At 38.3% G+C, this 144179-nt stretch overlaps 4 protein-coding genes and 1 long non-coding RNA gene across 13 annotated transcripts in view; 2 read left to right on the top strand and 3 right to left on the bottom strand.

Annotated features, from left to right (window-relative positions):
• The window catches only part of LOC142051536 (uncharacterized), a 12378-nt gene extending 11577 nt beyond the window's left edge, over positions 1-801 (bottom strand). The window contains exon 1 of the long non-coding RNA XR_012658537.1: positions 1-801. This exon is cut by the window's left edge and continues 620 nt beyond it. This is a non-coding gene — a long non-coding RNA (uncharacterized LOC142051536).
• Positions 802-16238: 15437 nt separating this feature from the next.
• TMTC3 (transmembrane O-mannosyltransferase targeting cadherins 3) lies at positions 16239-49419 on the bottom strand. 3 transcript variants are annotated; one of them, XM_075080695.1, is made up of 16 exons: positions 49193-49419; positions 42272-42360; positions 41325-41440; positions 40530-40746; positions 38706-38924; positions 34544-34643; positions 33734-33849; positions 31884-32056; positions 31257-31509; positions 25459-25607; positions 23617-23737; positions 22886-22997; positions 22132-22235; positions 20757-20926; positions 19724-19950; positions 16239-18205 (listed from the first exon to the last, which is right to left on the bottom strand). In XM_075080695.1, the coding sequence occupies exons 4-16, from the start codon at positions 40716-40718 to the stop codon at positions 17391-17393; spliced, it is 2748 nt and encodes a 915-aa protein (XP_074936796.1). In that variant the 5' UTR covers positions 40719-40746; positions 41325-41440; positions 42272-42360; positions 49193-49419; the 3' UTR covers positions 16239-17390. The 3 variants fall into 3 exon arrangements, with proteins under 3 accessions (XP_074936796.1, XP_074936795.1, XP_074936793.1); XM_075080694.1 differs by having other exon boundaries at positions 41325-41444; positions 49193-49286; XM_075080692.1 differs by lacking the exon at positions 42272-42360 and having other exon boundaries at positions 41325-41444; positions 49193-49381.
• On the top strand, positions 49338-105689 carry CEP290 (centrosomal protein 290). Of its 6 annotated transcripts, XM_075080688.1 has the most exons (55): positions 49338-49594; positions 51700-51756; positions 52362-52482; positions 52623-52700; positions 53471-53540; positions 53754-53800; positions 54169-54312; positions 54519-54572; positions 55522-55674; positions 56043-56225; positions 56580-56669; positions 56745-56867; positions 58677-58800; positions 59342-59514; positions 60016-60178; positions 60909-61009; positions 61116-61200; positions 61681-61793; positions 64856-64940; positions 66359-66501; positions 67247-67411; positions 68304-68453; positions 69443-69558; positions 71778-71880; positions 73153-73383; positions 74012-74185; positions 75701-75812; positions 76655-76860; positions 79012-79163; positions 80169-80280; positions 81593-82048; positions 83146-83310; positions 83587-83694; positions 83782-83916; positions 84577-84840; positions 85916-86023; positions 86612-86811; positions 87487-87700; positions 87856-87993; positions 88075-88296; positions 88844-88960; positions 90362-90507; positions 91354-91509; positions 92094-92217; positions 92763-93413; positions 94441-94575; positions 94845-94931; positions 97448-97612; positions 97955-98077; positions 98407-98567; positions 101509-101650; positions 103326-103399; positions 103558-103661; positions 104521-104627; positions 104920-105689. In XM_075080688.1, exons 3-55 carry the CDS (start codon positions 52381-52383, stop codon positions 105106-105108), a joined length of 8043 nt encoding a protein of 2680 aa, XP_074936789.1. In that variant the 5' UTR covers positions 49338-49594; positions 51700-51756; positions 52362-52380; the 3' UTR covers positions 105109-105689. The 6 variants fall into 6 exon arrangements, 4 of the variants coding, with proteins under 4 accessions (XP_074936789.1, XP_074936791.1, XP_074936790.1 ...); XR_012658535.1 differs by lacking the exon at positions 103558-103661; XM_075080690.1 differs by lacking the exon at positions 92763-93413.
• On the bottom strand, positions 105686-115541 carry RLIG1 (RNA 5'-phosphate and 3'-OH ligase 1). Of its 2 annotated transcripts, none has more exons than XM_075080697.1 (7): positions 115418-115541; positions 113198-113315; positions 112486-112581; positions 109080-109196; positions 108483-108677; positions 107191-107360; positions 105686-106630 (listed from the first exon to the last, which is right to left on the bottom strand). In XM_075080697.1, the coding sequence occupies exons 1-7, from the start codon at positions 115469-115471 to the stop codon at positions 106442-106444; spliced, it is 939 nt and encodes a 312-aa protein (XP_074936798.1). In that variant the 5' UTR covers positions 115472-115541; the 3' UTR covers positions 105686-106441. The 2 variants fall into 2 exon arrangements, with proteins under 2 accessions (XP_074936798.1, XP_074936797.1); XM_075080696.1 differs by having other exon boundaries at positions 115382-115540.
• A 16566-nt stretch (positions 115542-132107) lies between these two features.
• Positions 132108-142608, top strand: LOC142056081 (uncharacterized protein C12orf50 homolog). The gene is made up of 10 exons (XM_075090321.1): positions 132108-132151; positions 133675-133764; positions 134621-134784; positions 135802-135963; positions 137134-137211; positions 137306-137419; positions 138535-138654; positions 139940-140143; positions 141181-141272; positions 142546-142608. Exons 1-10 carry the CDS (start codon positions 132108-132110, stop codon positions 142606-142608), a joined length of 1131 nt encoding a protein of 376 aa, XP_074946422.1.
• Positions 142609-144179: the final 1571 nt, after the last annotated feature.

Genomic DNA, 144179 nt, shown 5'->3' on the forward strand with positions numbered 1-144179 from the left:
AGATTCAACCAAAAATTTTAATGGAATACAGTATTTCACACTAACTTTTTAACATATTTGACCTTAAAAGCTGAGAGTTTTTATTTTGGTCATATACAAGTGCAATAAGGAAGAAAACCAAAGGCCACATCTTCAGTGTTTGCTTCTGATCATCCAAAAGAAGTCTAGTGTTTATTCTAACCTGACATCTTATAGACCTACTATAAAGATGCTCTGGTATACAATCAGAAGTGCTGACCTCTAAAAATGCAGAATAAAAGGTGAATCTCCAGTAAGGTCAAATAAACATGGAGATCACAAAGATGCTCTGAAGAGTTTAACTTTTTGCATACTGTTCTGTAATACGTAGTATTAGCAGCATTAATAATTAACAGGCTAACTGTAACAAATTATGAATCAACTTATTTTCAGGAGTTATCTTTCAGGACTCTTTGGAAAGTATTCCTCAGATTCCCAGTCTATTAGTATGATTAATTTATGAGATGTTCCTCTATATTCACAGAAATTGTGTATAATAATATTAAAGGTTTTACAAATATTCTCCTTTTTATATATTGCTGTCATCAAAGATCCCACCGGCTGAAGCTCAGATCTATAGAATTTGTGATTAGGCTTATCAAAATTATAATCCCTCCACCACCTTATCCTTCATATATATCAAAAATACAAACTTTTTCTAAATCTTTTGCCAAATTTACTCTTTGAGCAAGATTTTATTTCAAAGATAAATGAATTCATTGCTGACTCTAACTTACAAGTATTTGTATAGTCAGATTGTTATAAACCCACATGAGCTTCTCTGGGAATAATGTGTTTTCATGTGTATAACTCATTAGAGCTTAAAAAATCCAAGCAAACACTGTGATTTAACAGCAGAACAGTCTACATGCGAGAGTTATGAAAGAGGAGAATTAACCCCAGGACCTCCTCTTCTTTCAAGTCCTCTTTCTCCAGATCCCGCACAGTTTGCTTCATCATCTGATTTTGCTTATCTTTCTGTGTGATCCGTTTACACAAGTGACCTGAAAATATATGTGAAAATTCCTGTCATTAAAGAAGTGCTTCTATTTGGATACTATTGTTTCCATTTGTAATTATTCAAGAAGAAGAAAAGAGCAACCAAAGTGTAAGTAGAAACACATTTTTTTTTTAGTTTTTGATTACTAATTTGAGTAACATAAGTTGAGAAATAATGTACCAAAACTTAGGGCAGGTTACACGGCTGTCATTCTCTCATTGTGAAAACAAGGCAGGTTATGAACCTGCAACACATTATTTGATTGGAAACTGCAAACTTCAGCACAGCGTTGGATTCCTTTCATTTGCTGTGGAATCAAAACAAGGGCACAAGCAATTATTGGGGTGCAGCTAGTACATTGTAAAAAAATTCCATAACTTTCCTGACATTTAGTTTCCTACTTTAGTCATGCTCTAGCTTATCCATGTGCTTATGAGAAATCTTTTTGAAAATTTTAAAAACCTCCTCCTACACAATCTGGTCCACTGTGCTTTTTGCCTTAATAGAAAAGAATGCAGAAAAGGGAGAAAAAGATAATTTAAAAGTGCTATGAAAAAATAACACACAGAGGCACAGATTCTTCTAAGAAACTCATTAAAATGTATGGTAAAACACCCAGAAAACATTTATATAGATATACACACACATATATATGCATATGTTATATAATATATGAGACAATATTATATATTCATATAGATTAGTATATAATAATGTTGGTGCATATAAATATTGCATAAACATATATGATATATATGTGTACATATATGTATAATTTCCCCTCCTCCTTATCCCCCCATAGGTTCTTTCATCATCTTAATTTTGAATTTAATTCCAATGATATTTTGGGAGTAAAGATGACTCAACAGATATATGACAGTTGGTTTTGCCTGTTACTTATTTGCCCTATCATCTTTGTCATTGTACATTTTATTAACTTTAAATTACATTGCTGCTAAGATCTTAATAAAATATTTTCCATGACTATGGCTGCCCTTATTCCATCTATTTATTCTTTTTTCTATAATTATAGAAACATGTAACATCTTTTTCATAAATCTGATAAATCTTTTCCTGGATTAATTGTTTGAGTGTGTGTGTCTTCTACATTAAGAGATCACTTATAAGCATTTATTTGAACAGACATTTTTCCCTAAAAGAATATTAAAACAAAACAGCTTTCTTTGTCAGATTAATATTACCGAACAAAGAAGCAAAAAGCCTGCTCTGGAATACTAGCGATGAGAGGATGAGGAAAACATTTTTACCACATCTAGTCTCATCTTTCCCACACTTGGGATAAATCTAATCAAGAACCTTTCCTGATATGAGACATATCTGGGGTCTGCGTTCAAAACAGAATAATTAAGCACTTAGCTGTTGTAGATTAGAACTCTGGGATATTTAAAAAGCAAAATCCTTATAGCTACCTGTTAGATTGTTTAACAATGATTTTTTTTATTTTACAAAATAAATTAGTTCAGCCAGGGAAAAAAAATATCCACACAAACAAGCTCTTTTCTGTGAATACAGGAGAGAATTAAATAAAACCAAAAAAATTATGTAATTTTCAATAAAGATGAGACAAAGCCACATAAAAGATGATGCAGGTTCTCAGATGTAATGTGACTGTACCCAGTGTCAGAATTACCCTGACTCCTAACAGCTTGCATCCTAATGAAGATCTAAACTAAATCCCTATTGCTCTCAACAGAATATTCTCAATAGGAGAGTATGAGAAGCATGCCTTAAAATGTAGCCCCTGTGCAGTCTGAGGGCAGTCTTAAATAAAGAGGCTAACTTCAGACCCAAAACTTCTGCTTACAAAGCAAACCTGTATACATACAAAGTATACACAACAAATAACAGATTGTTAGACAAAAAGAAAAACAAAAACTCCACACCCAAAACCAAACAAAAAAAAACCCAAACCAAAACTGAAAACACCAGGAAAAAAAAAAAAAAAAGATTAAATATCTTTTTCTTTTTCTTGATCTATGTTATGTGCAAGACTGGATCCTCCCAATGCATTTTAAGAATGAGAAAGGAAGTCAGCCTCCATAGGAACAGAAGCTCAAGTGTGCCCATCTCCTGAAGGCTGAGAACGGAGCACTTCAGTGCCTTAATGACTTGGGATAGCACATGTGTGTAGTGATAGAAACTTAATTCCTGTGAGATCTTGACAAGCAGAACCTTAGGGTCCTGTGGAAGTAAGTCCTGTGTATGGGAGGAAAGCCTCAGCATGGGATGACAGCTGAGCAGGGTACTGTGGAGCTGTGTTTCAGCCTTGCATCCCTCACATGGCAGCCAGGCATTTAAAAACCTCACAAGTCTAGCACATAAAGTTCAGAAATAGGTGAAACTACGCACCGTCTAGGAAGCAAAAGTTTTGAAGGCAGTCAAGTCTTTCTGGAAAGACGGCAGGTGAGAGAATAAATCTTATGCTCTTTAAGCAGGGAGGGGGAGGAGAAAAGTAGAAAAAGCTATAATATAGAAAATAGAAAAAGGTTTTGTTCTGCTTTGATTTTTGAATTAACCATCTCATAAACTGTCTTTCTTTAATGCAAATCTGAGATAAAGCTGTGTCTACTTTTAAGAGTTTGTTGAATAGGGATGGATGACAAGCTGCCTGTATAATTTTTTTTTGAAAACAGAAGGTGAGGGTTGGGCTACCAGCACAGCAGGTAGAGGCGCAGGGTGTCTACCTGTGGCCAGTGGGAAGTAAGCTCTGGAAAAGAGGTGTTTCAACACTGGGAAAGCAGTGAGGGATGAGGATTAGGACAGTCTCTGAGGTTTTGGATTAAATCTCGCTGCTCAGAAAGAATTATGTCTTAAACTAGGCTCAACCCTGCAATGATTTATCCTGTTTTGGGATCATGGTTATCGTATTCAGCCATTTCAGAGAAGCAGTAGAAGTGGTCAGGGCTGCTGGCACCTATCTTCTTCTATAGGTGCTAAGGCACGTTTGCTAGCAAAATCTTTAGCACTGCAGTGTCAGACCTTATTGCAATACAAACCTTTACTGCAAAACACAAACTGTAACCACCAAAATTTGAATAAAGATGATATAACACTGATTCAGTACAAATACAAAAATGTGTTATTGTCTCTTCAGTGTGAAAAATTTCAAGACAGATCCTCACCTGGCATTTTAAATATATGAATTCTGCTGGAAGAACCTGTTAACTGATGGGAAATAAAATGATTAATTATTATAATTAGGTTTACATTTGGATCTTTTCTGAATTACACAATTATGTTCATTTTAACATAGTCCAAGTACATTCCTTAAATCCTTGTGCTCTCAGAAACAAAAGGGACACACGCAAAAGGTTTGGGTGAGGATCAGACCACATTTTCCAAAAATGTGTTCAATTATTTTTAAAAAGAAAGCCTGGAAGCTCCAAGATTTCTTTTTAAGTGTACATTCTCTATGTTTTTCGGTATTGTCATTGCTTCATTTTGATCTTAGAGTTGCTTTCATTCCTCTTTTTTTTTGTTGTTGTTTCAGCATGTAAAAGATGAATCTGAAATAATTTTTGCTTTAAACTTAGCAAATTATTTCAGCAACCAATTTTTCCACATTTCCTGAATAACAGAATAAAGTAAGTTCTACTTTTGTTCTGTATTTCTTTATTACCTTAATTGGTTAAAATATTTCTTGGAGAAAATCCTTTGCCTATGATTTACTTTTCACAAACATATAAAGTCTGAACTCTAAATCATATTAAAAACAATAATATAACCCAGTACAAAATAACGTATTTTCCATTTCTTTTTGATCTAAACCAGTTTTTCATTTTGACTATTATTATAATGTAGAATAAATAAATTTTGTTACAGAGCTGGTTGTAGCAAACTGTGTCATCTTGGCCATTCAAGCCAGAGGGCATGGAAACAAGAAAAGAAAGGGAGAGATCTGCATATTCTTCCCTAACTTCACATTACCCACAATACTGATTCACTCCAATGTTTTGTAAGGCTTTCACTACCATCTCCAACAGATACAAAAAGGCAATATTCACATCTTCATAAAAATTGAATTCTACTGCAAACTTTCAGTAGCTTCACGTGCTCCCCCGTGAACTGCACCAGTACCTCAGCGCGGGCGACTATGCGATACTTTGTACATGAAGGGATTTGTCTTAACATCATTGAGCTGGCTCTTTAGAAGTTACACTGTTCCTTCATTCAACCTGTAATGGGAGTGCCTTGATTCAAAGGAGTAAGATGGCAAAATAATTCAGGAAGAAAATAAATGCGCAAGTTTAGACAACTTATTTTCACTGTTGCATTAAGATTTCAGTAAGATTATAACCACAGAAAACAGGCGATTTTAATACGGTCTAATTTTGCATTGTTGTGTGCAGAAAGATTTCATACACAAAATGCATCAGTTCGCTATAGGCACTGTTACTTTCACAACAGTATCTCCAATTTAAACATACACTGTAAAATAAACAAAAGATGGGATGGAAATTCCTATAACTTCTTAGCTCAGAGTGCTTTAAAGAGGCATGAAATTAGAACGAACCTCTTGGATCACAAAGTTCAGTTCTTTATTATTACAGGTAGCATTTAATGCATTCACTTTCAAAAATGTTCATGGCCTTAGCTTAAAATAACTTTTCCCCCCCTTTCCCTCACCGTTCTTCGTGAAAGATAGTCACAAAATACATTGTTCCAGTAGCCTGGGCCTTTTGCCTCATTTCCAGCCTGAGTTTATTTATAATTGTTTTCTCCCTTTTTGTTCTTGTACAAACATTGGCTTTCAGCCTAAATGGTAATTTTTCTTCCAGTTTTCATCCTCCTTCTGAATATCTTGATAACCACATACCCTTTTAACTTGTTTAGCCTCAGATAACAAGCTCTAGTTCTTTGCAGAAGGTTAAGGCCCCCGATTTCCCTATTCACCCAGCAGAGATTTTGTGTATTTGTTTTAGTATGAATTTATTAATCTTGAACATAGGTAATCAAAACTGAGTATTCCAGATCAGCGTCACCAGTGTCTTGTAGTAAAAACATCTCTATTTCTACTGGAGTTACCTTTTCAACACAGTCACTTCATTTTCTGGCTAAACTGCTTCAGTAATTTATAATCCTCCTGCTATGTAGGACAGCCAACTGCATTTCAACCTTAGCTCTTTGCAAACTTCTAGCTTTCAACAGAAGTTTGATACTAGTACCAGGGTGCATCACCTTATATTACCTATTATTGAATTTAATCTCATTTCTACTAATCCAGCCCTAACAAGTGATTTTTATTCAACCCTGTCTTGACAATATAAATCTGTAAACATTGTCAACAGATACCATCCACATTTTCATTCTATTTCTACTAGGGCCATTAATGACAATATTAAAGAGGTTCAGTGCCAAGTTCTTTTAGGAACATCCCTAGTAACTACTGTGCTACTGGATATTGCAGGGCTGTCTATTGCTTCTTCCCTTTTGGATAGCTTTTATCCTTCCAATAACTCCATTAATTCTTGTCACCTGTAGTTTAATTGTTAGTTTCTCCAGAGCTGAATTTCACAAATATAGTGACAAGTTTTTTCTTCATCTGTTAAATCAACTATAAAATACCATCTCAGTCTACATAGTGAACTTAATGGTATTTTATTTCCTCCTTTCTCTATATTTAATTCATCCTTTTACTTGTCATAGGGCATCCGCCCATGTAAAAACCAGCCCTTTGCAAAACCAGACTTGAATAGCAGGCCTGCTTATTTTTTTCATTTAATTTAAAACAAATCAGTTCATACCTTTTGTTCTACAAAGCTAGTTTTTTACAGCCAGACCCTCTCACATACCCCACTACCTGTCAAAACTAATTTTAATTAATGTCACATTTTGCCGGTTCACGGCCTACCTAACTAACAATTTGCTGGCCAGCACCCACACAATATCTAGGCCTTACCATATTCCCAGCATTTGTTGTCTAGTCTGTATCTGCAAAGTTGAAGATGCCATAACATTTATTTGTCCAAAAACATTACATACAAGATCTTCATCTGTATTTACATATCCAAAACTGGGGTTACAATATATAAACATTTCTACTTTTTTTCTGTAATGATTTTGAAGAATAATATTTCTTATGGCATGAATCAGGCCGAAAGTCCATTTAGCTTGCTACAGAGTCTCTGACTGTGTCTACTGCCAAATGCCTAGGAGAAGAGTTTAGGGACAAGTTTAGGAATAGGGCAAGTACAAGGCAATTTTTTCCCCTACTAGGTTTTGGGATTTTGCGGATGAGGATCTTTCTAAACAATAGGTTGCATCTGTTTCCTTGTGTCTGATGGTATTTCATAAATCTTCACTTTCATCAACATAGCTGTTTAGTTTTGGGGATCTTTTATACCTCAGCAACCACAACATATTGCAATGAACTATAAAATTTAATTAGGTATTCTGTGAAGACATTCTTTTTACCAAAAAAGTCTTCATTTATTTAAGTCCACCAGCCTGGTACTAAGAGGAATAACGAAAAACGATTCTTCCTGTTCACCTTTACAGTAAATTGCATGATTCCTCCCTGGGTCCCTTCAACCCTGGAAAACCCTTGCATAAACAATGCATGACCTTTGTGATGACTTTGCATCAATTTAGTTGCTGTTATCCTTCTCTGTACCTTTCTGAATTCTACTGTGTATGCCTGGAGTTAGCCCAGATGGTATCTGGCCCATACGAATCGCTCCAGCTCTGCTGAAGTGGTTGGCCAGTACAGCCCTGTTCTCACAGGGACTGCTGAAAAGCCTGAAGCAGGCATTAAGCCAAAGGAGTGACTCACCTCTGAATAGCATGATCATCTGCAAATGAAAATGCTGAGAATTATTATTTTCTTGCGTTTAATCAGAATTTCCCCTGCTGCAACTTGTGTCCATTACCTTTCATTGTGCATCACTGAGGAGAATCTGGCTCCAGCTTCTGTGCAAATACCTACAGAGAGTTGAAGACTGCAGTAAGAAGCCCCTATAGTCTTGTCTTCCTCAGGCAAAACAAAATAAACTTCTTCAGCCTCTCTTCACACATCATATGCTACAGCCCCCGACCACCTTGAGTACACAGCAGAATTCCTTCTAAGAGCGGCCACGCCAAATTAGACCATAGTCTATATAACCCACTTTCAGTCTCTGAAAGCAAATGCTTAGAAAAAGAGATGTGAAAAGCAAGTTGGAAGTGATATGTGTGCTCAAGCACACAGTAATCTGTGGAGCAAACAAGTCTTGACACACTGTATCTTTGCGTTCGAAATCCTTGGATGATTGGTTTTTTTTCCTCTTAACCCTTTCCAGTCATGTCATACCTGCAATATTCCAAATGTGGCCTTCACAGCACTTTCATTGTTCAGTGTAATTCTACATACAGGCTCTTCAGGCTGCATGCATAATCACCCTGAATTAAAATGAAAATTTTCTAAGTATGGGATTTGACAATAACATTTAAAAGCAAATTATTTTTCTTCTAATTATGCAGTTACAGAAAAGCAATAAATTCTTAAGAAGAAAACTAGAGGCCTGGAAGGATATTAAGAAATAATATAATGAAGACCAACATGTTTCAGCAGAGTGAAGAAGCTTTGTAAGACCCTAAGATACTTTATTGTTAGTCCCCTATATATAATGGAAATGCCATTTTTATTTATTTCCTAGTTTAGATCATCACATACTTCCATGATGATAAGCTGCTCAGGTCAGAGGCCACATCTTCCAGTAGTGTTATTCAGAGCATTGCAATTTATCCTGTCACATGGAGAACACGGGTTGGATTGCTGTTTATGGTTTATGTTGTTGGCCTAAACTGTACCAAAGTTGCTACTGGGGCTACGAGGAAGGCTATCTGCAACTAGCTAAATGCAGGACAGAAATACGGAACCATGATAGCTAATTTCATCCTTATCCATGCATCAGCTGGTTTTGATATAATCATGATCTGCTTGAAATCTTGTTCTAGTTTAGCTTGTTGACTCTACCCCCTGCTCCTCCTTTTGACAAGATACTTACTAAGAGGTCAAGTACAAAGACAACAGACTTCACTTCTGAAGTGATAATGGACAGCAGATGAACAACAGTCTGAGTAGTTGCTGCCCCTGGAAGCAGACATTACTACCTTCTCAAAACCCTGCCAGATCCCGAGCAGTAAATAAACCCGATCACAAGATACAACAGCAAAATTCAGTTTTATGGTGTTATGCTCGACACATTAAGCAACTCTATTTATTTATTTTACTCTTTGCATTTAGCTGATGCAACTGCTCTATACTGGGTAATAACGTGAAGCAGTAACTTGCTCATCGCTGCCTGTAGGCATTCTTCTGCACTGCTGTTCCAAACAGAAATAATAATAGTTTGCAATAATAATAGTTTTCAAAAATAAAGCAAAATGAGCACTCTTCCTAGCAAATGTTGAAATAATTGTGTTCCAGTTCTTTAGCAATCTTGCATGTGATTTATATACATATATATATGTTATAAAGATATATTTAAATCAGAAGCAGGGGGGTTGGACTAGATGACCTTAAAAGGTCCCTTCCAACCCAAATTTGTTCTATGATTCAATGATTCTAAAAAGCAGAACACTGAAGATGCTTCTAGTAACACGTTTATAAACACTTTAAAATCTTCAGTTAGCTCCTCTACTCTTTCTTTTCCGTCTTTAGAGCCCTCTGTCCTGGAACACTGGCAGAGTGAGAAAGTGGCACTGCCACATAAATGAAAGAACACAAAAGAAGGAGAGAGAACCCAAAAGTATTCCAGAAATACAGACTGTACTACTGAAATTCAGTCTCACCTTCAATCCCTTTATACCATTTCATGAAGAGCTGAAGAAGGAACAGTATACTAGTAAAAACAACTGCATGAAATGGTTTTTAAACTCTGAAGTTGAGATGGTCAGTAATTGATGAGTTAAAGTTTGCTCTATTTTCTCATCACCCAAAAGGCTCTTAGGACACCCAGACACTAGACAGCCTAAGATAACAGTGTTTGTTATTTTGTTATTAATTTTTAAAACAAAAACACCTAGATGTCTTCTTGCATCTCAGTTGCTTTCTGGTTTATGTTTTTTCTTTTTCTACAGTCACAACATGTTTTGTGTTTGTAAGCTGAAGGATCATCTGCCAATTCTGTACTCGTAATTAGAACAAAGAAAAAAAGAAAAGCTGTTCTTTGGGGGGAAAGGTCTTACAGACAGTAATATAATCAAAAGGTAAAGGAAGTCAATGGAAAGAGGGTCCCGTCTGTTATTTTTGTCACAGGATAAACCAGTGCAAATAATTGGAGAACCCTCAGAAAATCCTTATGCATCATTTTAATGACTTCATCTTTATAATTTCAGTGTTGCTTTTATTTTTGTGCAATGTATATACTTTTGTTGAAATATGTACTTTTGAATGTATATTTATCAGAAGGAAATTATTCCCCAAACTTAATTGTGCTTCTTATTTTTGCTTTTCATGAATATTCTAGCAAATTAGTTCTTTTGCAATATCTGTAAAACCAGCTGAAGGAATATCCCTGGCAACACAAATTCAAACCTAAATTTTTGCACTAAAACTTTGACTGTATTCACCCAAGTAAGGGGCAGAAATTTAGTATGACTCATCCAAATAATACTTATCAATACAGCTCATACTTTAGCTTCATGTAAACCCACACATATCGATACATCTAAGCAATACTACCCATTCAGCTTGTTTTGTTTCTGCACAGTATTTGAATTTCATGAGTTCTAAGATTTCACATACCTTTCATGGTCTTTAATTATTCGTTTGTAGGTATTTATACTGGGAAAGTGATCAACGTTTATTGTATAGAGCTGAAGAAAACCCAGCATTCCAGACCTGTTTAAAACTTTTTCAAGAGAGTAGAAAGGGTGTTCAGAAGCTCTTTTCAAACTTTATCAATAGTTGTCTTTGTTTTTTCAACTGAATAAGATGACACATTTTTGCATAACTCCAGAGCACAGCAGTTATTACCTTAACATTTCTTATAAACTTGCTTCCCTCACTTATACCTTCTACAGCTTCCAGGTGTGCCCAATGTCATCGTGCTATTTTTGTCTGCTAATGAGGAGGCACAGATTCACAGAGAAATTACTCTATCTTGCAGACTGAGAGAGGCATCCATAATGGCTGATATTCCTGTAGATAAAATGAGCGATGTGCCCAAACAAGCAAGCAAGCCTCAAATATTCAGCTTAAGGCTGAGAAGAAATAACAACTAACCCCCATTCTGCAAACACCAGTTGTCACCACCTCGTTTGAGCTCTCGGTCCTGGGGAGTTCACGCTACAGCACTGCGCTCTGATGACAATCACGTACAACAGAAGCGTAGGACTGGGTTAACAATTGCAAATGAAATAAAGGTGAGTGCATGTTCAAGGTGGTATTTTAAAAATCAAGATTTATGACTTCTACTTTTGGTAAGACATCCTGTAATTGTTGTATTTTCCTCCTCCACCTACTCTCATTGTGCGTGGATGAATACACATATAATTAAAAATACCTTGCTATGTGTATTTAAAAAGACAGTACCCTGATAATCACACATAAGGGACAAACATATATGCTAAATAGGTTTAGGAAATATGAACAACTTTATTTTAACGCTCACTTTTACCTCGATTCTTTCAGGCTTCACATTCATAGCAGTGCAATGTACGAAAGAAACAGAGAGTTCATAATGTCATATAAAGCTTGTAAGTCATATGATCCCCCAGAACTGTATCAAATACACCGATTTGTCTGCTACATCGACCTACCAGTAACTAAAATTTTGACAAGGGTATATACATTTTTCCACAATGCCAAAGTGTAGCCTGGCATGCAAAGACCCACAAACCCAAGCACTTAATTTCTTTCTCTGTTTCTGTCCACATCTGAAAAAGGCTGAGCTCACACAAACGAACATGTAACCTCTAAACTCACTGTAAAGAATGTTAGTGCCTCTGAATGGACGTTTACCAAAAGACAGTTACACTTCTGTAACCACCAGTGAAGACACCAGATGAACAGGGACTTCTTACTCATTTTTTTTTAATAGTGTATTTCTTATACTGGTAAAGATGTAGCAGCTAGCAGTTGTTTACATCATGCTGGATTCTATTAGCATTATATTAATATTTTATTTTAAACAGAACTTAGTTCAGAGTATGTGGTACTTAAAAGTCCAATTCTCTTTCTAGCAACCTTTGAAAGTATGACACTGTGCTGGGGAAGGTTAAATGTGTTTTTCTGGTACTGTTTGCTAGCCCAAGAATGTTATACAGCTTGTTATGTTGTTCCCATCCCAGAAAAATTATGCAGAAGGTTCTGTGGGGGTTTTGGTTTCGTTTGGTTTTGGGGTGGTTTTGTTTTGGGTTTAATTTTTCTTTCACATAATTGCTTTTTGTTTGAGAGAGAGTGATGTACGTATACAAAATTTCTTCTGGCTGTTTGCAAAATAGACGTGTATCCCGCACGCAAGACCACTGGTTTGTAAACAGGGACTAAATATTAGACCGCAGAAATCAGTTTTTAAGCTTTCAAAGAATACTAGCTGTACTACCACTCACTGAATGCTATAAAAATAGTGGGATATCTATCTAGAACTGTTTTTTTTTTTTTAAATATGTAGCATAGTAATGTACGTAACATAGTAAGCTATGTTTTTTTGATCCCAGGCAGGAACGTCTTACCTTTTCGTAAGCTATGTTGGGGGTTTGGAGGACAGATTCTTCTTGATCAGCTGAAACACTAGATGAAGAGTGTTACAGTTTTGTACAGAGAGGAAGTGAGGTGAAGGACAGGTGGAAGGAGCGGTGCCTTCCAGCCTTTCCATTCTCTGCCTAAGCAAAGCAGGATTCCTAGGCTGAAAGTCAGAGAAGCATAATTTCGGTTACATGGCAGTGGCTGAGGCAGGGCTTTACAGGAGTAGCAGGTTCTGCTGCAGTTCCAGACACTTTGCTTTTGTCAGGGAGAGATGGATTATAAAGCTTCTGCAAGAAAAAGACCAGCGCCACACATTCACCCAAAATGGGACTCTTCCTGGTGCTTTTGTGGGATGCGAAGTTTGCAAGAGCCTGGGGTGGGCTGCTAACTTCCCAGAGCTGTTTCAATCTTCATTGACTCTTTCCAAAGGAAACTTCAAGAAGGAGCAAATGCCTGCATGTTCGGTCCAAAGCTCCATACCCTGGAAGCAGGTATGTAAGCATCTTTGCTGCTGTAAGGTGCAGCCTGCTCTTGCAACAAACTCATCTGACAATGAAGCAGCAGATGGCTGAACTACTACGCCTGAAGAGCTCATCTCTGTGCCCCTTAGTGTTGGAACACCTGACAGCTATGAAGAAGGGAAAGCTGCTGAGATGTTGCACTAGACACCTAGGTGCACAGTGCCAAAACGTTTATTTTGCTCTGGCCAAGAGGAGTGCTTACTCCTCTATCAGAATTTCTCACAGGTCAGTGCTTTGCTCTAAAGTCCCATTAAACACCACGTTGCCTATCCCACAGGCCTAAGGTTCAGCCAGCTGCCATGGATGAAGGCTGAATAATAAAACATACTGTTGATGGCAATTTAAACCCATTTAAGGGAAACTCAGTAACCACACTGTCATACATTCTACAAAATAAAGAACATGTGCATCTTCTGCATCCCATGGGCACAGAACAAACCTGTATCCCCTTCAGAGTGGGAGGATCTGCCGAGCCTGTCTGCTTCACACCAGAGAGCCAGTGGGGAATGAGGAGCTGGATGAGAAGTCCCTGTACGTTTTACAGCTACACAGGCGTTATTTCACACGTTGAAGCAAAGATGCACTTACCTTTCAGCATGTAGTTTTCATTTTAAAAATACTGAAATTACTGTTATGTTCCAAAATAAGGTGCAGTTCAGTAAGTCTCCACAACTGAGCAGAAATCTAAAGCTTTCTATTTCCTTCAGTTAAAGGCTCTGGCAGCACACGAGTTGCGTGTTTTCTTGCTTTCCTTTATATGGAACTCTCCATCCACAGCAATCTTCCTGTATGTTTACTCCTAGCTTGACTTAAGCTCTTCCAGTATTGCCTAACCAAGGTGCAAACTGCACTGCCCACTGAAAATAATTTCTGTCCCACTTAATCCTTTGTGACTCTAATCTCCAACACTTTGTACATGCTCTTTCATAAAGTATTTCCTATTCTTCACAATACCCATTTCCCTGACAGAGCTGATAAAAACCAAGACTAAAAAAACCAGAAATCAGATCTCAGCAATCATGTTAACTGAAATGCATAGAATAATGCTTAGAAAATAAAGAATACTTGCAATACTTAAAAAATGAAGTCCTAGGATGTTTCATGTGCAAAACAGACAAAAAAAAATCTACATTCTATAGTATACACAAAAATTAACCTACAATTGCACACATTGTCCTTCTGCAACTGCACTATCCATAAGCATCCAGCTGTCTCAACTATATGCGTGCATATCCAATTAATGGTTACGTTTAATATATTCACCTCAAACTCTTTTATGCATATACTCATCTGCAAAAGATCCAAAAATTAATCTGACAAATGCAGGATTTTGTACTGAAATTATACGCATGAATGAGTATAATACTCAATATCCTTATTGCAGCTGCACATACAAGTTTGAACAATTTCTGTATGTATGCAAAGATGACAAGACATGTCTTCAGGCTTCTTCAGCAACCACAGCAATTGCATTGTATGAGAAAGGGGCTACAAATTATTTTAGTTTGCCTGCCCCATCCTTAGAAATTCCCAGTTCTTGCGTATTAGTGAAATTGGGAGTTCTGAAAAGGGATTGCATTTATGGTGTTCTTCCGCATAAGGATGGTAGGGAGAGGAGAAGATAGGTTGAATTGAAAGGGGGAAAATGCCTTCTGGTTATTCTATCTGCAAGCAGACAAAGCAAAAATAATTCTCTCTTTGATAGTTTTCCTACGAGCAAATGCTATTTTGATTATTTTTCAGAAGTTATGCCACTTCAATTTACTGAATCATTTTTTTCATGAGAGTTTAATTTTAAAATGACTGACATCCTAACAGGCTAAAGACAGCTAAGTGCACTGACATTGGTCAGAACAGACAAGGGGGGGCATAGTACCTGCTAACAGACTGAAAGGCCTACCTCCAGCATCCTTCAGTTTACCTTAGTCTCGTGATTTTAGTTAGTTAAACCTGACGGCACCTCTTAGCCTCAATGAATCTAACAATTCTTGCTAGTCCCTGAAGAGCAGCTCCTTGGACGGTCAAGATGACAGCAGTGTGACGGAGGATCAGCTGCAGAAATCGAGAATGTGCCTTTCCTTCCCCTCTTCAGTTTGTAGACTGAATGAAAGCAGTGTGGCAACAGGATTCTGGGAGCTCTTGATTAAAACGGGAAGAACCCTGGCCTGCTCCATTAGGCAGAAAGGACTTTTTCTTACTACTTAGTTCCTTCCATTTTCATATGAATGTTCCTTTGCATCACACAGAACAATGACTAATTATTCTGTAAAACAAAGGTTTGGAGGGAAGACTGAATATGACTTAATATGCAAGTTAGTGTTTCTATAAAGGTCAACATACCAGCTATTTTAGCTACAAGTAACCGAGTTATTCACAGACAAGATAAAACAGCAGTTTTCAATGTGTGGTCAACAGATTCCTGGGAGCACCTCACTACACTGCACTACAAGCAGCACTTTTGTATGAAGAATGGCAGCATACCACGTACCTTTTCCTGTCCGCAGCTTTTAAATACTGTTTTTAAAAATCCACTTGCCCGCCATTCCCCCCCCCCCCCAAATTATTACCGTGCAAGAAGTTGTGGTAATATTACAAATGATACATAATAAAGAAAAGGTCCGTGCAAGGCCTTCAACCATTTAAGATCCCCTCCCACAGAGATAAATACTATCTCTTACAGCTGGATTACTGCCCCAGGCAGAAAGTTGAGCAGTTACAGAAAGGATTAAGTTTAAACAGTAGAGTTGATAAGGAATACTTCTGCATCATGAAATAAGACAAAACATGAAGAGTAAGAGTTAGATTTAATGATTGATTAAACTGTTACTGAATCCAGCTCTTACACTTCTTTTCTTTGTCATAATTAAGGAAAACATTGGGTTTACGTAATTGGTAGTATATTTAAACAAAAATATAAGCATTGCACAAGGATTAAAGCAACACTGAAATTGCAAGATTTTAATTTCATGTAAGGAATTAAAATGATGCATTAGTGGAAAAGTGTAAATGGGAATATTTTAGTAAAAATAAATATTTAATAAAAACCACACACCCATGACAAAGTATCAAAACAACAGAACTTAGTATCTGAAAAGATCCTGTCTACATTTCCTTGCATTAAACATTGCTAAATTCAGTGGCTTAATCAGTATCACCCTGTCTTTAGCAATCACGGCTTATATTAGTGTTGTAAAAGTCATGAGAATACAAATACTGTTCCAATGACAGAAACAGTAAAGCCAGTTTGCTATAAACAAGGAATAATTTACTATACCAAGGAGTCAATCCACAGCCATCGATAGAAAGTCAACAGGGACTACTGCATAGCATACTGGTTACTGTACCAAAAGTGCATTTATCAGCATTCAATGAACCAGGGGAAAAGTGAGAAAACAACTCTTTTTTACATAATTTTTAAAAACAACCAGATGATTTGAAAAAAACCCACACATTTCCTGTAAAAGTAAAAGCATAGTCTAAAGATTTTGAGAGCACCATAAGATTTCTATCTGGTAAAACAGTACAAACCATTAGCATTGTAAGTAAAGAACAACTAAAACGTTATTATGTCAGACCGTATTTAGAACACAACTGAAAATGTTAGTGTGTTGTTGCATCCTCCTATACTACAACCAGTGGCATTTTGGTGACTTTTTGTTAATTTCTGGAAAAAAATACTGCAAAGGAGAATTCTTTTTTCATATATAGCAGAGGTCTAGAACGATTTAAACTGATGATGTGCAAAATGAAATGTAGATAATGTTAATACAAACAGATTTATATGGGGGAAAGCAGCAATGTCTGGCTTATCCTATTAATTTTCCATCCAGTTCTTCCACTGATTCTTTGAAAACAGCGTTACTGAATATCCCTGACTACCAGTGTTTTTTGAGAGTGCTACTTTCTCACTATTAGGATTCTGCATTTAAGGTTATTCTCAACCCATTATCCTTTGATTCCCATCCATTCCCCACATCATATTTAGAAGTTGCAGTTTTCTCACATAAAGCATTGTAATGGCTTTTTCTGCCTGCTAAGTGATATGCAGTCAACATTATTTCTATTTTCAAAGCACGGAGACCACTTTCCAGTTGGATCACATATTAAACAGTAACTAAAAATAATATTCTCCCCTTATTTGATTGTGACACGATAAAGACTATTCACCATTTAATATACGTTCAATCTCTTCTAGTCTTTTCAAAGCAGCAACTCTCTTTTTCTCAATGTCTTTGATTTCTTTTGTAGATTTTTTGGGAGCCTCTTTTTCCATATTGGTTTTCTCGGTTCGTTTCTTATTTTCTGAGGGCCCTTTATTGTCATCAACTGTTGTTTGGGTTGCTTTCTGCTCGTTTTTTACTTCTTTCAAGCTCTGAAATGAATTTTTTTTTTCTTCTGCAGATGCAGTCCCATCTGCTGGAAGCGATGACTGTTCCGTTGCACCAAGTGATGCAATTTTACTTCTAACTATGTTTAGATGACGCTGAATATACTCTTCATGAGGTGCCAGTGCTAGTGTTTCAACCAAACATTTTTCCGCTTTTATTAAGTCTCGTTCTTCGAAGTAAACCACACAAAGATTATGTTTTCCTTGTACATTGTTAGGATCCAATTTCAAAATTTTTTCAAAACAGGTTTTTGCTCCAACGATATCCTTCTTTTGGTTCATAAGGATATCTCCTTTCAAAATCAGACCTTTGGTATGATCAGGGTAGTATTGCAGCAGGTCTTCCAGGACAGGCAAAGCCATTAATTCTTTTCCTGTCTGAGAATAAAGCAGTGCCAAATTGAACAAAGCACTTCGGAAGTTTGGCTGTAACCTTATGGCTTTCTTCATCCAGGCCTCTGCTTCCATATCTTTTTTGTCATCCATTGCCAGCATACCCAAATTGAAGTACCCATTTGCATCCTGTGGTTCTTCTTTCACATAGTGTAACAGTCTTTGTTTAGCTTCGGGTCTAAGCTGAGCATCACCTAAATGACAGAAAGCACATTTAATTCCAGATTTATTCTGAAGGACTTTTAGACCAGGCCTGTAAAATGCTAAAATATACAAAATAAAATGTAACATCTTTAAACACAACTGTTTAAAGGGAAAGGCTTTAAAATGCTTTTTATCGTTGCTGTCTAACGGCAAAAGTAAATGACATCTACCTTCATTATAAAATGGAACTACTTACACCTGGACTTGTAGCCAAAGTCAGCATAATTATTCTATTATCTACTGGATTATATTTAGGTTTGGTACAACAGATAGAAAAGGTGTGTCTACAAGTTTAAGAGAAGTTTTTTTCATGCATGGTTGAGCAACCAGAATGCACAGAAGACATCAGTTCTGACAAACCAGCTCTTACAGAGGCAAACTTGGAGTGGAGGATCTCATTTTGTTAAAGACACATTGAAAGAGTTTAAAGACAGAGATCGCATAGGGTGACTTCAGATGTAGCCAGGCTAAAATATCTTCTAACACCAAAACAACAAAATCTGTAACTCCCTTATTTTAATTTGCACCACAGTTTGAAACAGATATAGTAAAATAATCTTATCTGACAATACCATGATTAACTAAACTAGCTTGCAGTCTGTGTTATTTTTTGAAACACTCCAGTGAAGGTATGTCAGTAAGGAATTCCAGGCACAGACTTAGTGAAGGGTGGGGGAGCAGGAAGCTGATTTTAACCACCTTCTTTCACCTCCTGAAACGGTCTGCACCTTACAGTATGAGTAACTGAATACTAGATAGCTAATGCTTCTGCTTGTTTGAAGCCCCTTGTGCTTTTACGGGCAAGAAACATGGCATTTCTTGTATTACCTAACTTCCTATGTGAGAAGAGATGGAGAAGAAGCCATTTGTATCAGCTCCAGTGGACTCTGTATTATCTCTTTCTTAGGGGTAGTTTACTGTCCCAACAAAAGAAAAACAAACCTTAAATTTTCTTTGCAACAGTCTGAATTCACAAAAGGCTTATGTTTACCCATATAGCTAGAAGCCATATACATGAAAAAAAATAAACTCATGAAAATCCGACTTACTTAATACTAATTAGCAGTATTACAGAGGAACCTATGAAATCATTCATATTTTCTAGGGCTAGATTTAAAGGCCTCAGAAGTCAGCTACATTTTTAGTCAATGAAGACAAAATCAATCAATATAGAAGCAAAACATGGATACTACGCATATTTTACTAAATATGGTTTTTAAAGATTATATAGGTGAAATTTTGAAGATGTTTGTGTAACACTTCTTTATATGTATAAGATGTTAAATTGTAAAATAGCACTTGTGTTAAAGACACTGAACACTGAAGGTGTATGTATACTTTGCACAAATTCCATACGCTGCCAATAAATTAAAGCTATTAAAATAGACTGTTGTTTCTTTGTTCAGGCTATGAACTTGCTTCCAAAAATAAAACAGCTCATTAAAAAAAAATAGTATGGATCCTCAAATACAAATATACAATATTTATATAAGAGACAACTAACATACCAGATTCCTGCATCAGCAGTGCTGAGTTGAACAATGCCAGTTTGTGTGTTGGGTTGAGTTCTAGTGCTCGGTTGAAATTCTTCAGGGCTTCTGTTGGATCTTTCAGTTCAATGTAAACAATTGCCAAGTTGTACCACAGGTCTGCATTGGTTCTGTCTAGTTCTAGAGCTCTAAGATAAGCTTCCTTAGCTTTCAGAGGTTTGTTCATTTTTAGAAGTAATTCTCCCCTGTTGAAGAATCAGATTTAACCTTCAATTTTCATTCATACTAATATGAAAATAATCGACATGTTTTGCCTTCCTATAGATAGAAGATGTGAGATAACAGTGTTTTTTCTTTTCTTGTTGTTTGTTTTAAACACAAAACAATACAGGACCTTCTTTACATACCATTCCCAAAGCTTTCAGCTCTCAAAAGTCTGTATACAACACACACACATGCAGGACAAAAATCAAAAAAGTGATCAAGGGTTCCTGATGCTGTCTCTGTAATTCCACTGCAACAGCTATAGTTTAGGCATCTTTGCACCTCCCTGAGTCCCAACAGGAATCACAACTAATAGAATAGTGAACAGAAGCCTCAATATCCACAGCCATATTACTCTCTATTTAGCTCTATTTAGCTGATATTTACATGCTTTTTAGTTAAGTCTGGCATTTTCTGGATGACCTTTAACAAAGAAGGATAAAGAAAGCTCCACGATTCAGACTAACCAAAAGATTTTTAGTTCAAAACTAAACTAGGAGATTAGAAATTTGAGTTTGAGATTCATGAAGAAATCTAATGGAAGCTTCTTGCTATACAATGTTTGAATACACAGCTTATGAGGAAACACACCATTTGAAGCAGGAATTTAAAAGAACAGGGTCTGTAATGAATAATTGATTATAGCCCCAAATCTTCATCTTCTCATTTGGAAATGAATCAATTCCTGCAGCTAATTTCAACTGTACAAACTTAATACTCTTCATAGCACTGCAAATACATAAATTGTTTATTCAAGAATATGTATCTCTAAAATTAGAAAAGATACCTGCTGATGTAAGCCTGCTTGAAATCTGGCCTCATACTAATTGCTTGTCGATATAATTGATCTGCTTCCTCAAGGCGAGATTCATTTGCTCGAATTAAGTTTGCAAGATTGATATAAACATTCAGATGGTTAGGAGCAACTCTTGCTGCATACTTTTTACCTGGAATAATCTGTCAAAAAGAATATATGTACCAAACACAGATGATTGAAAATATGAAAGACAATCAGTATAGATCTCCTCTTCACTCTGTCACATTCGTTTTAGGCTATCACTGGACATTAGTGTGCAAGCTCTTAATGATTACAGATAACTATTCTTCTTTCCCAGAAAATCACCCCAAAATACAAAGAGGATATTTTTTCTTCTTTAATACTATGAAGACATAGATTACTTTAATATCACATTTAAGATACCAGTTAACTAAGCTCTGCTACTAGCTAATTGGGCTCATGCAGACAGACATTAGAAACCAACCGGACCTTGCAAAATTTCCCCCGTTCAGACAAAGAACACCTCCTAAAGCCTAAACTGACATTCTGTGACATCTTCATTTCTTTTTTTAACCCTCCAGCCTAAGATAAGTGTAAATAAGATTTTACCAGACACTGATATAGCAGATGAAAAGTAGTCATGAACGATGAAAATGCTATGACATTGTAACTGTTGTGCTGTTTATCTGTCTAGAATCTTCATCTTGTTTCAAAATACAAACTTTTTAATGTCATACGTCTACACAAGGGACTGCTGATATTTTGTTGTCAGTCTCGTTTTACCCACAGCTTTTACTACCTTCATACGTTCTCCAAAATGTTCCTCTCTTTCTCCTAAAGAGCTAGAATAAATAGTATTTGCTAGTCATAAATATAACTTAACAAATGGAAAAGGTAACAAAGCACATGTCTTTGAAAGTACATTCAGGCAAAGATTTTTTGTTGCTGCTGCAGCAGCTACCTTCTCCCACCTCTAATGCTGCATATTTAAGCCTTCTCTTGAGGGCTCAGAAACTCAGTCACCATCAATGTATTGGCTGTAAGTGAAAATAAACCCACTGAGACTAGAAATTGTAGGTGTACATTTTTAACTGCTGCTTTCTTTCATATCCCCAATTTCAGGAAAAAAAAAAACCACAAAATGCCACAGCAGTATAAAAAGCAACTCGAAAGAGTTTTAACAAAGAAGTTCCAAGTCAGCATCTTTTAAACAGCCATGACTGTACACAACCTACTCTCCTTTAAAAGATAGGTTTTAAAAAAATCTAACAGCTTTATAGTATACAGCAACAAAGAGCTTCAGTAAAAATATGAAAAACGTATCATAATTACAGGTCTGAAAGAGTTCTCCTGTGGTGGTACATAAAATAAAGTTACTGATTACCTGTGGCATCAATGATTTAGCAATCATATATGATTCTTCGGCTTCTTTAGTTTTGTTTAAGTTTTTGTAAGTTCTTCCTACGTTCATGTGGGCACCAATATCATCTTAATAAAGAAAAGAATAAAATTTCAGTCATGAAAATAAATACCTATGCCTTCAGAGTAACATGAGGTACAGGTACAACATAAAGACGACCACACCAACAAAAAAAACCCTATTCTATAATATTTTTCATCTTTATTATGAAGAAATAATAATTTAACCATGAACCAAAGATGAATTATAAAGTTATTTGGGAAACAGTAAAAAATTTAGGTCATACTTAAAAAGGAAATGTTGTCCAGTACTACTTAGAACTTCTTTTGCAACAATATCTAAAATACAGTAAACGTGCACTTTGATACTACCTAGATTTTTAATTTTTTTATACACCTCCCTAGTTTTAAATAAGAAAATTTAATAAAAATTATGTTTCATAAGAAATTACAGTTTAAGTTAATTTAGAAAGAATGTCATCCAAATAATAGTTTTAAATGGAAAGTCTTTTCATATTTTTATAGATACAAACTTTTCTGGAGGACTTTTTCTGAGTTTATTTCCAAAAGCTATGGATCAATTAGCTTAGTGTATTCTGTTGTTTGATGTTCAGTTGGAGAAAAACACATTATTGAGGTGATTTTGTTAAGTAAGCTAAGCATACTGAATTACTAGGAGTGAGAGACACCATTCAATGGCAACTAGTCAAAGCTTTCACCTGGTTGCACTTGTGTGGCTTGTATAAAGAATTGCAGAGCTCTTTCAAAATTCTTTTCATTTTCTAATGCATGCCCCACATTGTTCCATAGTTTTGCATTGTTCTTATTTACCTAAAACAGAAAAAAAGATACCAATGCATAAGGTATTAAGCTGAAATTATATAACAACTGATTTTCTTTTAACTATGTCTTAAAGATGTAAAACTGCACCACACATGACAGATTTCATCAAGGTGCTTTATGTTAAGATAAACAAAACGCTGCATACAGAATGATTACATTGAACTTGTTTTTCCAGATCCATTTATTTTAGTTATTTGCCCCTACAAATACAAAACGTTTTAAAATTCATTATAATTTTTATGGGATGTTGTAGAAACTATCTTATCATGCCATATGCACAGTGAAGAAATTATTCTATGCATCCAACTTTTTGTAGATTTTTGTACTGAAACATACCGCGTTTTCATCCAGATAAGAGAATGCATTCAACTGTTTTAACACAGACACACAAAAAAAATTATCATATACTTCTTGCACAGGAATTCCCACGTGTGCATCACACTGCTTTTAAAGCATTCCCAGAGCAACTTATTAGATGTTAATACTGTCAACGTAGAAATGAAAGTGGCAAAACAAGCATCGTTCCTCTCCATTTTTATCATGCTCCACTCTTTTTAAGAACAGCAACATAAGCTTTCCATTATCCTTTTCAAACAGAATACAGTACCTTCAAAGCTGACATAAACAATGTGTACTCTGACTCCCAATCCCAGTTTCTGTGCAGTGTTTTTAAGGCATGAGTGAATAGTACCGCAGCCAAACAAACCCAAGAAATTTTTCTTAGCACGCTATTAAATAAAACAAACAAAGATTTGTTACAAGCACACAAACAATTCTAACGTATACTAGAGTATCTCATATGCCAGGAGGCAAATAAACTGAGGACTATATTTGTTAATGGTATATTCCAATTTATTTGCCTCATCACCAAATGGTGCACTCCAAAATTTGAAAGGAAATAATGTCCAAGTTCAAGTTCATTTTGTTATTTACCTTATTTTTTGTTACCACTATGTAATTCACTTAATAAGAACAAATGCAATCCACATAATATGAACACAAAATATACGAAAATTATACTTTTGATAGAGTTTATGTGTAATTTAAGGCAATGAACATGATCATGATGTCTAACACTGATCCCCTTGCCCCCATTTTTAAGATATACAAAATGCTGCGCAGACTACTGTGCTTGATTTTGAAAAATATTAAAAATAAGAAGTAGAACAGCAGAATTAAGAGATAAATTCTAAAACATTAGTTAAGCAACCAGTGAGAACTGGCATATACAGTGATCTATATCCCTACCAGCCTCATAAAAGTTTTTTCTTTCCACATATTTCTAAAGCAAGGAGCCTTCTCTCTCTCATGAGACTTTTTAGAGTGCTGATTCCCAATATTTTTGTAGTAAACAACACTGCTGCATAATTTTTCTCCCCAGCCATCCTCTCCCGGTTCCTTGCTTTCTTTCACATCACTTCTATTTCTACTGCCTCACAGCGGGATTTGTGATAATACTTTCTCCTCACTCCCACAAGGTATCACTAATTTCTCACTACCCAGTGTTGTCAGCTTTGGCAGCACCAGCTAGTATATGTTATACTGCAAGGCCTCACCTCTAACGATAGCAGATAACACAGACTGGGAATCGCTGCCTTTCCATTTGTCTGAACTAGCATTAAGATGCCATTGGGTAACAAGGGTAAAGCATCCAGGTCAGAGGGAGGTATGCACAGATCAATGTAGAAGATAGCAGAAAACACAAAGGTGTGTGCAAAACATGCTTTTAGAGCAGAATTTCCTAAGGAGAAACTGTTATCTAAAAACAATTTTAGTTTAACAAATCATGAATGGCTCTGATGTCCATTCCTAGCATGGCACATCTGAAAATTCAAACAGGAAGATATTTTAATATGCTGTGGACTGATATACACGCATTATACAAACTTCAGTCCGTAATCACCTTTGAATAAAGTACAAATCAAATCTGGCCAATAAATGTTTTTGCCTAATCCTTAAAAATGTCTAAACAGAGAACATTTGCGTTTCTTTACGGAAAAGAAATGGGTTATACTACTAGGCTCACAGGTAAAGTCCATTTTTGTAGCAATGCATAATGAAAGACATACTGTATTCTAAAAATGTTTGGTGGAGTCTGAGGCTTTTTGTATTTATGTATGCATATATATATAAAGTATAAAAATATATATGTGTATACATGTATATACATGTGAGTGTGTATATATACAGGTACATATATTTTAAATAATACCCTCAGAATAATCCACCGGTCTCCTAAGAACTTCCTTGTCATTTGTTCACGACTGCCAAACTGTTTCTTGGTCATTACTCTGTGATCATTAAGATTTTTGAATCAGAATAAGAGCTGTAATGTAATAAATTCATACTAGTAAAAGCTCTACTGGGAAAGCTTGCAGTACTAAATAGGGTTATCTTTTATGAAATTAAGAGATATAAGTTAAACCATTCATAGCTAACATTACCTTACCTTTTATTAGATAATTTCTTCCACCCATGTGCTACTAAAATGCAGAATCCCATGCTAGGAACATATAACACTCGCTCTGCTACTACGAATCCAACAGGAAAAAAGAGGTTTGATGCAGGAATGAATGGTAGTACTATTAAGCAGAGTGCCTAGAAAAGAAATGCAAATGAATCAGTAATCAAGATTAGGCAGTGACAAACTACCCAAGACACAAATTATGAAGCAATTTTTAAAAAAAAAATCTGACAAAACCATACATAGTGGATCTTTGGGGTGGGTTTTTTTGTTTGTTCGGGTTTTTTTGTTTTGTCTTTTAAACATCAAGATCTGTTTTACATTGAGACCACTCTGAACACGGCAAGTTTTAACCTGCAAATGACACTATTTCTTACTTAAGGGCCTACAAGTGTATTTGCTTTTCTATACTACAGAAAAGAACAGTTCTATGACAAAACACTAGGATCAAAGGATCAATTTCAAAACACTGTTTTAATAAGAGTTCCACATACAAAAACATGACAGTTGGGGAACCTTGGACATTATCTTTTATAACAATTAAAAATTTATACCAGCTTATAAAATATACAAAGCAGTTTTTACAATACAATAAAATCCATTTTTAGTTTCCGTTAAAAATGTGAAGAAATAACATAAAAATCAGAATCAACCACTGAATAAACATCAGTGTTTAGACAGTACATTAAGGGCACCCTGAAATATCTAAAATGACAACGAACTTAACTGCATAACTGCAACTCTTGGGTTAGTGATGAAAGATGTGTTTATTATAAGACAGAGAAATCCATCTGCTGCAAAAGAAGTGGACATGACCATTTGCTTTAAGTCCTGGGTGACTATTAAATAGCACCTTTACAATCTCTGGTACCAGAAAAGACTCAAATAATTATGTCAAGTTACAAAAATATTTTTTTGTAGGGATTTAATATATTTCTTTGAATAAAGAAAGAATAATAATTCTGGAAAATTTCAGTACAACTAGCTGTCACCTTCTGCCTAGATTTAAGCATATAACTGCCTTTTCCATGCTAAAATAGTTAACACATCCAGTTTGAAAGTCAATCTAGGATTTCCCATATAAAAATGCAACACTGATTTAAACCTTCAAGTAAGGTTTTAGCTCAAGGGGCCAAGAACATGCACATGGATCATTAACACAACTCAGCTGACCCACAGCAATTCATTAAGCTACCTGAAAATACATAATTGAGCCTTGAAGAAATCACAAGCACAATATAGGGAATATGTTAACTACTTGGGGACAAAATTTAATGGCATTTCACATTCCTCTTTCTTTCTCCTGTACATTTTTATAGTACGTGCTCCTTATAGAGCACCTACCAATCTGTAAAAGTAAAAGCCTCAACACAGACTCTGTAATAGATCTTTGTAATCCACTTGGAAATGGAGGATTCTTCATGCTATCCCCAAGCCAGTCCTCCGTATCAAGTTTTTAATTTAGTCACAGCAAATACCTTCACACTTTTGGGGATGGATTATGGGAAGTAAGGGTATCATTCTATATTTCATTGTTTTGAGCAGCCAAAAATATTTGTGCGTATAAAAGGAAATGCACAAAAGCACATTCAAAGTGTGCTTTAGAAAACAATGTATTCTTTTGCAAATAGTTTTACTGCAATGTGAATAAACTGCATTTAGCTTTAAAATGTAGGTAAGGCTTGTACACAGGCTTAAATGAATTATTGTATGAATCTTCTGATAAACCAAACTGAAGAAGTCACCTCTTAAGATTTTAAAAAAGTTATTGCTTTATACTATTGCTCAAAAAATGCAGGTTTTTTTTTTTTTTTTTTTTTTTAATGTAGTAAGCACGTTAGACCCACAGCCCCATGAGGTCAACATATCTATAGTGAAAGCCAATTCTTTCTAATAGGTTTGAGTGGAAAGGATTCCACAGTTGATATAGCAAGTGCTTGGTCTCCACTGAGCGCTTGTGATCTAGGCATCTGACAAAAAGGTTTTTGCATGTTCTGCTCTGTGCAATTCTTCTGACGACAAACATTACACTATGTTTTGCCGGACTTCTCTTTATATCCTTTTGCCTCTCTTTAGTACAGTCCTTCAAATACAATTACTTGAGCAACAGACTCAAAGCCCTAGTGCAAATAAAAATGCATTCTCTTCTGTTCATTTTTTTTTTCTTTTTATCATAGTCTTTCAGCAGATACAGAAGCTTAATTCAAAAAATATCCTGGTCAAGGCAACTGAAAAAAAAGACAGACAAAAACTATTAGAGCACACAGGAAGAAAAAAGCACACGACAAAACTCTAAAATACAACCATAAGCTATAAAGTGTATTTGAACTGCTAAGTAACCAGTCAAAAGTACACAAGGAAACATTTCAAAGCCTGAGTGATGTGTAAGCATAGGAAGTAGAGAAATAAATACTGTTATATTTAGAAGTACTGAAGTCTTGGCATGATGCTTAAAAGTGTTAAAAACTTACTCCAAGAAGCATAAGCATACCTGTCTGTTCCTGACATCTGCATAATAACAAGCCAATAAAGTTTGCGGCTGAGTAGCATGGAGTGCTGTCTTATCACAAGGGAGGTACACCCTTGTTTGGGACACTTGGCAAATACTAAAAGATACTAAAAAGCTTTTATTAAGTTTCACTAGCCAACAAAGGAATGTCTATACCCAAGAAATTTCATGAACAAACAAGGGCCATGATCACAGCTTGATTCTGAAACCTACTGAAAAGCCACCAATGCAATTCTAGATCAGTACTATTCTTGGTACTCAACATGTGTACTGTAACCTATTTAAAAAGGTCACTTAGTCTGACAGTCATGTTATCTGACTGTTCACAGGGATGAAGTAAACAGAAAATATAAGAGAATTTAACTACTCTTTGTTTCCAGGGTATGTTCATTATTAATGATTACTTCAAGCAGCATAATGACATCAACCTGCAAAGCACGGGTTCAGATTTAAAAGGTACGGTCCCATTTTTTGTTAGTTTTTCAGCTGGCAGGAAAAGAAAGCAATTTATCTGTTTTGTCCTCTCCTAGTTCTGTTATTTTGAAAAGATAATTTCAGAACCTATGGCAAAAATTAGAATAAGACAAAATGAAACACAATGTACACACTTACTGGAGTTATTTTTTTCTGGAGGTGACTGGTATCAAACAGACGAAAACTGACTGAAAATGAATCCTTTAACTTTTGCATCTCCCAGTAGTGAGCTCATCCTGTGAGACTGTACTTGGGAGAACTGCGGCATGTCCAGTGGCACTTGAAGTGGGAGAAGAAATCCCTTCTTCTGTCTTGTCCCTCAAGCAGTACAGCACCAAATAAATCCATATCCACATCAGCAAATACAGAAAGACATGTTCAGACATACTTGTGACCTCCTTTCTCTTTTGCACTTTGGAACCCTCTCCTTCACCTTTTTTTCTTTTTTGCAAAGTCCAAATAAACATCTTTAATTCTGCAGCAGGTCTAAAGTTGTACCTTTTGTGATCTCATGAACAAAAGTAACATGAGACTTCTCCCTTAGATCAGGCTTCGGCACGACACCTCAGGCTCTCGTTAAGCTAGTGGAAGAGCCAAAACACGCTAGGGATTTGTAATGGCAGAAGCTCTTTACAAAGCCCTTTATTAATCCTTTAGAGTGACAGTCATTAGAGTGTGAAACATCAAACAATGCAGTCAATCAAGGTACCAACTGTAATGAAGCTACCGTTGTACAAATACAATGTGGTATCCATATGGACAGCTCATCTCATAGAATTCATACCTGCTAGGGTAGTACTTTATTTTGAGCAGCACAAATTCATGCTTTTATTGGCAGAACTAAGAACCAAGTGTGGAAAAAAGTTTTTCAAAAACTAATAATTCAACACAGTTATCTGGAACATCACCGTAATCTGTGTAAATTGGTATCACTAAATAAAGATTCACTTTCTTCAAAGATGGTACTATGATTTCTCTAGTAAGTCAGATTGAGAAGCCCTCAGAAAGGAATTGTTCTCTGCCTTGGCAGACTATCCAGTCTACCTCAGGACATTAATGGCTTACTGGAAGGCAGAAATAGGCTTTGGCCTAGAGTGTTGCATGTTACAATATATAACAATTAGTTTTTAATATAAAATATAGCATTCTCATTTCCTAAGAAATTAGCTTCCAGGCACTTAGACTTTGTGTCTGAAAAAAACCCAGCATCATACTGAAGGTTATATACACAACATAGGAACATATTAAAGGAAAACAACTTTCATTAAACAAGGATTATGCTGCGTTAAGCGACTTTGAGGCTCACACACTGGAACAAATGATCTCAGAAGACCCTTCCTATAAAAAACACTTGGCATAATAAAAACAAATATAAAAAACACACCCTCAAACAAAAACTAACTGACATACAACAATGGATGCTGACAATTCCATTAACCCTTTCCTTTCTGAGCTTTACTGGGTAGGAGTAAACAGAAATGTAGGGAAATAAAGAGCCTTAAACTTCAAGAGCTATCCTATGAATAAAAACCAAACCACTCCCCACACACATTTCTACTGCTGCCAGTATACCGGAGAAAAGTTGTTTCAGCTTATTTAAGAAGGAAGATTAAACTACTCCTTTACATTTTTCAAGTGCGGTAAAACTATAGCTTTTTTTTTTCCTGGGTATGTCACCTTGCACATTTATTACATCAATAAGCCACCTAATTTTATTTTCTTCATACAGTTTCCAAATTCAGGTCAAGAGTCTTCATCAGCAATACTACAGATCATTCTCATAGATTTTCTAGTGAAACAAATTGTCCCACTCCAGTGACAAGACAAGAAAAACCATATGAGTCAGAACTATAACATTAGACCTCTCTGAAGTGAATCAAAGTTTGTCAGCTGATTAGCAAAGAAATTCTTAGTCTTAAGTTGTGCACAAATACTCCCACTCATCTGAAACTTTTGCTGGCTGAGTTACATATTAAAAAAGTGCATTATTTCTGAAGCAGACTAAGATCCATGCACGCAGGTTTGTTGTACACATAATTGCACCACTGATTTAATAAAAAACATGGTGTCAGGTAATCATTAATCTTGTGAAAATTTTCAGTGGAAGCAATCAAAAAGATGACTGGGTTTGGATGAAAAAAATAGCTCATTTGCTTCTTTCCATTTCCTCTAAAGTATTCTCTGCCATTAATCCATTTCAGTTTTAAGGTCATATAATACTGAAAAAAAGGAACTAATCTTACAGGTTGACAAAATGAATTTTTCCTTAGAATATGGGAAAGACTACTGAAGACTGACTTTGTTAAAAGAACAACAGAGGAAAACTTATATTCCTAAATGCCAAAATATGTTCTCTTCCTTTATACTTTGAGAAAGAAAATCAAGTCACTTGCTAAATATGCAGCATAACTACTGACATTTAAATAAAGTAAACAGTTTTCAGGATGGAAATGCATTCCAATCCTTAAAATATATTTAAGTTCTACTGAAAACCCCCATTTGCTATTTGTGTTCTGAATACTTAAGAAAGGCTGCAATACAGTTTGCAAATACATAACAAGGGACATACTTATTTTCATCTCTTGTCTGTTCTTCTCCATCTCATCCCTGACAGAGTCACATACTTAATTGCAATTTAACAACTTTGTTGCTACAACAATTTTCTTCTTATGTGTTCATTCTAGCCTAAAAGGAGATGCATGTAATATCTCTGGGTCACAGCAGATTAGACATGTGACAAAATAACCTGAGCCACTGACACTCTTGAAAAAAAAGGAGAAAAACTATGCATCATTCATACCATCAATACAGTCTTGGAGGAATCCCCAGGATATCGGAGACTGAAGACAATCAAAGATCCCAAAAAACAGAAGAAGGTAAGAGTGGCAACATTTCTAACATCTAATAAAGACTCCACAAGAGGAATAGTGCCCATTGTCCAGTCACAGCATAATTCTGAGGGGTTGAGAAGAAGCCAGGCATTTACAGGGAGGAGATAGTTGAAAGTCAGCTGTCTGGCTGGGGATGGACTAACAGCAGCAGGGTTATCAAACCTAAAGCAGAAGAAAGGAGAAAAAGAAACTTTTAATGAAAAAACTGGTCTTGAACCATTTTGTGCTCAGAAACCAGCAAACTTTAGATTCATAGCTAGAACAACGTACAGACAGGTACAATATCCTAATCTCCTTGCATTTTACAGTTTTTAAAAATCAATGCCTGCTCAGATACCTGAATATTTTGGACATTCTTGTCTGCAATGTACCATTTACCCATTTAAAAAAAAAAAAAAAAGTACAGTTATTACTTACCAATATTAAAATAAGTTAATAAAAAATTAAGTTGATGTATTTTTGGCCATTTCACTCAGACCTCATTAAGCCTCATCTTATTTATCAGTGTCGGTAAATAAGAGAGACTTTACTATTACCTTGTAAACACTGGAAGTTGAGATTGGATAACCTGGACTCTGACAACTACAAGCAGCAGTGTACTGAACATTAGGACTATGAGCTTCAACAGTGTTTGGAGCATAGAGAAAGGAATACTGCCCTTCCCTCGAAGAATCTGTACAGCTGTGTCCAACAACACTGGCAAGGTATACTGCAAAGGAAAAAAGTGTTTTTAATCAGACAGTGTACTCATCAATCCCTCAGAAAAATGAGCTACCTAACCTTTTTTTTTTCCTCTGGTTTTCTCTGAATGACTGCTCCCAACAGCTACTTAACTCAGCTTCTCAGAGCTTTCATGATAACCCCCCAAAAGAAGTCTACCATTCTAACAAAAATAACTCTACTCAAGTATTCTTGCTGAACTCATATGCCTGTAGTTCTGTATTTTGCAATGACAGATTAAATAATTTGTACCATCTTCACAGACTTCAATAAATAAAGTATGACCATGAAATAAATTTTGAAGACGAGAGATCACTATTTTTAGAATTATAAGCCCCTCTGAAAACTTGTTCTATAAATAAAACTCCTCAGAAACAGTTGAAATACTACTCACTTCCTGATTAGCCCTGGATTTCTATTTTAGGCCTCTACTGCAATAACCCATCTTTCCCTGACTCGTTAACATTATGATCTTGCAGTTCCCCATTACATACCCTAATGTCTTCCCTGTGTACCTCTTTTCCCTGTGTCTTCATGTCTTGTGCTGGAGATGATTTATTGTTTCACATATATTGGTTGGCTGAACTAAAGATATTGATAGGTTTTTTGAGAACTGGTCATGTGCCCTCAGAATAAGCCTCAGTTTGGATTTTATCTTTTCTACTCAGTCGACTTACACAAACTTGTTAAACTTTCATGAAATTGAGGATCAGATCAAAAGTTACTAAAAGAAAGGAAGAGTGGATTGAAAAGTACAGTCACAAACTGGTGATTTCATTAGAAATCCAGTTTGAAAATTATATGCTTATTCGCTGGAGTTGCAAAGGAAATAGTTACAAACACACATATTTCTGTAAGCACAAAAAGAAGTGATTTTGGTATTTTGGCCTTGAATGTAATTCCCCAAGACAGACAACCTTTTGGCTTTTACTGGTGCAGTTTTTGCAAAATATTCCTTCAAATAATTAAGATATAGTAAACTAAAAAATTTTCTTAGGATATGCAATCATATACTTTTTTAAATTTTATATTGCTTGACTATTTAAAAAGCCAAGAACTATTTCATTGCAGGAACATCCTGTTTCTCTAAACAAAAGTTACTATTAACTTAAAGACTTATCAATACTTAAGATGAAACCTATCAGATTAGAAATGAAAGGTACTCATAGAACAACAAATTTCATAAGAATATTACTGATTCAAAAAAGGCTACTCCAAAACATCTGGTTATTCATTAGAATGTGATGAAATGCATTTGTATACAGTACGTTCTGTATTTTTACTACAGGAATTAAAACCAAATAATCCCCCAGTGTTATGCACCTCAGGCTTTAATCAAGACTGTTACACGTTAATCTTTGAAAACCTCAGTCAGCTAAAACCTTAGGTTTCCATTAAGGCATGTCGATTCTTTATTGGGTGTATTTGGTACCATCTCTGTATAGCATGTAAAAGACAACTTAGAAGTCACTGGATTCGCTCACTATGAACCATGTATGTTAAACACTGAGTCAAAAAAAAAAATAAAATCTGAAGAATGTAACAGAATTATAGAGTTAGCCTGAACTGACAAAAAAAAAATGCTGAAATATGACACTTCAAAGTACTTAATGTCTCATTACAGAATGCCTGAGAAGGAACCCAATTTAGTTTTTCAACAGCTTACCCCTTGAGCAATAAATACTTCATATACACAGCATATCCCCACCACTGTTATTCCTTGTTCTTTACAGAGTGTTGCAACAGCTACTAGAAACACAGTCACTGCAATTGGAGTCCACACTGCAAATGAAGACATTAATGAAAACATTCCATCTTACAATAAAGACAAACAATAACATAAATTAACCTAAAAAGTTAAAACTTTGGCTCATGTTAGAACATGCTATGCTCTATAACTTATTCAGTATGCCATTTGTTATCAAAGGGAAGATTACCAGTTTTACTCTACAGAAAATAACATACATGTATCAGTTTTAAAATTGCCTCCCTTAGATTGAACGAACTAAATGAAAGGCAAAAGAATAATCTATGATAGGAAAACAAAAAATGCCGATCTTCCCTAATTCACCAGAACACTTTCTCAAATTGCATGTTTTATAGGGAGTCATGAATCTTGACAAGGTCAGACTGACTTTGGAAGAGGCAGGCCTCCTACATCTCCACTGAAACTCTGCAGCTTACTTGTAACCATCTGAGGTATCTCAGCATACTTCCACTTACTTGCATTAACAGAAGTCAGTACAAAAGTCCCCTACTCTAGATGTTGCAAAACAACTGAAAAAAGTGCTTAAGTCTTGAAGAGGGGAGGAAAAAACCAGGCAATTTATAATGGAAGGTACTATTACATGAGTATCTTTGGGCTGAAGGGTTTCTTGTACACACTTGCTGAATAACCAATACACCCATGTAACCCAAGAGCTCTATTATCAGTGATACAGAAATTAAGTTATGTACGTATTTGTCAATCATTTACCTATGGTATTATCTGGCCCTTTAGATTTTGTATATGACAAAAAAGCAGCTAGAAAAAAGATAGATGATAAAAGCTCTGCTCTGCCCACAACTCCAGTTACCTGAAAAGACAAAGAAGAAAAAAACAAGATTATTCTTCTAGTGACTATTCTAGTACTATAATAGTGCATGACCGATATACTCTCAGGATATGCATAAACAAGATCTGTAAACCAAGCAAAAAAGGCTAAAAAGAGTAAGGCTGCTTTCAGTTCAATCAGTACTGAATTCCACGATGGGATAATACAGGTCCTCGGTGGCCACCTGTAGCTCGTATGTCCCTAAGTATCACCATTGATGAGACAATTGAGAAATGCTGTACTTTCTTTTCTCTTTAGTAACACCAGCCACAAATAGCCTTTGAGGGAGAATTTGGGCATGATAACAACTGCTTTCTTCATAATACTTGGAAGAAGAAACTAGCTTTCTTCAATAGGAGCTTTAAGTGAAGCCTGACAAGAACAGTTCACAGAAATTACTATGGCTATTCATCTCCACAGGAAACTGTTGTATATATACAACCTGCAGACAGTGGCATATAGAAACTACGATTGTTATTTTTGTTCATACCTTTTCTGACTGACTGAACAGAACTGAATCTGAAAGAGGCATTCCCTTGACTGGTGCCATGGCAGCTCTTAGGTGAGCAGTCAAGATTTAAAAATAAATTGATGGCAAGCTCTGTGCAATGGAGTTGCAGAATGACTCAGGCTTTACTACAGGTCTGATGATTTTCTGAATGATAATTTGGTTGGTAATATTAAAATTGCAGGTGTCACCACCTTTGATCGGCCAGAGAGGAATGAATTTTATGAAAATTTGTAGAATCCATAGGGCAGAAGGTTGTTTCAGAATCCCCAATGAAATATAGATTAATTTCCATTTCAGTAGCTGTTTTCAAAAAACATTAAGGTTCAGCCAACAACCAGAGATGGAAGACAGGTCACTATGTTAATGGTTACTGCAGTAGCCACTGTGCTGACCACAGTACCATTTAGGACTGCCTTGCTTCCTTATTTGTCCTCTTTTGTAACGCCTCTGATTACATCCAAAGTAAGCTGGCTGAAAAATGGCATGCTATTCTGAGGTAGACAGTCATATTTAGCTAAGAAAACCTCACAGCTCAATATTTAATTATGATGATGCTGAATACTGACTTTAAGCTGTCTGGACCCAGCTAGAAGTTTTTATTGCTAGGTACATTCTTGGTCAAGCATGATTGATCCAGCACAGCATAAAAAGAGAAAGTAGCTCAATACCCAAGGTCACAGTGTAAAGAAAAGTATTCAAATCTGAATTTTAAATCATGCTCTGGTCCTTCCATTGTCAGTAGCATACATTTACCAAAGAACTCGCTGAATTGTGCATAGACAAAACAAGTTTCACAACTGATAGGACATCAGAGCTTGTGTTAACATTTTGAACAGTATATGGGTGGTTTTTTTTCCAAAATGTCTTAAGAAGCTTCAAGGATTCCTAGTCTGGATCTCAAAATTGTCCAGCGTTAAGACAGAAAATACTAACTTTGTCTGTAGAGCAGTTGAAAGAGATCATTAGTAAAGCAAGTGTGCTGGTACACCTCCACAACCCCAACAAAAGGTTGCCAACAAGAGAGAGATCCTACTTCTGGATACAAAGGTGACTTAAGAGAGAAAATTCCAGCATTCACAAGGCTAGTTGACATCCCGTAGCTGTTAAGGTGGTCAACATACCTCTGGCCAGAACAGTAGCAAAGTAGCTAGAAGGACTGAACTGAGATTCTAAAGACAAGGACAAATGAAAGTATGATGCTGTTATTCAACCCATTTCCTCAAAAGTTCTTCCTCAGAAGATGGCATACTGCCACCGGAAGAGCCCACCTTCCCTCTAAAGTCAAGCAGAAAGTAACTTTCTATTTATCCTGCTCTGCTAACTTCTCCAGGAAAAACCCATTTATCATAAGATAGATAAAGATTTGAAATGTTTATGTATTGCATCTGCTGTTTCAAACTCTTGTGCAGGGGAGCAATAAGTGGGAGACTAACGTGAAGGAATTCAAATCAAATACACTTCGATTATAAAACATACAAAAGGTACCATCAAAATGATATAAAAACTGGGAATGAGACCTATTTTTGAGTTTTCACTGAAGTCTGAATAAGTTAGTCAGCACCCAAGTCCCCAGTTCTAAAACAGAGCTCATTTATTATGCTGTTTTGCCTTTTATACATGTGTACAAGTCTCAACTGCCACCTCTAAGAATCCTTTCTTGGTTGCAGGTTAGGCAGAACTCTCAATGCAAACACGTGAAAGGATAAAATGCACTATTTCTCAAAAGCAGAAAACTTTAATTGAAAAAGGTGGGGGGAGGAAGTATCCAAGTACAACAGCAGGGAAATTCAATTACAATTGCACTTAGATCTCGGGAGTCTCCAAGTGTTTTAAGTACAGCATCAAGTTCTACCAATCACATAGTCTTACAGTGCCCTCATGTGGCTAATATCAGTGATTACACACTTATTACCTAATTGCTTCAAAACTCCGAAATACATTGCCTTACACAATAAGCTTTCATTACACAGTGCTTTGTAGGATTTTTACGATACTTTTTGCTAACTCTGTTGCACAGTACTAAAAGCAACTGTGGTACTGTTATCTCATATGGCATCTGACAACTCAAGCAGGATAAAGGATCATCATATTTGGAATGAAAGTGATAAAATTACATAGGATGATCTAAGCCATGAACTGCGACTGTAAGCCACCAGCAACTTGCTAATGCTCCTGTAATGATACTATCACATTTACTACAGAGGCAAAGACAAACTTTCAAATTTAAAGCATGTTTTTCAAAGAAACAGAAAACCAAATGGAATTAACAAATTATTTTTTAACCCATATTTTACCCAAGATTCTGTAAGGGTTTGCGCTTTCAAGCATAAAAGCAAGCAAAAATTTTTAGGTGTCTTACTTTTGCATTTTTAAACATGCCACTAACTATTTCTAGCAAGGACATACTAGTAGCTCAAATAGCAGTCAATTACAAACCCCATGAACTTAATTTCTATAAAGATTTGCTAAAAATACACAGATGCAGGCTACTGAATTGCTACTGACAGGGATTTGTCTTTAGAGAAGAGAGATGCAAAATCTTTAGCCAAACAAATCAGGACCAAAAAATACAACATAAGGTAAGAGCAAACCCTTAACATTTTTTTCATATCAGAGATATCTCTCCTCCCCGCCCCCCCATTAAAACAAACACCAAAATAAAAGTGGGATAACCCCCCCGAAGAAGCAAAGCTTTTTAAGTATTTTCAGTTTTCTGAAAATCAGCTAATACTCTTAAGAAAAAAGAGACTGAGAATGGGCTTTGCAACATGTCAACTGGAACAGTCAATCTAAGTGGTGCAGAAATAACAGCAGAGAATTCCACAGATCAGCTTTAGCAGTGTTTCTGACAGAAACTCATCTAATGAATGGTGATCACAAGACTCCACTTACTCCACAACATTGTAAACCTCATTGACCATTAAAAACTGTATCATCAGACAGCTTGTATAAATAATGCTTTTCACAGCAGTGAAAAACTCCTTCAGAATCAAAGGAAATGTAAATGAGAGGTGTACATATTTCCTCTTTCATCTATTGGACGTGTTAAGAAATGGAAGGTTCAAACAGAATGGACCTAAGCTGGATGTACAACAGCAACAAAAATCCTAGAAAAAGCCGTGCCAAATAGATATATTGACATAAAAGAAAGTGGACAGAACAGACTTAGTGTGCTTAGTGATTCTGGAAATTAAGAGGTATCCACGGTATTTGCAAAATATGATACCGGATAAATGATCACAGAACACAAATACCTATGTAAGCTAAAGTAACCATCACCATAAACCCCAATGTTCATAGCAGAGACCTAAGTTTTTAAATAACTAAATTATTTTTCAGTAGCTGCATGGAATACCAAACAAGTCCAAGCACTAGAATTTGTCACCTCCACCACTCATTCTAAAGGGCGGAGTAAATACTAGCAAAATCACACACTTATTCCAGTTACAATATATAAACAGATACAAAACCCATGAAAATTAAGGTTAATTAATACAGCTTGAACAAATTAAGTATATCACAGCTATACCTACCGCTTCTGTATGTATTGGGTGCACTGCAAAGAGCAAGGATGCAACTATGCTGCTCCTGTTGTCCAGAAAAAGCTTACAGACCTTGAGGAAGACTACACAAACCACCACATGAAAGACCAGATTTAGGAAGTGGTAAGAAACTGCATTTAACTCGCTGAACAAGTAGTTTAAGCGAAATGTAAGAACTGTAAGGGGACGATAAGATTTATGACTCCTTTCCTAAAAGAAAATAAATAAATCAATCAGTCACCACCAACTTATAAAGGGACTTTTACTCCAAAATACCTTTCTAAACATCTACGTGTACATGATTCTCAGGCATCTACCTTCAAAATAAAGACCTGAAAATCAGTAATACTAAAAAAATAATTAAGAAATAATCTAGTGAATTAAATGAAAACTCAATTTAAAATTAAACACAGAAGTTAATTCTGACTATTTTTCCTACTTCCGCATAGTTTTAATACATTCAAGTATTTTGATTAGTCTGCCATTTCATGTTTTAGATCAGTTATTTTATAAAATAAAAAACTGGTGTGTCCATCTATATGTGTTAGCTACATATTTTTAATATGTCTACCAGTCAGTATGTCTATGTTGCCAGTTACTCCATCTATAAACCCTTTTACTACACTTAACACCATCTTCCTGCTCCAAAATGCATTTGTCAACCCACAGCCTGTTGATATTTTGCTGACTATGTCTGTAAAACAAAGGAAAAAAATCTAAGAAAAAAATGGGGGTTGGGCACAGGGAACCAAATTGCACACACAGACAAAAATACAAGATAAGAAACACAAAAAACACAAGATCGGAAAAAATATTTTAAAAGCCATGAACAAGCAAATTAATCTGACTTCATTTAGCCAAAATTAACCTGACTTTCAGTTGGTTAAGTGCAAAATCAACACTGAACGAGATGGCTTTCTGCAGCTCCACATGGTTAGGGATTTCTTTGGAGTAAAAACATGTTGAAAAATACTACTTGGAATTTTACTGGGAAGAGTTTAGGAACCCGCTTTCAATGACTACAGGTCTAGATGGCACCTGAAAAAAAGTCTGGAAGCTTTCATTACAGGGTTATATGAAAATTATGTGTCAGTCTTTTTGTAGAGCTAGCAATTAGTATCTCTCAAGGAACTAACCCTGTATGTTATGGACATAAGAGAAGATTACAAGGCAGAATGCCTTTATAGGCAAAAAATTATGTCAAGAATTTTTATTCATTTGCTCAGCAATGGCACCATGAGTAACTTTCTGAACTATATGTAAATCCTTTAGCCATTGTCATTTAATGATGTTTATCAACAACTTCAATGCCGAGGCAGCTTTTCAGATAAAAACATAGCCATTCTACATGGGCTAAAAACCAAATACTCTGAATTCACATAAACATACTTATTCAAATAAATTTAATAGTTTCAACACCCATTCTCTAACTCCTAGCTTTGTTGTTTAAGAGTTTCATCTTTCCTTCCAGACTGCAACGAGAAATAAATATCCGTGCATGTCAATGTCTACCTTTTGCAGGAGGATAAGGGAAAATGGTCAGAGTTGTCTGATTTCAATATTGGAATTAGATACCACACAGCATCTTGAAGTGTGATATACGACTTCATTTTCTTATAGGTTCTTTTATTGAACAAAGGGAAAAAATATAAGCAACACCTGTTCCTGATCTTACAGAACAAACCACTAGCACTACCACAATCCATCAGAAACAAACTATTCTGTTAAAACCACATTAGGGACAAAAAGTGTAAAAACTCTCTGCAAGGTTTTTTTCCGTTTCCTAAATGCCTCAGTGTTTCACAAACAGTTTACCTCAGACATCGGAGTGCCCCAGAAGTCATTCTGAAACAGATTTTTTAACGGAGTAGAAGGATGCAAATCTTTATTGTCCAAAATTGCTGAAACATCATCAAAAACAAAGCCACAAAAGAGACTGTTCCAGTAGCAGGCTGCCACCACACCAACTATTAGTGCTGCTTCCTTCAGGCTTACATCAGCCATCTTCTCTAAGAGTTTTCATGGACAAAAGCTGAAATACATGGACAGAATCTTGAGTAGCTTTACTCATTAAAAACTCAACTTTATAAATAAAGTCAAATTAAGACACCCAATATTTCAGAAGTTAATGACACTACATACCTAAAAATCAGGATAGAAAGCTTTCCTCAAATCTTACACAATTTAGTGTTTAAAAGAAGTACTCTCATTAGAAAGTCTACCCCTGAAAAGCCCTCACACAAGCTGGATACACTGCGACATTTCCTGTTTTATTAAAAAAAGATTGATGATAAATTTTAATGAAGTTTTTAGCAGACAGCTATGCAGTTCAAATGAATGCTGCAAACTGGAGAATTATGAAAATTAAGTTGTCTAGAACCTTGAGTAACTTAACATACTAACAAAGAATACTAAGTTATCAACAAGGCAGTGTGTTAATTATTTGTGGTTTTAGGTTTAAAGGTGTTTCTCAAAATATTTCAAAAACAATTAAAAAAATAAATTTCAAATGCTTTGAAGAACAAACAGGAGACTTGAAGAACTTCATAAATATAGATGCTCAAGAACAGGTAAAGAAGGACATTAATAATAACAAAAAGTTTAACTTACCATCGAAGCTTATACTTTGCTTATTTTTTTTTATTCTTCATAAAAGTTCATGAAAAGGTTGGTTTTTTTCTCAACTCTGCCCGTTACTCCAATGCCACTGAATGTTCATGAAAGTCCTGTCTACAGAAAGATAGCATACAAAAAAGACACCACAAATGAACTTTATCGTACATCATTTTCTCTCATCTTGCATGAACTTCCTAAGCCCTAGAAACTATTAAAGAGCAGTTTTATGATTACTGAAAGAATAATATATGGATAACCCAATCAAAAGGTGCAACTCCTATGTATTGGGTTGTTCGAAAACACTGTTCTGCCTTGGAAGAATAAGAAGGTAACTAGAGGTCAAAGGCATTCCTTTTGACCACTAGTTGACACAGCATGGTTTACTGTCAATTGTTGGGACCAAAGATATTAAAAAGCTACAGACAGTTGAACACTGATTTAGTTTTGAGGAAAAGCAGAGATGACTGAACAAAAACATACAGCATTTTCCCCAAAACTAGAGAGTGTTAAACCTAAGGATAAAACAGCTAATATTAGCCAGGTAATGTGGATCCATAAATATGTAAGAACACCAGTCTGTTGGGGTTCACACATTGAAGCTGATGAGTTATTTGGAAGCTATAGTCTGTTTTATTGCCTTTAGCCCTGAAATGCTTGTGATTTTTTTTTTGCTTTGGTTTGTTCGGTTTTTTAACTGTGTTTAGGTTTAAGTACACTATCCTCTAAAAACAGGCCATAGAGATCTCTCACCCAGATAGGTAATCTCAGTTGTGGTTTGCAGCCTGGGCCTGAGAGCAGAACAATCCCCTTTCACAACTAGTGGTAAAGGAGCAGTGCTACGGGAAAGAATTCATGTGCAACAAGATGCAGGTGCAGCTAAAATAAAACCAGGACAAAGATCATTTAAAAGAAATCAAACCAATCCATTTGGTGTTACTCACATAATGGCAGTGCAGGTTCTTTCTTCTTTTGTAGTGCTTGGAGCACTGGCTTCAAGCAAGAAAGAGCCTTCTTTCAAAGCTGCTACCGCCTTTGTAAAAAAAAAAACCAACAAAAACCAAAAACCAAAACCAACCAATGTTAAGTGTTAAAGGATGCTACTACATCTTTTTGCCTGGCTGGATCAGAGTACATTAAAATACTAAGCCAAGATTAAGTTCAAACATATTTATGGTCTTCTTGGCAGCCAGAGGAATCTTATTAAAAAAACCAAAACATAGCATACTACAGGAATACATGAAAAGACACCCCGCTTTTGTACTTCAACTCACCAAAGTGTCTTAGTCGTGTCTCCCCCAAAAGAATGTGGAGGAGAAGAAACTGCCCTTGTCACCCAACTAGAAACAGTGTCTGAAATTCCTTGTTTGCAACAGCTTCTGAACAGTTTCTTCTACTTCTTAAAGTTTGCTAGTTCTACTGAAAAGCAGTGACATCTGAAAAGGAGCTACAATGAACATATAATGACTTTCCAACATACAAGCCTGTAAGCCTGTATTTTTAAATACCATGTTCCAAAAATTAATGGGATAAGATAATATTGCCACGCAGAACCAAACATAAGGTTTATTTAAATTCACCCTTTAAGAAAAAGCATGGCAAGGTGAGTAGGTTTTTGGTGAATTGAGGCTTCTTTATTAACAATGTAAGTTTACTGTATTGGTTGAAGCAGCAAGCCCTTGCAAGACACTGCTTTGTAAAGGAGTAACTCTGAGGAAATTCCTTAACAACTCTATTTCAGAAAGAGCTACTGCTACCCAACAATAAAAAAAGACAATAGATTCCTAAGTATAGCCTCCTATCAAAAGGAAAAGCTTAACCAACCATAATTGCTAGCTCCTCAACTACTTTTTGTAGTTTTTACCTTTCTTTTCCCTAAATAGAATATATGTCAAGACAGCTACTTTACTTATCCCTTATTCCTAGCTAATTTTGATGCTTTCACAAGCCTTTCTTTTTGCTCTGAATTTCTAGTATTTCTTCCACCCAGACCTCTAACTTTACACCATTACTGACCATGCTGTTCCCTGACAGAGCTACATTTACCTACATTCCGACTGTAGGGAAAATACTGTTTTCATTTGAATGAAAGGGAACTCTTAGGTATAAAGAAATTAAGATTTTAGCTACACCCGAAGTCAGGTTTAAGTGGCTAGCAGACCATAAGAGAAACCTGCTTGAGAACTCCAGGAAAAATTCACCTTTAACAACACAATTTTATAATTTGGAATTTGCCCTCTCCTTTACATGCATATTTCAATCACCGATATGACTGCAAATACATGGCTATAATTTGGTCTTTCAAGACAAGTATATAAGCCACAGACACTCCAGGCAGTTCTGAACAGCTTACTAAATTTATTCTAACGAATGAACATATGCAACAAAATGTATTGTTCTGGTTTTAGCAGCAAGTCACACAACACACTGTTTGAACTGTGCCAAACTTGGCAACCTCAAATGCATCACACTGTACCCTCCCAAATTTTTGTTGTGTGCAAAAGCACTAGTAGGTCTTGGCAACAGACAGGCATAATGGAAATCCGGGAGAGCCCCCATTTTCCAGCAATCTACCTCCAGGGCAAGCACAGAGAAAAATGGGAAATTCAAGGCCATGTACAATCCGAAGATTACACAAAACTGTAGCACAGTTACTTTATCACTTCTGACTTGCATTCTGGCATTCTAAGGTCTTACTTTCCTGAAATATTCTGTAAAGATACATAAAGTTAGGAAAATAACTTTTTCCACCTGGTCTGATTACAAGGTAGTTTAATGTTCTTGCTGAATTAAAGCATGAATATATAAGAGATGTTTCTGCAGTCCTTTACGTTAGCATAAGAAGACAGATTTTGAGGAAGGCTCACCATCAGAACTACTACTTCCTATCTACTACCATAGCTGGGTTCACCACCAAACTCCAAGCTTCCAACCTGGAATCATCGTCAATGTTTTGAGAATGCAAGACCGAAACAGAGAGGGGCTTATAAAAGCTAATCTGTACTGGGTAAGCCAGGCAAAAGTATGTCTGCCATTAATCTCAGTGGAAAACATCAATTACTATTTGGCAGCCAAAACTCTTTTCACGTCAACTAATCTGCTGTAAGTTTGATGTTGGAAAGTAAGAAGCCATATAAGGAGTATGCAAAACCGAGAACCTCATAGATCACAGATATGCAAGAGGCTGCTGAAACCTTGGTATGATCAGGCTCCTCAAGTGAGTCATGGTGAATGCATATGTTCCCTTTTTTGCCCAACAGACATGTTGAAATTTGCTATCAACCCACATATAGTTTTGCAAGTAGCAGTACCTCAGCACTCCCAGTGACGGGTGTAGTGATAAATACCTGTAAAACACACTGCTTAACAACTTGTTTGTTAATACAGGCTTGCTGTGATGGAGAACAACATCACTGACTGCTCCAACTTGTGTAAACAGATTGACTGTCCCTTAAGTTACTTTTTCATCTCTCCTACCCACTACTTTCACAGCTTGTAAGATTGCCCATTAGATGCCTTAACTACCCCTTGGCTTGCATACCAGTTCGTGGTCTATGGAACACCCACAGAGCCCCCATTTGGCTGGATGAAATCAGGAAAGACACATACTTTATTACCAAGATCTCTGTTGGATGTTTTAATTTACAACAATAGCTGAACATGTAATGAAGAATATACAGCTGAAAACAATAAGCAGCAAGATAAGCCTTGCAAGACAAACTGCACGATGGTGAGAGTCGACTGTGGAAAGCAGAATGCCCAAGCTGCACAAAACACCTGACTGTTAGTCTAATTTTCTTAAAGCTGTTTGTCACAGAAATCTGCATTTTGCACTGTACTGTTTTCATGCAAGTACAAAGACATTAAGTGGAAAGGATGGACAAGAAGCAGAGCTTCTAAGGTATGTAGTTTTCCTCTTCAAAATTGTTGAGAACCCTCTACGAGTTCATCCAGTCATCTCCTTCAAGAATTACAGACAATGGTAAGACATAACAAAGAAAAAAAAAAGCCCACATAACCCCGAAAAAAACAAACCCAAAATTCTTTTCTAAAAGTAGGAAAACAAAATATTTCTTTACCATCACTACCAAATCCATGACACTACAGACAGTTTAGCACCGCATCCTGCAAAATAATAGTAGTCTACACAAAAAATTCAACACAAAAAATCTATAATGATGCTCTAAGAGTATCCTCAGTTGGGATATCTGGGAGTGTAGGAGCCATTTTCTGCCCATATGAATTTAGGAAAAAATATGAAGGATTACAGCTGCAATCCCTAAATATGCAACAGTTATTCAGCATTCCACCATTTGCCATCACATAATAAACATGCTATCTGGCACCCTACATCAACAACAGCCCCTTGCAGGAGTGAATGTATTTGTGTTGATTAGACACATCTTAATACCTAACTTCAGAAACTTACACATTTAAAAATTTTTCTTCTGCTGGGTAATGGCACTTGCCTCTTTTATGCCCTGAAGGCCCCTAACGACAACTTCTGTTTCGATAAAGCCTACTTCAAAGAAAATGTTCTATGCGAGTCACTTTTTTCTTCTTTAGGAAAAAAGAAAGGGGTAGTGGCAGTAATAGAGAATTTGAAAAACATGGCACTTCTGCATGGGAAAAAGCTTGTACAATCGACCTAATCCCTATGAGGATTCCCACAGAAGCTGACAAGAACAAATGTGATTATTAAAATTCATCTCAAACAGGTGTCCCAATTGCAAAGTTTCAACCTGTTCCAGTTTTTCTATGAAAGTTCTTACTACTCCTGAAAATACAGAGCGTAATTGACATGTTATTGATATTTGCAGCTTTTGATAGAGTCAATATTTTGAAAGTCAGTTCAAGTTGTCAGGAAACTTTTCACCCTATTCACTGTCCATAACAGAATATTACTATAGTCTAAAGATAGAATTTTTTAAATCTATCTCATATTTGGAGAATATTTTCATTCACACTTTATTAAATATTCATACATTTTATAAATACACCTGACGCTTTTCAGCCATACAGAGATGCTAACATTTTCAATCATAATCAAACTGCAGCTGTTTTCTGGAAATGACAACGTAAGCATCAGTGAGGCAACAGAGTCTGTAACTCCACAGAGTCACTTTGATAAACAGCACCTTGTATGTGCAGTGAGAAGCATAATTACTACGTAAATCTCAAGGAACTTAATTTTGTGTTATATTAATTAGGATGCTGGAAAACAAAAACCAGGCAATTTGCATATGGATCAGGCAGTTTCTTGAAAATCTCTGAAAACAAACTAATGAGCGTTTATGCACATGCTTAAACCATAAAACATGTGCCTCCCACTCTCCTGTTTGGAGCTATAAAGCCAGTGACCAGATGGACATACACAAAGAAGCTACCAAATAGTCGTGCATCTCCTTTACTCTGGAGACATGTACTTTGATAACCATTGAGGTCCTGAACTGTTCAAAACATATTTATAGTTTACACGGTAAACCATCAAATTACCAAAGTCGGAAGAAAAAAAAGACGTGTTAAAACCACTCCTAGATTTACTTTTATTTTTAAACAGGTGAGCAAAAAGTTAATCTAAGAGTTGGTGGCTGAACTGATGAATATTGTCAGAGATATATATATACACAATGTGTTACCAAACTGAGTAGTATATTAACTCAAAAATAGCATTTTAGTTCAGCTTCTGAAGCTCTGCTCATGTCCTAATTTGTCTTGCCTACTTGCTACCCTTTCTGTATTTTTATTTTTGGCTAACTTGAATATTCTTTCTGCTGACTTGATACGATTGTTTAATGACAGAAAGAGATCATAATTTTGTTTCTGTTGCAGCAGAACTAACTCAGTATATTTTAGGGTACTCTGGTAGAAACAAGTCTCAAAACATAAACCAATTTAAAAATGGGTGAGATGAAGACACAGGTTTAGCTGGTGGTTTAGTTAAAATTTGTTCACTGGTGCAGCAGTCAGTTGAAATACAAGCCACATAGGTATGGTTTGTATTTTAAGGTATTTCATACCTTATGAGATTAACAGAATCTCATACTTCGAAGTCAAGCCTTTGGGGGGGCGTGGGGGGTTGCTGGTTTTTTCTTCTCCTCATATGACACTGATGCAAAAATACTGTCTCTAAAATAATGCTGATCAAACAAATCAATACTCAGTGTTCTAGAAGTATCACAGCAGAAACTGTATATTTGTTAACTTCAAAGAATAACCAAACAAAAGCTACATGGGTGGCATGAGCTGAAAAGACAGCCTTTAGACTCTGCTATGCATGTCCTTATTTAGTATGCTTGGTCTGTACATGACTTCTTGTGGTACTTTTAATAACATTCCGTTAGATCTTTCATATTGCAGTTTTTGTATTAGGTTTTTGAAATGGCACACTCTTTTCAGAACTGTGGTTTAACATGGATGCCTAACTCTTCTATCAGGGTAGGTCAAGCTGTGTACTATGGGGCTAAAATATTCTTTGTCTCCAGAACCACAAGCATTTATTCCCACCAAAAGAAGACCCACTGACACAAAGTTTGTCACATGATTAAATGTGACACAGAACAAAAGAAAAACTAATTCACTTGCTCTAAGTTATTCTGTATTTTGAACCTTTTCTAATTTTGTGTGGGGTTAATACTTCCATTCTTTTCACTCTTTTTTTTTCCCTTTCGGAAGTTTTCATGCCCACCTCAAAATCTCCTTTAGTTCTGCATCAATCTTCTTTACTAGCTGCAGTACATAATTATAACCTAGATATCCACAGGGGGATTCATTACCTGAAAGCTCATCTTGCAGCAAGGCAGCATTATTCTCTGTGGATCACCTGCTCCGACCTATAAAAGTACCCCTACTAAAAAAATCCTTGCTTTACACTTCACCATAATTTTTAATTTTAGAAACATTTCCCATTTATGAAATATAATCCTAACTAAATTTGCTTTTCTTACCCAATATGGAGCTGTAATTAACCAATTTCTGTCTGAGATATAAAGTCTTTACTTTCAATCAAGAGTTATGCCATGACTGGACCGAGTTACATAACTATAAGGTTCACCAAGCATCTCGTGTCTTGCTGGCCTTCAATAAATATCACCACTAATCAAGAGACAGCAAAGAAAAAGAAAACTATGAATAATCTATAAAAAGGCAAGAGTCCAACGATGACATTATGAATTTTCTCCTTCCGTTAAGAAATTAAAAAAAAAAATCTTACAGCTCTCCACAACTGCTGAATGAACACAAAGATATACACACGCCTCAAACGGCTCCTGATTTTCCTTTTTTATTTGAAAAGACGTGTTCACAGCTATTTAGCTAGAACACAGGACCCCAGACCTCCTGGCCGATCAGATCCCTACCACCGCCCAGACTTCCTCGCTGGCCACCGGCACCCAATGGACCCGAGCCGTCTATAGACACGATCTTTTCCCGTACCGCTCCGCAAGCTGCGCGGGCCCGGGCCCACACCTACGCGGACAGCGCCGCAGCCCCCCGACCACGCAGGAACGAGCCCACTGCCCCGGGGCGAGGCAGGAGACCTGAGGCAGGGGACCTGAGGCCGGGGGGAGCCGGGCAAGCGGCCGCCGCCAGGAAGGCCAGGCAAGGTAGCAGGCCGAGCCGGGCCGCCCGGCCGGGCCCCAATCATGCGGCGCGCAAGCCTGACCGGGGACCGAGGCTGCGCCGCAGCCCAGCGCTCCACAGGCACGGAGGGCTTACGGAGGAGGCCCGGCAGACACGGCCGGGGGAGCAAGGACCACCCGCCGCTGCGGGCAGCAGCTAGGCTAGGCCAGACTGGACCGGCCCCTCCCGCCCCTCAAATCCCGTCTGTGGGGGAACGGTCCCCAGCCCGCCGCTGCCCGCCCTACCTGAGGGATAGCGGAGAAAGCGGCCTCACCGGCGGCACCACCACCCGCTCCGCTGCCGCCGCCACCCTCGGCCAGCAGAGGCTGCCGGGAACCCGCCCCCTGCCCGGGGCGGCAGGCCCCGAAGCACGCCGGGAGCGGAGGTCCCGGAGGAGCCGCGCGGCACGCTGGGACAGGCGGCCCGCCGGCGGCGGCTCAGCCCCAGTGGAACGGTTCGCCCGAGCGGGATCGCGCCGCCCTGCGCCGCGCCCGCCTCCCCGCTGCGCGGCTGTGCGGTACCCGGGGATCGGGAGTGCCCGGCGGGCACCGCGGGGCCCACGCGCCCACGAGTATCCGGGTCCCCGGGAGCGGAGCCGGCGGGACAGTTTGATGGCGTCGCCTAGCAGCGGCAGTCCTCGGGGAGCGGTGAGGCCAAGGGGACGGCGATGCCCGCCGGCCGCGGCGCTGCTCTGACGAAGGAGGCCGGGATCGCTGCGTAGCGGGGCTGGGCGGGGCGGCGGGTCCCAGGCGGAGGCGCCCAGGCGCGGGCGTCGTGGCCCCGCGGTGCCTGGGGGAGGTTGCGGCCCGCCGTGGCGGCTCTCGACTGATGCCTCCTCAGCTCTGCCCTGCTATGGGGACAGATGGACACAAAATAAGGCGATTTGTTAGAGTCAGATGACATGGCGGCAAAATTGTCTCTCAGCAGCGTCCTGGAGCGATCGCCGTTGGTCACTGTATCGTTCCCAGGGCTGGGATATACAAATTGGAAGAAAATAGGAACCTGGCACAAGATCCCATTTTGATTGTGGCTTTGTAGTTAAGATCTAGTGCTCTGTAGAGCTGATGGATGAGCTAGTTTGGGTAACGTAATTTGAGAATGAGAAGTAGCTTAAGCGGTGTTAGTCCCTGTAAACTAATAAGGAGTTAGCAGAGCACATCTCGCACACGGCTATGCGGCTTCTTGGTGTTCAGTCTTGCTCAAGTATACATGGCTCAGTGCTACACGTTGTACACAGCTTTATGGAAAAAGAACTGCTATTCCTGCTACTGCTTAATCTCACTGTGATGATAAGGTATCTTGCATGGTAGTTTAACTGCCTCTTCACATGGTTTCTTGTAGGCAGCACAGAACATTATTGTTGTTCCGACAATACTCAGACGTGCCCACCAGACCTCCTTTTCTATCTGCCCTTGCTGAACTTTGTAGCATCTGGCCATTTTACATATGTTTGATTCCTTCAGTAAGTCGAGAAGATCTTGTGACATCTAATGCCAAATGCACATCTATTTCACACTTCTAGTAGAATCATGATCTCAGTGTCTCACCACACAGATCATCTGTCCACTAAAAGCGCAGGTTCTAGTTGAGGGCAAGGGGTCAGCTAAATTCTATGATAGAAAACTCTTCAGTTAAATAAGTTCTCTCTTATTGTCCTTTGGTACATACATACTGCGGAACATACTACGTGCTTAGGTTGTGCCCCCACACCTTACTATATAGGTGGTCTCCCAACAAGTTGGATTATTTTCTTTATGTACAGATATCTCTCCTTTTGGGTTAAATTTTAGGACTGATACTTTCTTAAGACATTATTTTATGAGTTAAGAGAAAAAGAGATTTGAAAGGTGGAAGGTAGGAAAAGATTGACAGTAGTAGGGTTGTGTATTTGCTTTCAGAATAGTTTTGGTTGTTGTGCATTTCATACCCATAACTGCTGCATCTCATTTTAAAAGAAAAAATTATGTTTTTTTTTTAAAAAACAACCCTTAAACAAGTATGTCAATGGAATCAAGTGGTATTCAAGTAACTGAAGAAGTAGGAGTGCCAAGATCAGCATGCACCTACATGTGATTTTCTCATATTTTCCTTTGCCATCTACAACAAAGCAGAAAAGCAAAAACGTGTATGTGATATCCTGACGAAGTCATAGAATATATGGAATGCATGTTTTCTGAAACATTTGGCAAACACTGAAGAAATGGTAAATGTAGGGGACCTCTCAAGTAGTTCACTTATTCAGGAAAGATGAGGAAAGGTTGATCTTTATGCTCTCTTAAGCATACAGATGGATTTCAGAGTCTTACAGCTCTTTCAGACTGCTTAGGCACATTTTTTGGGCACATAATACCAGTTAGTCATTCATTAAGGAAGGAAGTTCAGTTGTTGAGTCTTTAAACTGCTGAATGATGAACAGGGTGCCTGATGGAACAGATCTCAAAATATCATGCTTAGCATAGGACATTATTACGGTTATTGTTTGAGCTTGATTTTTTTTCTGTGAAATATATATCCTTGCTGTATCATTAGTTTTTTGAATAAAAATGGATTTAATATTCTAGTTAGTTTTATTTCTTTCTTAATTTTCATAGCCATTTATGCCATATTCATAATTTAGGACAATAAGTAGATTAAAAAATGTTCTGTTTGAAACTTGGCAGAATCTGATTTTTGAAATTTTGGTAATAAAGGCAAGAGACATCTCCAGAGAACAGAATAACCCAAGACTTCCAATCCCTTCTGCCTTTTTCAGATACTGCGTTGACTTTCAGATATATGAGAAGTCACTGTGGTCTGCAGCATCCGGCAGGTAAGCAGTAGAACAAAACTTTCTGATCAGATTTTTGTCAGTTTCCAGATTGTTTACTGTCCTGTATAAATTCAAGTATTCTAATCAAAAGGAAAGGATATTTTATACAAGAGTTTAAGGTATTAGAAATGAATGTCAAGAAATGGATGCTCATAGATTCAAACTAAAGCAGGTGTTGCTTGTGTTTTAAGTATTAAAAATAATGAATTTGTGACTGTAAGGAGATGCTTATCTTGTGAGGGCTGGTTCAAATGGCATCCATTTGTGTTTATTCCTTAACATAAAAATACCACATTGAGAGGTGGGGAGGAAAAGAAGGATATTAAAGTTAAAATAGAGGTTTCTTATGTGTCCTGATCTTCACTGTTAGTGTCACAAATTCATTGAATCAGCATGATGTAATTTTTCACTTAAAAACGGTTTTACTATAATCTCCTTGTTTACAGTAGACCAAAATGTGAATGCAGTGTTAACCAGTGTAACAAAATCAATACAGTTTTAAAATCATCTTGTGTGATTCAGTGGCCAGCCTCCTTTACATGATTTGACGTAAACTGACTGGCGCCGATAATGTCCGATAATTGTTATTTACGTTTTTGTGCCAGGAAAAATTATAAATTCAGCATGGCACCCATTTTAGATTGGAAGAAGCTTATGAAAGTTGATCCAGATGCTCTGCCTCATCAAGAGGAGCTAGCAGACAGATTGCTGGAGACCATGTCCAAGGTACTCAAGGGGAAAACCGAACGTAAGGGTTTTGTTATGCATTCTTCCCTAAACTGCCTCTGGTCCTTCGTGTACATCAATGGTTTATTTTGTGGATTTCATTGATATTTGGATATAAAGACTGTTGTCTCTTTCCTTAGGTTGATGGGAAAGACTTAAAAACTGAAACTCCAGAACAACTGATACACCTTTTTAAAATTACTCAGTCGCTAATGAAGGTTTGTATTAATGTCACTTTCTACGATTCTGCAGGTGCATTTGTTTATTTTTTGTTTAAATGAAAGCATCATTACTCTTTTTTTCCTTTTCCTTCATTTAACACACTGGTTACTCCTAAGAGCATTTTTATGCTAAATGTGTGCTTGCACCACACCAGAGTATCTGCTTGTAGCTGTTGGGATTATGGCGTGTAGCAGTGGGAAGTGAATGGGGCTAACATAGTTATACGGTTGAGGAACTTTAGTTTTATACATGGAAAATGCAAACAAATATCTCAAAAACTGATTAGACATTGTAAGTTATTGGTAATGATTTAACTTTAATAGAAGTTTTTGTGGTAGGTTGATGTTTTAGAGTAAATAAAAATGTCACCATAAATGAAGAAACACTGCCATCCTAAAACTGATCCTATAAATCTATCATACTTTCTTGTATTTACTCATAAATGTACTGAAAGCAAGAAATAACAGCAGCATGCATTAGCACATGGGTTTTAGAGAGGCTTTTTTACTGTTTTTAATTCTCAGGGGTATGCTTTTGAATGTAGAATGCCCTGTAGAATAAATTACTAAAGAAGATACTTCAACAATTTGAACTTCTTACTTGTTAGCATGAGAAGAAATGGGAGTGGTTTCATTTGTTTAAAGAGAGAAAATTGATGTTCGTTTGTAAATGTTTTCATCATTTTAAACATGAGGTCTGTGGAACAATCTTTTAATTTACATTAGTGGTAAATATTTCTTCTTTGTTTACTATACTTCTTTCCCAGATGAAAGCTCAAGAAGTAGAGCTGGCTCTAGAAGAAGTTGAAAAAGCTGGGGAAGAGCAAGCCAAATGTGGTAAGCAAGCCTTTTTATGCTGTTCCTAAGTGATTTGTTAAATGTAATTTTTAGGGTTTTTTCTGTAAGTTTAGGGAACTGAATAAAATACCAACTGCACTGAAGTCAGTTGCTTCCATGAAGCCAAATACTTAAAGATTAAGGTTAACCATTGTTGTTTTATGTACTTTTTACCTTGTTGGGTAATTCACTATATCTCTTCTATTTTAACAGAAAATCAATTTAAAACAAAGGTGATGAAACTTCAAAACGAATTAGAGGTATGTTTTAAAATTCTGTTAGTTTATAGAGTGCTGTTTGGTGGTGTTTCTTTACTGGATTTTTTAGACTTGTATTGCAATCTAGTAAAGAAATGTAATAGCCCTACATTTTAGCTAAAACTTTTTATTGGCTTTTGAACATTAACCAGCCTCAGGTTTGCAAAGAGCTGGAGGTACAATAAATTTTTTTATACTTTAATAAATCCCATTTATTTTTAGAGATTTCTTTTGTTGAAAGAAGCTAGTGATCCCTTCCTGTTGTTTTTTCTCAACATTAGGCATGTTAGTCTTAGCATCTGCCTTTTTTGTTTTAGTTCTTTCTATTTTGAAGAACTGTACTAAATTTATGTTATTTTAATTCTCTTAAGATGGCACAAAGATCTGCTGGTGGTCGTGACACTCGTTTTTTGCGTGATGAGATCCGCCAACTGGAAAAACAATTAGAGCAAAAAGAGAGACAGTTAACAGATATAGAAAAAGAATTGGAAAAAGAGAAGAAAGTGAATGAACAGGTAAGAAGGACTTCAGCCTGACATCTTTAAAAGCTGTTCTGACCCATCTTTTCTTTTGATGTTCTGAAAAAAGCCTCTGAAATTAAAAAAAAACATTGATGAAATTGGACTGCTGTGCATGCATTTTCGGCTTTGTTTCTGGACTTCTTTGTTTTCATAGTTTGTGGTGTTAGTGGTACATATAAAGGTTTTCCATCCTGTTACAGATTGCTCTTCGAAATGAAGATGCTGAAAATGAAAACATCAAATTAAGGAGAGAGGTTAGTAAAGAATTATTGCTGATTTACTGTATTTTTAACTTCATTTATAAATATATTATTAGCTTTCTGTATTTATAATCTTTGGCATGATGTCTAATTCTGTTTTAGAACATTTCCTGGTTACTGGTACAAAGAGAATATGGAATTTTAATCACATTTAGCAAATATATAGTACATCTGCTCCAGTAAAACTTAGTTAATTGATATCAGGAGGCGTCTACCTTTGAATTTACATAGTACTACTGTGCATTAATTTTGTCTGGATTTTGTGTTTTGAATTTTTAGTATTTTTCTTAAATGCTATTGGCAAATAAATTTGGTAGATATTAGACAGGATTCAGTTTATGCTAGCTGCTTTTGCTAAGATTGATTGGTTAAAATAAAATTACAAAAAGTCAAAAGTTAATATAACAATAAATGCAAAGATAGAGTTAACATTATTACTATAATTTTTTTAAATCATTCTCCTGAAACACTTTTTCTAGCTGATTTTAGGAAAAAAATGCATGTTTTATAGCATTTAATACCTGTAGTCTTGGCCTCTGAGACAATAAAACAGATAGCAAAAGTTAAATTAACGTCCTGGGGGGAGACCTTGAGAATCATTGCTCACGATGCCCATTTATGTGTGCGTATGTATGTACATGCATGCACAGGTAAATAGAAAACTCTGTTTTGTCTCTATATTGATTCCTATTTAGTCTTCCTAAAGCAAAGACAATTTCTAATATTTTTTATGCTTTGTTCTCTTGGTCTTGTTCTCTCCTTTTTAATCCGAAGAAAAAACACATAAAGAAAAAGGTGAGGCTTCTAAGTTTTTTAAAAGCAGACTGTAGGAATTTGGATGGCTTTTGACTGTCTTAGCTCTTTGTGTTAGCTTGGTAGAAAAGCAACAACTTTATCTTCAACTCTTCAAAATAGATTTAAGTTTGGATTGCCTTCTCTGCAGAATGAACAATTGCGTCAGGATGTAGTCGACTATCAGAGGCAAATAGATTCTCAAAAAGAAGCAATTCTGTCACGAAGAGGAGAGGATTCTGATTACAGATCACAGTTGTCAAGAAAGAACTTTGAGCTTGTCCAGTATTTGGATGAAATTCAGGTAAAATCTATGCATGCTATTGAGTGTTTATTAGAGTGTTACTGACAATAGTGTTTTTCACAAAGCTATGTCAATTTACAGATTAGGTCACGTGCAGTAAGGGAATTCGTAATGCATTTGTGTTCTGTGATGCATATATTCTGCATCTGTGAATCTGGCAGGGTTAATGAAGTTACTGGCAGTGGGAGATGTGTCTTATTTGCTGTTAGGATTTGTTGAAATTGATGATCTAGAGGTGAAATACTGTCTTTTGTGCTAATTTCCTGTAAGACTTTCAAGTCTTACATTTAAGGTAGCTACCAGTTAGTGCTTATGCAGGTATTAAGATGTGCACTTTTTAAAAGCAGCTTTTTAAAAAAATTTTGCAGAATTTGAGTGAAGCTAATGAGAAGTTAGACATTCAAAACCAAGAAATGAGGAAGAATCTTGAGGAATCAGTGCAAGAAATGGAGAAGATGACTGATGAATACAACAAAATGAAACTAATTGTGCAACAATCTGATATTGTTATGGATCAGTTAAGAAAAGAGAAAGAACAGTACAAATTTCAAGTAAGAAATGACTCTTACATTATTGAATGTAATTATTTTTTAGGTTTATATTGTACTTTTATATTTCAATTTAAACACATTTAACACATCCAGCTAAAAACACATGCTCTGCAGAAATAACACTCCAAATTAGTGTGATCTTTAAATTTGGTGGATATTTTAAAACTTAGCTGCAGATCACAGCATTTTTTTATAGAAAATGTTAGTCACACTCTGTTGTTAGGAGTCACGACCTTTCTTGCTTGTAATGCTAACCTGTTAAATTGTATGTATATGATGTAGTGTTTTTGTACACATACGTTGGTTAAGCAAAATGTTTTTGTCATACAATGTTCATCCAAATGGCATTTCTAGGTTCAGGAGCTTTCAGACCAGCTGAAAGCAAAGATTGAGGAAGATGATCCACTCATGGCAGCTGTAAATGAAAAAGTTGAGGAATGGAAGGTATGTTTTAATACTTTTAAAATTATTTTTAGGAATTATTTCAAGTGTTCTGATGGTATTTTATATTCTTTGCAGAAAATCTTAGCTTCAAAAGACGATGAACTCCTGGAGTATCAGCAAACATTGTTTAACTTGAAAGAGAAAATGAAAATGTCCGAACTTGATGTAGGCAGAAACAGTATACTGGCCCTTCAGCAGGTACAGTCTGGGTGAGAAATTACACACATAGAAATTACCATTCACAAAATATGCTAGTGACCAAATAATTATTTGGTCTTTCAGTTTGAAATACCAGAATATGTATTACTTATGTTTGACAATTATGAGACGGATTGATTCATTTCACTACAAAGTTAGCTTAATAGGCAATGCACAAAGGGAACTTCTCTTGCTGTATGCATGAACTGAGCTCTTGGTGGTTGGTTCTGTTACTTTCATGTTCATATATTTTCTATTAGTAGAGTAATTGCTTTAACATCTTAAGCATTCATAATTTCCTGTTTTTAAATTATAGCTTAGTTTCTGTCCTCTAAATTTGTTAATGTGGAAGGAAGAGTGTTACCTAGTGTTTAATTTCCAGTGTTCCTTTGTCTACCTGATGCCATACTATTAAGGCTGTGGTTAAGTCCATGATAGATGTAGCTGAATTTAAGTATCTCTCATATTCATGCACAATTATAGTTCTTTATGATTTTGGATTTCCCCACTTTCTTGAAAAACATAAAAAGAATAAATAAATAATGTGGCCCATTAGGAACGCTGAAATATACATTATGGAAAGTGTACTGTATGATACCAGGATGATTTCCTGCCTTGCTTTGTTTTTCAAATGAGTCAGACATTTGTGCTATGTGTTGGGCCCTTGTAGACTAAGCAGCGTGGTGAGATATATTTATGCAGTCTCCAGAACTAGGAACAGATAGCTTCTCGGGAGCAAAAAATCTTCAGTACAAATCAGCCTCTGATGATCAGAAGAGGAAGGCAGCTGAAAGCCACTTTGATAAGCAGTTGTGGAGTTTGGTTTTAGCTGACTTGACAGCTGTGGAGGTTGGTTTTTTGGATGACCATTAGCATGACATTTTGAAGAGTTTTGTGGAAATAAGCATATTTTTAAAGCAGACACTTACAAATTAACTCAAGTTATAGCACTGTGTCCTAACTCAAAATGGACTGAGCTTGTTATGGTTCAGTGTATGCTTACATTCTGAAGGGTTATGTTTAGCTCCTTCCAACTTTGCTAAGCTCTTAGATTTTAAATCTGGTTATATTTGTCCTCTAAGAAAGCCTGAGCTTTTGTTTTTCATAACATTGCTATAAAAGAAAAATCTTGAGATTTTTACATTATAATTTTTACATTATAATTATTTTTGTAACTCTTTTCAAAGTCTCTTTTTTATCTTTTTCCTCTTTTTCTGTTCATCACAGAAAAATAACATCAAAGTCGCTGTGGTATTTCTAAGTACAGAAATAGTATAATATAAACAGAAGTCACTTTCACAGTCTGTGTGTACTTACATGTATATGCATGCAAAACAAGGTGTGATATGAATCTTTAGAAGTTGGATGACTTGCTGAAAGGCAGTCCACAATACTGGTGTCATGTACGATGGGTTGTTATTCCTCCCAGTCTTGAATTTGTATCTCTCAGTTCCCACTGGCAATTGTTTATGAGGAAGCTTTAAGAAACCTGTACCATCGGAAACTTTTCTAATTCTTAGAGAACTGTTGCATTTATAGTCTATATACTAAAATACTGTTTTTATTTTTTTTGTGTGTTTGAATGCTTTATTTTTACTCTTTCTTTTATTTTTCCTGCTTTGCCTTTATATACCCAACTTCTAGATAATATCTGAACTCTATGTTGTAAGTACAGTATATTTGATCTTCTATGAACTGTTTTGTATTAGCTACTTTTAATGTCTTCATTTACTGTGTGGTGTTCTATTTTGGTAGCTTGCCTGTCAGTAAAGAATTCTTCTTTAATGGAGTTTCTTTTTGTGTGTGTAGGGTGTGCAAGAACGAGATGCTCAGATAAGATTGCTTACTGAGCAAGTTGAACAGTATACCAAAGAAATGGAACTAAATGCATTTGTTATTGAGGAATTAAAAAATGATCTCCAAAAAGATAAAGGTAACATGGCCATTTTATTTTAATATCTATGGAAAGGAAAATAAGAAACCACAAATTTACTGTGCATTCTTTATTCTCTAGAAATACAGAAAAATATTTGAAGTATTTGAGTAATATTAGTCTCTAATTTTTTTGTTCATTTCCATTCATTAAATGTTTGTGAAGAGTTTAAACTTATTCACAGTACTTCACTGTGTTTTATGGGTAACACAGTGCCTAATTAAACTATACCTGGTCTGCAGAGGTTAGAGCATAACATGCAAGGTCTCAGCTGTATCAAGGACTGCAAGTGAGTAGTAGCATGCAATTCAGAATAAACTCTGATGTCCCTTATGTGCACTTACTTCTTACAAATATTGTTTGAATGAACAATTAGGGGAAAAAAAAGCTCTCATGTAGTCTTTTGTAATCACTTAATTAAAAAAGAGCAGAAAATTAAGATCTCCTTTATAATGTCATCTGAAGTCTTTCTTTCTTGCTTAATGACTGATAGCATGAATTCCTCGTTGAATTGTAAACAGAACAAAGTTTTTCTTTCCAGGTCGCTTATCTCTTGCTCAGCAGAATCGTATTGGGGATATGCAAGAAAAATTAAAAATGCTAGAAGAGAGAACTAAGGAGGCTGAGAAATCAGCAGAATTAGCAGAAGCAGACGCTAGAGAAAAGGACAAAGAGCTTGTTGAGGCTCTGAAACGAATGAGAGACTATGAACTGGTAAACAATTCGTCAGAGTGAACAGGGTGTTTAACCATATTTTTAGGAGATAATTTTGTCTTTCCATTTTTTATTGACTGTATTCTAATTAGAACTGTATGAATTACTTCTGAGGCTGGTTTTTTTCCTTCTCTTTTCTTTCATAATAATTGGTTAGCCATACTTAAAAATTTTTACAAGTTGACAGTTTTAACATATTTTTATGGGCTTCCAAAGTGCATTGAACAGTAATTGAACACTCAAGATATGATTCTTCGAAGGATCATGTAGTAAGAGGACTCAATTTTGAAACATGCAGAGACTTCTCTATAGTCAAAAGACAGATTTGTAGGATCTGCTTTTTATTCAGTAACTTTTTTCACTAAGTTTAGTACAGAAGAGTAAAACAGGTTGAAAAACATTTTTTCTTATCTGTGTAATGATGAAAGACAGATTCATAATTTATTTTCTTACATGCCCTGTTGGTTGTTTTGTTTTTACTATCCATTTTGGTTTTTGCAGGGAATATATGGTTTGGAAGAGGCCGTTGCTGAAATAAAAGATTTAAAAAAGCAAATAAAAATACGAGATCATGAGATTGAAACATTAATTAAGGAAGTCAATAAACTTGAACTTAAAATAAATGATTTTCTTGATGAAAATGAAGAACTCAGAGAGCGCTTAGGTATGCTCTATCCATTACGTTTTCAATTATTTGTTGCATAAGAATTGAAATAGAATTATATCATGGAAATCTTTGATTATACCAAGTGATTACTTGGAAGTAATTCTGTATATTCTGCTAGTATTTGCAAATAGTTTTAGTTAGGACAAACAGCATGAATGTATGACTAAACTTGAATGTGCATGACTAAACTTGGCTTACAGGTTGCTTTGACTGAAGAAAGTAGGAGAGTAGCTTTTGCACTGCTTTTTTGGTTTTGATTCGTCTTTGACTGTACCCTGCTTAATTAATGTGGTATTTGGAGACCATAACATACTGAAGTTGTAATGCTAGATTGAAAAACACAGGAGAAAACTTCGAACAGGCTTATTTTTGCGTAGAAGAATCTAAACATAAATACAGTTAAGTTTCGGTGGCATTTTATTGCATTTTGATTTTTGAGTAATTGAAATAAAATTATGCTTTCTTCTGGTGTTATTACATGGACCATAATATGTCCTATGCAGTGACAGGAGTTGGACTTGATAATCCTTGCAGGTCCCTTCCAACTCAGGACATTCTATGATTCTATGTTTGTATGTGCGTACATACATAGAAATATATATATTCAACTATCAACATTTTTTTAATTCTACTTGAACAGTTATGTTCTCGTTTAAATTAACTGCATTCTAAAGATTTCTAGCATTAATGTTCCTCCTTAATGAATACAGCATATATTGTGTTTTAGGTCTTGAGCCAAAGACAATGATTGATTTAAATGAATTCAGAAACAGCAAAGTGCTGAAGCAGCAGCGATACAGAGCTGAAAACCATATTCTTTTGCAAGAGGCAAGTGATAAGTCCTATTTTTGTGTAATAATACACATCTATTATGCTACGTAATAAAAATGTATTTGAACAAAATGAAATACTGATCTTGAATAATAATATGCAGATTGAAAGACTAGAAGAGGAAAGGATTGAATTGAAAAAACAGGTTCGTAAGTTGGCTCAGGAGAAAGGAAGAGTTGCAACAATAGGTAGGAGTTTTTTATTATAAACTGTCTTTTCAAAAACATGCTGCCTATACTTACTAATATGGCTATGTTATGTTTACTCGTTTGTTTAAATTACAAGGCTAAATAGGCTTCATTGAATCTGTAGGAAGAGGTGTAAGTGATTTTGCATTTCTGTAGTCTTACAGCGCAGTAGCTTTTTGACATGTGATGGCTACTGATGCATCACTGCGGGTTGTGTCATTGGCTTGCAGTTCTTAGATGCAGGATGATCTCCCCATGATTTCTAGTAAATCTATATAATGTATGTGTTTCAAAAATCTTAAAATTTCAATTCAGTGCCACCCACCCAGGGAAGCATAATGTGCTCAAATGGAAAGGTTTACAGCTCCTTTGCAGGTGGAAAACTAGAACTTAGATAGACTAAATGGAATATATTCCCCTGCTTGGAGACCAATTAAAAATTCAGAATAATTTATTACTTGTGCATTTACTTGCAATTAGGATTGGATGCTGGTGATGTGCAGGTAACTGATAGCTTTACTGAAGAGAAGGGAATGAATAAGAGGAAGTTGGATTTCTTGAACAGACATGACAATGCAGAAGTACAAGCAAAGGTAGGTTCATAAAGCAAGTTCATAAACATTTATTGTATTTCTCTTTCAAAATAAAAATAATGTTATTTTGTAAATATTCAAATATTTCTCTAGGTGCTTTTATTAACTGCTTTTAAAAATAAAAAAAATTAATAATTTGTAGATATTTTAGAAGACTAATGAATATTCTGTATTTTTTGTGAATATAGGCTAGCAGCTCATGTAACATGGAAGGGAGAAACACACTTGCAAATAGAGGAGCACCAGTTAGACTTTTGAAGTCAGAGAAATATGTAGCTGAAAACAGTAAGGCTGTGGAAAATCTACCTGGAAGAACTTGTGGCATACTTGAGAATTTAGATCACGTGGAAGAAAATAGAAATACTTCTTCAGTTCATGTAGGTTCAAAAGATGGGTCGGAGTGGCAACTAGTTAATGACAACTGTAGTTCTGAAGCTCTTAGTATAAAAGAGCTTTTCATATCACCAGAGCTACAATTTACACAGACATCAGGGATAACAGATTGTACAGACAATAGAGAGTTGTCAAGAGACTTGAAATCAGACTACACAGGTTCGTTTTCTGCTCATCAGCGAGTGTGTCAGACCTCAGAGGTAAATAACCGAAATTTCAGAAACAAACCATCTTTCCAGAATGAAGTGTCCCTAACTTCTAACTCAGAGCAAACAGGTCAGGAAAATTTTTACCCAGGACTATCTCTCAGCAAAAACTCTCTGATTCCTTGTGCATCTACTCTTGGAAAGCCAGTAACTCACAAAACACAAATAATGACATTGAAGGATAAGCAAGACTATTCACAAGTAAAGTTTTCTGATTTAACTACCTTTCAAGAAGACAGAGCAGGAAAGAAATGCCTAACAGAACTGTGGCAAGTAAAAACTTTGGAAAGTGGACTTGAAAATGGACAGTCAGAGCACTCAGGTCAGGTAGATCCTGTTGAAAATCTCATAGAGCAATTGAGGAGAGAATTAGTCCTTCTTAGATCACAGGTGAGACACCTTTATAGTATGTGTACGTTTATTGCAGTTATTTAGAAGATAAATTCAAATACTAAAGATGTGTTCGTTTACTTTCATCTTAATTAAAGCTATAGGATAGTTCTAATAATACTGGGCATTTTTTCTCCAAATAAAAAAGTGCCAAGTCATTAATTTGCAGATTATTTTGTTGACATAAGATTGAAACATGTAGGCATATATTTTCATTCTGTTGGTGGAAAAGTTTGCGCAACACCCATGCCTGTGCACATAGATGGGTACAAAGACAGAACAGTTTTTATCCTAAGACCTTACACATGTCTGTATAAACAAAGTACTCATCAGTTTTCTTATTAGTGCATACAGCCTTGCATCTTATATAAATCAGTTGTTGCAACTGCATTTTAAAGAACATAGTCTAAGGATTATTTTTAAAAATTGCTTTAAATAAATACAGAGAAATACAAATGGTAATTTGGAAGTGTTAGTTGAATGAAGTAGAGACTGAATCAGTCTGTTGGTATGAAAAGTAGGAGATGAGATTTCTGTTAAAAGACGCAGATGTTCTTTGACTAGAGGATGTCTCCTACCGCCAGAGAGAACAGGTGGTGTAAAGTTAGACTTCAGGAATTAGGAAGGCCTTCTGGGAAACATCTAAGAAGTTCCTGAGTTGGTTCTTCTATCCTTTCATCCATTTCGCTGCCAACTGACAAAGATAACATATATCTTTTCACAGAAAAAGATTTCCAATTAAGAATTCCATTGTTTATTAAAATTATCTGTAATAATAAAGTCTTTTAGATTCTCAAAAAGGTTTTTGAAAACTTTTTATAATCAGTGAAAGAACGAGTCAATTTCAGGATGCTTGCTGTGATTTCTTTTATTCACGTGATAAATCATATTTTAAAAAGTATTCACTGTTAGCTTCCTAAATTGGTACCTTGAAATGCAGTGTTAGTGTTCTGTATAGTGGAGGACATTGCGTTGGTTGCTAGAGATGCATTTAGGGCATGGACCAAGCCAGTTCCTCAGAGCCTCACAGACTTGGTCTGGACCAGACTGTTGTTCCAACTGCTGCATGTCCCAAGAATACATGCTTCCCTAGACAGTGATATGTGGGATACACCTTGTGTAATTCTTCCAGTGGATCCATCTCCATTGCTGTTCCATTTCAGGCAGGAGATTCATGTATGGACTGAAAAATTTTCATAAAGGCATACACCAAATTTGAAAAAACGCTGGGACTAGAACATTAGATTGCTAAAATAAAAATATGTATTTTTTGTCTGAGAGAAACCATCTAAGAAAGTGGTGAGGAAACATCGCGGTTACGATGTGTAAGACAAGCAAATATGTCTTTTCAATCTTTAACTGAAATGTTTTGGAACAGATGGCGTTTCTCTTGAGCCTGTTATGTAATTGATCAATGGAAAGTATACGTCTAGATACATCAGGCTTTTTTTCAATTATACAACAATTTTTCCATGCTACAGGAGTGTGCTTTGCTGTTGTGATTTCTCTTAAAGTACTGTGTTAACCAAGCTGTGGAATGAATAATGCCTACTAACTGCATTTTCAGTAGAAAAGAAGTGGTTTTTTTTTATAATTTGGAAGATAAGTCTTGGAAATATGTTGATATATAAATGGAGATAAAATCCTATAGTAATAAACTTACTGTTGCGGTTTTTTTTTAGAATGAGCAGATATCCACAGATTTGTTGATCAAGAGTACGCTAAATAGTTATACAGAATTAAATCTTGAAAGATACAGAAGCCAGGCAGTGCAGGTAGTATGAGGTTTTAGAAGAACCAAAACAAAACAGGATAAATATATATAAAGTTTATTCATGGTTTAAGTAATATTTTCCTATAATTTTGTTGCTGTGAAGATAAGGTTATTTCTTTGATTGTTGCCTGCTATATAACACCTCATTTTGGTTTATATACTATGTAATTTCACTGTTGAATATGGATTAGCAATATTTTTGAGGATTTATTCTCATTTAACCATGGACTCTTAATGAAAATTCTAGTACTAAAATTCCTAAACTACAGTTTTTGAGTCATCTGTCTTCTTTTCTTTAGAATGAGTATCTTGCAAAGGAACTAAGTGTGAGAGAGAGAGATTTGGAGAAGAACAGGACTGTAATAGCCAAATTTCAATCTCAATGTAAGTTGCAATCTGTTTTAAAACTAGGGAATATTATCAGGTACCTTCAGATAGTTCGCTTATTTAGTTGTTCTGTTTCTGCGATTGTGACCACAAATATCTGTCTTCACAGTTTCGGTTTCAAATGCAGTTTACTTTGGTATCTTTCACAATGATTAAGTTTGCTCTGTACACAGAAGGTTATACAATCATTCTGATATACTTCTGTACTGTGATAATTACGGTTGTGAATTGGTACAGGTGTGAGCACACTGATTACAAAACAATGAATGTAAATGGCATTTATCAAATAGGAATTTCTTTGATTCTCATTAATGACTTTTTTTTTATTTTATGTTTTTATTAGTGTATATATTTTTGTGCATGTGTATAAATATGTATATAGTGTTGCTAATTTTAAACTTAAATTAGTGATAGTACACAAACGTAGTTTATTCATACTAAATAAATCAGACTAGGATCTCCATGTTTTTCCTTCCTGAATCAGACCTAATAAGGGCTTCAAGTTAGTGAGTGATCCCATTTATAACAATTACACAACTTATTTGTGTAAATGTAGTGCTTTTCTGGCTCCAAGGAAGTGTTGGAGAATTTAACCCATTTGATGCTGATGTACATATGTATGTTAGCTGAAGTGCACTGCTTGCAAACTCTGAAATAAAAAAAATCCTAATTTATCTAGACAAGAATCTTTTTTTGTTCCCCCAGAGAATGTGAATTCCAAGTGTTATTTTCAACATTTCAAAATAGACTTGGTGAAACTGCTCAAATTGCTCCAAATTTTGCAGTTCACTCCTGGGTCCTCAGGACAGTTAGCCATATTGTTTAGATGCAGAGAGTGTCCTGACAGGTTTGTTGTTTGTTTGTTTGTTTGTTTGTTTGTTTGTTTGTTTGTTTGTTTGTTTGTTTGTTTGTAGTTTCCAGACTTCTTGCTCAGTGCAGGAAGCTCTGGAATTCCACTGAGACACTAATGGTGGCAGCATTGTCTTGAGAGTCTTCATTACAGCCAAATAATTTAAATGTTCTTTTTCGCCAGTATGCAGCGGTTCGTATATACTTCATTGTTACAACCAAACGCTTCCTAGATAGCCATATTTCTGGATTTATGAAAGCCAGCCAGACAGGCTAGTAAAGAAGTGAAAATAGTGTCAGGAAACATTGAAGACGGGAAGGTTCAATAAAGTAAAATGTTTTCCCATGAAGTATTTCATTATTGTTTTGTTGGTATTTCTTCAGCAAAATGCACTCTCTGGATGTTCCTAGAAGCTCTACTTTTAATTTCCTAATTGGTTATGTCTATATATAATATGAACATTCTTTTAATATATCAAATCAACAAGTTTTATGATGAAATGTCCTAGGAAACCTTAACTCATTTTCTTCAGTGCTTTTAGACACATCTACAATTTTTATTACAGTAAAAGAATTATCAGAAGAGAATAAACAACTTGAGCAAGGAATGAAAGAAATATTGCAAGCTGTCAAGGAAATGCAGAAGGATCCTAGTGTGAAGGGAGAAGAAACAGCCTTAATAATCCCTAGTCTGGATCGTTTAGTTAATGTAAGCTTGCTTTCTAAAGTATTGTTTAGCTTTATAGGATATACAGACTTCTATTTGCTTCCTCAATTATTGGGTTATTGTATAATTAAATAGTAGCTTTCTTATACATGTACTTCCTTAGTCACAAGTAGGAATACATATTGTGATACCTTTTTAAAAATATAAATTAAAAATATACAGCAACAAGGAATTGCCAATAAATCTTAAAAAAAGAAAAATATTCAGCTGGGTAGTATAAAATTGTCTTTGGCAAGGTTATTGTCCCAGTCATAAAGCTTAGGTAAAAATTTGTTCATGTGTCTTTTATCTCTTTGGGACCTGCAGGAAATATTTAAGAAAAATTCTTTATTCAAACATCTTACCAGAAAGATCATTGTTTTTACAGGAAAATGTAACCATTTAAATTGCAGTCTATGGCAAATAAGAGCAGTGGAACAGGCTGCCCAGAGAGGTTGTGGATTCTCCTTCCCTAGAGACATTGAAAACCTGCCTGGGCACGTTCCTGTGTCCCTGCTCAAGCAGGGGGGTTGGACGAGATGATCTCCAGAGGTCCCTTCCAACCCCTACCATTCTGTGATTCTGTGAAATATACCACCAGGAAACTGATAAGTGTATTTTAAAACATTAAAATTTCATGCTTTTTTGCTAATTTCATGTAGTCTAAGCCTGGGGGCACCAGTTTATTATGAAAAAAGAAAGCTTTTCTCCGCTTTTTCTCTGTTTTGTTAATTGTTTACTGCATTAGGCAATGGAGTTGAAGAATTCAGAGGGAATCTTTGACGCTAGTGTGCACTTGAAAGCTCAGGTTGACCAGCTAACAGGACGAAATGAAGAATTAAGACAGGAACTGAAACAGACTCAGAAGGAGGCAACGAATTTCTCTAATCAGCTGGCAAATGCAAATGAAAAGGTATAAAATTAATTTTATACAATTTATTTTGTACTTTAAAAGTGGCTGCTCTGATAATTTAGAACAAAACCACAGAATCTGTAAGATGCTGAATTTAGCTCGTGAACAGTGTAATTATACAAATCTTAATTAAATTTATGTGTTGGATCTACCCATTAGTCCATTTTAATTTCATATCTTACTCTTCTAAATGTTACTTTATCCTTGGAATACCCTATCATGTTAAACACCAAGTAAGCCTATCTTCTGGGGAGAGCTGTACCCTAAAAAGCTCACAGATTTATTCAGTAGTCATTCATCTATTATTTATAAATGAGTAACAGAGATTAAGTGTTCTAAAATGATGAACCATTCTCTGAAATCCTGTATCTTGTTTTAAGTTGTAAAATTGATTCTATGGAATGCTTCTTCCAGGGCAGGAATGAAGAATGGAATATTACCTTACAATAACCCAAACTTAAATTTGGCTTTTAGAACAGCTTTGGTGATGCAAAAAGGTTTGCCAGTAACTAATATTCTAGAACAGTATTTTATGTACTGTTAGAGTATAAAGCCGGAGAGCAAATAACTCCTGCAATAATAGAAATGCACTGTGTTTTAATCAATTTGGAATAAAGCTGTGGTGAATCCTTAGATATGCGAAGCTGCCCTGATTGCTGGAGTCATTTCATAAATTTGGCTTAAGATATTATGCGTTTAATGATTTATGGAATCAGCATTTTGAAAAGGTTACTTTAAAAGGTGTTTGAATGCTTTAGAATGTAAGTGGAAGTGAATTAGGTTGTTAGTAACAACTGATGTAGCACAGGCAAATGATATCTTTTCCATCAGTGACTTTTTTTTTATTGAATAGCAAGAGCTACTTATTTATGGTTTTGTTTCTTTTCTTTAGATTGCACAACTGAAAAATGAAATTTGCTTATTACATCAGTCAGAAGGTGCCAATATTGTCTTCCGAACAGTGAATCTTCCAGAAGGAATGGCTCCTTCAAGTGTTAATATGATTAATTCTCTGAATGAATATTTAATACGCCTTATACAGGTAACTCATTTAGTCATTGATATCAAGAATGTTTGTAAAACATACCTAATTCCTCCAAAATCGAGTACCGTGTCATGTATGGACATTGGAGAACTCTCAAAAATTATTTTGAAGTTCTGACATCCAGTAAACTCGTTGAGCTATTCTGACTTTTTAAAGCTGTAAGTATTTTGCTGTGTTGTAAACCTGGAAGGTAATACTTAACTACATTTTTGACAACAGATTTTTTTTGTGTTAAATATGAATTTTTATCTAAATATTTGCCCACTCTTTCTTGTACTGCAGTTGCACCCTCTCTATGAGAAATTCTTTCTTACTGCTGTCTGGATTCCATACCTGAGTCTGCATGTGCAAATCCTACTCTGAACAGTTTTCCTCTATACAGCAAACGTCTCTGTTTACTTACCATAAGAATTTTAATTCTGTTATTTGTCAAAAATATGTCAACATTTGTAAAAAGAGATGTAAATGTATTGAAGCCAAAGCTAGTGATTCCCATGGGAAGCATAGCAGACAAGCATATAGTAAAGAATTGACTCTTGGAGAACTGGGGTAAAAAGAACTTACTTTTTTATTATTATTATTTTGTTCTGTATTTGATCACTTTTGTTGATTAAAGAATATTTTTCAACTCTCTATGATTATAAAGTAGAAGAACATTTGGGAACATGAGAAGAAAACGTGGCTTTCCAGTTAGACATTCGGTTAGGGGGCTAGCAACGTCCTGTTGTTTTGAACTTTGAGGGCTGTAATCCACAGTGCAATTATGCACTCTTTCTCACCTATTGATATGAATGACAAAGTTTATTGGACTTGTTAATCTGTTGCTTCTAAAGAAAATACACATTTCGTATCAGCAGTTTACACAGTCCATGACAGAAGCATCTGTCATGAAAAACACAAGGGAGAACTAGCATTTTGATTAATCCTTTTGTATCTAAAACCTATATTAATCACTTCAATATTTTTATTTGGAAAACAATCATTAGGAACTGGAAAATAAAGAACAGTTACTTAAAAAATTAGAAGATGCAGTAGAGGACTACAAACGAAAATTTGCTGTAATTCGTCATCAACAAGGCTTGCTGTATAAAGAATATCAAAGGTATTTTTCTCTTTTCTGAGTAATAAGAATTCAACTAGGTAAATGTTTAATAATTTTTAATAGAAGTAGTTCTTTGGTTAATGTCCTAAATGCTACTGCTCTTGGATATGGACTCCATATATTTTCTGTAGTCCTGTAAAGATTCAGAAAACTCTTACAAAAACATTTTCTGCTGGACTGTTCATATTGCATACTCCGTAATGAGGATTGCGTTGTGCTTTCTGCATCCAATGTCTTGTATTTTATTAGAACCTGCTATTATGGACTCTTCAGTCTCACTTTCTTTTGCTTTCAGTTTTGGGTCCTAACAGTTTTTTTCTGAGGGGGAAGAAAAAAGAAAACTTACCCAAATGCAGTCAGAGATCCCTCTTTCAAAATTTCAGATTGTCAGGACTTGATAGTTGGTTTTCTTTCAGACTCTTAGTTCCTTTGTATACTTCATTGAATCTAATTTATATAAAATTCTTCTTACGGTCAAAAAAAAAAGAGATTTTCATCTGCATAGGGATGAATATGGTGATTTGGGTTCTTCAATTAACAGACTGTTGTGTCCTCTCTACCTTTGGATTGGGATGAACAGTCACCGGATGGCTTTTAGGACCCTCTGTTTGTTCTTTGGATCAGTGAAGACTTCCCAGATAACATTATCTCTGAGGCATCAAAGCTATTGCATTTTGAAAATATTGAAGGCTATAATATACTGCCTCATTCACTACTAGATTAAACATCTGCAATGACTGGGAGGGACAAGGTGATGATTCAAGTCTCCTTCTCCAAACCTGTTACAGACTGAAGGCAGGGGAGGAGATTCTTTACCTTGGCATCCTATAAAGACTCAATTCCAGAGCATTTTCTTTCCTTTTCCTCCATTTTCTTCCATTATGGAAGAAACTAAGAGATCTTTGTCGAGAAAGTACTACTTCTGAAATCCCTTGACTTTGTTTAAACTAGCCTAAGCCATCCTGTACAGTCTATAGGAACTTCCTTATTAGACATGTATAAGCAGTGCCTAGTCTTTTTTTTGTTTCCAATTAAATAAATGAAAACTGATAGAGGAGTGTAATTTCGGCCAGAGAAGCTGAATCTTTTTATGTTTTTATTTGTTTTTCACTGAAATAGAAAAAGTAGGGTGGGAAATCATGTCCTTTATGCATCTGAAATAAAATGGATGTAAGAAAAGGAAAGATTTGCAAAAGCCATTGAAAAAATTGAGTTAATATTACACCTATTGCCTGCCCGTTTCTTTAGAAGTCTGAGCTCTTATGCAGAATTCGGGTATGGGAAACCTAAGTTTAATTCTGTCCACTTCCTGAGGGAAATTTGAATTGACATCATTTAAAGAAAAAGCTAACTACTGTGCTGTGGGGAATTCTCAGAGGATGAGTGAATAATCTTTTCCTTATGATACTGTACCATTCTGTATGATTAATTAAAAATACTTCAAAATCAACCTAGGTATTCTGGCTCTCAGGAACTGCAGAAGCCTTGTTCTCCTTGCAAGTTGTCTCTCTTAGCTAATCAGTTTGTAAGTGCTTCATGCAAGGGAAACAGTTATGGAAAGTCATTGATTATTTGCCAAACCATTTTATCTAGCTGTAAATCTTATCAGCCAAATTATTGGGCACAATTGTCAATATCTCCTGAAATCTGCTGGGCCTAGTCTGCTTTGAAAAGAAATGGCCCATTTCCGGGGTCACAGCATGGTAAGTACCAGTATTATGATTTTTGTCTCCCTTTCTATAAAGGGAGACCTAGAGCTTCCAGAGAGGTAAAGTGGAAATGTTTTCATTTGCAAAGTTTCAAACTTTGCCTATTTTTACAAAGATATGTGCAAGAAAGTAATTTATTTATAATACAAGCATGTAATTTAAAGCATATTAAACACCATGTGCCTATATTTTTGGGGAGTAAGGCATCTCCATCTCTGCACCATAGTACACATGTGTAGAAGAGATAAGACACTTTGACTCAAGAATTATTTTAATCATTAAACCAGCTGCAGCCTAAACAGAGGGGACAGTTTTTCAGTAATCCATCTACAATTCATAATGTCCTTTTCAAATTGCATTACTGCTAAAAACAAGTGTCTTGGTTTATAGTATTTCAGGGTTGCTGTTTTAGGTTCTCTTTCAGTTTTGCTAAAAGTTACTGCTTTTTTAGTTTTAAAAATCATCAAGTCTTTAACCATTCTAAATTAAAATATTTAATTACTGTTTTAGTCAAAAGGAAAGCTGGCAGAAAGAATCAGAAGATATGAAAGAGGAAAAGAAAAAGCTAGAAGAGCAAAAAGAACAGGATGCTACAAAAATAAAGGCATATTCTGTAAGTAATTTTGTTGCTTTAATTTTTCAAAAAGGTTTTAACACATAGAACAGGGGTTTTAATAAAATACCATAATTTGTTAGATGGGAAAAATGTTGCAGAGGAAAACTGCTCAATTCAAATCAAAAGAGAAGGGAAGTGGTTTATTGATTTATTACTGGAATGTAATTAACTAGGAATCGGTGAACTATACATTCGTAATCAGTATGAATAATACAAAAGGTAAACCACAATATTAAGGCACATACAAAATGTTACTATAGACCTAAAAATCTCTAAGCATCACTCAGGATTTAATCCCAAATATTTCTCATTCCACACATCTACGTTCGCACAGTTATATTCACTTTATAAGAAATACATACTATTATTTAGTGTTACTTTTTGTTAGTATGTAATTTTGATTAGAATTAGGTGAACATTTTCAGATCAAACATTTCTCTGAAATTAATTCACTGTGAATGATCAATGAAAATGTTTTGCTTGATCTTCAAATCTTAAGAAAAACAGGCTTCTTGAACAGAAAAACTAAATCTTTGCCAGTTGTCACAGAGCTGGATTTTTTATATAGCTTCAGACTTCCAGGACTCAGGAGTTTTTTCTAGCTGCCTGCTCACTCTTCTTCATTAGGCTCATAGGAATCTGGGACTTTAGAGCTCCTATTTCTACTCCCTGTCTCCTTGGCAAGCTGATGTGTGTGACAGCAAAGCTAAAGCTCACGTGCCTTCTGTGACCTGAGTTGCTGTAGTTCCCTCTTCCCACTGTCTGCCCACCCACCTCGGATTTATACATGCATGCAAATGTGTGTGTGCACACATACACACAAACATGGGCAAGTTTCCGTAGGAGGGGTCCTGCGGTTACTTTACAAATACTGGTTCGGTCCTCAAAGTAGTATTAGTAGTACTAGTATTTGTTAGGAACAACAGGAATTCTATTTGGTTTAGAAAATTGTTCCAATATATTTGTTTTGATTCTAGTAAAAGGGGGAAGACTGATGACAGTGTATGCAGAGAATTATTTTTGTTCTAAATTCTGAAAATGTCAGCATTAACTAAAACTCCAATTAGTCAGTCAAATCTATTTAGCTTCTATTCCTATTGTATACTTATGCATGTGTTGAATGTGTGTATATGTTTTATTAGCAAAGAAATTATTTCAGTTTAACAGAATTTTTACACCTAGATTAAAAAATATACAAGAAAGCTTGTCTACATAGTTGAGTTTTACCATATTTCTGTACAAAGCTGTTGTTAAAAAATTATTTTACAGAATTTACTCAGTGCTCTTCAGATGGATCCTGATGAAGCAAAAAAAGTGCTTGCAGAAAATAATAGAAAAATAACTGTTTTACGAGTTAATGAAAGGTCACTAACAAGGCAGTATACCACTTTACTTGAAATGGAACGGCATCTTAGAAAAGAAAATGAGAGACTAAAGGATGAAATAACACACATGGAGACTGCAGTTGTAGAGAAGATTGGAAACTTGCAACGATTCAAGGTGTAGTTTATAGTAGTAATAGTACACATTTTTACTTTTACAATTTGGCAATAGATACACTTTTTTAACAGGAGGCAGTGCTAGTTTCTTGAATGCATTACCCAAGTGCTTGTTAAATGATGTTATAAATTTTGTCAAAACATTATTTGTATTTAAATAGCATCATAATATGAAACCTGTCAGTTTTCCCCTTCTGAAGTTGCTCCAAAAGGTTCTATTTGTTGAAAAAGTCATATGAAAGCAAGTCTTACTTTTTGGTCTTGCAGGTTGCTGGGGCCTATATTAACTGATCTTTTATTTAGTATTTAGAATATATTTTAGATATATTTATATTCTAAAAATAGAATTTAATATTATTAAGATCATATTAGAAAACATGTTTTTGACAGTGCCTTATGATTGAGAGGCAACTATTGATAAAATTACACAGAGCGTTAGAATACCAGAAAAATTTTGTCAATGTTTATTGCAAGCTATTTCTGAAGATGGACAATAATTTAATAAAATAAACCAATATAATGTTTTAAAGTGTTATATTAAGTGGGTTTTTTTTTGTGAAGTAATTTTATTTTTTGTATTTAAAAATCTAGCAGACCTTACTAACCCATTGTGTTGACTATTTTCATAGGAAATGGCTAGCTTTAAGATTGCAGCTCTGCAAAAAGTGTTGGATGGTAGTGTGCCATTGTCTGAGCTAGAACTGGCTAATAAGCAGTATAATGAATTAACTGCTAAATACAGAGATATGTTACAAAAAGATAACTTGCTCGTCCAACGGACAACAAACATGGAACACATGGAGGTAATGTTTGCGTTACGTTAGAACCCTAAGGGAAAAAACATCTTCATACATCTGTTCTGCATTATTTCTTTTTTACCTCATTTAACAAAAAAATAGAATGGAAGTCACAATGCTAGAACTGCTGGTTATAACATTTCCATAGCGGGTACGAGATGTTGGCGCCAGTCTTACTGTTGCTATTGAATTTTAATCTTCTTACCTGGTGTTTTTCAGTGGCTTAAGAAACAAAATCCCAGATTTTATTTCAGTGGGCATACATAAAAGCAGTTTGTTTAATTGTTTTGGTGGTGTGGGTTTTTTTCTGTGGTTTTTTTTTTTAAGTTAAGCTCTGGGTGTGTTCCCTTACAAAGTTTTTTTAGTTCTTTGATTACCAAAACAATGCTGGCAGAAGGAGTATTGGCTATCATCTTTGGTTTTGGAGGAAAGTAGAATGAATGTAAACACTTTCAAACCTTTCTCTCGAAGTAAGTGCTCTTACTAATTCCTGACTTAAAAGAAGGAAAAGTTCAGTTCCAAAAGGCAGAAAATCTTTGGAATTTTACTTCCATTAAAAAAAATAAATAACGAAAGATTGTTCACAATGCTTTTTCAAAGTGTTGTAGGGACTGCAAATACTCCTTTGAACTTTTACTCTCAAGTAGAAGAGAGCTTCTTCTCAAGAACTGCAAAGCTGTCTTCAAGATACGTTACTACCTCCCACTTCTCATTCATGTCAGAAATAATAGTCCAAGGAAGCAGTAGTTAACTAGTAGTTAAAACTCACGTCATGTTCTTGTCTGTTGGTTTCTGTGGTTGACAAGGGTAAACTTACTGAACTATTACATTTGTCGCCTTTGAAACAGGTAGGTGCATTTGTGTTACCTAAGAATGAATGATTCCTTCTCTATTTTGTCGAATTTTGTGTGTATGAAAATTTGAATTGCCTATTTCAGCAGACCAAGAGAATCATTTATCAATAGCAAACTAAAAATGTGTTTAGAAAATTAAAAATTGAAAAGTAATATGAAGTATTCAGTTTGTTGTACTGGTTAATCTGGAAATTTGTGTTTCTATTTGGAGAAATGAAGGAATATTTACAAAACTAATATTTGGCACCATATTAGATGCCTAAAAGAGCTAAAAGAAGCATATGATCTGTCTGAAACATATTTATATGCAAGGTGAAATATCCAGTGCAGGACGAAATATCCTCCAGAAGTACTTCTTTCTTTCCTACTGTTAATGGGATGTTTAGTATGACAAACATAGACTTCTTCATCTAATTCTAGACACTCTACGAATCACAGTCAGTGATGATAAATATTCACGGTAATACTCGTTGACAGTAAGATACAACACAGAGAGCAAAGACTAACATTTTTATGCTTAGGGGGAAACTTACGCTCTGTGTTGCCATATATGTAGATTACGGGTTGTGCATAGGTAAAATCTGTTACTTTAAAAGATATGTATTAAAAATCAAGTCTCTTACAGTTAAATAGTTTGCCGTTATGTTGCAAATTTTGTGTCCTACAGCGTGAGAATGAATCCTTAAAAGCACAGGTAAATTTATTGAATAAGGAACTGGAGATCACGAAAGAGAAACTTCACACTGTGGAACAGGCTTGGGAACAGATGACTAAACTGGGCAAGTATGAAAGTTATATTGCAACATTAAAAATCAAATGGTATGTCCTGTGTAAAAGTAATATTTTAAAATGTTTTAAAATTGATGTATCTTAAAACAACAACAACAAAAAGAGTCAAAACTATTTTGTATCTTTCATTAATGGTCTTAATTTTGGGGGTGAATTTTTTGTTTGTTTATTTAATTTTACTTATCTATTTGACCAAAACCAGGTTTGGTGCCTTCCTTTGGAAACTAATCCACATTGGCTTTTCGTGGGTTACTGGGTCAAGGGTGTAAAAGCTGGAACTTGTAAAGCAACATCACAGGGTTTTTTGTTTGTTTGTTTTTAATAAGGTGCCATTTATGCTATTTTGATTGTCAGTCAAAGTACTTCATAGGTTGTCAGGAAAATTATTTCTTTTTCCTGGTTTCATGCTCTGTAACAAAGTTTTTTTTCTTGATAGCTGAGGCTTCTTTGTGTACAGTTTACATACTCATTATTCAAGAAGAATTCATCCACATCTATTGCTTTTACAGATTTCAAATCAAATTCCCTGAATATTTACCAGCTGAATTAAGGATGAAGTGAAAGGCTACACTGAAAATAGTTATCAGTCTCAATAACCATGGTTGCAGATATACCCATTTATAACGGATAATATTATTTCATTCACATTAGATACCTTTCAAGCATATAGTAAGGCAAGATAACCATGCCTGCATTAAAAAAGTAATACAGGTGTTTTGATAAAGTTTTATCTGAGAGAGAAGGCAAAACTCATCTTCTCTTTCATGGTATAAATTATTTTTGGAGTTGAAGCAGCTTGTGTATTCCCTAATTTAAATATTTTTTAATGTAGGGGATGACAATGCCATGGACAAGGCCACAAAAGCGCTAACCAACAGTGAGATTTTGTCCATTTCTAAGAAAATCACAATGTTGGAAATGAAGGAACTAAATGAAAGACAGAGAGCAGAACATTCGCAACGAATGTATGAACATTTAAGGAGCACTGTAAAGCAAATAGAAGAACGTAATTTTGAATTGGAAACAAAATTTGCTGAGGTAAATCTGTTGAAGTTTAACAACATAATCTCACACGTCTTCAAAGCATATTTTTGAGTTTTCAAAAAGAATTAATCAGTTTTGTGTCACGACTGGCAAATAAGCTTACGGTGCAAAATATAGCTGCCTTTAAGAGCTGCAATTTTGCATGCACAGAACATTCATAGAAAATACAACTAATTAATTTGTCAGTAGTTAATTTCAAACATTAGTTAATATCTGTAAAGCACATGATGAGCATCTTGACAGATTGCTAGTTTTTCAGCAGACTGCAAAAAAGAGTCTGTTCTTGACCTGTTATTTCTTGTGTCTAATTCATATGATCCCTTTTCTGCTAATTTTCCCTTAATTACCAGTGATTTGGAAAACGTAGACCTTTGCATCCCTTTTGCAAATGATAGTGTCACGATTCTGTTACAGACTGGCTATGTCCTCTGTCACATGCCAAACATTATCTGTAATGCAGGCATAGAAGAGAAATCATGTGCCATTGAAGCTGATGAGCCTTAGTATTCCTGTTGTATCAGTCTTAATCTTGTTAGATTTTTTTTGTCCCCACTATTCATGTTTTCAGTTTGTTCCATAAATTCCTTATTTAATAGTAGGAGGCTTTATTATCATTTTCAGTCTAAATTTATTTATAGGCAGTTGTACACATTTGTTCTTGTGCCATATTGGCCTATAATTTAAACACAAGGGAAGAAAAAGAATAGTTATGTTGACAGGATTGTTGATATAGATTGTATTAATTTCCCTCTCCTTGTGCTTTGCTAGACTTAAGCCGAGCTATTTTAGATTGCTGTTATCTGGACTCCCCATCTCTCTGTTGTTTTAGTAGTGTTTGTTACACTGTTTTGATTTTAATTGATATGGGACATGGAGTAACTGAAAGCGTATAAAGCTTTCCAGCAGCAATATTGTTAAAGCCTTTCCGATGGCATGACTTCATTTATTTTATTAAGAAATACCACAGGTGATGCACCCTAGGATCACATTTCCCTTTTTCTCTTTTGCATATATTATTATCTGTATTGTGATACATTTAGGTCTGTTGGTCTTCCTTGATTTTGAGTTGATGAACTCCTAATGCCACAATTTTTTCCTATTAATTCCTCTGTGTATCCCTTTTTTCCTCATTTCTGTAGCTCCAGGACATGTATTTTTTCATTTCATATACTCCTGTTGTCAGTGCATCCTAATCTGCCATCATTGCTTTTATTTTAGAGCTAGTTGTCTCTGTGTGTGTATATATATATTTCTATATATAAAAAAAGATTATGCTAAGGTAATTAATGAAAGTTGTAAGTGATACCAGTTTAAGAACTGATAACCAGAAGTCTGCTAGACATCTCCTTCTGAACTTATAAATCTACTTCAACACAGCTGTTATTTTTGTAGATAGTACTGCCTCAGATACGTGAAGTGCAGATAAGAAGATACACCACACTTTTTTTGTTTGTTTAGGAAATCAGTTATTTTATTAAGGAGTGGTATCAGATTAATCTGCCACAACTGTATTTACTAAATAAATTCCTGAAGCTCCTCTGTATTGCCTAATGCTTTTCAGGTATCTGTCTTCTCTTAATGCTCTTTGTTGTGAATTGAAACGTTGGTTACTTGCTATTTAATGATCAACTTGAAAAATCAGGCTGCTTGAAAAAATATCATTTAATTATGAAAGTTCTCTTTAGAAAGAACAAAAGAACTACACTATAGTGAGTGTTGGCACTTATAACCTGTATTTGTGTTCCTGATCCCAATATACTGGATAGTATATAAATATATAAGTAAGACTGTTCATTTTGTAAAGAGTTTGCAGTCTTACTCTGGTTTTTTTTCTTATTTTAGTTTAAGAGCAAGTTATTGCGGTAATGGTTTTAAGAAAATTCACTAATAAAAATTGTGTTTCATTTAAAATCCTTTTCTGTGCCAACCTGTGAATCTGTTCCTATGTGTTTGCAATGCTGCAAACAAAAAGATGTTTAAGCAGAGAGGAAAGAAAATTGTTTTTTGAACACAGCAGAACAGTTGTTTTATAATGACTAAAAAAGAAAAGATACTTTTGGCACTGCTTTTTCTTTGCAGGGTGGGAGCAGTTGTGTGCTTAGGATACCATTTTGTTTGTTTCTGGTTTTGTGGTGTTTTTTTAAGCTCACCAAAATCAACCTTGAGGCACAGAGAGTGGAACAGGAATTACGAGATGAACTGTCAAAGAGTGTAAGTAAGGCAGTAAGTGATGCAGACAGACGACAAATCATGGACCTAGAGAAGCGTGAGGTGGAGCTCAAGATGGAGGTATCAAAGTAAGTGTTGTAACAAATTTCAAATGCAGTATGTTCAGAAGCATGCAAAAAGTTAGGCTCTGTAGGCTTATTTAATACACTGCTTATGTATTATTAACAGATAATTTTCAATGCCTAATTTTTTTTGGCATTTATGTATGCCAAATTTGGAATTGAAAATGAAGCATTTAATTCATGACTGTAAAGGAAGTAATTTGGTTCATTGTGATTTGAACAAGGAGTTAAGTGCTGGCCTGTATAGACATGGGTAAGTGTGCACTTAGATGCACACTAGTGCCATCATTTTTATTTATTAAAATACTATTACTAGTATTTTCAAACTAATTAATTAAGGTTTATTTTGTTTCTGTCCACAACCTCCCTTAAATGCCTTAAAATCTTGTTAAAGAAATTGGAAAGCAATTCTTACTTTCAAAGAGTCATAGATATCTCAAAGATTAAACTGCAGTGGAGCAGGGGTTGCCATTTACTTAAAAGATTAACTTTGTATGCAAAAATTGAAAAACTGACTTTTTAAGATATGTTGATACAGGCATTTGTCTTTGAGTAAATAATGTAATCCTGTTACATTTCTAAACCAGTGAAGATTGTGGGGATATTTGCAGTGATTTTTGAAACTGTAAATGAGTGATTAGGCTTGGGGAAGCAGAGAAAGGAATTGAGAATGATACTTCTTGAGCATTTATGTCCTGAAGCGGGAGAGGGAGGACAGAGGTTCTTAGTTCAGGTAGAAACCATGGCATTGTTTTCCTGGAGTAGGTTACTGCTAGCAAACTTCTGCATAACTTACAGGAAAATGTCCTGTGAAAAAGTTGACAGGCAATACAGAAGAGTTTTCATAACAGGGGCTGTTGAATAGTAGAGAAGGGTATGCTGAAAAGAACAAAGTCTTCTAAATGTTTTGGTATGAGGAAACATACTAAGCATCCTTTCTTAGCATCTTCTATGTAGAAAAACTTGATTCAGTTGTTTCAAGTGACACAATATTCTTCTTTTCCCTGTAAGGTTAAGAGAACTGTCTGATGTAGCAAAAATGCAAGTTGAAGCTCTGCAGGCACGCCAGCAATACAGAGATAAAGAAGTGGAATCTCTTAGAACGCAGATTTTAGACTATCAGGTAAAGTTCAGCATTTATTAAGACTGCAGTTTGGATTTTTTTCCCTGGAGTGAGAAAAAATGAAGTGATTTGATAGTGAATTACGAAACTGCAAAAGAATTTCAGAAGGGTCTCAGCAAGCTGGTCCTTGTAGTGGCCATATGTCATGGTTTAACCCCAGCTGAATACTAGACATCACACAGCAACTCGCTTACACCCCCCCGGTGGGATGGGGGAGAGAAGTGAGAAAACTCGTGGACTAAGATAAAGACAGTTTAATAGGTAAAGCAAAAGCTGCACAAGCAAGCAAAGCAAAACAGGAATTCATTCACTACTTCCCCTCAGCAGGCAGGTGTTCAGCCATCTCCAGGAAAATGGCTCCATGCTCCGTAACAGATACTTGGGAAAACAGAACACCATCACTCTGCATGTGCTCCCTTCCACCTTCTTTATATGCTGAGCATGACACCATATGGTACAGGATATACATTTGGTTAATTGCGGTCAGCTGTCCCAGCTTGTGCACCCCCAGCCTACTTGCTGGTGGGGTAAGAACCAGAAAAGGCCTTGACTCTGTGTGAGCCCTGCTCAGCAGTAAGTACAACACCCCTGTGCTATCAACACTATTTTCAGCACAAATCCAAAGCAGAGCCCCATATCAGCTACTGTGGAGAAAATTAACTCTATCCCAGCCAAAACCAGCACACCATACCCTTTCAAGAGTTCTATGTTATGTTAATTAGTCCCTTCTCTCTTTTTTAATTTCCATTTCTAGCTGTACAGCTATTACAGATCCTGAGCTTTTTTCATGTTATTTAGGTAATATTTATTCCTATATGATTAATAGCTCATGGTCAATATTTAAATATTATATCAGGAAAGTTAGAGTGTATTTTATTAGACAAGCAATGACATCCAGATCTTGAAGATCTGTAGTAGACTTACTTTGTTGTTAGCTGAAACAATTTATTGCGATTTATTTTCATGTTCTAGAAAGGTTTGAGTCCCTAAATATAACACTTTTGTCAGCTTTTATGTTACCATATTATCTAAGTTTAGGTATACATTTCTTCCTCATTTCCTGGTATTTTGGAAAAATAAATTTTTTAAGATAAGTATCTGAAAAGGTGTGCTTTTGAAATGTGGCTGTAGAAACAATAGTGGAAAAATAAAAATTGGGGTTTAGAGGCTAATTCTTGCTCTTATCTATGGAATAAAATACATGCAATATATATAAAATAGAAAAAAATAATAGCTTGTTTATATCTACATATACACTGAATTAACATATTCAAAATGAAAAATAAATTTGTTTTACATATTTTGTTCTTAGGTGCAGTCAGATGAAAAAGCAGTTATTGCAAAACTGCATCAACATATCATGGCCCTTCAAGGTAGTGAGTCTGTTGCTGTAGGTAAATTGGAGACACTTAGATCAAAACTACAGAAGTTGGAGATCCATAATCTACGTTTAGAGCAGAAGCTTGATGAGAGAGAGCAAGCCTTATATTTTGCCCGACTGGAAGGAAGAAATAGAGCCAAACATCTACAACAGACAGTTCAGTCTTTGCGGCGACAGTTTAGTGGTGCTCTGCCTTTAGCACAGCAAGAAAAATTCTCTAAAACAATGATTCAGCTACAGAATGACAAACTGAAGATCCTGGAAGAAGTTCAGCATGCCCAGCAGGAGCGTCGAAATGCAGAGAACAGAGCATTAGAAATGGACTTAAAACTGAAAAGTTTAGAAGAATTAATAAGTGCATTGAAGGATACAAGAGGAGCTCAGAAGGTTTGCTCTCTTACAACTTTGAATAGCTTTGTTCATCTCATCTGCATTTAAATTACGTTTCAGTTCAGCTTGTTCCCTAAATGTCTGTTTTAATGTAGAACCTAATGATTTCAAAATACACTTTGTTAGAATGGGACAGCTATTGTGTTCCTGTTTTAAAAAAGTAATACATCATTAGTCATTTGCCCTGTGAAAGTCAGTACAGTCAGATTTACTAATTTTTCTCTTGTGCCCAATTAAGTGGCATAGGAAGTAGAGGCTAACTATGAAATCATTTATATTAAATTGAATTAAATTATGAATTTAATTGAATTATGAATGAAATTAAATTGAACACAAAGTAGCATTCTGAAGTTCTGTTGAATGAGCTTGCATTGAAATCTTCATTACAAATCCATGACTTCTAAAATAAATCCAGGGGCAATAATTTAGGCAGCTGGGTCAGAAATGTTATTATTCTCATGTAATTCTACTTAATCATAGTTTGCTGTTGTAAACAATGTTGCCCTGAAGTTTTACTAAAGCTTTCTCACTTCTCTTCCTGATCACTGTGTATTATATAATATGGTTAAATACCTGATAACTAAAGATGTGTGCATGTAAGCACTGATTGTAGCACTCTTGGCATGCTCTAGTTTTAAGTCAGTTTTCAAATATTTTTTCTAGAGCATTTTGAAATAAGTATGTCTGTTATTCGTAGTACATGTGCATTTTTTAATACATTCAGTTTTAATGTTTTTGAAAAAATCTCACTGTTTTAGAGACATCATCGAAACTTCTTGCATGCTTTTTTGTTCAGTCTGGACATTTGCATAGGGTCTTAGGTCATCTGAAAATTATTTGCAATACACTTGTGTCAGTATTGGGAAAACCTACTGCCTCTTCAATTGTCTGCTGCATTTCTCAGTCATTGCTCTTGCAATTTCATAGTCTTGCTGTGCCTCCTCACACAAGAGAAGTGAAGAAGCTTAAAAAGGCAGAACCTCTTTCTTCCTGTTGGTTGGTTAAGTGCCATACTTCTTCAAAGTAGAAGAGTGTAGTTGCATCTAGTTGGCCTGTGGGTTTGGTAAATAAAATAGTGTATCATTCATTATTAGGTAATTGAATGGCATATGAAGATGGAGGAACTCCATCTGCAGGAACTTAAACTCAATCGAGAGTTAGTGAAGCAAAAGGAAGAGGTGAAGTATTTGCGTAATATAATTTCTGAATATGAGTGTACAATCAATAATCTGGAAGAAGAAATTGTGCAGCAGAACAAGGTATGTATTTCTGCATGCTGTGAGAAAAACAGCCTATTCTTTGTTTCGCTAAGTGATTTTAAAAAGAAAGATTCTTCGCAGTAAGTTTTTAACATAGATGTTTGTATCTTGGTTCCATAATTATTCTTAATAACACATTTAAGCATTTTACATTTTGCTCTCTCTTTTTTCTTTTTCTGTTTAAGTTGGTTATAGAATTCCCATTGCCTGTAAATAAAATACCTTTGCATGTAAATTTCATGTAAATAAAATACCTTTATCAAACATTTGTTCCAGTTTCATGAAGAAAGGCAAATGGCTTGGGACCAGAGGGAAGTAGAACTGCAGCGCCAGTTAGACCTGTACTATCATCAACAAAATGAAATACTTAGTACAGCTCTAAAGGTACATGCACTGAATTAACTAAAAATAGACTCATAAGCACGTTTTTCAGAGCTGTCAGATTACATGAATATGAATCTTTCTGTGCAGTTAGAAGAAGCTACAGGATCAGTTCCAGACCCGAGTTTGCCACTCCCACAACAACTTGAGTTAGCATTGAGAAAGATTCAGGAGCATATTCGAACAATCCTGGAAACTAGGGCAACCTGCAAATCACTGGAGGAGGTAATTAAATGCATAAATTATCATATAAAGGGAAAAAGTTTGTATTTCTATGCCCTTTAATTTTTTTTATATGATAAATATCCTGTGTAAATGTCACTCAAATGTGTCCAGTCCCTTAGAAGTATTTAACACAGAGAAAATGTAAACAATATCATCACACCATTACTAAAATTAGTTAAAATACTTAAACAAATTTTGACAATGTTTAAAATGCTTAAAATTTTTTTGAATATTTTGGAACGTTCATTTAGTAGGGTAAGACGCCCTTGCTGTACAAAATTCAGTTGACTAAAACTACTTAAATTTAGCAAGTGTTATATTACATTTAACAAGTAGCTTAGCAAAATCCTTTTATCTTGGGTTGCTAAATTGAAATTCTGCTACAGAAGATACTTTGTGGTTCTTAAGAAATTTGAAAAACACCAGTTTCTTAATTTGATAGCACAGAATGACTTGCATAAGTGTCTTAGGACGAGCAAATAACACATAAGGACATGGTAATGATATTCTGGGACTGTTTTCATAATCCCATACAGCCATAACTGAGTGTTTTGTGTTTATAAGTCCATTTAGACAAATCTTTCTGGTACGTTTTTTAAAAAGTAAGACCTTTATGCAGTGTTTGAATTCTGGAAATGCAGCAATTGCCTTTCGTTGTAGAAATTAAAAGAAAAGGAAACTGCTCTGTGGAACGCTGAACAAAATGTTTTATCAAGAGACAAAGTTATAAATGAACTAAGACTTCGATTACCTTCAACATCAGAAAGAGAAAAAATAATGGCTGATTTAGGCAAACAAGATGATCCAGAGTACCATCGTGCCATAAAAATCGCTCATCAAACGATTGCAAATATGCAAGCAAGATTAAATCAAAAGGAAGAAGTGTTAAAAAAATACCAGCGTTTGCTTGCTGAAGCAAGAGAGGTAGTTAAACTTTCTGCACAAAATTTCTTCCATTTTTAAGTTGTTTGAGTTCATCTCATTGGTAGTGAAATCTTAAAAAGTTTCTGACCTCAGAGGTAACTGGACAGAGACAATTAGTAATTTTTAATGTAGGAAGTTCATATAGAATTTTTTAACCTAAAATAGGAGGCTTGCTCAGTCAAGAGGTTATGGATATGATGCCTGTCTAGGAATTAAATTAGTGTGACAGGAAGAAAATTAAAATTCTGCTGAGAGAAACGGTCTTAGTATATTGTATATTTATATGAGATATTCCAGTACTTGCAACAATGATCTCTGGACTGCATCTTGTAGTGAATTTGGAAGGTACAGGAAAGACAGCATTTATGGAAAATGTGCTTCTTAAAGCATATTTTAAATTAAAGCATATTTTAAAGCATAAACAGTGTATCTAAGCATACTTTATATTATTTCAGCATACTTTATATTCTTTATACCTTTTAAAGCATATTTTAAAACATAAATGTCATGTGTAAGAGGTACTTCAAGACTAAACATGCATCAGTTTTAGTGTATCTGGATCAGGAACACATTTCCAAAGCAGATTTCCTATCATCTTCTGGGACAAATCAAGTTTTTTGGTTTGGAACTAAGGCAGAAGATGCAGTCTGAAAATGAGTCTACTGTGCTCTGTCTGCTAACAGACATTCAATCCATGGGATCACACTATAGCCCAAAGTAAATAGACCTGAGAAGTACATAGTATGGATATCACTATCCATATTGATAGTCATAGTTGGTGAGATCCAACACTAACTGTTTTGCTCTCCAGCTCCTGTCCTGTTACACCATACTACTTGCTACGTAGCTTAAAACTGCAGTAGTAGATTTTTTTTTCCCAATAGTGTTCAAAACGAAAAAAGAAATCATTGATTATAGCAAGAAGAAAAGAATTTTTAAAACTGCCAGAATTAGAGGAAAATCTGGGGAGCAATACTGAGCAATGAATGAGCAATCAACAGGAAGGTACTATAGTTTCATGACTTTCTGGAATACTGTGCATCAGTAGAGTTATATATTTATTTTGAACTAACAGGAACAAGAGGCAATAGCAAAGAAGCATGAGGAAGACCTTAGAGTTCTACACCAGAAGTTAAATTTGCATACTGACAATTCCTTTAATAAATTCAAAGAGACTGCTTTGGTGAGTTATTCGTGGTGTATTTGTGGGCTAGTGAAGTTGTTCCCAAATTTTTTAAATTGTTGCTCAAAAGAACGGTTTTGCAGTCAAAAGTAAGTAATAAATGCTGACAGGAAAAATAAATGGATGGTTGATACAGAATTATTGTAATATTCTTGAGAGAATTCGCAAGAGGTGGATTAGAAGTCAAGTATAAGAAAGCAAAGTTACCAACTCAGTATATATAAGCATTTTTCATATCGTCTTAATTTATGGAGGCTTGAGGAGAAAGGTATATTTTGTTTTCTGTTCTTTTCATTCAATCTGTGGTTATGTTAAACTAACCCATTTCAATACAATTTTTCTCTTGACGCTTTATGATAAGGTGAAACCTGGATTTAACTGGATATTCTGTGGACCATTAGGTCCACAAAGCTCTTTCCAAACCAGTGCAACTGCTTTCTCTGTGGACTAAGAATCACATCTCAGTAAATAAATATGTTAGATAATAATGCTTGTTATATTCAGGATTGAGTTTAAAATGCATCAGTAATGCTTATGTTTGATTTAAAGCTTAAAATGTTTATCACATGCATTTGTTCTGTTTTACAGGAGTTAGTGAAAAAGACTTCTTTATCACTTTCCAACAACAAACATTTTCTCTGCTTAGCTGAAATGGAGCAAACTGTAGCAGAACAGGATAATTCTCTTGCTTCACTTGTTGGAAAATTAAAGAAAACATCATCTGATTTGGAGAAACAAAAACAAATTACTTTAATGAAAATCAAAGAGTTTGAGACTATCAGAGCTCAGTAAGTTTTTAGACTGTTAATATAAGTCACAATTGGACTGGATCAAGTCAATTACGTATTGCTGCTACAGGACTAGTCTAACAAATTCAACATGTTTTTGCTGAATTTAAGATTTGCCTGAAAAGGTAACTCAAAACAGTTACTATGGTAGGTAATCGTAAATTATTTTTAATCTGTAGCCCTTCATCGGGGCTAATATTGAGAAACTGTGGCTTGGAAAAATGCCTTTCAGTTGCTAGCTTTGTGCCATTCAGTGAAAAAGAAAGTATTCAAGGAATCTTGGTATGAGAGTTCACTTAAAGCTACTGTGATACTTGCTGGCTTATGTTTTGGGGTTTTTTAATCCCTTGATACATCCATTTGGCCTTGCTGCCTAACAACTCAGAAAAATTTAACCCGTGTTTAAAAGGAGAAAAGTATGATGCTTTCCCTACCTGGTAGGGCCAGGAATTAGAATGAATGATGCTCTAATCTCATTTTTCTGATCTTCTTGCATAATTTTCCTATTAAGTAGACACTTTCATTGTTGACTCAGTTGTATTTTGCTGTTTCCAAATCTATATGTCATTTGCTTTAACAATAATAAAAATTACAACATTGTGCCCTTTGTTATTTATTTGGCATTTCCTGACTTAATTATTGCAGTGCACCCTATTAATGCTTATTTTTTATTAGGCTTCAGGAAAAGCACACTGTTGATGTGGAACAACTAAAAGATGAAGCAAATGATTTGAGGAGCATGTTATCTCAGACGGAGAAGGAATTAAGGAATGTAAAAGCTGAGCTAGAGGTCCAAAAAGAAGCAAATAATAGAGCACCCACAGCGACGCTGAAAAACCTGGTGGATCAGCTGAAGAGCCAGTTAGCCATAAAAGAGAAGCAGCAGAAAGTTAGTCAACAAAAATTACTCCCTATGTCACGTAAATGTTTAATGTTGCTTAATGGTTAAAGATTCTATGTATAGTACAGCCAAAGGTAGAATATAATTGCCTTTTCTAGTTTTGTAATGCTCATATTAGCAGCTTCTTCACTTACTATTTTCAGGCTTTGAGTAAAGCACTTCTGGAACTCCGAGCAGAAATGACTGCTAATGCTGAGCAGCAGATTATTTCTGCTGCATCACAAAAAGAGGCATATATGAATGTCCAGGAAATTGTTGACAAACAAACAAAGGGGCTTATGGTGAGTAGTAGGTAATATCATTGTATTGCATAGTTGTATTGTTGATAATCCTGATTTGCTGTTTTGTTTGTTTTCTTCCAGACACAGATAGAGGAATTAAATAATCAGATTACAAAACTTACAGATAACCTTAAAATAAGTAAAACCAGGGAAGGTTCTTTGTCTGATGAAAAGGATGAGTTGAACCAAGAACTTCAGAGGAAACAAAAAGCATTTGCTAAAATGTTGAGAGAAAAAGATGAAACGGAAAAAGAAAATGAAGAACTGAAGAAACGGATTAGGAGGCTAAGCAGTAGCATTCAGGTAGAAGTAAATGTTTGATCTGGGTCAAGTTTCTGCATAGATGTTCTGGTCTTGGGGGGAAGGATTAAGTGCTTTTGGCAGGCATTGAGACTTATACTTGACTTAAAAATTTATGTTTGCTCACCAGCTGGGTTACATGTCAGCTATTAGCTTTCGGTGTTGGAAGTATGCCTCAAATAAAAGGAAGAGACTGAAAAATACTTGCTCCTTGAAATATCTTTGAAAGAGTCTGAGGAGTTGAATTACCACGAAATAGAATTTTGTGATCTTCTTGGCTGTCCTTATTTCCCCTTTCAGAAGAAAAGTAAAGAATTTACAGCAGAGTTGTCTATTTTTAAAAAAAAATTCAGCTACTTGCTGCTGATTATTCAGTTTAGAATGCAAAGTTACATTCCAATACTTTAATAATTTAAAGATAATTTTGAAAAGATCATTTTGGTTGTAAACTAATTCTACCAATTGGAATTAAAGTCCTTATTTTTTGAGTGGAGAAAAATACTTAGTGGTCATTAAACTTTTAGGTTTATACAAGTTTGTAATTTTTCAGAGCAAAGCTGATGAACAGAATCTCATAGATGCACTTCAGAAAAAAATTAAAAAGTTGGAAAGTGAACTTGAGAAGAAGTGTGAAGAAACAGAAAAAAAAGGTGTAAGAGAAGACAAGGTATGTGATATTTATATTGTGGCTTTGAAAGACATCTTCAGGCTAGGCAGTTCAGCTCTCCTTCTTGCCTCTAAATAACAACCAACCAACCAACCCAACCTGATCAAAAGAAAAGCAGTTTCATGGCTCTAACTTCTTCATGTTTCCCATGCTCTTTGTTACTGCTCTTGTTGATTAGTACTGGTATATTAATGTTTGCCTGCTCTTTTTGTAGAACTAAAGATCCATTACAAACCTTAGAAAACTAAGATTATATAGGTAGCAGTGAAATTGACTACGTAAGTGCTGTCAAATGTGCATTTGTGAAATCAATGCAATGATAAAAACATGAAGTACATAGGAGCAAAAGTGTAAATCCTAAAAGGGATGATATCTGTGTAAGTGATTATTCTTCACAGTAGTGATCTCCACATACCAGAGGTTCTAAGCAATTGGAGATGTGTTCGTTTTACCAGTTGTTTTGTTTGGTATTTTTGCTTGTTATTCGACTACTGCAGTAACCAATTAGTGGCTTGTCATAGTAATCTTAAAGTATACTGGAATATTATAGCATGCTTATATAATGACATTCAGACTATTTATGACATTAAATATTATTGTAGGACTGCACTTACACTTCCAGTTCATTGGAGACTTTTAAAATACCTGTTGCTTAGTGTCTAGAGAGATTTTTCTCAAACTTGGCGTGTTTTTTCCTTTTTCCAAGATTTTGCTTTCTGTCTGTCCCTTAGTAGTAGTAACTGCTTAGAATGAAGACAAAAGAAAGGACATGGGCTAACTGGAGAAGGGAAAAAGTTCATTAAAAAAACCCAAAATTGCTTACAGGAATATTGACTGTGATTTCTCAGTAACCATTTGCAATCACATAGGTACAGGTTTTAACAGGTGTAACTTCTCATAGAAGATATAATTTCTCATAGAAAAAAATAAACTGAAATGACCAATTGTACAGCTGTGCAGCAGGGCCATAAAAACTCCTGGTGAGCTGCAGGAGACAGATCTGATGTAAACTGGCATAGAAAAACACTTATTTTTCTGTAATCTGTCTTCTTTACTAATGTGTAATTCAAAGTAAAAGGATACATTGCACTTGCACCCCGATTTCATCAAATGTTTCACTTCTGTTTTGTAAAGTGAATATTAAAAGCTAAGGAAGAATTTGGTAATAGCGTTAAATTGCATCAGCTTTAGACACCAGTCACTGCAGCATACTTAAGGTATCCAGCTGGGCCTGCTATTTACCTTATGGTAAATAAGGTAAATAATACATGCCTGCTATGGCTTCATGTTTTAAATTGATAAATAAGAATATATCATTCTTGGTTTTCTAACATGTTTGCTTATTTTGCTTTAAGAAAAAAATTTGAGAAGAAATACATAATTTGTTTATGTGCTTCACAGACCTCCAAGGAGGAAATAATTAGATGGGAAGAAGGTAAAAAATGGCAAACCAGAATGGAAGGATTGCGGAACAAACTAAGGGAAAAGGAAAAAGAAGCAGATGCTTTAGCCAAACAGTTAAATACATTGAAGGAAATTTATACCAAGTGAGTTGGTTTTAGTAGATTCAGCTACAAAATAATGACACAAAAGAAATCCAAATATGTTTGCCACATAATACTTATAACAGGATTGATGCCTAGAATTTTACGTTGCTATTGAGATTAAAAGGATTAGTTAATTTTCAGGCAGCAGGCTATTCCTCTGTTATCCTTTCCCTTGTAGAAGCCAACTACCTTTATTACAAGAAACTGTCTCTGAATAAAACTAATTTAAGTCCTTTATTATGCTTCTTGTATATAGCATCCTGTTATTTCCATGGAACGAATAACAGCTTTATGAAGACAGGCTCTTTGTCACCGCTGTGTTAGTTAATGAGATTGCTAGGATTCGATACTGTGCTACTGTTACATGTAGTGCTACTGCAGTACTGACGGTTCTAGGATTATGAGATGGAAGCCTTTTAAAAATAACACATGGGCAAACCCTCTGCAAATGTTATGTTTACTTCAGTACAGTAACGGCAGATGCAGAAGAGAAAGGAAACTGTGATGGTGGTTGTAGCTGTTGTTAGATTGTGGTTTGAAACTGCTTCAAAATGGCATTTATTTTTAGCAAGTCTTGCGTGAATTTCAGATAAAACACAGGTAAGACCAGCAAGTGGTTTATGACATGCATGACACTGACTTAATGTTAATTGGTTTTCCAGGTTTAGTTTTTTGGTTTTGGGCTTGAGGTTTTTTGGAAAGGTAACCTTATTAAACAGAAAACGGGGTGTGGTTCAGTGAGCAAATAAATTACAAATGTGGATTCTTTAAGACAGAAAATATTTTCTCTTCAAGAAAGCCAGTTAGCAAATAAAGTTTTAAATGTAAATCTACTGGATGTTGCAGGACTGAGAAAGAAAAAATTGCTTTACAGAAGAAACTGAAAATTACTGGTGTCACTGTTGACCGTGTTGTTGGAGTAAGAGCCTCAGAGACTGAAAAAGAACTGGAAGAACTAAGAAAACGGAATCTAGATTTAGAAAATGAAGTTGCTCACATGAGGTGAGAGGCATTTTAGAAGGATCTATAAAAATGGAAAGAGATAGTCTCTATTAGACCAACTGATTCAATAAGGAAAAAAACAGATGGGAATTTAAAAAATCCTTCTTTGAGTCTGAAACAAGCAAACTTAAAGCTACTTGGGAGCAATTGTGCTTATTCAGAGAACATGCAGCATTAATTCATTATTCTGAAAAGCTAAATAATATGAAAAACATCCGTCTCCTATTGTGTAAAATTATGATTATAGTTTAGAGTTGGTGAAAGTTACTGGAACTGCTAAGTTGCAGTTAGGGAGTGTATTCTTAATCAGTGTATCCACTCTCACAGTGGATAGCATACCTGAGTAACAGAAGCTGTACACCTCTCAAAAGAGCAGATTCCTTTTGCCAAACTAAGTATTTTCAGTTCACGGGGATTAGTTGAAATAGTGTATATGGCTAACATTGATTTAGAATAACTACCCCAGTAATACCAGAAAATCCCGTCTAGTAATCTAGAAGTTCATGGGTTTTTTACCGTAAGGGGTGTTTTCCTGCATTAATAGCCATTTGTTTGTTTTGGCTTGATTCATTTTTTGGATGTAGAACACAGCAAGCAATCCCACGAGATTCTGTTGTTGAAGAATTACATTTCAAAAATCAATACCTCCAGGAAAAGCTTCATGCGTTGCAGAGACAATGTTCGAGAGAGACATATCCAAGACCCTGGGTAAGTTAATAATGTAACCATATTACCTAGAGGAATCACACCTGCTTAACAAAATTATTTGTTATCCATTTGGTATTCTGTGTTCTTTAGCTGGTTTTATTTCAAATTATTGTATTCTAGGACAGGATATTAAATACTCAGCTTCCGTTTTTTTTAAAAAAACATAACAAAACAACACCAAAACTTACAGTTTCCATGTTCTACAGGGAGAAGCTGAAATATTCAGCATGTTCGCATATGTGGAGAAATCAGGGATAAGTGTGTGAGTCTGCAACTGAGAGACTACTTTTATATTCCATATTGATCGAAAATTTGGGATACAGAGAGTTTGGGAAAATACTGAGCTGCATTTTAGTTACGTTAGGTGGTTTTGTTGTGTTTTGATTTTTACAAGGTTCATTATATTGCAAATATTGCATTATAGGGTTATCTTAATCTTTCAGGAAATAGATTTAACAGTACCTTCTAGGTTTCTTTACTTCCTGTTTTGTTTTACTGTCTTCTGCTTTTCTTTCATGCTTTATTCTGTCTTCAACTTGAATCAGAGTACATGTGACCAAAGTGAACTTACCAAGTCTGTTCCTATCAGTACCAGTAAACAGAAGTATTTGAATTGCCTTCAAAAGGAATCTATTTCAAATAGGGATGAAATCAAACATCAGACTAATCATAGCATTACTGATGGCAATGAAATAGATGAGGAAGCAGATGTGCAAAGATGCATGATGCATAATGAAGGCCATGAGGCCCCTGCAGATGCAAGCACAGAAGTGTCTCTTGAACAGCATCCTGAAGATAGTGAGAAGTGTGAGGACACAGATATTTCTAGGGAAGGATTGAAAAACAAAAATATAGCTGAAGCTGATGTAGAGAACTGCAGTGAAAAAGACAGAAATATAACCCAACCTGAAAATGGAAAATTTAATGTGGAATTTGTAAAAGAGGAGAGGAAGCAAGAGATATTCAAGCAACCAAATGTTGATGAAGAAGAAAGTTTAGAAAAGCCGTATACTGACAGAATGAACTGCAATCAGTCTGATTCAGGGGAACCTTCTAATCAAGCTAATGACTATGAAGCAGAAAAAATAAATGTGAATAATGGAATGGATCAACACGCTGCAGAGGATAAATATGAAACTTACTCAAGTGGTATGGAGGGGATTGAAACAACCCCAGAACTTTGTGAAATGCCCAAGGTTTGATACTGTAGTAGCCCTCTAGCATTTCTTCTGTATAAATGATGTAGAAATAGAACAGTTTGACCTTGATAATACAGCAGTTCCTTATGCGTGGTGTGCAGGGATACTGGAGTAGTCATCAGGTGGTCCATAAAGCAAACTCTACACTTTCATGATAGGTGTGAATGTCAGCTCCCAAGTAGGCTACTCTCTGGATCTAAACTTTGGAATTGAAAGTTTACAAATAAACACAATGATACATGCATCTAGTTGATGACCTTCATTCACTAAGAGAATTACGATGCGTTATTATTTATACTAAGAAAAAAATACGCTTTATTGAAGCAAATATCTATTCCTATCATTATTAGTGATGAATCAATGGATCGTATGGTTAATTCCATACTTACATAAGTAAAACCTGCTGATTATTATAGCATCAAAAGGTTTTACTCTTTACTAGTCAGGCATATGATTGGAATTGGCAATATATGAGGCATGCAAAGCACTCTTCATGTAATAGAAATTACTAGCCTTCATGGATGAAGACTTAAGATTGTAGGAACTAACAGACTGAGAACTAGAGTTATATATTGCTCTTCCTGACTTGCTCTGTAATCTGTTTGATTTCAGTGAAATTCCTTATGCCATATGTACTATTCAATAAACATATCAGAATATGTCCGCAACAGTAGATGCTGTTCCCAGGTACAGTGTCACAGCTTACTACACACAGTAGCTTTTTTCTCTTTTAGACTTCGAGATCTATTTCTACCCAATAGTTTGAGAGTTAATTTTGGTTTGACAAAATTTTTACTGGTTTATATGGATTTGTAAATTTCCCTTAAAGGTTAAGCAAGTTTAAGAAATTTAGGAGAAGGAGTTAATGTCAGAGCAGATTAGATCAAAACTGGTGATACAACTGTCATCCATTTTATTTCTGTGAAAAATACTAATTCTCTGATGCTCTTTATCAGCTACAGCTGATACAATGAATAGTGCATTACCATTTAATAATAATTTTTTTCCATTCTGTTCTCTTAAGACATCAGGAATAGGATCAGATGATCAATATCGAAGAGAACAAGAGGTTTTAAAGGAAAATTTAAGATTGTCATCTGAAAACGTTGAACTAAGGTTCCAGCTAGAGCAGGCCAATAAAGATTTGCCAAGACTAAAGGTAACGTCTTTTTTACCTTTACTTCCCTTTACCCTGACACAGGTTAAGGGATTGCTTTAAAATAAATTGATATCTTTTCTGTACATACTGTGAGTTTTTTGTGTTTTTATGGAAGACAAGAAGGTTGAATGGCTGGTAGAAATGAGGAAAAATGTCATTGTGATGGGAAATTGATTTCTCTTTACATTTTTCAAAGTAAACCCACTGTAATTTTGTTACTCTTCACCCCAATTTGAGATCTAAGTAAGTTGCTTATTCGGGTTTTTTAGGACCAAGTCAGTGACTTAAAAGAAATGTGTGAACTTCTCAAAAAAGAGAAGGCAGATGTTGAACGAAAGCTGGGCAGCATCAGAGGGGTGAGTATTGTAACATCATTTTTCATCACAGAATCACAGGTTGGAAGGGACCTCAGGGATCATCTAGTCCAACCTTTCTAGGAAGAGCACAGTCTAGACAAGATGGCCCAGCACCCTGTCCAGACGACTCTTAAAGGTGTCCAACATGGCTAAGTCAACCACTTCCCTGGGGAGATTATTCCAATGGTTGACTGTCCTCAGTGTGAAAAATTTCCCTCTCATGTCCAATCGGAATCTCCCTAAGAACAACTTGTGTCCATTCCCCCTTGTCCTCTCCTTGGGACTCCGTGTAAATAGGGAGTCTCCATCTTCTTTGTAGCTGCCCCTTAAGTACTGGTACGCAGTGATGAGATCCCCTCTAAGCCTCCTTTTCTCAAGGCTGAACAAACCCAGTTCTCCCAGCCTGTCCTTGTACGGCAGGCTTCCCAGTCCTTTGATCATCTTGGTGGCCCTTCTCTGGACCCCTTCCAGCCTGTCCACATCCTTTTTGTATAGCGGGGACCAGAACTGTACACAGCACTCCAGGTGTGGCCTGACAAGTGCTGAGTAGAGCGGGATAATACTTCTTTCTGCTGGCAATGCCCTTTTTGATGCAACCCAGCATCCTGTTGGCCTTCTTGGCCACAGCAACACACTGTTCACTCATGTTGAGCTTCCTGTCGACCAGTACCCCCAGGTCCCTTTCCACAGAGCTGCTCTCCAGCCAGGTGGACCCCAGTCTGTGCTGCACTCCCGGGTTATGTTTTCCCTGGTGCATGACCTTACGCTTGTCCTTGTTGAACTTCATAAGGTTCTTGCTGGCCCACTCTTCCAGCCTATCCAGATCTCCCTGCAGACCGGCTCTCCCTTCTGGAGTCTCTACTTCCCCACTTAATTTGGTGTCATCTGCAAACTTCATCAGGCTACACTTGATGCCGCTATCCAGATGACTTATAAAGATGTTGAATAACATTGGGCCCAATATCGATCCCTGGGGGACTCCACTTGTGACAGGTTGCCAGTTTGAGGAAGAGCTATTTACCACCACCCTTTGGGTGCGGCCTGTCAGCCAGTTCCCCACCCACTGCACAGACCACTTGTCTAGGCCATAACGCATTATTTCTCAAGGCGGAGGCCATGGAGGACTGTATTAAAAGCCTTGGAGAAGTCCAAGTAGACAATGTCCGCTGCCCGCCCCATGTCAACCAGGCAAGTCACTTTGTTGTAGAAGGCCACCAGATTTGTCAAGCACAATCTGCCCTTAGTGAAGCCGTGTTGGCTTTTCCTAGTCATGTACTTCATTTGACTTATGATGGCCCTCAGGAGGATTCGTTCCATAACTTTCCCAGGGATTGAAGTAAGGCTGATGGGCCTATAGTTACCCGGATCCTCCCTCGAGGAGGATCTTGTAGATAGGACTAACATTTGCCTTCTTCCAGTCCTCTGGGTCATCCCCCGTTCTCCACGACTTCTCGAAGATTATGGAGAGGGGCCTTGTGATGATGTCAGCCAGCTCTCTCAACACCCTCGGGTAGATGGTGTCAGGGCCCATCAATTTATAGGGGTCAAGCTCCTGTAGTAATTCATGTACTGACTCTTCCTTCATTGATGGTGGGTCGGTGTTTGGATCAACCGGCAATTTCATTCCCAAAGTCTGGGAGCCAACAGTGTTGGTAAAGACAGAGGTGAAGAAAGGGTTGAGGACCTCTGTGTTTTCAGCATTGCTGGTGACTGACTCTCCTATTCTGCTTAACAGTGGGCCTCTGTTTTCCTTCTTTTTCTTCTTGTGGTTGATGTACCTGAAGAAACCTTCCTTGCTATTTTTGACATCTACATCTATGCCCAGTTTCAGTTCGAGCTGGGCTTTTGCTTTTCTAACTGCATCTCTGCACGCCTTGGCAATGCCCTTGTAGCTCTCAATGGATAATCCTCCACTTCTGCATCTCTGGTATGCTTCCCTTTTGGATTTGAGTAGACCCAGGAGGTCATGGTTGAGCCAAGGGGGCCTCTTGCTAAGGTTACTTCCCTTTCATTTATAGGGGATAAACTGGTTTTATGCTTCCAATAGAGAGTTCTTGAAGAACTCCCAGCACTCACCATCTCCTTTGTCTTCCATGGAAGCATCCCATGGAATCCCTTCCAACTAAGCCCTGAGTGAACTGAAGTTTGCTCTTCTAAAATCCAGAACTCTTGTCTTAGAGCTGTCCTTCAGCACGTTCAGCAGGATCCCGAACTCCACAGTATTGTGATCACTGCGGCCAAGGCTGTCACTGACCGAGATATTACAAAGCAGGTTGTCTCGGTTTGTGAATAGCAAGTCCAGCAGTGCCTCATTCCTGGTTGGCACATCTAACGTTTGTATGTATATCATTTTATGGAGCTAAGTATGCAAGAAACTTCAGGGTTCAAGTCACCCCAAAATACACCATCTTTTTTATAAATATAAATTGCACTGCGAAATAAGCAATAAAGTAAGATATTTAGTATCTCAGAATATTAAGATGAACTGTTTCCTTCTTTTTCTTCCCTCTCTATAGGCTGGTAGAAGTGGAAAGACAGTCCCAGAATTGGAAAAAACAATTGGTTTGATGAAAAAAATCGTAGAGAGAGTGCAAAGAGAAAACGAAGATCTGAAAAAAGCTCCAGCTGTGGTTTCTAATGAGAAATTACTTGGTCTTGAACAGGAAAACGAGAGGCTAAAGGTACTGATTTATCTCCAATAACTAGATTTAGGTAGCAGTTTGTATGCAAGTTAGTTGGAGAATGGAGCAGCAAACCTGTTGTTGACATTGATTGGCACAACAGTGTTTTAATAATACCAAATAGGAAACATGTAAAATGCAAAAGCAAAACTTCATTTTAGCATAACACACTGCACGATTTCTGTAAAGGTACTCTGTACTTTAAGGACATTTTTAACTATGTGATGAAATGTTATGTTCCCAGTGCTAGGTAGCTGTAACTATGCTGTGCTTTAAAACTGGAAATCTGAATTGTTCTACTAAGCAATGTATATGTGTTTTAACAAACTGTTTGATATTTAGTCTGAAATGGAAAAAATGAAACTTCATCTGGGGGACCAGCTGAGTATGCGTTATGAATCTAAAACCAAAGGAATGGAAAAAGTCCTTACTGAAAACGAGAGGCTGCGTAAAGAACTGAAAAAGGTACAATCATTGTAATGGATCCCTTTATTTCCATTAGTTACTGATTGTGGCAATTATCTTTTTTTTTTTTTTTGATTTTAATGGTTGATGTGGAACGGACACTTTTCTAAGCACTGATATTGCTATGACAGATTTTTTCAGTTATATGTAGAGAGGAGACATCCAAGGAGCAGCCTAAGACAGAATTTGGAAGTTGTGGTGCTGCTGATCTTGGATGCACTGTTTTCCTCTAAATCAGCACTGACTCTGTCTCACCATCATTTCAGATAACCCTGTGCTTCATTGTGAGGTCAAGTATTCCATAAACCTTTGTTTTTATTGAACAATAGGAAGCTGACAGTGGAGAGAAGCTACGAATAGCAAAGAATAACTTGGAGATATTAAATGAGAAGTTAACTGTACAGCTGGAGGAAACAATTAAGAGGCTAAATTTGGCTGAGAGCCAATTTGAGGGAACTGACAGCAAAAGCTGGAAGCCTGTTGTAACAAGGTAAGAATTGAGAATGAAGTAAGGAAGATAAAAGCAAGTGTTAATTCCTCTTTAAATATTAGCAAACAAATTAGACTTCTATTTTTTTTTCCTCTTTTGAAGATTTATATTATCCATATTTTATTTTCTGATTCCTTATTAGTATGTCGAATCAGTATACAGGTGTCTGATACGAATCCAGAACAGATCTAGTGTCCTTAAGTAATGGCGTTGGTAGCTGCTTCTATACAGAAGTCAGTTACTTGTCTCCCTTCTTCAGATCTGCAGACTTCTGGATGGTTCTGGTAAAGGAAGTATTTTGTCTTCCTTGCTGCTTAAATGTATTGTATTTGTGCGTTGTGGAATAATGTCAGCATTTTTGCTGAACATAAAAAGTATTTCAGAACCTTACGACATGGGTAACAATCTTAAAAAAAAAACGGAAGCCAGCAATCTGAATTTTCCAGCTTGGCTGCATTTGAATCTACATTTAACCATGTAAATGTGGAGAGGTTGTGTTAGAAAACCCCTGGGATTTCTGTACTCCCTGGGATGTGTAGGCATAGCTAATGATCCTTCACGTGTGTTCTGAAGGCCCTGAAAGCTAATGACAGTCAGCCAGTTGATTCTGTTTTCTGTGGAAGAGGGGAGAAAAACGCGGGAGGCTAGCACTGGATTATCTTTTCCTGTATTTTCCCATATATTTCATAATATAAAATGAAGTGTGGGAATCTCCATTTCCTAGATTTTTAGATAAAACTCTGACTTTGAAATCAGCATCAAAAATCATTTTTGGTTTGGTAATAATAGTAAATGTCTACAAGTCGTTACCAATAAGTTGTCTGAAAGTTACCTAACTTCTAAAATTCAGGTATCACTTGCATCACTCAATGCGGAACAAACTAACCAGTTTTACGACACCCATTTCTGCTTTGCAACTTAGGCATACCTTTTTAATTAATCTGTAGTTCCACAACTAGTTCAGATGCTTTTTCTATGACAACCTATTTATGCAGGCTGGAGATGTTAACTTTACAGCCTGAACAACTTTAATTGCATTCATTTATTTGCTAGAAGCAAGCTGTTCAGATCTGTGGTTTGTGGTTTGCTTACAGAAGTGGTTTTGGCAAACAGTCACCCCAAACACATTGCCAGTCCAAAAAGCATGACTATTACACCCATTTTCACTAATGAGCTACACACAAATATGCTAGTTATATGTCACACCAGCATGGTTAGTAATGAACAGATTGATATAGAATATGAAGTTTAATTATAAGATATATTCACATGAAACATGCCTGTGATTCATCAAAGTAGATGAGGAAGGAGAATTTTACCCCTCTTGAGGCAGAGAGTTTTTGTTTGGGTATCATCTCTTGTACTGCTGTGTCTCAGAAAAGGACAAGAAAATGAAACAATGCTTATGGTACTAAGAGAAATAAACAGCCTGTGTCCTGCATAAGAATGGAAGACACTAAGTTTTGGGGAAGAAATACTTAGTCCTGGACAACCTAGGATGAAATAAGATGACATGTTGCAAAAGTACTCTTTAACAGTTACAAACAGAGGTGGAAGATATCTACAAAAACAACCTCTGACAGCAACCTTATTAGGGCAGAAGATCAGCTGGACAGGAGAGAGACTTGTCCGATTCCATCTTAGGTCAGGTTACTGTTGAAGAGTCCATCTGCCAGTGCCCAAGATTCTACCCACTTCCCAGTCTTGCACTCCCACAGGGTCCCTTGGGGATCTCTGGTGCTTCTCTGACATATGGCTGAGCCATTTCACTTCACTGAGACTTCAGCAAACCATTCCTTTTTTTAACCTTCACCTTAACTGTGTCATAAGGCAGGAGGGCAAAACTGGCTGCCAGCCAGAGGAGGAGGAGGACAGGGACATGCAGTGAAGATGGTAGGCCCTTAACAGCTAGCATATCAGCGCAGTAGTTTTAACACAGTTTTTCTTTTAGTTCTTCACCTCTTTGGAAAACATCTCTTCTTAGTTCTGTTCAGCTGATATAGATAAGCAGTTGTGTTGGTTGTGCTTAATTGTACTTGCCTGTTTCAACTGGTGTGAATAAAAACGTTTACGCTATCATGATTTTAAAGTAAGTGAATAACATTAAGACATTACTAGCCTAGAGGAGCTCATTGGGGCACTTTAACATGCAATCCGCCTCACCAGCACATCTTCCAAAGCATGTATGTGGTAATAGGAAGTACTTGATAGGGAAGACAAACGTGTCATCCAAGTGGTCCTTCGGAAGGCTCTTTGGCAGGTAGCAGGATGTTGGGAGATTGTATTGCTATCTGAAAACCCACTTCAGATGGGAGATCGGGCTACAGGACCTCCAGATGTACCTTCCAACTAATATTTCAATGGTTCTACAGAAACCTTTTTGTAGCCTAGGATGGCTCAAAGCAAAACGGAATCCTCCTCAGACTGCTCCAGGGTAAACATAATTTCTCATAGAACATTTTTTCTCTTGGAGTCTTCATTTTCTGTTTCTGTATTAGCCCTTTTCTCAGTATGCTAATTTATTTTCCATAAATTGCTAAATCATAAGAAAACTTGTGTCACAGGTATGACACTGAAGTAAGACCTGACCATTGTGCACACTGCATCAATAACAGACATGCACGGCTGTAGCAGGAGATAGTTTGGGTTTTCTGTGGATACCATAAAAAGATTCCAGTCCCTCTTTAATAAAGGTAGATGCAAAGTAAGATCCACAAAGGTATAACATTTGGAAAAGCCTTTATTTTAAAATTAAAAATATATGTTTCATTTTGCTTCTTTCAGCTCACTTACAAATAAGACCAGTGATTATTTCAAGGCCAATATCGCAAACATATTTTAGGGTATATTTATGGCATTTAATCTAAAGATATTTTAATTTCTATTTCTGCAAAAGTATTAGCTTTTGCTCTTATCTTTTCCTAAATAAAAATACTACCAGGAGGCACGAAATTAAGATGAAGGAAATGGAAATGGATATTGCTAAAAAAACCCAAAGCATTACGGACCTTAAACGGCTGCTTCAGGAAGCAACAGAACGTGAACACAATGCTGTTAAAAACTTGCAAGATCTAAAAGAACAAGTGAGTAAAATTTAGCCAGATGACTCTGAGAACAGCTTGCTTATTATTAATTATTACTAATTAATTTCTCTCCGATATCCGTATTGGCAGAGTACGTTTTTCTTCCTCTAATCCATGCTTTTGTAGGTTTTTTCAGTCCTAGTTGCCGTAATTTTACATCTTCATATTTTAGCCAATGAATGAGGTTTACCACATATTATCAATATATATTCCTGACTTGCAGTCTTAGGGGAGAATTAACTTTTTCTCTTCTGTATTCTTCTGTAGTGTTTTGTATTATAGTTTCATTGATCCCATGAAAGCCTGTAGGTACAGATGCTTCAAATGGTCTTAAAATTTTTCTAGCTTGTTCTGCAGAGTGAGTTTGCTGCAGGGACTTCCCTCTTCCTTCCAGGTTTTTTCTGGGGGATTGACTTTGCCATCCTAAAGGGGACTTTCCTGCCTATTTCCAGTACGGTCTCTTACATGCAGTCCCTATTAAGTCTTTCACACATGGAAGAGTTAATGAATTTTAAACTCGGGTACATTTGAAGAGACATCAAATTTTGGCCTTTCAGTACTGCAGAGATGTAGCCCTAGGACTATCCATCTAGATTAGCTTCCATCTTCTGATTTATTAATATATGCATGGTTTCTTCCCCAGACTAGCCATTCCTTGTTAGGCATCAAATACACAACTTTCAGTGTAGGAAGTTATTACATTATGTAAGCAAGTAAACGTGTTCAATAAATAGAACTTGGAATTGAGTCCTATAGAAGTTTTGTTAATTTTTGCTTGTTCTCCCTTTTCTGAAGTCAGCATTATTAACATGAAGTATACACCAGCAGCAAAACTAACACAGAGAAAATTCTTTCATTATGTGATATTACTCTGGAGCCAACACACTTTCCAGTTTCTTTCACGTTTCAAATACTGATGAAGGGATGTGATCAAGGTTAACTACATTTCAAAGAAACAGAGAGCGATTGGGGAAAAAACCCAAATCCTTACCACTTCAGGTAGCAATAGAACAAAAGCCTGTCGCTAACAGTAGCCTTCTGAGAGGTCATAAATTGTCACTGCATTCAAAAACTGTGTATAGTCTCCTATTTAAAACACTAATTTTTTGTTCCCTCCTCTTCTACTGAAAGGCACTTGTAGAGGCAGGCTGACTCCCCCTCTGGTCAGGGACCTATTCTAACTTCAGGTCATTTCTAGTCAACATACACTCATTCGGGTTTTCCTTGCAAAATCACAGGCTTTTCATATCGCATCTGGAAAGGAACTTGGGCACATAGGTATGCAAATAAGCATATCAGTAGTATTTTTAAAGCACTTAAATGGTTTAGGCATATCACTTCCTTAAAATTACGTATGAATTATGCTAACATAGCTACGTGTCTAACTTCCCTTGTAAATATAACTTTTGAATACTTTTTTCTTCAGCCCTCATGAAATATGTAGCAATGATCTAGAGTAACTTTAAAAAGACTGTAGATAATTAGCTTTGTGGAAGATGTCAGTAGATGAACACTTGGGTGGGCTTTTTTTCCTCTGTGATAACCTAGTACTTGGTTACAACCTTAGTATTATTTTCATTCTTTCTTTAGTCCTGTATCAAAGAGAACTTAATCTGAACTGCATTACCCATGGATACTGTTTTCAAGAGTAAAACCTTCTGATTTTTCTTTTAAGATTGAGCTTCTCCAACACCGTCCTGAAGATGCAAGGACAGAGCAAAGCCTCATAAGGGAACTTCAGCTTTTAAGGTAACATGCTCTTCAATAACTATATAAATACCTCAGCCGATATACATGAAATAAGAATCATCAGGAAATGGCCATTGCAATTTTTAGTTACATCTTTTATGTGCTGAAATATTTTAATAATTTTAAAAAAACTATTCTAAAATTGTTTTATATTCCAGATTAACTAATAATCGATTAGAGAAAGAAAAAACAGAACTAGCTCACCAGGTGGAGGATTATAAGCACCACATACACACATATACAAGTGAAGGTCCTGCAGCCGGTAATCATTTTCAGTACCTAAAATAAAGATCTGTATTTTGGGCCTAAAACTATTTTTACTTAATGTGTGTGTGCAAAGTAATACTAAATCTATAGAATTATTTTATTTCTATTAATGCCAGAGTAATGAAAACTGGAGCAGACTATGGTCTTGGATCTTTGAGTACTTCTACAAGCTTTTTATAGAGAAGTATTAGTAAAAACCTCCATAATTAGTTACCTTGAACAAGAGGCTGTAATCTTTCTAAGATGTCCCTTTCCAGGAAGATGTGTAGTTCATGCCACCATCTGCTTTATAAACCTCAAGAGACTGCTTTTAAGATGTCAGTCATTCATTGAACCTCTCATGCCTACCCCTTTTGCATTGGGTTCCAAGCTGCCAGAGGTGGAGTGTCTGTTTCCAGATACCAGCTCTGCGAATGATTTCAGACTTAGCAGGCATCAGTCCCATGGGAAAAGCAGAGTATTATAGAGCGCCCATTGCCATATGACCGGGAAAAAAAATTTAAAATTAACCCGCTTGAAATGATTAATATAATTAACAAGATCCTTATATTGCATTATTTCCAAGTTTCCTGCATTTAATTCAGAGACACTGTACCTGTTGTGGTCCTCAGCATGGGAACAGACTGGCCATTGGAGTATCGCATTTAATCGCAGAAACTAGACACCATCACCTAATCTGTACCAGAACTAAAGAAAAGCCCAGATTACTTGAATTTTGGTCGTTGTTGATCCCAATTGGGTTTACACACTTTAACTGTTTCAGCTTTCAGGAAATGTAGAGCTATTGTAACAAGATTCACGTCACTGATTTCCATTACCTTATATTTCATAACAAATTATCATTATTTTTGCAGGCCATAATGAAATTGTAGAGAAGGATAAAAATGACAAGTTAATGACAGAAGTAGCTGACCTCCGGACACAGCTGAAAGCCTCAGAGTTGGAAAAACAGCAATTAAAGGTAAGTTGCAAGGATCATCTCATTGCAAGAGAATGAGCAAAATTATGATTAGCTAGAAAGAGACATTTAATATCTAAACTAATATTTAATGACAAAGTCAATTTCTAAACACATTTATTAAGCCTATTTTGTTGTTAGTGAATGTGCTGTTCATGGGTAGATTTTATGTTTTTAGAGAACATGCTTGTTCTCTCATTATTCAGCCTCTTAAGAAGGAGGCAAAAAAAGCTGCTGTTGACAAGTATTTCCTAAGTTCTGGATAAAGGTGGTACTTCTTCATTCTCTTTAATAGGAAGAAACAAAAAAGCTCAGAAGAGAACTAGAAAACTTTGACCCTTCCTTTTTTGAAGAAATTGAGGATCTGAAGTACAACTACAACGAAGAAGTAAAAAGAAATATTATCTTAGAAGAGAGATTAAAGCAGCTTTCTGAAGAGTTTGGCATTCAAGTGGATAGTCCAGGCAATGTTTCTGTTGATTAGGCTAGTGTTAAGTATCCTCAGTACTGATAGAGAAAAAGAAATCCGGGGCAGTTACACAATACTGATTTCTTTCTCTGGTTTTATCTTGGAATGATACAAGCCTATTCAAGTTACAATAGTTTGGCACGTACCTAAGAGTGCAGAAGTGGATTAGTCAACAGATTATGGTCAGTACTTGTATACACCAGTCAGAATAAAAGTGAGTTTTACCTCTCCCAACTCCCTTGCAATATTATATTTTAACTCAGAACAGTAATTTGGATAACACACAGGCGTCAGGTGAAGTTGAAACCTTGGATTTATCCTGAAAGTTGAGAAACTCTTAAAATGTGCTAAGTACACTGAAGTTCCAGATCGATAAGAACATGTAATTTGTTCTTGCTGTTGGTGTGCTGGATGTCTGTTCTTACATCTCTGGTTATTTTTACCTCCATTTTCAAAAATCCAAGAACAAAGATTTGAAAATAAAGTTATAGTAATGATATTTTTGTAGATAGATAAATGATTTTTTATTCTGTATATTTTATATAGCTGGATGTATACTTTTGTAGCACAGATAAAATAAAGCCAACTCAAATGATCATGCAGTCTCACCTTTATTATTTATATGCCATCTTAATATGCTCTTGATGAAGTTTCCTAATTGAGATGCAGTCTGAAAATGGGTATTACTAAGCCAAGTCTTGTCTCTCCCTAATTACTAAGGATCTCCAAAACAATAGAAAGTATACTAGTTCTATTTACTCCCTTTGTCCCAAAAGAGTGGAAGTACCTGCAGGATAATGCTTAATTAGGTTTTCTAGTAACTGTATAACGCTGCAGCTTACTGTTAAATAACAGAGTGAAAATTTTCCCCCAAAAGGAATTGTTACACCTTTAAAAAAAAAAAAGTATCAAATTTCAGGACTAATTCTGGTCCCACCTGAAATATGTCCTTCACTGTTAAGGAACAACTAGATCCTAAATCTGAATCCTACATGTAACAGTATCATAATGATTATATTTATAGAAGTGCAACCTATGGAATTTCACAGTTGACTGCATTAATTAGCTAAGCTATTAGGACCAGCCAGTGTTAAACAACATACTTCTTACACTTAATTATAACAGTTTCCAGAAATGGGATCAAAATTTAAGGATTTTTTAGAACTAAACATAAACATGCTGAAAGCTAGATCTCTGCTCTGGATGTCAGATCTCGTTATATAAAATTAGTCGTTTAGGAAAAACAGTACCTAGGCTGCTGCCTAAGCTACAAGATTATTTGTAAAGAGTTCAGTGGTAGACACGAGAGGAATGCAGCACAAATGACAACTAAAAGAGAAAAATCATTTCAAGCAACAAACTTAATATCTTTAAGTCTGTCAAATCTTTGGCCATCCAAGTTTGAAAAATGGTGAAACAAACTCTTTGGTTCGAAGTCACAGTCATATTTAGTTCTATTAAAAGTAATTACAACAGGCTGAGAACTCAGGTATGTCTCTGCAAGTGGCCAGCGTAAACCAAGATGATGGCGATGGAGCTAAAATAAAAAGAAATCAGTTTAGAGATTTTGATATAGTGGCCCAACAGTTCCCAACTTGAGGGGTGTGCACTTTAATTCCAGGATCGTCTGCATTAGGGCACTTACGACCATTAATCAGTTACCATCAACCATTAATCTGAGTAACAATGAAGTAGAAAAGGCAAACCAGAACCACAGCTTCAAACAATATAAACTTGCTAATTAATCAAAAATCACATTCCTGTTAACAATACTTGTTCTACAAGTCAACATTACAAGAAATTGAATTTTTAAATAAAAGAATTAAGCTTTAAAATGTTGGGTGATTCCCATACAGAGAGGCAGGAAAATACTATTTTATATTCTCAATTACTTTAAGTTATTAGCATAATGTAGATAATGAAGTTTAATATGTTGCTATTGCAGTGATTCACTGGCTTGACTAATTCTACTCTCACTGGATTTGCTAGAAGATTTACTACTAAAGAAATTGGAAAGCAAGACAAAAAGTGACTACCTCACAATACTTCATGTATTATGAATTACAGTGATTTCTGCATGTCCATCTATATATTTACCTTGATTAAACACCCATCATGGCAGTGCCACACAATTCCTTCAACTTTACCCTCACTGCAGCCTTCAAACCAAGACATTATGTCATTTTGTTTCAAAGTAGGTGGATTCTTTATTTCAAACGCTCCATGTGGTACAAGAAGATGTACTGGCTGCTTCTTGCTTCCTAATCCTATGTTAAAAGAAACAAAAATCTTCCTGCTAGTTATGTGTGATAACTTAAGATTTTCCTCACTTTTGTTATTATGAGTATCATAAAAGCACTCTAAAGGTAGACTATTAGATACTACGACATTGTCCTGCCTTTAAGAGAAGAGTTAAATAGACTTTCAAGCATCAAATGTAGCTGTTCCCTCCTCATGTAACATTTTATTTAGATAAAACAAACATGACAGATTTATACAGTTGTCTGCTTTGTCCTTGTGGTCACCTCATCATTAACCATAAAGCTCATGCTTCAGATCATGGTCAATAGCACAAACATCTTAGTTCCTGAAAATCTGGCATGTTTTCTTATTAATATGGATTAATACTTAAGCGAGGCTGTTAACAAATGCATTGCCTTTTTACTGACTGTTCAACATAAATCTTCATTTAAGAATACAGCTATTAGAAATTTTGTTTTTTGCATTTCCTTTACAGTCTGAGAAAATACTTAAACCAGGTACTGCTATTTTTCCTATCCATCCTTGCAAGTTATCCTAACAGCAAACCTCAGAAGTTAAAACTCACTTCTGCTCATATCTAATTGCTTTTATGTTAAAAGGCTTTTAAAGGGAGAAGCCACAACCAAAATGTAACTTCAGCTACATTTCCTTAAAAAAGTGTTCATAAATTTTCATAATTTAAAAATTGCAACTCATGACTAACTCTAAGGACTCAAAAAAAAAGTGGCTGAATAAAATTTTCTACTTTAATGGACTAAACAGTATCGGAAGAACAAGTTAAAGTAGTCAAGAAAAGGCACCAACAATCTTAAATATTTTAATAGTAATATTTAAAACAACTTTTCCAGTCAGAATATTTTTTGAAAGACTAAAGCAAAGCATTTTTGTAATAAAGCACATGCAGGTGGAAAGACATTTAATTGACTATATAAATAGTCTCATGACAAGTCAGCTTTCTGAGGTATTTTTGGATGAGCATTCTTTGAGCTAGCCCTTTTCTCTCAGTTCTAAAAAGGTTCCATTGTTACCTTAGAACTTCTTTAAAACTTACACAAGAAAATACAAAGTTTTCACTCAAAAATAGCTCTAAATAAAAAAGTATTTAAGAACAGGCCATACAAGCTTACCATATGGATTTGCATTAATATGGGTCCCAATAAGCTCCAATGTTTGTTCTAAAATTTCTGATAACGGCACTGGACTGATTTCCAGAAGCCCTGGGTCAGCATGGTGTTTCAATACCAGCGCTATTTCAGCCTCATAATTTACAACAGATGAGTGCCAGCAATACTGCTTACTATTTTTCTCCACAGGCACCCAACCTAGGAGAAAACATTGCATTTTACCAAAGTAAATATCTGAAGTTCTCTTATGCGTACTAGAACTGTACATGCATTAAAAAAAAAAAAAAAAGACAGTTAATTACAAACAGAAAGACCAACAAGAAAAATGATGTCATATTGCAGAGAAATGTCAGAGGAATGCAAACGTGATCACTATGCCTTCAGCTGAAGCCCTCCAAGTCTGTACAGCAAACTGCAATTATTTTCAATGTGTCAGAAGAACGGAGCCTTTCGGGATAGTGAACGAATGACATTCCAATTGTTTTCTGAATATGTTAACTACTACTTTTAACTCTGGAACTAATTCAAATTCATTTAAAAAAGAAAATGAATCACACACTCCCCCTCCCAACCGTTTTACCTGTGATGCATCATCAGTACCTGGCATATGTCCGTTTTCATCGGGCAAAGGATTGCCATTAGAAAACTCTATGTCCTTTGCTGGAATCCAGGTATCTGGAACAGGCTTGAAATCCTCTTCAACATTCCAAACAAATTCTAGACATACAGACGTGACAGTTTTTGGCAAACTGGTAGCGAATTTTATGTTTTGATTGCCTTTAAATTCAAGTATTAAAACACCACCAATCTGAACCTTGTTCTACAGACAGTAGACCCAGTTACTTTGTACAAGCACCAACACCTGGCACACTCAAGCAGTCTACAATTAGGAAGGTTTAAAGAAACATAGTAGCCTTTAAGTAGTTTAAAAGTTCAAAGCTAACTAAGATTAAAAAATAGCTTCCTAAATAGCCAACATTTTATTCTACTTCTCTTGCTCTAGTTTAAATATAATAGACTATTTCAGTTGGAAGGAACCTACAATGATTATCTAGTCCAACTGCCTGACCACTTGAGGGCTGACCAAAAGTAAAAGCATGTTGTTAAGGGCATTGTCCAAATGTCTCTTAAACACTGACAGGCTTGGGACAGCGACCACCTCTCTAGGAAGCCTGTTCCAGTGCATGACCACTTTCCGTAAATAAATGCTTCCTAATGTCCAGTCTATACCTCCCCTGGCACAGCTGTGAACCATTCCTATGCATCCTATCACTGGATACCAGGTAGAAGAGATCAGCACCTCCCTCTCCACATACCCTCCTCAGGAAGCCATAGAGAGCAATGGGGTCACCCCTCAGCCTCCTTTTCTCCAAACTAGACAAACCCAAAGTTCTCAGCCACTCCTCACAGGACATGCCTTCCAGCCCTTTCACCAGCTTTGTTGCCCTCCTTTGGACGCATTCAAGGACTTTCACATCCTTCTTAAATTTTAGGGCCCAGAACTGCACACAGTACTCAAGATAAGGCCGCACCAACGCTGAGTACTGCAGGAAAATCACCTCTTTTGAATGGCTGGTTACACCACGTGTGATGCACCCCAGGATGCGGTTTGCCCTCTTGGCTGCCAGGGCACGCTGCTGACTCATACTGAGCCTGCTGTCGGCCAGCACCCCCAGATCCCTTTCTGCAGGTCTGCTCTCCAGCCACTCCCCTCCCAGTTTATACTGGCGCCCAGCATTACTCCATCCCAGGTGCAGAATCCAGCACTTGGACTTGTTAAATCTCACCCCATTAAGCATAGCCCAGTGCTCCAATTTATCTAGATTCCTCTGCAAGGCCTCTTGTCCCTCAAGAGAGTTGACAGCACCTCCCAGTTTGGTCTCATCAGCAAAGTTGCAAATGGTGCGTTCAACTCCAGCATCCAGATCATTGATAAATATATTGAACAGGACTGGTCCCAGAATTGAACCCTGAGGAACACCGCTGGTGACCAGCCAGATGTAGCCCCATTTGCTGCAACCCTTTGAGCCCTGTTGTTCAGCCAGTTCTTCACCCTGTGCACTGTGAACCTGCTCATCCCACAGCTGGACAACCTGTCCAGAAGGATGCTGTGAGGGACAGCATCAAAAGCCTTACTAAAATCCAGAACAACTACATCCACCGCCTGCCCTTTGTCCCCTAGGTGGGTGACCTTATCGTAGAAGGATATCGAATTAGTTAAACGGGTCTTTCCCTTTGCAAACCCATGTTGACCGTGCCTGATGATTGCAATTTTCTTGAAATGCCTTTCAATACTACCCAGTATAATCTTCTCCATAATATTTCCAGCAACTGAGGTTAGACTAAGAGGTCTGTAGCTCCCTGCATCTTCCCTCACACCCTTTTTCTAGACTGGAATAATGCTGGCTGGCTTCCAGTCAGCGGGGACCTCCCCAGACTCCCAAGACCTTTGGTAGATGGCTGAGGGGGGTCCTGCCGTAACAACCACTAGCTCCTTCAGTACTCTGGGATGAACCCTATCAGGCCCCATGGACTTGTGAGCATTCAGCTGATCCAGCTGGTGCCTTACAACTTCAGTGTCCACACATGGAAAGTCACTGTTCCCACGCTTGTGATCCCCTGGCTCAGGGGATGGGGCAGCCCAAGGGCTGTCAGTGTTATTAAAGGCTGAGGCAAAAGACACACTGCATGCCTCCACTTTTTCTTCATCCCTATTAGTCAGATGACCATCTTCAACAGGTATCGGTCCTATGTTTTCTTTAGACTTCCTCTTGCTATTAACATACTTACAGAAATCCTTCTTGTTACCTGACACAACAGTGCCCAGTTTCAACTCTGAGCTTTGGCCTTTCGTGTCTTCTCCATGCTTCCGTAATCTTCTCACAAAGCCTGACCCCGCTTCCAGAGATCACACAATTTCTTTTTCATCTTCAGCTCCACAAGGAGTTCCCTGTACAGCTGAGCCAAGTCTTCTGCTCTGCTGGCTTGACACAGTGGAATTGCCTGCCCCTGTGCTTCTAAAAGGTAGTTCTCAAAGACTGACCAGCACTCATGGACTTGTAAGCCCTCACAAAAGCAGATTCCCAGGGTACTCTGCTAAATAGCTCCCTGAATAGCTTGAAGTTTGCTCTCCTGAACTCCAGGGTAACAACTCTGCTGTCCTTTTTCTCATTACACTAAAAATTTTAAATTCAACCATTTAATGATCACTGTGGCCAAGACAGCCACCTACCATCACATCCCTATTCACAAACAGCAAGTCTAGGAGGGCATCTTTCCTAGTTGGCTGAGTACTTGCAACAACAAGTTATCCCCTACAAACTTCAAGAACTTCCAAAACCTGCTCACTACAGCAGGATTATATTCCAAGCTGATGTCTAGGAAGTTGAAATCTCCCATAAGGACAAGGGCTAACGAGCCTGAAGTTTCTCCTAATCACCTATAGAATAACTCATCAGTGTTTCCAACCTGGCTGGACAACTGGTAGTGAACACCCACTACATCTCATTTATTTTTCATTTCCCTAATCCTCAACTGCATCATCACTAACTCACATACAGTGCGATACCTCCAACTCACCTGCCCCACCTATCCCTCCTGAAAAGCACCCCAATCGTGGGACTCACTCCACCCAGTCTCACTAGTACCAATGATCTGGGAGCTAAGCAAGGCTTCCAGTTCATCCTGTTTTTTTTCTCATACTGCGTACGCCGGTGTACAAGCATTTCAGCTACAGTCCTGAGCCCTCCGTGCTCCCAGGAGCAGTGAAAATATTCCCACTAGCATTGCCACACTCCAGTGGTGCCATGCCAACCCTTGGCTTACCCACTGCATCCTGTTCGTATCCCCTTCCCCCATCAATTCTACTTTAAAGCTCTCTCAAAGTAAAGAGTGACATTAAAAAAAATTGGAGCACGATTACTCCCATTTCCTGTGTTAAACTAGAGGTGTTTCTCCAACTGGATAACTTACATTGTCAAAAACAAGAAAAGAAATCTTCACTAACCTTTGCAATCTTCCAATGAATACAAGAATTGTTTAAACCGTTTTTCAGCTTGTTTGTTGGGTTTTCGATCCAGCCGGGCCCAGAGATAGGGTTGCCCTAAAGTTTCCAGAAGGATAAAACCAGCAGTTTACTGAGGTAACAATGCCCTGCAAAGCATTGATATCAACTACACAAAAGGCAAAATATGAATTCTCATTTGTCACTAGAGAAATTTTATATCCAAAGACACCATTGAACTCATAAATTCATTACTGTTATAACAATCTAAAAATCTATTTGTAGAATCTCGCCTAGTTTAATACAAAGCTTCCTTACAATTTCAGGTAAATGCAAGAACCCCACTGATGCCACAAACCACATTCTTCTCATTTCCTCCCAGCCTCCATACTTCTTTTAATCCTCCTCAAGGATATTAGACACCCTTAATTATACAAGTTCTAGTGTGCAAGGAAGACTTCCTAATAGGAAATCCTAAAACTGGAAAAGTTCCTTGATTGGTATCTTCACTTAAACCATACTTCATGCGCTTTAGAGACTAAAATCTATAAAACATTTTTAAGTACCTCCTATGTTTACGGTAACTGCTACTTTGTGGTGAAGAGGAGAATTGAATTCGCCACAGCTGTAGTCCAATAATACAATGAAAGTGAAAACTACATAAAACAAAGCTTCTAGTCAGCATGAGAAAGCTGCGTACAGATCTTCCTTTTACCTTTATAGGTGGTTACATAACAGCAGGTCCCGTCCACCTTTTCAGTAGGAATTGCATTGTATATATCTGCCTCTAACGCCTTCCCAGTTATAGCTTCAGTTGCCAAAACTTTAAATGGCTGAAAAGAAGACAGGTATTTTAAACCCTCATCGTGGCTGCATTACTGCCAGGTTCTCATATGGGTTCTTGCTCCTCACAGCTGCCCTCCCTAAGTCCAGCGTTATACCTCACATTGCTAATTTCTAACGCTATCGAGAGACACCCTCGTTTCTTCAGGGCACAACACTTTGGAAAATGCTCTAAGGCAACAAAACAAAGGCAATCTATCTGCAAACTCTCTCCCTCTTTTCCATTCCTGAGGAGCATTTAGAGATGGCTTTGCCTTCCACCTTACGCAGTGCATGGAAACCAGACGGGTGCCAGTCCAGCGCTGCTAAAGTTGGAGGTGAGTCTTCCTGGGTTACGACGGCAACAGAAATTCACCGTGACGAGCTGCTCCCAGCTTTCGGTTTGGAGCTGACGGTCAATAGCACCGTGTTAGTGCAATGCACAGACCAGGGGAATGCAAGGTGGCAAAAGCACCCTGGCGTTACATCCTCTGTATCGGTGCTGCCCGATAAACACTTCTCCGCTTGAAAAGAGCAAAGAAAGAAGTGATCTGAGGTCAGGGGTCTGAAACAAATATCCAACCACAACTAGTCCACATTTCTAGGAGGACTTCTATAGGGCTTCTGTAACAGTTTCACTGCAAACATGTAATCAGTTTTCATTCAACCATTTTTCTGTACAATCAACACTCCTCCCTCCACTCTCCCCAGCCAATTTTGACTTGTAAGCTGGTCATCATCTCTTTCTCCTAGCAAAACAAAACACAAGGCCTTGTCTTGCAGAAATCTGAAAACAGAATTTGCAATTCAAAAAATGAGAACCTTCTACAGGCTTCCTAACATTACATAGTTAGGAACCAGATTTGTAACCATAACATACAGCATATATAAATATTTTTATGAATACTACAGGAAAAATGAAAATTTTCAGGGTACTGAGAAAACGTACCTGTTGTTCCTCCCACTAGCACCCCCCCTTCATACCTAACACTCATAACTGCCTGTATTATCCTTGCCTGCACTTTGAAAAACAAAGAACCATAGCATATACCAACCAGTTCCAGATTTAATCCCCTGTTATCTTTTTCTATATGAACAACAAACAACTTTGGGAGGTACCCTTACATGATCATTATCAGGATGGTGCTAGAACTGACAGTCGAATAATTAAGCTACTGAGGTTTTGGCATCATTTCAGCTCGTACACCCAGAAGTCAAACACCAAAGAAAAAAGTCACCCAGATGGATTCAAGTTCACTATGCAGCCGACAGACAGCAGCTGGTACTGCCACTGAAACTGAGAAACACAAGCTGGAGATCTACAGCTAGACAGATGAATGCCACCCCAAGCTGTCCTGACAATGCCTTTACACCTCAGGAAGAAAATACTTGGATTGGGCTCCATTATTTTCACCTTGGTAAGTATTCCATGACTTACAGCCTCAGATGAAATCTTCTGTCAGAAGCCTGATATTCCCTTGATCACAAAACAAAACAAGAAAAAGAAAAAGAAAAATAGAGACAAACTTATTTTTTCCCCACAAGGCTCACAGGCCAAGACAGCAGGATGGTTTTACACAAGCTCCCAGTGCGGTCATGCTGGAGCTGCCTCATTCCTTGCCATGACTGTTCCCTACACTGAGGCAAGCAAGCACAGCGTCAGGGGGAACACCTGCATGCGCTTGGCAGGAAAAGAGTGGGACAGAGCTGAAATGACACCCACAACAATTATCTAAGCGCGACAGGGGAAGGGAAAAGCCCCTTTTCCGCCACGCAGCCGGCGACCGATGCAAACCTCGGCAGTACATGTCGCTCAAGATCTGCAGCGAAACCTCTCGCCGCGCAGGTGTCCCCCTCCCTCCACACGGGCCCGGCCGAGCGGTCTGACGTGGTCGGGGCTGTTGCCTGTCGTCCCGCAGCTCGCCCACCCCACCCGAGGGAACCGCTACCCGCGGCACAGCGGCTCCGCCAGTGACCCGACCCCGGCCTCGGCCAAGAAACGGACACCACGGCCCCGCTTCCCTCCATCCGCCCGCCTATCCATCCGTCCCGCCCGACCCCGCGGCGCCCCGACCACCTGCCGCTCCCGCTTGGCCGACGGCTCCTCCTTCACCTCGGTCACGAACAGACACGGCACCTTCCGCTGTACCGCGCCGCGGCGACTCATTGCCTCGACCGCCCGCTGCCGTCACCGCCCGCCGCCGGCCCCGCGCCCAGCCGGAACTGCGCCTGCGCCGCGACGCGACGCCTGAGCCGTGCGCGGCGGGAAATGGAGTCCGTCGCCTCCCGCAGGAGCCCCGCGAGGCACCTGTGCGCCGGGGACGGCGGGGCGGGGCGGGGCGTGGCCGCCTCTCTCCGGCCAGCAGCCCTCGGCCCTCGGCCAGGCGGTGGCTCTGCCGCTCTCCGCCTCTCCGCCCGGCCAGCAGCCCCGGCCCCGGCCCCGGCCCCGGCCCCGCTTCCCACAGCGGCGGCTCCTGTCCCGTCCCAGCTGTACTTGGCGCCGGGCTGAGGTGGCCGGCTGGTGGCGCGGCCCATCGCCGTGGCGGCGGCCCTTGCCCGTTGGCGGTACCGTTCCCGTGGCCGGGCGGCCGCTCCTCAGGCTGTCGTTCCTGCCCCGGCCTGGCTGCGGGGACCTCGCTGTGGCCGATGCTGCTGCCGTCGGGGAGCCGCCTCCTTGCGATAGCTGGGCTCTGGGCCTCGGTGTCCGGCCTGGGAGTCTGTGGTGGGTTGACCCTGGCTGGAGGCCGGCTGCCCACCAAAGCTGCTCTGGCGCTGCCCGCATCCTCAGCTGGCCAGGGGAGAGACAATGTGACTACAGGTGGCTGGAGCTGAGGACAGGAAGAGGTCACTTACCCCTCACTGTCTCTCTGGGCAAACCAGCGTCCACTCAGGGAACTTGCCTTATTTGTTGCCGATCAAATGAGAGTGATCATGGTGAAGAGAAATAAAAACGGCACCTCAAAACCCCTTCCCGCCACCCCCAGCTCTTCCCAGGCTCAACCTCAGTCCTGATTTTCCTCTACCTCCTCCCCCTGGGCAGCACCGGGGGATGGGGCATGGCAGGAAATATGTGCGGCCAAAGCTCAGTAAGGGTTGACTCTGGCCAGTACCGTGAGGGAAAATAAGCAGGGCTTTTTTCAATATGTCAATGGCAAAAGTCAGGCCAGAAGTAACATTAGCCCGTAGCTTGATGAGAACGGTCACCTCACAAGCAGGGACATAGGCAAGGCAGAGATGTTTAATGCTTTCTTCACCTCAGTCTTCAACAGCGATGGTGGGCTCAGGGACCCCCAGAGCCCTGGGCTAGGGAACCGTGACTGTGGAATGATAAATCCCAATGAATCCCAAACCAGTGTGGGACTTGCTGCTCCAGCTACGTCCCTATAAGTCGATGTGGCCTGACGGGTTTCATCCAAGGGTGCTGAAAGAGCTGGCTGATGTCATAGTGAGACCTCTCCTGATGATTTTTCAATAGTTTTGGGAACCTGGAGAGGTCCCAGTTGACTGGAAGCTGGCAAACTTTGTCTTAATCTTCAGGGAGGGCCACAGTGATGACCCAGTAACACAGGCCTGTCAGTTTCACTTCTGCGCCTGGCAAGATCATGGAGAAGATTATGCTCGGAGTTATTGAAAACCACTTGAAAGACAATGCAGTCCTTGGTCCCAGCCAGCACGGGCTCACAAGGGGGAAGTCCTGCTTAACAAACTCCATTTCCTTCTATGACAACGTTACCCACCCAGTCGACCAAGAAAAGCCAATCAATGTGCTCTGTTTGGATTTCAGGAAAGCTTTTGGTACTGTCTGTTACAGCATCCTCCTGGACAAAATGTCCAGCATACAGCTGGATAAACATGTAACGCAGTGGGTGAGCAAGTGGCTGACTGGTCAGGCTCAAAGGGTCATAGTAAATGGGGTTACACCGGGCTGGCGGCCAGTCACTGGTGGGGATCCACATGGACCCATCTAGGGGCCGGTACTCTTTAATGTCTTTATAAACGACCCTGATGCAGGACTGGAAGGAACACTAATTAAGTTTGCTGATGACACAAAAATAGGTGGAGCTGTTGACACTCTTGAGGTCAAAGAGGCCCTGCAGAGAGATCTGGACAGCCTGGAGAGCTGGGCAATCACTAACGATATGAACTTTAACAAGGGCAAGCACCGGATTTTGCACCTGCAGTGTGGCAACCCTGGATGTAAACAGAGACTGGGGAACAAGAGCCTGGAGAGCAGCCCTGCGGAGAGGGATTTGGGGTTCTAGTTGACAGGAAGGTGAACATGAGCCAAGAGTGTACCCTGGCAGCCAAGAGGGTCAGCTGTGTGCTGGGGTGCCTCAAGCACTGCACTGCAGCTGGTCGAAGGAGGGGATTGTCCCCCTCTGCTCTGTGCTGGTGCAGCCTCACCTCGAATAGCGTGTACAGTTCTGAGCACCACACGACATTAAGGATACAAAGCTACTAGAGAGTGTCCAGCGAAGGGCCAAGTTGGCGAAGGGTTTGGAGAAGAAACCGTATGAGGAGCAGCTAAATATGCTTGGTTTATTCAGTCTGGAGAAGAGGAGGCTAAGGGGAGACCTCATCTCCTCCTCATGCTCTTCCCCTGCTCCAGCATGGTGTCCCTCTCATGGGAGACAGTCCTCCGTGATCTTCTCCAATGTGGAGGCTTCTCACGGTCTACAGTTCTTCACAAACTGCTCCAGCATGGGTCCCTTTCATGGGATGCAGTCCTTCAGGATCAGGCTGCTCCAGCGTGGATTCCCCCCGATGGGCTCACAAGTCCTGCCAGCAAACCTGGTCCAGCGTGGGCTCCTCTCTCCACGGGGCCACAGGTCCTGCCAGGAGCCTGCTCTGGTGCGGGGTCCTTCACAGGCTTATAGCCTCCTTCGGGCACAACCATATGCTCCGGCTTGGGGACCTCCATGTGCTGCAGGAGGACAGCCTGCCTCATCATGGCCTTCACCACAGGCTACAGGGGAATCTCTTCTCCAGCATCCGGAGCACCTCCTCCCCCTCCTCCTTCACTGACCTGGGTGTCTGAATAGTTGATTCTATCCCATAGTCTCACTCTTCTCTCTGAGAACTGTTGCACACGGGGTTTTTTTCCCCCTTCTGACATATGCTGTCCCAGGGGCGCTACCACCATCCCTGATGGGCTCAGCGTGGCCAGCAGCGGGTCTGTCTTGGAGCAAGCTGGCATTGGCTCTGTTGGGCATGAGGGAAGCTCCTAGCAGCTTCTCACAGAAGCCACCCCTGTAGCCCCTCCCGCAACCAAAACCTTGCCACGCAAACCCAAAAGAGGGTTGACTCTTCCTGATCGTACCTTCGTCTGTGCCTCACGGAGGCACAGCTATACAGCTGCAAAGAGCCCCTGTTGGGACAGCTCTTGGCAGCGTTAACACTTTCTTTGTGGGGCTGCTCCTGCCCCAACAGGAACCGTGACAATGTAAGCAGTTGACAGCTGACAGGGTCCTAGCAGGAAGCAGCAAGTTTCTGAATCCAAAGAAAGAGGTACAGTGAGAAAAACACTGGGCACAAGGATTTTGGTTAAAAAGGAGTCAAAGGACGAGGTTTTCCTGGGTGGTATCAAAGATGTGTGCCTAAGACCACAGTTCCTGCCGCAAGGAGGAGGGTGTTCCTTAAGGCCCGCTGAATGGGTTTGTTCCGTTTTACGTTCAGGAAACACCAGAAGGGGAGACTCTTTGAAATGGTCCAATTTTCCATACTTTACTCACAAGCAAAGGAGCTAAGGGACGATGTTCAAGCTGGACAGGTCACACAGCACCATCATGCTGATGTCACGAGCTGGAGGAGTGTCTGGCAACTGTGGAAGTGTAACATTCTATACCGGTTAGCAACCGCCTTCGTGGGTTCAGAAGCCTGGAGAAGGTAACAGCTCCTTCGCCCAAGGGCATTTTTGCTGCCTCTCAGAGTTTTATTTCAAAAAAGCAGCAGAGCCTAGGTTCTGCAGGCCCAGTTTTTGAAGGGAAGCTGCTGATTTCATGATAAGATAACAACTTGCCTGAATGTCGGTAGCTTCACCATTTCCATGTATGTTCTTCCAGTCCTAAGAACGTGGAGCAGAAGTAGGAGAGGCAAAGATGGGCACAGCTGGGAGCGACAGCTACTTCCAGTTGTGTTTCCCCTACACACAGGTAAATGCCGCAGATTTTAGAGTCGTTTGTATCATTGCATTTCCGGACATATCTGTGTTGAAAAGGAGGTTTAGGATGTCAAGTTAGAAGTTGACCCGTCACTCTGCCTGGGTCATGGCCGCATCTCTAGATCAGATACCTGGTTTTTGGAAGTGGTCAGAAGAGCTCCTGATCATCTAAACTGTGGGCGATACTGACTAGAGTGTAAAAGCGGTGCGTTTTGGAGATGCTGCTCCCAGAGCCAGCTGCTGAAGTCCGGAACTGGGTAAACCCTACCTTCAAACATTCAACTGTTTTCAAGTGTGGCTTTGTCTTCCTTTAGAGAGTTACTCAGAAACTCATGAAGAAATAACGGGCAACCTGGCATTTAAAGCTCTCAGCCAGGACGTAGTTCATACGCAGGATATGGACAGATTTGTGCCCTTGTTTTGCAATCGAGTACTGGCAAGTCTGTACAAGGACTACAAGTCCACAGACAGTTTTGTGTTTGTTGGGAATTTTTCTGTATTGGACTTGCATGGCAGATTGCATTTGAGATTGACCTGATAATCCAACTGTGCCGGATGGGAAACTCAGCCACGTGTCATTTTAGTGACTAACAGATTGTTTTTCTTCCCAGCATCTCATGAAAAGTCTGCACTACAGTAAATAGACTGATTTACTCCTATTTTTATCTAGGAACAGCCTGACATCATGAAAGCTCCACTGAGCTAACTGGAGATAACTTTAGAGTTATATCTGGAGCTTGAGAGAAAATTAGAGATACCTTTTAAGAGCCTCAAATATCAGAAGGTGGTCCCACAAAATCTTAGTCACATGCTGAGAGTAGTGCACCGCGTATTCATCCATTTAGTCCCTTTCGAGGGTTCTATTTACAAAATCTGAAAACTGTTTTCTCCTGCAGCAAAAGAACAGCAACATCTCCTGCTTCTGGGAAACACAACCCTTGGGCTGCGCGAGGATCACCTGTGCCTTCCATCACAGGAAACCTCGTCATATCAATGGACTGTTTTTGCCACCTACTGACAGTGAGTACAAGTATTCTCTCAGCAGTTTGTTTCTTAGAGTAAGGCCATACACAGCAACATCCTTCCAGTGCTTACATAATGTAAATTAGGGTCGGGAAACGTACCGTGGCAAATCAGTCCGGGATGATGTGCTGCCCCAGCAAGACCAAGGCAAAGAAAGGAGCGGCACTGGCATTTGAATAGGGTTGCCCTATGAAAGTTTACAGCTGTCACGTTATGGATCTTCCTAACTGTCAGCTACGTGAAAGATGAAGTCACAAATGGGAGTTCAGGTAGCCCCGATCCGTGGAGCAAAACTGCTGCTTTGCTTGGGTATTTGCTAGACCACATCTCTCTGGTAGTGCAAGTGGTCCGTCGGCAGGCACTCATTGAAGAGAAGTGAAAAGCGGTGCATGTTGTGGTAGCAGAGGTTGGCAGGGCCACTGGTAGCAGTATCTGTGGATAGAGCACAAGATGTTACACGGAGTCGTCACCCCTGGTGTAGATACCTTCCGATTCCAGTGCTGCGTGTGCAGGTGTGTTTCCAGTTCATCCTTCTAAATCCATATTTCAGGCTTAAACAGAAATGCTATCCCAGTGCCAAAATCGTTTGGCTGTAAACATTATCCGTAGATGTATATTTCTAAGAAAAAGAATACCTTTTCTAGTTTTCTTCCAATTAAGTGTAAATGATCTTCATGAACTTCCTCTTCTTTCTCAGCATCTACGTTTTGTACTTAGTAGAGAGAGCTGTGATTCAGGAAAGAGATGGATAAGAAAGGTCTACCAGCTAAAAACGGGTAATCCTGTGCTTAGCACTGCTAAATTCTTCCAAATTGATGCCATGGGGAGTGATAGAGGCCTGCCTATTATTCAGTATGTTTCAAATAGTTCCACAGGTGGGCACCTAGACTCATGCACTCACTTCAGCCCAGGTATTGCTAGTCCTGCATTTCCCTAGGTAGTAAATATCTGTCTGTTTGTTCATACTTTCTGGAGCTGGATGATGCTCTTTTGCCAACCTCTGCAGAAGATCAGGCCTAAAAGGCACAGTCTCTCTGATAAACGATTCCTTCGACATGATTATGATTTCTGAACCAGAGCTGCTGATCTGAACCTGGGTTTGATATTCCAGTTCCCTCCTCATAAAATGAATTTAACATTCTTTTCTGCAGATGCCCCGTTGCAACAGGGTGTCCAAGAAGGCATTCTGCATCCAGGCCATCGTCAAGATGCACTCAGAAATCAGGAGAATATTTTAAGACCAATTCACCCTCCACTGATTATTAACCTCAACTACAAACAGGATGAAGAGGACGATGAAGAGGGAGAGAAAGGTAAGCAGTCTTTTCCTTTCTTTTACAAGGCAGTAGAATGGGGGTTTTTGACTAGTTTTTGGAAGAGTTTCCAGCTAATCTTCCAAATATTGCAACTGGTAGTCCCCAGATGGGAGTGAGGCAACATAGTTTGTAACCCCTGTGAAATGCCTGGCTGTATGTTCCAAGAGCAGTATAATTCACATACCTCTTCTTCGTTCAATAGAGTTTAAATGTGATCCACACTGGAGATGGCCATCAACTCCCCTTCAAAATGTCTCCAAATTGGTGGACTAAATTACAAGTTTAGGAAGTACTACTTTTCTGGGAAACAGACTTTTGAACAGGGGCTGTACACACTCATCACTGAAGGTGAAGTCACAGCTTTGTTTACAAAAGGCCATTTGTGCCTTCAACTGAAATAACTGGGTCAGCTCCTTTCCTAAAGGCTGTTGGCAGTCTCATTTTGTTACAGAGAGTTCTTCTTAGGTCTAGTGAAGAGAATCCATGAAAAACTCTTCACTAGTTTAACTGAAACTTTAAGCAGGTATGTATTTAAAAAAAAATATTTAACTCTAGTTAAAGAAGCAAATATATCTCAGTTAGAGATAAGAATATCCTGGGGAAGGAATGAATTGTACATTCCCAGGAAGGGAAAGTCAGAGAACGAGCTACTCTCACGCGTGCACTCTGCAAATTCCTGTGCTAGTTCTCAGGCATCCCCAAGCTGCTCTTCACTTTGCCCCTGCCCTTCAGGCGGGCTACCAGGGCTGCCTCTTAGTGCTTCCTAACTCGGTTTCAGTCTGAGGAAGCCACATTAATTTAACAAATATAACCAGTAGGGCTTTGCTGATCTCAGTAGCCTTATTTTGAACAAAGATGGAGCACTCCCTTCGGCAGCTTTGCCAGCAGAGCTTTCAGGAGAGTAACATTGGGCAGAGGTCTCGTGACAAGCACTCCCTGGGCACATGTTTCAGGAGAAGAATTCCTTTTGGGTGTAAAAGGAGAATTACACTGAAAAGGAGCTCAGAAGATGTTTCTGCCACCTTTTAAATCAACACATATGACCTTCTTCATAGATATCGTAACTGCAATTGCGTTGCACTTGGATAACCTGATATTAAGGAATCCCTTTTCTGTCCATAAGCAGAGGCTGCAGTCACAAAAAAAAAAAAACACCAAAGTGCCCAAATGAAATTCACTGTCTTATCTGAAAATTCAGAATTATTGGAGGTCTTAGTATAGCTACCTAGTCACCTTTGAAAAATGTTTCCTACAGATGTTGCTGACTGGGTGACGAAGACTGCTGCAGATAGTGAAGAGGAAAGAGCAATAAAGGAAATATGCTATAAATCTGGTAAGTATGGAATGAGTCACTCTTTCCTAAACAGCAGTGCTGACCATCTACTTAACTTGGAGTTTTTTTTCCGCTTCCTCGGCTATGTTTAGGAGAATATTACAGGATTCAGTACCCTCACAAACACCAATCAACAAAATCCCTGTCTTCAATGCGGGAAGATCAGCTACTACCCTTGGAAGCTTCCGAGCGAGGCTTGCAGAAAGGCAAGTATTTTCTATCTTCTTCATCTTCCCCATATCTATGTGTATACATGAGTGTATATAGAGAGAGTGCTGCACATGTGGTGAGTACCTGCATTACTTGTAGATGGACAAGGTAGAAATAGACAATTAACCCTAGGTGTGCCTCCCTGAGATACACACATGATAGGTCTTTCACATCATTTTTCTTCATGATCCAGATTTTTCTAGTCAAGGTCAGGAACATAGCTGAAATTTCTCATCTAGGCTCAGTGCAGATGAGCAGGTGGAGAGAGACGGGCACTCTTATGGGGCTATTTATTGTGGCAGAAGATAGTGCCAAAGAAAGGGGAGATGATTCGCTTTCCAAGAGGTGCTCCGCGCTCCCCGCTGGCTCTCTTGGGTGTCAAGATGACAAAATATAGTGATACATCAAGCTGTTAGGTAACTCAAGTTAGAGTAAATGAATAGCCCCTTTAATCTGTCTTATTTGGAAAAGGTAAGAACAAGAGAGTTCCATTTTGTTTTGAATGCTGGTCTTTATCCAACAGAATTAGATCAAAGGAATACAAATTAATAAATATTTAGCCCCCTAACATCATCTCTCCTTCATTCTTGAACAAGCGGCGCGACAGAAAACAATCTGTATTAGCTTTTTTAATGAATACGTAATAATAGAGTTCCATTTAAGGGAGGGGGGGAGAGCGAGAGAGAGGTTCTTACTCTAACAAAACACCAGAGTAATCGCTAGATCAGACATCAAAAATTGCTGGGCGGAAATACGACCTGCTACTTTTAATGAAAACAAAAGTTAAGGTTTATTTTCACAGGAGTGTAAACTTCAGGGATAAACCCCTTTTAATACAGTTTTATGTTAAAGAGATTTGAGTACTACGATCATTCCTGAAAAGCAAGAGGGTACACAACACCCAGGTATCTGGACCAATAGACAGGGTCCAAAGAACTAACAAAAGAGAAAGAAGAATATATAACGAGAGGCTGAAGGACACTGCACTAAACTCATCACTGGCTCATCGAGGTGGGAGGAGGGGAAAGGCAGTGCGGGTCCCTGTGGCTACACACAAGCAGCTAACATGTTCTTTCTGTTGCATTGCCTTTCCAGGTGATGGTACTACAAGTCCTACCAAATTTCATAATACCAGAAGAGGAGGAGAGAGTTTGGGAAGGAGAGCATCAACAGAGGGTGTTCCCAGAACAGATCGTAGATCCTTTGAAAATGGAGGTAATGCACTTTCACAGCCGCTTCTCGTTGCTGAGCATCCTGTGGTAAATAAAATCACTGAATATGCACGCATTCAGCTTCACCATTTCATATTAGAGTCATTCTTTGTTCTTTAGGTGCTGGTTACAATTGCTTTTTTTCCCTGTTTAGTTTTGGAAAAGAAATGGTTCTGTGGAGTTAGAGAAATGACGTGTCGATAGTATAATACCAATAGTCACTAGGCATGTTGACATTGGAGGTAAAGCTACAATAAGAAGGCTGAATCCCCAGCCTCCAGCCTCCTGCAATATGTCAAATTCTGGGTAACACTGAGCACAACACTTTTGTTTCAGTTTGTTTTTTCACTTGTAGGAATTCACACTCCAGACCCCAAGGGCAAACCAAGGTACCAACAAAGGGGCCAAAGTGAGGATGACAAGGCTGCTTCTTCTGTTCCTTGTGCGAGAGAAGCTGGAAGAAAGACTTATTTCAATCCTTCACAACCTCGAAGATCAGCATATGTAGTCTACCGTACTGTCACCGTCACCCAAGAAGCAAAGTTCAATGGATGTACAGGTGGGTTCCAGCTTAAAACAGAGGATTGTTAAAATGCCTCAAATATACCTGTCTGTATTGTGCTGTGTGTTGATAAATACAACAGGAACCTCACAGGTAGGATTCTGAGTTGTGTGTCTTTCTTTCTGGCAATCTGCTTCAGACGTAACCATACTTTTACATTTCCACTCTAAGAAAGTGGTTTCATCTCACGGGTTTTAGTCATCTCTCTCACGCTGGGTTGAATCTCCATCTCGAGGGGCCTCCCTGTCTTAATTTCCAGTTAAAGGAACCTCCTTCAGAGAGAGGAACCCCTGCTTTCAGATGAGTAAAGTTAAGTGAAATGAATCCCAACATCACTGCTTCATCTTTGGGACAAATAGTTGTGGGTTTGTTCTTTTTCCTTTGAACGTTTGCTTTGATTAAATGTGGGCAGATTGGTAGAGAGATTACAGAGAGAACGTTCTTACTGTGAAGAATACACCCCGTCAAATTGCCAGGTTGAGAAAGGACACAGCGTTTAAAGAAACAAAAGTGGGCTCAGCAGTATTTTGACATAAGAATGACCATTACCATTTTGGCTGCCTTTCCTTTCAGCAGTACCTGAGCCAGATGGTGGGAAATGCTCCAAACAAAAGAATCAGCCTGACACAAACAGAAGATGTTGGACCCAAACGGACAACTGCGGTAATTTAGGCTTATTCTGCAACTTATTATTTGAATGAATGGGATTATGCTGGCATTAAAAGCAAACCAGGGTATTGGAAACAGTGATTATTACTTACTTAAGTAATATAATATGGAGAAAAAAATAAAAGCAGATTGCCTTAAGGTTACAAATGGTCTTTAAAGCACCGGGGGGAAAGTCTGGATTTAACACTAGCTCATATTCTGCTGATGCATTCCTTGATGCTTCAGCTAATGTAATATTGAATTCACGTATCAGGCTAAGAGAGTCTTTCCTGAAATCGTACCTGACGTTAAGAAACAACGTGTATGTTTCTTCTATAGACAAATACACTTCAGGACCTCATAATGCACCACCTTGGAGGAAAAGAAATCCACAAGCAAAAACGTTCTCCACGTTCAAAACAACCATTCAGGTAACTGTGTGATAGAAGTTGTTACAATTCAGGCTCTTCAGTAGAAGTGACAGGTGTCTCCCCACCTAGAAAATGTAAAATGGCTCTTAAACCTTCCCCAGCCAAAACCCACAAGATTCTAAGCAACGCTGAGGAGTCTGAAAGATCAGTTACTAGTTTTGTCTGTTTGCAGACGCGGAATTTGCCTGTATAACTGACCCGTGATTTCTAATTCTTCCCCATGTTACTGATAGGAGAGCAAAATGCGTACCTGCCTTTAAAGTGAGGAGCCACCGGGAGTGGGTTTTGGCTTGTAGCACTGGGCAAAGCACAGTGGAGACTAGATGAGCGTGACCTGTTGTCTCTTTGATTGCTCGTGAGGCACCTGCAATGGCTGAACGATGATCAGCTGAGGGGCAAATTCATAAAGGGCTCAGGCTACAAAACATTCACAAGATACCCCAAGGACCACTGATACATGTCACAGTGCTCTTGAAAGCGGAGATTAGAACCTCTGTTGCACCTCATTCGGATGAAGGGCCAAACCTTTAGGCTGCAGCCTGTGCTTCATTGTGACATTTCCACGGCCGCAGCAGGCACTTTGCTCTGCAGGTGCACAGTTCAGAATACGGACTAGCAGAGCGTCCTCTTAGTTCGTGCAGGCTCAGCCTTCTAGCTTGCTAGGAAAGTGCTTCCCTGAAAGGGAAACGAGGTAACTTTGAACCCTGCTGAGCACCGCCCTTGCTCAGAAGAGAAGATGGTCAGTAACGCTTTTTCTGAGTGGTCTCGCTGGTTGTTGGAGAATACGAGCCCGCTCCAGGGGATTAGTCCAAAGCGGGTGACTCAGAAGTGCGCAACTTTGTGATTTGGTGCTGCAAAGCCCTGCCGATGGCCGAGCCGTCAGCATTCCTAGGAGCTTACCCAGGGCAGTGCCACGCTCAGCATTAGGCCGTGCTGACTCCAGTCTGAGACGCAAATCCCGCTGAGGCACCACGCAGGTGCAAAGCACCTCAAACCACCTTCCGTACTCCCTCACCAGGCTTGCTGCCGTGGTTGGTGTCGTTGCACAATGAACACATGGGCCTCAGCCATCTGCTTGGGAAGGTTTTAGAGGAAAAATACTTGAATGGAACATTGTGGAACATGGTGAATGGTACTGGGATGAAAGTTTGTATTTCTCTTGCTCTTACAAGTGTTGAACAAAGTTTGTTTCTTGAAATGTTTCTGAAAGAGCATATCGCTTCACTCCAATTAATTATGCACCAAATGTTGTGTGTATCTCTTTTGACCGCAGAGCCAAGAAGACGGGCAAGCGAATAGAAAAGGAGGACGATACGTAGACAGGAGAAAGAGATGAAGCGAGTGCGTCAATTTACAAGGAAAATCTAAACTGAAAGAAGGATGTTGTCAACTGGAGACCAAATATGTTAAAATTGCAGATTGCCAAAAGAAGGTGTAGGAAGTACAGTGTAATGTTTAGAAAGTAACAAAAATGGAAATTTGTGTTTAAAAATAGCGTTTGTATCTTCTTAAGTTCACAGCAAATGTACGTAGTGAAAATAAGGATGTATTTATGGTATTTTATCGACATGATTTCTCTGGCTTGTAACAGGACTGTTAATTAGTTCAAATAAATTCCACTGAGCTTTGACTGCATGGAATTGACAAGCATAAAAGTGTGCCTTTCTTGAAGTCACCCTTCAACTTTAAAGGGACTGCCAGAAAACTTTGCACCTCAAACCAACCAAACATCTTCCACTCCCCGATGCCCACCCCCGGCCCCATGACCGGCTGCGCCCTGCGCGTGGAGGAGCGCCTGATCCACAACACGGGTAGCCTGAGCAGGCGTGGGCTGTGCCGTGCTGCGCCTGAGGGAACGGGGCTTGTTTAGCCTGGAGGAACAGAGGCGCAGGGGAGACCTTACCGCTCTCCACAACGACCAGCAAGGAGGTTGTAGCCAGGTGGGTGTCGGTCCCTCCTCCCAAGTAGCAAGTGAAAGGAGGACAAGAGGAAACAGCCTCAGGTTCCACCAGGGGAGGTTTAGATGGGGAATGAGGAAAAAGTTCTTCACCAAAAGAGTTGCCAGGCACTGGAAGAGGCCGCCCAGGGATGTGGTTGTGTTACCATCCCTGGAGGTATTTCAGAGATGTGCAGAGACAGAGCTGAGGGCCATGGCTTAGCAGTGGACTTGGCAGTGCTAGATTCTTGCTCCTCTCAGCTGGCCTCCCTGAGTCCAGTGTTATCACAGAATCACAGAATGGTAGGGGTTGGAAGGCACCTCTGGAGATCATCTCGTCCAACCCCCGTGACTGAGCACGGACACCTAGAGCAGGGGGAACAGGACTGTGTCCAGGTGGGCATTGAATGTCTCCAGGGAAGGAGGCTCCACAACCTCCCTGGGCAGCCTGTTCCACTGCTCTGTCACCCTCACAGGAAAGAAGTTTTTTCTCATCTTAAAGTTGAACTTCCTGTCTTCCAAAACTTGTGCCCGTTGCCCCATGTCCTGTCATCGGGCACCACTGAAAAGAGTCCAGTCCCATCCTCCTGACACCCACCCTTCTGATATTTATAGGTTTTGACAAAATCCCGCCTCTGTCCTCTCTTGCCCAGGCTGAACAAACCCAAGTCTCTCAGCCTTTCCTCGTAAGGGAAATGCTCCAGTCCCCTGATCATCTTGGTAGCTCTCTGCTGGACTTGCTCCATACCTCACATTGCTGATTTCTAACGCTATCGAGAGACACCCCTGTTTCTTCAGGGCACGACACTTTGGAAAATGCTCTAAGGCAACACAACAAAGGCAGTCTATCTGCAAACTCTCCCCCTCTTTTCCAGTCTTGAGTAGTATTTAGAGATGACTTGGCCTTCCACCTTACGCAGTTCTTGTGTTAACAGATGAAGAAATTAGGCAGAAAATAAACCCCCTTGCAGTCCAGCTCATCCTCAGACGTCAGAGGGGCTGGGGGCAGCTGGGCCTAGCTGCTGTGTGATACCCAAGTCAGCACTGTCAGTCCGCGAGGGATTCGCTAACAGGACGATCACCAGTCATGCCCAATAACGCTTCACGGCCAGATTCACTGATAGCGCGGTTTATTGAAGCAACATAAATACAGGTTCTTATTGCATTGCCTGTGATAAATACACTGTCTGCAAAGCACGTGCAAGTATAAATTGCAAAAACAAAAAAAACCCACCACAAAATAAGAAGCTTGCTCTCTGAATTTCCTGGGGAATCACTCAGTATAACCAAGTGCTCGAGCCTTACCCAACAGGCGTCCCTGTGGGGCAGATGTTCAGCCCGTCGACTGATCCCAGTACTCTGCGATGGTATCTTCCCGAACGTCTGTTGCATTAACGGTAAGAGTCTGAGGAGTGGCTAGGGGTAGGCCCTACCGTTGAGTCACGAGGTTCAGACAGGACCCCCTTTCTTTCTAAACTCCTTCTCCGAGAGGAGTCTAGGTGCGGCTAAGTCCAGTCTTAGTCTCACGCTAGGTCTACGGTTTAGCTTCCAAGGGTTGTAGAAGTAACCACTCATCAGAGTGGTTTCAGGTGGAGCTTGAGTGACTCTCGTCATACATACCTTTATTATGATTGGTGTAGAATTTCCTCGCTGTACTTTTAAAAGCATAGACTAGAAGAAAATCAAAGCCCATGTTCAGTTCAGTGAGGGGTGGTCACACCTTACAGGCCAGTAACTTTTGGGATGGAGGTGTGTTTTGGTATTCTAATGATATTATAATGAGCAAAGTACACCAAAAGGACAGCATTTTGTCAAAAGGATGACGGACTGTTGGCCCAGGGTAGCAAATATGCAGCGTACCAGCTCCATGGTAACTCAAGGTCCCATTTATCACAGAGCCTGGCCGCGATGCCTCCATACCGCTCCACCCTCTGGACAACTCCTCTTAGAGTCAGTACGCCAAGTTTTCCTGGCAATGCCGACATCTAAAGCTCCTAGGGAACTTCCGTGGAATGGGTTCCTCACATATCAGCTGCACTTCACCCTGACAGCTTCTTCAATGCTGTACCTTTTCTAAAAACATAAGTTTAATTTCTAAGTCACCTCCAACAATTATTCCACAGAGTCCTTCTCTTGGGGTCATTTTTATTCTATTTCATGTGTAGGTAGAGCTTGCATGACTCTAGTCATAAAGACTTTCATTATTGATTGGTGAGAAATGCCTCGCTTCGATTTCAAGTTATAGACCAAGAGAACTTCAGAGCGCACGCTCAGTGAAGGGTGGTCATAGCTTGGTGGTGGGTAACTTTGGGGTGGAGGTGTGTATTTTAGTATTGTAATGAGGTTATAATGAGCAAAGTTCACCCCAGAGGATGACGTCCGGGCATGGTTCCATGGTTCCATCCAGCCACAGTATCTGCAGTGATTTATGGATGAGTTTGGCCATGAAGCCTTCACTTCACTCCCTCCTCCAGTTATCTCCCTTCGATTGGGACACTGAGCTCCCTCAGTGTTCCCAACATCTAAGAGTGCAGGCAGTGCTGCTTAGGGGACAATGCCTGCACCGATTTCCAGCATGCCAGGCGCGTTCCACTCGGCAAGTTAACTTTTCTGAAATGTTGATATAACTTTAGCCTCAGTAATTTCAACCTCAATAATCTCACCCCTAGTAATCATTCCGCATTATCCACCCTGTGACTTGAGTCACTCAAGCTTCCCATTTAGATGGCATTGGGGACATCACATGGGATCTTGGTGTGGGGCTTATCAGCTAATAGGGGAGTTAGGCGTTCTCCCATGGTCCACAGTCTAACATACAATATGATCGTTAAAACCAGATATGCCAAGGTAAGGATTGATAACACAACAAACGGATGAAGCACCTTGTTAAAGGGTCCTGTGGCAGCTGGCGACCATCCAAAAAGAGTGTCCCACCAATGTTTCTCTCCATCTTTCTTCCCTCTGTCCAAGACGTGGTGTATCTCCTCTGCATCGTGATGGACAGTAATTAGAGTTCCTTTTCCGTTGTTCCCAATTCTTTGCAGCAACTGGTTCAGGTCATCAGGTTGCAACACTTTTTTCACCAATGTGAGACTCATTCCAATGGGGGGTAGGTAACAAGTCTCCATACGATATGTAGTTAGATTGTAGCAATTGGTAGGATGTGACAGGAGCAGAATAATTAAAGTCGCACCCCATTACGTTAGTAAAGTTACAAACAGGAATACTGGATTGATGATAAGTACCTACAGTGGTGCTGTCTACAAGTATAGAATCACAAAGGGTTCTCATACAAGCGCATCCTTCCCAGTAGATACAAGTACAGTTTCAGGGGTGTCCTTGGGATGCATTTCAAAATGGGAAATGTTTCGTTCTGTGTCCAAAGAGATGTCTTGAGCTTTAAGAGTATTACTTTCACAAATAAATCCTTGTTGTTCCCGCACAACACATGCAGCAACATCAAGGGTTTCCCATCTGTCCCCTCTTCGTCGGGCCCATGCTCTATGTTCCAATGGACAGAGCACGGCTCCCTTGTGGTTCAGCCCCAGCGCAATGACTAGGTATATGGTGTATACCGAAGCACTGTGTGTTGTCAAAACAAAAGCTGTGGCTTTACTGTCAATGGGGTCATAAGTAAAATCGAGTAAATACCACCAGGATGGAAACTGTCTCTCAATGTCAATTGCATTCTCCCAAGACCACTTTAGGAATTTCTCTGGGTAGAACACCTCCCCCACCCTCCCATAGAATTGTAGCTGCCACTGATTGCACCCACATTTGGGCCTGGAAACAACTAAGAGCCACAGAGACATTATTTTGGGCTCTAATCCATTTAGGTCACTGGTCATCGTGAGCAGTTTGTTTGTAAGCACCTCAGCATCAATGCTGTTTAAGCTTTCCAATCCAGTTCCCAAAACACCAGTCACATCTCTCTGTGATCATTTTTGAAAGGCGAGGGTCTGTCTGTGCAACCATGCTGACCATCCTGTATAGGATGTATCCAGGAATGGTGAACAGGTAGGTTTAATTGCAGAGGTATTGACCTGCATTGTCAATTCCACTCATCTGAGGGACCAGGATGGATGCAAGAATACTTGCTATTGCCCTATTCTTTTAATTATATAGGAACCAATGTTACTGATGTGAGGAGACAGTTCAATAGGAGGTCGGGTATTCCTGTAATCACAAAACAAAACAAAATGAGAAAAAGAAAAATAAAGAGAGAGAAGATTATATTTTTTCCCACAAGGCTCCCAAGCTGGGAGTGCAAGATTATTTTACACAAGCTCCCAATGTGGTCATGCTGGAGCTGCCTCATTCCTTGCCATGACTGTTCCCTACACTGAGGCAGGCAAGCACAGTGTCAGGGGGAACACCTGCATGTGCTTGGCAGGAAAAGAGTGGGACAGAGCTGAACCGGCAGCCAAACGCTTTCCCCCATTTAAGGGTGGGGGTGGCCCTATGGAAACCTCTGCCATGCATTTCACAGTTTCTTCTTTCTCATGTTCTCGCTCCTCTCTCTGGCTGCAATTGCACGTAGGGGTTCATCCCTTCTGACATACGCTGTCCCAGGGGCGCTACCACCATCCCTGATGGGCTTGGCTTTGGCCAGCAGCGGGTCCGTCTTGGAGCAAGCTGGCATTGGCTCTGTTGGACATGAGGGAAGCTTCTAGCAGCTTCTCACAGAAGCCACCCCTGTAGCCCCTCCCACAACCAGAACCTTGCCACGCACACCCAATACAGGGTTGATTCCTCCTGACCGTGCCTTCTTCCGTGCCTCACTGAGGCACAGCTATACAGCTGCAAAGAGCCCCTGTTTGGACAGCTCTTGGCAGCGACAACGCTTTCTTCCTGGGGCTGCTCCTGCCCCCTGGCAGTTCATCATTCATGACCTTTGGCTGCTGTCCTGAATTTTCCTTCCCCTGTATCCCCAATCCGTTGTAGGGTTACAGAACTCTGGGTGCCTTTTCATGTCATTTCACTGTTCTCAGCTGTTGCAAGTGCTCCCATCTTGATCCCAGTGAGCGGTTTCATTCTGTACTACGGTGAAGCCTTTCCTGTAGAAATCACTTCATTCCAGTGCCAAAGTCTCAGTGGTCAGGCATGCACGATTTTCCTTTGCAGTTAGTCTTCGGGCCATCCACTGACACCTGAGTTACAAACTGATAGGCTCCTGGGGAGACTAGATGGCTTCCAGCCATTCCAATGTCCTCGTAGCTCTTCCTGGTCCATACTTTACTTTGAAGCAAAGGAGCTAAGGGACGATGTTCAAGCTGGACAGGTCACACAGCACCATCATGCTGATGTCACAAGCTGGAGCAGTGTCTGGCAACCGTGGAAGTGTAACATTCTATACCGGCTAGCAACTGCCTGCGTGGGTTCAGTGAGCAGGGAGAAGGTACGAGCTCCTTCACTCAAGGGCAATTTTGTGCCTCTTGGAGTTTTATTTCAAAAAAGCAGCAGAGCTGAGGTTCTGCAGGCCCAATTTACGATTTGCCTGAATGTCAGTAGCTTTACCATTTCCATGTATGTTCTTCCAGTCCTAAGAACGTGGAGCAGAAGCAGGAGAGGCAAAGATGGGCACAGCTGGGAGTGACAGCTACTTCCAGTTGTGTTTCCCCTACGCACAGGTAAATGCCGCAGATTTTAGAGTCGGTTTTATCATTGAATTTCCTGAAATATCTGTGTTGAAAAGGAGGTTTAGGATGTCAAGTTAGAAGTTGACCCGTCACTCTGCCTGGGTCATGGCCGCATCTCTAGATCAGATACCTGGTTTTTGGAAGTGGTCAGAAGAGCTCATGATCATCTAAACTGTGGGCGATACTGACTAGAGTGCAAAAGCGGTGCGTTTTGGAGATGCTGCTCCCAGAGCCAGCTGCTGAAGTCCGGAACTGGGTGGATCCTACCTTCAAACATTCAACTGTTTTCAAGTGTGGCTTTGTCTTCCTTTAGAGAGTTACTCAGAAACTCATGAAGAAATAATGGGCATTTAAAGCTCTCAGCCAGGATGTAGTTCATACACAGGATATGGACAGATTTGTGCCCTTGTTTTGCAGTCGAGTACTGGCAAGTCTGTACAAGGACTACAAGTCCACAGACAGTTTCGTGTTTGTTGGGAATTTTTCTGTATTGGACTTGCATGGCAGATTGCATTTGAGATTGACCTGATAATCCAACTGTGCCGGATGGGAAACTCAGCCACGTGTCATTTTAGTGACTAACAGATTGTTTTTCTTCCCAGCATCTCATGAAAAGTCTGCACTACAGTAAATAGACTGATTTACTCCTATTTTTATCTAGGAACAGCCTGACATCATGAAAGCTCCACTGAGCTAACTGGAGATAACTTTAGAGTTATATCTGGAGCTTGAGAGAAAATTAGAGATACCTTTTAAGAGCCTCAAATATCAGAAGGTGGTCCCACAAAATCTTAGTCACATGCTGAGAGTAGTGCACCACGTATTCATCCATTTAGTCCCTTTCGAGGGTTCTATTTACAAAATCTGAAAACTGTTTTCTCCTGCAGCAAAAGAACAGCAACACCTCCTGCTTCTGGGAAACACAACCCTTGGGCTGCACGAGGATCACCTGTGCCTTCCATCACAGGAAACCTCGTAATATCAATGGACTGTTTTTGCCACCTACTGACAGTGAGTACAAGTATTCTCTCAGCAGTTTGTTTCTTAGAGTAAGGCCATACACAGCAACATCCTTCCAGTGCTTCCCTCCAGTGCTTACGTAATGTAAATTAGGGTCAGGAAACGTACCGTGGCAAATCAGCCCGGGATGATGTGCTGCCCCAGCAAGACCAAGGCAAAGAAAGGAGCGGCACTGGCATTTGAATAGGGTTGCCCTAAAAATGTTTACAGCTGTCACGTTATGGATCTTCCTAACTGTCAGCTACGTGAAAGACGAAGTCACAAATGGGAGTTCAGGTAGCCCCGATCCGTGGAGCAAAACTGCTGCTTTGCTTGGGTATTTGCTAGACCACATCTCTCTGGTAGTGCAAGTGGTCCGTCGGCAGGCACTCATTGAAGAGAAGTGAAAAGCGGTGCATGTTGTGGTAGCAGAGGTTGGCAGGGCCACTGGTAGCAGTATCTGTGGATAGAGCACAAGATGTTACACGGAGTCGTCACCCCTGGTGTAGATACCTTCCGATTCCAGTGCTGCGTGTGCAGGTGTGTTTCCAGTTCATCCTTCTAAATCCATATTTCAGGCTTAAACAGAAATGCTATCCCAGTGCCAAAATGGTTTGGCTGTAAACATTATCCGTAGATGTATATTTCTAAGAAAAAGAATACCTTTTCTAGTTTTCTTCCAATTAAGTGTAAATGATCTTCATGAACTTCCTCTTCTTTCTCAGCATCTACGTTTTGTACTTAGTAGAGAGAGCTGTGATTCAGGAAAGAGATGGATAAGAAAGGTCTACCAGCTAAAAACGGGTAATCCTGTGCTTAGCACTGCTAAATTCTTCCAAATTGATGCCATGGGGAGTGATAGAGGCCTGCCTATTATTCAGCATGTTTCAAATAGTTCCACAGGTGGGCACCTAGACTCATGCACTCACTTCAGCCCAGGTATTACTAAACTATAACTGCTAGGTCTGAACCTGGATTTGATATTCCAGTTCCCTCCTCATAAAATGAATTTAACATTCTTCTCTGCAGATGCCCCGTTGCAACAGGGTGTCCAAGAAGGCATTCTGCATCCAGCCCATCGTCAAGATGCACTCAGAAATCAGGAGAATATTTTAAGACCAATTCACCCTCCACTGATTATTAACCTCAACTACAAACAGGATGAAGAGGACGATGAAGAGGGAGAGAAAGGTAAGCAGTCTTTTCCTTTCTTTTACAAGGCAGTAGAATGGGTTTTTTGACAAGTTTTTGGAAGAGTTTCCAGCTAATCTTCCAAATATTGCAACTGGTAGTCCCCAGATGGGAGTGAGGCTACATAGTTTGTAACTCCTGTGAAATGCCTGGCTGTATGTTCCAAGAGCAGTATAATTCACATACCTCTTCTTCGTTCAATAGAGTTTAAATGTGATCCACACTGGAGATGGCCATCAACTCCCCTTCAAAATGTCTCCAAATTGGTGGACTAAATTACAAGTTTAGGAGGTACTTCTTTTCTGGGAAACAGACTTTTGAACAGGGGCTGTACACACTCATCACTGAAGGTGAAGTCACAGCTTTGTTTACAAAAGGCCATTTGTGCCTTCAACTGAAATAACTGGGTCAGCTCCTTTCCTAAAGGCTGTTGGCAGTCTCATTTTGTTACAGAGAGTTCTTCTTAGGTCTGGTGAAGAGAATCCATGAAAAACTCTTCACTAGTTTTACTGAATCTGTGTATATATATATTTTCTTTTTAATTAACTGTAATTAAAGAAGCGAAAGTATCTCAGTTAGAGATAAGAGAATCCTGGGGAAGGAATGAATTGTACATTCCCAGGAAGGGAAAGTTAGAGAACAAGCTACTCCCACGCATGTACTCTGCAAATTCCTGTGCTAGTTCTCAGGCACCCCCAAGCTGCTCTTTCTTTTTCCTGCCCTTCAGGTGGGCTGATATCAGCAGCCTTACCTGGCACAGAGAAGGAGCACTCCCTTCGGCAGCTCTGCCGGCAGACCTTACGTGAGAGTAACATTGGGCAGAGGTCTCGTGACAAGCACACCCTGGGCACACGTTGAAGCAGAAGGTTTCCTTTTGGGTGTAAAAGGAGAATTACACTGAAAAGGAGCTCTAAAGGTGGTTTTGAATTATTGTAAATGAACACACATGACCTTCTTCATAGCTGTTGTAACTGAATTGCATTGCACTTGGATAACCTGATATTAAGGAATCCCTTTTCTGTCCAGAAGCAGAGGCTGCAGTCATGAAAAAATAAGAATAAAAAACAACCCAAATTGCCCAAATGAAATTCACTGTCTTATATGATAATTCAGAATTATTGGAGGTCTTTGTATAGCTACCTAGTCACCTTTGAAAAATGTTTCCTACAGATGTTGCTGACTGGGTGACGAAGACTGCTGCAGATAGTGAAGAGGAAAGAGCAATAAAGGAAATATGCTATAAATCTGGTAAATATGGAATGAGTCACTCTTTCCTAAACAGCAGTGCTGACCATCTACTTAACTTGGGTTTTTTTTTTTCCCCATCCTCGGCTATGTTTAGGAGAGTATTACAGGATTTGGTACCCTCACAAACACCAATCAACAAAACCCCTGTCTTCAATGCGGGAAAATCAGCTACTACCCTTGGAAGCTTCCGAGCGAGGCTTGCAGAAAGGCAAGTATTTTCCATCTTCTTCATCTTCCCCATATCTATGTGTATACATGAGTGCATATAGAGAGAGTGCTGCTCATGTGGTGAGTACCTGTATCGCTTGTAGATGGACAAGGTAGAAATAGACTATTAACCCTAGGTGTGCCTCCCTGAGATACACACATGATAGGTCTTTCACATCATTTTTCTTCATGATCCAGATTTATCTAGTCCAGCTTTAACCATCCCGAGGTCAGGAACATAGTTGACATTTCTCATCTAGGCTCAGTGCAGATGAGCAGGTGGAGAGAGACGGGCACTCTTATGGGGCTATTTATTGTGGCAGAAGATAGTGCCAAAGAAAGGGGAGATGATTCGCTTTCCAAGAGGTGCTCCGCGCTCCCCGCTGGCTCTCTTGGGTGTCAAGATGACAAAATATAGTGATACATCAAGCTGTTAGGTAACTCAAGTTAGAGTAAATGAATAGCCCCTTTAATCTGTCTTATTTGGAAAAGGTAAGAACAAGAGAGTTCCATTTTGTTTTGAATGCTGGTCTTTATCCAACAGAATTAGATCAAAGGAATACAAATTAATAAATATTTAGCCCCCTAACATCGTCTCTCCTTCATTCTTGAACAAGCGGCGCGACAGAAAACAATCTGTATTAGCTTTTTTAATGAATACGTAATAATAGAGTTCCATTTAAGGGAGGGGGGGAGAGCGAGAGAGAGGTTCTTACTCCAACAGAACACCAGAGTAATCGCTAGATCAGACATCAAAAATTGCTGGGCGGAAATACGACCTGCTACTTTTAATGAAAACAAAAGTTAAGGTTTATTTTCACAGGAGTGTAAACTTCAGGGATAAACCCCTTTTAATACAGTTTTATGTTAAAGAGATTTGAGTACTACGATCATTCCTGAAAAGCAAGAGGGTACACAACACCCAGGTATCTGGACCAACAGACAGGGTCCAAAGAACTAACAAAAGAGAAAGAAGAATATATAACGAGAGGCTGAAGGACACTGCACTAAACTCATCACTGGCTCATCGAGGTGGGAGGAGGGGAAAGGCAGTGCGGGTCCCTGTGGCTACACACAAGCAGCTAACATGTTCTTTCTGTTGCATTGCCTTTCCAGGTGATGGTACTACAAGTCCTACCAAATTTCATAATACCAGAAGAGGAGGAGAGAGTTTGGGAAGGAGAGCACCAACAGAGGGTGTTCCCAGAACAGATCGTAGATCCTTTGAAAATGGAGGTAATGCACTTTCACAGCCACTTCTCATTGCTGAGCATCATGTGGCATTCAACCTCACCATTTTATATTTGAGTCATTCCCTCTTCTTTAGGTGCTACTAACTCTCATGCTTCACCATCATTTATAGCAATTAAAAGCAGTGTTTATGATTCTGCTTGGTTTAGGAATACAGTAAAAATAAATCTTCTCTGCTGATTAAAATTGCTTTTTTGCTGCTCAGTTTTGGAAAAGAAATGGTTCTGTGGAGTTACTGAAAAGACATGTCGCTAGTACAATACCATCAGTCACTAGGCATGTTGGCATCGGAGGTAAAGTTACAAAAGGAAGGTTGACTCTGCAGCCATTCAGTGCAATGCAGTTTGTCACCATGTCAGCAATGCCAGGTCAGCTGTTGAAACTATGGGTGGGCCCACGCTCTAAACTGTATCACTGAAGCACCTCAGGCTTAAAACAATCCTTTTATAAGTTAAAGTTGGTTTTTATGCCTCATCAGCTTTGTTGTTCAGCTTGTAGGACAACACACAGCTGAGCTGATACAACCGAGACCGACGCAGGCATACTTCACATGCACGGGATGAGAAATAAGCACGGGTACACAGGAACATATTAAGGTTCCTGTTTTGTTGCTGAGTTCTCTTGTAACGACATGCAGTTTCGGCTCAGAAGCTGTCACCCTGTGCTTTGGATTCCGTTTGCATTAGGTTCCCGTTTCGATGTTACTCTTTGACTTTGGAAAAGGATTTCTTCCCCCTGTGACGCACCCATAAACTGCATGCAACTTTTGATTCTAAGTTATTACGAATGTTTATGTGGATTAAAGAAATGTTTGTAACTTTAAACTGTAAAGCCTAAATGGAGTATTCGAGAAGATTTTCTAATTCATAATGAGAAGCATCCTGAGCCAGCACTGGTCAAAGCAATTGTAGGAGTTGAAAGTAGTCCTGGTCTTTGTGTTTGTAGTGAAGTTTTCAATATCCTCTGCCAGAGGAAATACAGCCACTTGTTCTTTCCTTTTGAGGAATGATATTTTCAGAATAATTAACATATAGAACCCTGTTCTACCAAAGAAGACCTCTGTGTGAAGTGGCAGATTAAGTTTTCAAAACACCACGGCATTTTTTGGATAAGAACATTTGGCCAGCTTCTTTTGAAAAATGACCATATGTTATTTTAATCCCTTACCAACAAACCACACCGAGATGGTAAACGACCATCCTGCCATATGTCAAATTCTGGGTAACACTGAGCACAACACTTTTGTTTCGGTTTGTTTTTTCACTTGTAGGAATTCACACTCCAGACCCCAAGGGCAAACCAAGGTACCAACAAAGGGGCCAAAGTGAGGATGACAAGGCTGCTTCTTCTGTTCCTTGTGCGAGAGAAGCTGGAAGAAAGACTTATTTCAATCCTTCACAACCTCGAAGATCAGCATATGTAGTCTACCGTACTGTCACCGTCACCCAAGAAGCAAAGTTCAATGGATGTACAGGTGGGTTCCAGCTTAAAACAGAGGATTGTTAAAATGCCTCAAATATACCTGTCTGTATTGTGCTGTGTGTTGATAAATACAACAGGAACCTCACAGGTAGGATTCTGAGTTGTGTGTCTTTCTTTCTGGCAATCTGCTTCAGACGTAACCATATTTTTACATTTCCACTCTAAGAAAGTGGTTTCATCTCACGGGTTTCAGTCATCTCTCTCATGCTGGGTTGAATCTCCATCTCGAGGGGCCTCCCTGTCTTAATTTCCAGTTAAAAGAACCTCCTTCAGAGAGAGGAACCCCTGCTTTCAGATGAGTAAAGTTAAGTGAAATGAATCCCAACATCACTGCTTCATCTTTGGGACAAATAGTTGTGGGTTTGTTCTTTTTCCTTTGAACGTTTGCTTTGATTAAATGTGGGCAGATTGGTAGAGAGATTACAGAGAGAACGTTCCTACTGTGAAGAATACACCCCATCAAATTGCCAGGTTGAGAAAGGACACAGCGTTTAAAGAAACAAAAGTGGGCTCAGCAGTATTTTGACATAAGAATGACCATTACCATTTTGGCTGCCTTTCCTTTCAGCAGTACCTGAGCCAGATGGTGGGAAATGCTCCAAACAAAAGAATCAGCCTGACACAAACAGAAGATGTTGGACCCAAATGGACAACTGCGGTAATACATACATGTTGTGAATTAACGGGAAATTTTAGGCTTATTCTGCAACTTATTGTTTGAATGAATGGGATTATGCTGGATTTAACAGAAAACCAGAAAATTAATAATATGAAGCATTACGTATTGTTATATAATTACATAATTAGCTAAGTAATATAGTACAGAGATAAAAAAGGAGATTGCCTTAAGGTTACAAATGGTCTTTAAAGCACCGGGGGGAAAGTCTGGATTTAACACTAGCTCATATTCTGCTGATGCATTACTTGATGCTTCAGCTAATGTAATATTGAATTCACGTATCAGGCTAAGAGAGTCTTTCCTGAAATCGTACCTGACGTTAAGAAACAACGTGTATGTTTCTTCTATAGACAAATACACTTCAGGACCTCATAATGCACCACCTTGGAGGAAAAGAAATCCACAAGCAAAAACGTTCTCCACGTTCAAAACAACCATTCAGGTAACTGTGTGATAGAAGTTGTTACAATTCAGGCTCTTCAGTAGAAGTGACAGGTGTCTCCCCACCTAGAAAATGTAAAATGGCTCTTAAACCTTCCCCAGCCAAAACCCACAAGATTCTAAGCAACGCTGAGGAGTCTGAAAGATCAGTTACTAGTTTTGTCTGTTTGCAGACGCGGAATTTGCCTGTATAACTGACCCGTGATTTCTAATTCTTCCCCATGTTACTGATAGGAAAGCAAAATGCGTACCTGCCTTTAAAGTGAGGAGCCACCGGGAGTGGGTTTTGGCTTGTAGCACTGGGCAAAGCACAGTGGCGACTAGATGAGTGTGGCCTGTTGTCTCTTTGATTGCTCGTGAGGCACCTGCAATGGCTGAACGATGATCAGCCGAGGGGCAAATTCATAAAGGGCTCAGGCTACAAAACATTCACAAGATACCCCAAGGACCACTGATACATGTCACAGTGCTCTTGAAAGCGGAGATTAGAACCTCTGTTGCACCTCATTCGGATGAAGGGCCAAACCTTTAGGCTGCAGCCTGTGCTTCATTGTGACATTTCCACGGCCGCAGCAGGCACTTTGCTCTGCAGGTGCACAGTTCAGAATACGGACTAGCAGAGCATCCTCTTAGTTCGTGCAGGCTCAGCCTTCTAGCTTGCTAGGAAAGTGCTTCCCTGAAAGGGAAACGAGGTAACTTTGAACCCTGCTGAGCACCGCCCTTGCTCAGAAGAGAAGATGGTCAGTAACGCTTTTTCTGAGTGATCTCGCTGGTTGTTGGAGAATACGAGCCCGCTCCAGGGGATTAGTCCAAAGCGGGTGACTCAGAAGTGCGCAACTTTGTGATTTGGTGCTGCAAAGCCCTGCCGATGGCCGAGCCGTCAGCATTCCTAGGAGCTTACCCAGGGCAGTGCCACGCTCAGCATTAGGCCGTGCTGACTCCAGTCTGAGACGCAAATCCCGCTGAGGCACCACGCAGGTGCAAAGCACCTCAAACCACCTTCCGTACTCCCTCACCAGGCTTGCTGCCGTGGTTGGTGTCGTTGCACAATGAACACATGGGCCTCAGCCATCTGCTTGGGAAGGTTTTAGAGGAAAAATACTTGAATGGAACATTGTGGAACATGGTGAATGGTACTGGGATGAAAGTTTGTATTTCTCTTGCTCTTACAAGTGTTGAACAAAGTTTGTTTCTTGAAATGTTTCTGAAAGAGCATATCGCTTCACTCCAATTAATTATGCACCAAATGTTGTGTGTATCTCTTTTGACCGCAGAGCCAAGAAGACGGGCAAGCGAATAGAAAAGGAGGACGATACGTAGACAGGAGAAAGAGATGAAGCGAGTGCGTCAATTTACAAGGAAAATCTAAACTGAAAGAAGGATGTTGTCAACTGGAGACCAAATATGTTAAAATTGCCGATTGCCAAAAGAAGGTGTAGGAAGTACAGTGTAATGTTTAGAAAGTAACAAAAATGGAAATTTGTGTTTAAAAATAGCGTTTGTATCTTCTTAAGTTCACAGCAAATGTACGTAGTGAAAATAAGGATGTATTTATGGTATTTTATCGACATGATTTCTCTGGCTTGTAACAGGACTGTTAATTAGTTCAAATAAATTCCACTGAGCTTTGACTGCATGGAATTGACAAGCATAAAAGTGTGCCTTTCTTGAAGTCACCCTTCAACTTTAAAGGGACTGCCAGAAAACTCTGCACCTCAAACCGACCAAGTGAAATGAGTACAAGAGGAAACAGCCTCAAGTTACACCAGGGAGGTTTAGATTGGGAATGGGGAAAAACTTCTTCACCAAAAGAGTTGCCAGGCACTGGAAGAGGCCGCCCAGGGACATGGTTGTGTTACCATCCCTGGAGGCTGATGCGGAGCTTAGGGACACAGTTTAGTGGTGGACGTGGCACTGCCAGGTTGACGGTTGGCCTCAGTGAGATATTCATAGTTCCTGTGAGGTGTTAGTTACTCTTGAGTGAGATCAGAGGAATGGAAGAATTCAGTGCTCTGTGTGATCACATCCTTCATTATGATTTCCCTGTCACAGCAGCAAAGGCACCAAGATCCACAAAACCAAAAAAATATGCACGTGTTTTCCAGATATTTCTTAATCCCCTTCTGCCTGGTTCTCTCTGTCATTAAGGCTCCAAAGAGGAGACAAAGAAATGGAGGATATTCAACCTTTCGTGCATTGAGGACATAAAGATTGCATTTCTGAGTTGTCACAGACTCGCTGCGTGACACATCCCCCACGCTGGTTTAAACTAACAGTACTTGAAAACCAGACCTGAGATACAAGTGTCATTTATAGCTTTCTTTGGCTCACTTGTTGGGTGTTCATTCCACCCTGGCCCCGAGATAGCCTTGCCCTAGAGCTTCCAGAGGGATAAACCTACCAGTTGACTGAGGTAACCATGCCCTGCAGAGTACTGAAACCAGCTACACAAAAGGCAAGGCGTGAATTCTCATTTGTCACTACAGAGATTTTATATCCATTTCAATTCATAAATTAGGTACTGAACATCAGCCTAAAACTGTACATGAACAGCAGGTCACGTCCACCTCTCCAGTAGAAATTGCACTGTATGTGTCTGCCTCTAACGCCTTCCCAGTTATAGCTTCAGTTGCCAAAACTTTAAATGGCTGAAAAGAAGACAGGTATTTTAAACCCTCATCGTGGCTGCATTACTGCCAGGTTCTCATATGGGTTCTTGCTCCTCACAGCTGCCCTCCCTAAGTCCAGCGTTATACCTCACATTGCTGATTTCTAACGCTATCGAGAGACACCCTCGTTTCTTCAGGGCACAACACTTTGGAAAATGCTCTAAGGCAACAAAACAAAGGCAATCTATCTGCAAACTCTCTCCCTCTTTTCCATTCCTGAGGAGCATTTAGAGATGGCT

The sequence above is a fragment of the Phalacrocorax aristotelis genome, chromosome 1 (assembly GCF_949628215.1).
Source record: "Phalacrocorax aristotelis chromosome 1, bGulAri2.1, whole genome shotgun sequence".
Taxonomy (NCBI): Eukaryota; Metazoa; Chordata; class Aves; order Suliformes; family Phalacrocoracidae; genus Phalacrocorax; species Phalacrocorax aristotelis.

Bases quoted from the DNA above. Each gene is read 5' to 3' on its own strand.
- TMTC3 (XM_075080695.1), bottom strand. From the start codon at position 40,718: ATGGCTGATGTAAGCCTGAAGGAAGCAGCACTAATAGTTGGTGTGGTG. The intron at 20,927-22,131 runs GTAATCAGTAAC...TCTTTTTGACAG, and splicing joins CTAAATCATTGATGCCACAG to ATTATTCCAGGTAAAAAGTA. The intron at 18,206-19,723 runs GTATGTTAGTTG...TCTGTCATTTAG, and splicing joins ACTGCTGATGCAGGAATCTG to GTGATGCTCAGCTTAGACCC.
- CEP290 (XM_075080688.1), top strand. From the start codon at position 52,381: ATGGCACCCATTTTAGATTGGAAGAAGCTTATGAAAGTTGATCCAGAT. The intron at 67,412-68,303 runs GTATAAAATTAA...TCTTTTCTTTAG, and splicing joins TGGCAAATGCAAATGAAAAG to ATTGCACAACTGAAAAATGA. The intron at 75,813-76,654 runs GCAAGTATGAAA...TTTTTAATGTAG, and splicing joins GGAACAGATGACTAAACTGG to GGGATGACAATGCCATGGAC.
- RLIG1 (XM_075080696.1), bottom strand. From the start codon at position 115,471: ATGAGTCGCCGCGGCGCGGTACAGCGGAAGGTGCCGTGTCTGTTCGTG. The intron at 108,678-109,079 runs GTACTGATGATG...GTTTTCTCCTAG, and splicing joins TGAAAACGGACATATGCCAG to GTTGGGTGCCTGTGGAGAAA. The intron at 107,361-108,482 runs GTAAGCTTGTAT...CTTTTAACATAG, and splicing joins TATTAATGCAAATCCATATG to GATTAGGAAGCAAGAAGCAG.
- LOC142056081 (XM_075090321.1), top strand. From the start codon at position 132,108: ATGCTGACCATCCTGTATAGGATGTATCCAGGAATGGTGAACAG. The intron at 140,144-141,180 runs GTGGGTTCCAGC...TTTCTTCTATAG, and splicing joins AAAGTTCAATGGATGTACAG to ACAAATACACTTCAGGACCT. The intron at 141,273-142,545 runs GTAACTGTGTGA...TTTTGACCGCAG, and splicing joins CGTTCAAAACAACCATTCAG to AGCCAAGAAGACGGGCAAGC.